The sequence below is a fragment of the Sorex fumeus genome, unplaced genomic scaffold (genome assembly GCF_029834395.1).
Source record: "Sorex fumeus unplaced genomic scaffold, SorFum_2.1 ptg000007l, whole genome shotgun sequence".
NCBI classification, from domain to species: Eukaryota; Metazoa; Chordata; class Mammalia; order Eulipotyphla; family Soricidae; genus Sorex; species Sorex fumeus.
In genome coordinates this window covers 48,314,848-48,430,707 of record NW_026606064.1, presented here as the reverse complement: position 1 = coordinate 48,430,707, position 115,860 = coordinate 48,314,848, and the positions used below count along the sequence as shown (strand labels likewise).

Genomic DNA, 115,860 nt, shown 5'->3' with positions numbered 1-115,860 from the left:
CAGCTCTATGCTCAGGAATCACTCCTGGTAGTGCTCAGGGTGTTTGAGTATAGCTCTAAACATTTTAGGATAACACTGTATGTCCTTTCTCCCTTGCCACAGGATCTTACGTTTAAGCACTCTGGAGACACTCCCATTCCTTTGTTATTTGTAACTTTCCTGTGCTCTCCTCAGGAACCAGTTAATCACCTTTTTCTCCTAATCAGATTTCATTAACTTGTAAAGTCAGATCCTTCTAAGGACACTGAACTTGTAAGTTAAATATTGCTTTCCCCCATCTTTTGCGTAGTTTAAAGCAATGTCCTTTTTGTATGGACACAGGAAGACAGTTCATATTATAATAAGCTTTTGTAATTGGGAGTTAATTGACTCTGAATAATATTTACTCCTAGACATCCTAGACTTCTCAGTTGCCCTTAGTTCCTAACACCCCAATGAGGGACTGAATAGACCCAGGGCAAGCTGTGAGCTACCCTGGCATTGAAATGGGTCAAGCCTAAGTGCCACAATGCTTAGCTATAAGTCAAGAGCATGGTCATGGACAAACTCTGTCATGACCCAAAAGAGGAAACTGAATAAGGACCCTGTTGGGGTTAGGAAGACTAACCTGGCCTGAGGACTATGGTCTGGAGTATATAGTGAGATGTCCTCAGGAGGAACCAAACTTTAAGCTTGATATATTTCTTACTGTGCTTATACAAAATGACATTGCTAGAAATAATAGAAGTAAATTTACCTCAACTATTTAAGTGGATTGTGCTGGAGTGACAGCACAGCCGGTAGGGCGTTTGCCTTGCATGCGGCAAACATGGGTTCGATTCCTCCACCCCGCTCGGAGAGCTTGGCAAGCTACCAAGAGTATCTCACTTGCATGGGAAACAAAGACTTGGCAAGCTACCCGTGAGATATTTGATATGTCCAAAACTGTAACAAGTCTCACAATTTGTTATGAGACGTTACTGGTGCCCACTCAAGCAAATCGATGAACAATGGAAGGACAGTGCTACAGTACTACTAGCTGGGGAAAGAAGAAAGCAACATACCCTGAATGGAATCCCGCCTTTGAGCCCAGCTCCTAGTAATCTGGAGGAATCTCCTTAGATGAGATTTTGTCCTTGAGTTAATTTCCTGGAGGAGTAGCCTTACCTCTCTTTGTTGACTTGTTAATGTTCACCCCACTTTTGTATCCCCACCCTACATGATTTCTATATAAACTAGACTGTAAGAGTGGTCTGGGGGGATCCAGAGAGAGAGAGAGAGAGAGAAGCAGAAGGAGAATCAGAGGAGAATGGAGAGATTGGAATAAACTGCAATTGATACCATCCAGCCCGGCCCTTGTCCCTTCCTTAGCCTGCCCATTGCCATTGGCCTTCCTGGGGTGGGGGAAGCAGAGAACACTGAACACGGGCGACAAGAGGGAAAGAGTGCCATGGCCCTTTAGTATATACACGTATGGGATGCCAGGATTGAAACCGGGTTAGCTGCTTGCAACGCAAGTGCCACTATACTATCTCCCCAGCCCCAACTCAAAGTTTTCTTTATAAACATAAAGGGCAACTCACTGGCCTGCCCTGGCCTGCCACCTCTGCGATGCTAACAAGAGCACTGTCCGGCATGCGCCTGAGCTCGGCCCAGCCCGTGCAGTACCTGTACATTGCATCTCCTTTCATTGTTCCATTCATGCAGCTGACTTGTATCAGGTCATCTCCTGTGCCAGCTCCGGGCTGTATCTGGGACACCAGGATGACCAGCTCCCAGTTAAACTTCTCCAAAGACATAGGATACTCATCAGGAGACTTGGAAGTCTGCACCTGCCTTTGCCAAGAAGGTTCCGGATGATTTGGCCAGTAGGGTAGAGAATAAAACAAAAGACTTGACATACATATATATTTCTGAGTAAGAAGTTGATTGTCTGGCTGGTTATTCTTAATTTTTTTTTGTTTTTTGTTTTTGGGCCACATCCAGCAGTGCTCAGGGTTTACTCCTGGCTTTGAGCTCAGGAATCATTCCTGGTGATGCGCAGGGTGCCGGGAATTGAACCTAGGTTGACTGCATGGAAGGCAAAGGCTCTATCCCTTATATTATCTCTCTGGCCCCTTGTTAGAAAGTTTTTAACTAACAGAAAACTGAAGAAATGAAATAAAAATAACACATAATTCTATAATTTAAAAAAACAATCCAATGCCTTTCCTTTTTCTTTCCATGGGGAGGGAGTCTCCCAAGTGGTCCTTAGGGGGCCCAGAGGCTATGCCCATTGATACTCAGAAGACATCAGGGTCAGATGCATACAAGGCCTGTGCCTAAGCCTCTGTGCTCTCTTCCTGGGCCCTGATGCTTGTCTTTTAACACTCTAAGATTGGCCCAAATGGCACATGGATCCTGAGTCCTACTTTTCTCACTTCAAGTACTCCACTGAGCGCTGGGCACCCTCCCGCCTGCCTCCTGGGCTAAGCCTGCGACACCTTCCCCAGGATGCCAGAAACTTGTTCCCTGCCCAGGCCTGGCTCTTGCCCTCCAGCCCTCCTACACAGCTTCCCTGGAGGTCAGCTCCTCCCTCCTGGGCCTCTCATGTCCTCATGTCCACTACCCTGCCCCAGTCCACCAGAGTCCTAGATCCACCTCTCTGTCACCACCAGGACGGTCATCTTTGTTTTCTTCCTCAGATTGGCAGCCCCCAGTCTGGGCCTCATTTCAGGACCAGGCACTCCCCTCTGGAACCCCGACACCTCCCCCGGTGAGGAGACCCTTTCACTCAGACACCCTGCTTCTAGGCTGCACAGTCAGCCCACGCCCAGACAAACAGTGTCATGCTGGCCTCGCGGCCTCCAGGGCAGCTGCTCCTCACTGGTAGGGCCCATGCACCCCACTATGAAGCCCCAAGTCCATGATTGAATCTGGCTCACCTCACCATCCCACACAGACCCTCCACTCTGGCTGCCTGGAGGATCTGCACCAAGAATCCTCTTGGGGGTTCAGTGGATTTGCATATTGTTCCCTCTCTGCACCAACCTTCCAAGTAATTTATACACAGCCTCTAAACTGGCATTGCTGGTGATGGTGTCTCTGTGCCCTCCTGTGTGCCCCCATGGATGCTAACATGCACCGTTTCCCTTGGCACATGGCTACTTCCTTCCCTGCCTCGTCCCATGCCTTATCCAGCTCGGAGATTCCTCTGCTGTGCACCTGCATCCAATTACTTAACCTCTCTGAGTACAACACAAAAAATGACACCCACAGTTCCACTGCCCCTCTGTGCCTTCTCACAGGGACCCCTCTGTTGGGGATGTTTTCATTCCTGCCATGGTCACCGTATGCCTGTGAAACCATGGATGTGGTCAGATTGGAAGCAGCCAGAAAGGAAAGGAGGAACATTTTCTTTCCTGGGGCGGGGACATTGGGCCCGGGGGATGGAGACTGTCTGAGCACAAGGGCACCTGGACCTACAAGTTCATTGAACTAGGTGCATCTTCCTTTCCTTCAGGAGCCTTGTCATGCCCAAGATCTTCCAGAAGGGGGCAGCCTTCCCCGGCAGCTGCACTGGCCATTTCTGCAGCGGCTGGAGCCTCTGGCTGGCTTCCTCAGGAGCTGGCATGCACTGTCAGAAAGCATGACTAAAATTGGGCATTTCCCCCCACCCCCCTCATTGAAATAAAACAGCGCTGCTGTCAGCAGCAATCGTTTCAGAAAGATACTGTTTGTCCGTGATTTGCAGAAACTATTTTAAAAATAACCCAAATACATGTTGTCACATGGTTTAAAAAAAAATAACACAGAAATGAACATGGCACCCCCTCCCCCACGCCCACCCCAACCCCCAGAACAGCTTTACCCACTGGCAAGTTGGAAAGGGACACGGCAGAAGGTGGATTGGAAACGCTGTGGTGTTAGCAGCCGTGGGCACTGCTGCAAAGTGAATGCTTGTCCCCTCCCGCCCCCCATCCCTAGTTCAGTGCTGAAGCTCTCATCCTCAGAGCGATGCTATTTGAAGATGGAGCCTGTGTGGACCTGATACAGGTTAATGAAGGCAGTTCGCAGTGGGGGTCTGACACAACAGGGCCAATGGGCGCCGGAGAACAGGAAGACAGCCCAGAGCTTTCTTTCTGTACATCAAGAAGGGCATAGTGTAGAGGCGGCCACCTGCAGGTCAGGCACAAATGATGACATTTTGTTTTGTTTTGTTTTTGAACCAACACCAGCTGTGCTGAGAGCATCCTTCTGAGTTTCTGCTCAGACCTGCTGGTGCCCAGGGCTTATTCCTGACTCTGTGCCCGGAGATCCTCCCTGGTGAGTCTCCTGGAACCATAGGTGGAGCTGGGGACCAAATAGGAATGAGCTGTGTGCAAGGCAAGCACCTTAACCGCTGTTTTAGGCTTAGAACTTTCATTTGAAAGCCCCATCCTTGCTCCCCTCTGGCCTTAGCCTTCCCAGGCTCCCAGTGAGGGAGGGGAATTCTGGGGTATGGGCCATGCCTGTGGGAGCTTGCAGGGTATGTGAGCTGAGCTGCAGGAGGCTGATCAGAGGCTACTGGGTCTTCTTGCATCATGATTATGGCTGCATTGTGAACTCCCTTTATTACTTTTATTTATTTTTATCTTTTGGACCACATCTGGTGATGCTCAGGGGTTACTCCTGGCTCTGCACTCAGGAATTACTCCTGGTGCTCAGGGATCATATGGGATGCCAAGGATCGAACTCTGGTTGACCGTGGCCTGGTTCTCTCGGCCTGGCTAATTTCCTAGTTCCTCATAGATAAATGCCTTATCTGTTGTATCATTCTGGCCCCCAAACTCACTCTTTTCTTGTCCAGAAAACAACTGAAGTCTTCACATCTTGTTCAACCATGAACTCCCTCTTTCCTCTGTGTTTCTTCTTGTCTGTTGAACATGATCCCCAGGCTTGGGGTGGGGGGGGCGTGGGCACTGGATGCCAGAAGTGGGCGCCCTCACAGAGTAGAGGGAAGTGGAATGTGGGAGCTAGGGTGCATCTTCTGTTTTTTTTTGGATTGGCAGGAGAGTGACCTGGGCTCTGTGGCTGGGGCTGGGGCTACGGGCTGCTGAGTGTCCGGAGGTCAGACTCAGGGAGAGATGCTGCATGACCCACACATGCCCGCGGGCTCACATAAAGTCTGGAGCCAGCATGCTTGGCTGGTTTGCTACTGATGCAGGGACCACCTGCCACACCCAAGCCCAACCCCCCGACCCCAGGCTAGCCAGAGATTCTCCTCTTGGCTGAAGGGTCCAGAGCTGAGGTCTGGGTGCTGTAACCCAGCCTCCACCCCCAGGACATAATCAGTCACATTCTCTTGGCCTGGCTAGTTTCCTAGTTCCTCATCAGAAATGATGACTGACAATAGCCTGGCCAGCGACCCCATGACCCTGCTGGGTGCTGGGACAAATCCAGCTGCTCAGGAGAGTCAAGGGAAGATTCATTTTGGGAAGGATCACAGGAAGATCTGGAGCTTTGGCCCAAAGCTGGATGTGTTACTCACCAACTGTGTGATCTTAACTAAGTGACTCACCATCTCTGGTCCTTTTGTTTTCTTAAAACACACACACACACACACACACACACACACACACACACACACACAATTGTTTCAGCTCCTGTGCTGTGATATGTATTTTTGTATTCTCTCTTCTTATGGTGATAATCTTGAATTCTTTTTTTTTTCTTTTTGGGTCACACCCAGTGTAGCACAGGGGATACTCCTGGCTCGTGCACTCAGGAATTATTCCTGGGGGTGCTCGGGGGACCATACCGGATGCTGGGAATCGAACCTGGGTCGGCCGCGTGCAAGGCAAAGGCAAACACCCTATCTGCTGTGCTATCGCTCCAGCCCCATAATCTTGAATTCTTGTGGGATGTAATTTTCCAACTTTTCAAATAAAGCCTTTTCAAGATTAAAAAAAAAACATTATTTATTGAATCACCGTTACAAAGTTATTCATGATTGGATTTCAGTCATACAGTGTTCCAACACCCATCCCCCTGCACCAGTGTACATTTCTCAGAAGCAATGTCCCCAGTTTCCCTCCCACCACTGCCATCTCCCCCAAACAGCCTACCTCCATGGTAGGCACTTCCCCTCCCCCCTCTCATCCTTTTGGGTATCACACTTTGCAATACAAATACTGAAAGGTTATCATGTATATCCCTTTACCTACTTGAGTAAAATTAGTCAGAAGGAAAGGGACAGATAGAATGATTGCATCCTTTTGCTTGCTTATGTGCAAAATGAGGTTAAGGATATTTTTCTCATGACACTGGGCAAGGGAAGGCCCTCAGCCAGGCAGAAGGAGAATGGGGGGTGAAGGGGGGGCAGGTGTCAGTACTGCCTGTGGGGCTCTGGCTTTGCTGGGAGGACCTGACAAGCTGGGATCACATAGTGCTCCTGACTGAGAAAGCCCCTGTGGGGTGTGCTTCTGGGGTGGCCCCCAGGGGCCCAGAACCGAGCCATCACCCTGAGCGCAGGGACAGGGTGGGGTGGGGGTGTCCCCAAATCCAGAGAGTCAGTAAATGGCACTCAGAGGGAAGTCTAAGATCATGCCCCTGCAAACACCCCCGCGATGACCCCCGTGTCCTGCCTCGTTCCCCAGAGTGTTGTCACATGGCTCTGACCGCAGGGAGCCAGGCTCAGGCACTGCCCGCTGGGCACTGGAAGCCACAGAGGAGCAAGGTAAGTTCTGGACACTGGGATTCTGCAGCCACAGCCACTGGCCATCGGCTGGCTGCCACCTGATCAGCACCCCGGGGACCAGAGGTGCCATCAGGCTTCCCGGCCAGAATGGCGAGGGTTGGGTCCAGGAGATGTGAATTCGGCCACGCGCTCACCTCACCCTGAGCCCTGCAGGTCCCCAGAGCAGGCTGACCGTTGCACAGTTCCCAGGTGCCTGTCTGGGTCTTTCACAGAGCAAGCAACTCCCAGGGAACCCCTGTTTTGAGCAGCAAAGATGCCCCTGGAGGGGGTGACTAGTAGAGACTCTCCGAGGTCTGAAACGTAAGGACATCCCCTACTGGATGTGAGTAGTAAAGACATCCCCTAGCCCGAGCCAGCAGGTGTGAGCCCACAAGCCTTTGTTTCCCGCTGATGTCTGCAGACCCCGAGCCAACCTGGGTCCTGGGTGACGGCACTGGGTCTGTCCAGCGAGAGGTGGGCCCAGAGTCTCAAGTCCTTCAGGATCTGTGGGGATGAGCTGGAGGGTCACAGACCTACCCTGGCTGGAGAGTTCTTCCCCCACCAGTGCTCACGGCCGCACCTGTCTTTGCTGCACTGCCTCCTATGTGGGGTTCCCTTAGGTGAGCCACGAGGAGGGGTGGAGGCTGAGGCAGTCTGGATGTTCCTGGTCCTTCTAAATGCAGGGTTGGCGGGGAGCTCCTGTGGTGGCGGGCATTTTGCCAGCCTGGACAGCGGGCACAAGGTCCCTGAGCAACTCAAGGAGCTTGCAGGTGCATCGTGTGCTGGGGTACCCTGAGGGGTGACCTCTGAGGGAGGTTTGTCAAGTGCAGAGGGGGTGACCCCCACTTTCCTGGGGGGCTTAGAATGATGGGCTTAGAACAAGATATGGGGAGGGGCTGCTAAGGGGCATTGGAGAAGCACTCACTACAGCTGGGCGGGGTTCTCCTGCCTAACGCAGGACATCTGCACCCCATGCGGGGACATCATGGATGCTCAGACTCCATCCCACACTGGAGCGGCTCCTGGACCTGGCACTGCTGGAGAAATGCAGTGACAGATCAGGCCTGCCCTGGGGTGCAGGTGGGTCATGGCCTCAGACTCAGCTCCTGAGTCCTACAGAGGCCTGAATGTGGGGGACAGTGGAAAGCCAGGGGACCTGAGACCAGAGGACCTATTCTAGGGTCTCAGAGGTGACCATCTGAGAAAGGTTTCCAAGAGGAAGAAAGGCATCCAGGGCCTTTCTCAGGAGGTCACCTCTGAGACCCTAGGATAAGTCTTCCAGGAAGCAGAGCTCCAGAGAAAGGTTCCTTCCTCCTGGGATGCAGATGAGAGAGTGCAAGTGAGGGTCCAAATCAAATCAGGTGTTGGGGCAAGGGGGAGTGTCAGCACTTGGTCCAGCTTGGTCCTGAGCTCCCAGACCCACACCTGCCTGTGTCACGTGGTGGTGGAGGAGGCAGCATCCATCGACCTGGTTTGTGCCTTGGGGAACTCCATCACTCCAAGGTCTGAGACACACCACAGCTCCCACTGGGACAGCTTCTGGGCTCAGAGCTCAGAGGGCCGGGCAGGAAGTTACTTGTACTGGAGGGACCTGCAGGGGCCCCGGGAAGGAGCTCCAGGGAGTGCATTTCCTTGTGACACCCAGCACCCCACAAAAGGGACAGAAAGGGCAAAGCGCAATGTCTTCTCTGTAACTTTGTGCTGTAACTTGGCGGCACCAAACCCTCAATCTATAAATCTGAGTTCTGGGAGGGAGAGAGTTGTGGGAAGTTGAGGAGAGCATGTATGCGGGCCCCCAGGACCAACTCTCAGCCCAGCCACGCTGCGGCCACTCTCGTCCCAGCTTCCTGCAGGCCAGCAGGGCCCTCAAGGCATGAGGGCCTCGCTGTCCTCTGCCTGCACCCGGACTGGTGGCAGGGGCGGGGTGTGAAACACAGATTGGGTGGGAAGCCAGACGACATGTGCGTCCAAGCGCCATTCATCATGCAGATGAAATGGGGCTGCAAACCTCCCTAGTTCTGCTTCCAGATTTGGGAAGAGCAGGAGACCCTGAGGCTGTACCTGCCACCTGCCCCATGCACAGCCCTGCTCTGCAAGCAAAGGCTTGGATGGGAGTCCCACCCCACCCCTGCACCCCGGGGATGGGGGCACCTCTGTTGCTGTTATGTGTCCTTGAGCTACTATGTCAAGAATTTTGTGGAGATTAGAAAGTCTGGTTTCTGGGAGATGGTACAGCTGGCAGGGTGACTTGGGTTCGATTCCCGACACCACATGGTCCTCCGAGCATCGTGGGGTGCAGCTCTGGAGGCCCCCAGTCTCAGGGTCTCCCCAACAGCACAGGACTTGGACAGCATCACATCCTCAGGCCCGAGGGCTGACCCAATGGCGAGGGTGGCCGGGAATCACAGATGGGGTCCCAGGACCTCCTGAGCACTTCTTGGGAGGCCCAGAAATAGGCAAACAAACAAAATGACCAGAATAACTTGTTTTAAAGTTCTTGCAGATTAAAATGTCACCCAATCAGAACCCCCCGCCCCCTTTCCGGTTTGTCACAGCAATGACCAAGCCCTCCAGATTCCAAAGAGACCTGCCCCACCCCCCAGGGGCTCCAGGCTTTGGTGGGGGGGTCAGAAGAAGCACACACTGCTGGCAGGGGTCTCTGGAACCTTTATTTGGGAAGGCAGAGCAGCTGCGGTCCCTTTTACAGGCATGGGGGCGTGGAGATAACAGTGTCCCAGGGGTGCAGGGGGGAGGTGCCTCTGCAAAGGCACTGGCAGGGAAGACCCCTGCTTCTTCAAGCGTAGGGCCCCTGGGGAGGCAGGGCCACTCCAAGCTAAGCACAGTGAGCGGAGAAAGAGCAGACTGCCGCGCAACCAAGGACGCAAAGCCAGCGGCGAGAAGGCCGTGCGGACGACAGACAGAAGCCAGCCTTTCGGTCGTAGTGTTCTGTGCAATTTAAAAACCGACAAAATAAATATAACTTAAAACGTCTAACATGACACTGAAGGCAAGTGTGGGAGCGGCGGCCGAGGCCAGGAGCAAGCCTGCAGCGCGGCGCCCCGGGGCCCCCAGGAGGAGGGGTGGAAGGTGCCCACTCACAGTGGGCAGACCCCAGGGAGGAATGTGGGTGGGAGGCCGCTCTGGTGTGAGCAGGGGTGCCAGGTAATTGCCTGCAGGATCCAGCTTCCCCAGCAGCATGGGAAGAAGCATGTGTGGGAGAGAACTAGCAGATAAATACAACTCCCAGGCCCCCAAGGGACGGGTCCCCTCTAAGAAGTGCTCAGGGGCCTACAGGCCGGCCAGCTCCTGCCCCTGGAATTTCTCCCTGTAATTTTCTTCCTAGCATAAATTTGCTCCTGTGAGCCTGCCCAGTGAGCGAGGGTCACCTGGTCAGTGTGGGGTCAAGATTCTTATGTGGGGATGGACACTGAGGTCCCACCCACCTATGGTCACAGCTGGGGAGTCAAGGGGACCCAGAAAAGCTGGGATCCTCCTGGAATCACACATTGTAAGCAGGCCCCCAGCCCTGGAGCGAGTCCATCCACACAGGTCCTCACCCTTGCTTTGAGGGACCACTACCAGGTGACTTCCTTCTGACAAACCTCTTCCTCAGCTGGGTCGCACCCTCCCCGTCTCACCAATTGTCACTCAGAGTGAAAGGGGAAATGGACGCTCCCGCCCCCAGAGACCCCGGGGAGGAGAAGGGATGGGGTCACTGGGTTCCACTCTCTAAGCACATGCCCACCCCAGATGCCCCTCACGCTGGGAGGTGGAGCAGTTCGCTGGGAGGGGGGCTCCCATGACTCAGCTGCCCGGAGTGAGCCAGAAGTTTGGTCCTTAAAGCCCTGCAGCTCTGATATTCCTCTGGGGGAATTGAGCGACTTGCTTTACTCTTACACTAGTTCCCCTGAGATGCCCCCTGTGCCTCAGGTCTGAGACTCAGGTCTGCGTCCAGGTGCCAGGTCTCTCCCAAGGGTGAAGGTGCCAGAGGTCAAGCACCTTGCCATGTGACTGTGAGGTGTCCAGACAAGGAAGACAGCCCAGCTCTGGGGTGGGGGAGGCCCCCAGGAGGGAGAGGAGCGCCCTCCTCCTTCAGACTCTCCTCCTTCCCTAGATTTGCCCCAGCAGGGCTGGAATGGAGGGGCAGGAGTGGCTCTTGGGACCGAAGGGTGACCTGTGTCCCTCAGAATTTGTGGCTCTCACCGAGGAAAGCATCCTGAGCCTGCTCCCCCCCGCCTCCATGAGCTCAGAGCCGGGCCTCACCGTCCTTGGTCCCCTCCCGGCTTTTGGCCCCAAGTCAAAGCGTCCCCTCAGCTCCACGGAAGAGAGCCTGGGGCTGAGCAGGGGGACCCATTCAGGGTGTTCCAACAGCCCCACAGGATGGGAAGATGCTGAAAGGGGGACTTGGCCACCAGGTGGCGCCAGGCCCACGTGGCCGGCCCAGAGGCCTAGGCTCATCTCTTGCCACTGGGGACACCCACTCCTTCCACTGTGACCCCTGCTACAGGCAGCTAGATCTGGGGTTCAGGAGTTCTCTATTTACAAGCAGGGCTGGAGGCCCCTGCACCGCGCCCTTCCTTCCATCCGGGAAGTGACGGAGCCATCTCCTGTCCTGTAGTGCAGCGCGGGTCGTGGGGTCTGGGGCCGGCGCCAGTGGAAGCACAGGGAGAGCCGAGGAAGAGGAAGAGGCGGCAGAAAGGAGGCGCGGGGGTATGGGGGGGGAGGGGGAGGCACGGGCCGCGGCCTCAGGTGGGTGGGGCCCCTGTGCACATTTCCGTCAGGATGCTGATGAGGTTGTCCAGGCCCGACAGGTAGCCGTCCTCCCTGTTCCCCTCCTGCCAGGGGATGTCGTGCTGTAGGGTCTGGCCCTCGGGAAGGGGCGTGGTTTTCCCGAAATCGATCATCCACACCTTGGCCTGCTCCTTCTTGTCATGGATGAACAGGAGCGAGCTGCCGATGACCTGCAGGGACAAAGAAGGACCTGAGTGGGGAACACCATCGGCCCGTATTGGGGATGCAACCCAGCACCCAGGCCAGGTTGCTCATTCTGTCCTTCATTCACATCAGGGCAGCAGGCCTCTGCCAATGGGATGGGGCCTCGGGAGGAAGTCCCCAACTCCAGCTGCCACTTTCCACCATGTGAGGCAAGGCTCGGACCCTCAGCTGCACAGAGAGCTGACCCTTCCAATACCTCCTGAGTGCCCCCAAGTCTGGCTTTCTTTTTGTTCTTTGTGTCACATCCATAGTGCTCAGGGCCTATTCCCGGTTTTGCACTCAGACGTGATCCCTGGTAGTGCTCAGAGGGCTGCAGACAGCGCCAGGGAATGAACCAGGGTCAGCGGTCTGTAAGGCAAGGGCTTTATCCTCTATGCTATCCCTCCGAGCCAGCCCCAAGCCTAGCTTCTTAAATGTGGGTCACAACCCCATAGGGGGTTACATAACTGAACACGAACATGTGATGAAACTAGCAATGGTGCAAGGCCTCTGACAACTCCACACCCAAATGGGATTCAAAACCAACATGCGATGAATCCTGTATTTCTGGTCGCTGCATGTTTGAGCAAAAAGGGGTCTGCGGTGGGAAAACTTGAAGAAGTTTTCCTCTGCTTTAGAGGAAGGGGGTTCCCTCTGATGGGGGCGCATGGGAGTGCCACATACACGTAGCCCCAGAGCGGGGCGTGCCCTGAGGCCCAGACCACCCCATCTCATCACCGCCCACCCCAAACCTGGGCATACAAGTCGGGAAGCGGGGTGGGGCACAGGGGAGGTGACACTGGCCCCAGCAAGGATGTCCCCAGGGTCATTGGCACCTGCCACTCGGGGCCATGTCAGGACAAAAGCGTGGGAGGAAGTCCCTCTCCTCAACACAAACCCTGCTCTGGGTCGCCATGAGGGCCCAAAGGATGCAGCTAGAGCAGGGGTGGGGTGGGAAGAGGCATCCTTAGAGACCAGGGCCCCGGCTGAGCAGGGAAGACCCGTGGAAATGCTGAGGCCAGACAAGGGTTTACCCTTCCCGGGCAGGGAACAGCAGATGCCCCACTAACATGTCCTCTCACTAGATCTCTCTGGGGTTTTTCTGAGGGACACTATAGGAGGAGAAGAAGCTTCCCAGAAAATGATACAAAGGTGCTGGAGGAGAGGCCAGAGCCAAGAGGCTAACCTGGGGCCCAAGCGGTTAGCAGGGGCCTATGGCCAAGACAGGAGCCTTCCAGGCTTGGTTCCCGGGAGGACCCTGTCCTGTGCAGGAAAAGGAATCTGGAGGAAGGGAGGCTCGGCACCTGGGAGCCACAGCTGGCTGTGCTCAGGGCTGATAGTGCTTGGCGGACCATGCGTGCTCGGCGGATCATGCGGTGCCAGGGGTCAAACCTGGGGCTCTTTTTCGTGAAGGTGGTGCCTCAGCCCTCTAAGCTCCCTCCCTGACCCAGCACATGGCTTTTTATCCAGCTGGAAATCCAGAAGGCTCAGGAGGAGTGGGGGTCCTGGGGAGCAGGGGTCGTGTGGGGGGGTGGGAGTCCTGGGGGTTGAGTGCCCAAGGGGTGGGAGTTCTGGGGAGTGGGGTCCCAAGGGGGCAAGAGTCTGGGGAGTGGAGACTCTGGGGGTCCTGGGGAGTGTGGGTCTGGGGCTGCCCTATTTAGTGGGCATAGGGTCCCAAGTCTGGGTGTGGGGAGACCCCAAGCAAGGCAGCCTTATAATTTGCACCTGTGTGCAGTGCTGTGTGGGGTAGTGGGGTGCCCCCTCCCCTCCCCTCAGCACTGGCATGGCTGTGTGACACAGCCACTAGTGGACTCTGAGGACACTGCCACACAAAACCTGGGTAGAGGCTGCCTTGGGGGAAGCGTCCCAAGTCTGCAGAGAGGCAGGGGCACCCCCCTGCTAGCCACGAGGGACTGTCCACAAGCATCTACTGGGCCTGACCCCAGATCCGGCCTCTTCCTCAGCCTGTGGCTGCAAAGGTAGGGCAGGTGGACCCAGGTCGGCATGGCCACAGCTGCTGGGACCTGGGATGTCAGTGGGGGGCAGGAGATTCCTCCCAAGCTCAGAGGGCATCTGCCCTGAGACCACTGGGTATCGGGACAGAATTCTGACACTGCCTCTGGGGAAGGGGCTCAGCCTCCTGCTTCCTGTTGCCAGGGGGCTGCGTGCGTCCAGGGCTGGCTGCAGCTGCCGCACCCTAAAGTCACAGGGCAAGAGGGGCGCAGAGGAACGGCTCAATGGGCTGAGCACATGCTTTGATGCAGGGGGCTTGAGTTTTGGTCCTTGGCACCATGTGGTCCACCACGTGGACTGCTGGGAGTGACCCCTTGCCCCAAGTACAAAGCTGGTAACAGTGTGTGCCTCTCTCCCCACCCCCAAAATAACCCGAGTCCCAGATGGCAACAGTGCTCTGGCTTCTCAACAGGCGGGTGCTCACAGCACAGCGCCAAGGCCATACAGACCCCTGACTCCCCGCCTTGCTGGGCACAACTACCAGGCCCGACGCCCATGCTCACCTCGTGGCACTTGAAGAAGGGAGAGATCTCCAGGGTGGCACGAATGTCCTTCAGCCGGTCCCGGTAGGCGACCTGGAAGCAGGCCAAGCAGGTTTTAATCAGGTGGGCATAGGGTGAAGGTTAAGCTGCCCCTAGAGACAGCGCCAACATCCCATGGGATTAACTCACACCCTGACTATAGGACCCCAGACTCCCACCTAGAAATGAAGATGGGGAGCCTCGAGGGCTGGGCGAGGGCTCCTGGTTCCTCACTCTCTCCATCTATACTGCTGCAAAGCAGGAGGAGTGGAGACAGTCCCCAGAGACGGCAGAGTCCCCGGACTTCCTCTCCCCAACTCGGGGTTATCAGGAAGGTCAGTGGCGAGAGGTGGCATCTGAAGGGCCCAGATGGGGCTGGAGCGATAGTACAGTGGGTGGGGCGTTTGCCTTGCATGCAGCTGACCCGGGTTCGATTTCCAGTATCCCATATGGTCCCCTGAGCACTGTCAGGAGTAATTCCTGAGTGCAAAGCCAGGAGTAACCCCTGTGCAATGTCAGGTGTGACCCAAAAAGAAAAGAAAAATGAATGAAAGGCCCAGATGCCAGGACAAACTCCTGAAAACAAACCTCAGGGTCCAGGAGATGACTTAAAGACCTGGGCACCGGCTTCACATGAGGGACGCCTGGGTTTGATCCCGGCACCATATGGTCCCTGAGAAGTTCTGGGAGTGACCCCCAAGCACCACCAAGTGTGGTCCACAAATGAAACAGAACGAACCAAACAATGTTACGCCCCCGACATCTGAAAGGACAGAGTGAGGGGAGAGACCCTGGCTCTGCGGGCGTCTGCGTCACAGGGCCCTTGGCATCACATTGGGCTGTGCCAGGGCTGGGGTGGCGGGCGGGCTGGCTGGAGCCAGAAACCCCCCTGGTCCAGGTGGTCCAGGGGCTCTGAGATGTGCTGCAGACCCGGGCCAGGAAGCCCAGGCAGTAGGGGGAGAGAGGGTGCTTGAGGCGCAGACCCAAGGCCATGCCTGAGTGTGCGAGGCAGGCCAGCCTCCTGCAGGGCTCGGGAGCTCTGGGGCTCAGAACCTGGGGCTATCATAGGGCCTCCGGGCTCAATAAACCTGAAGTTGGCTGGAGGGTGCTGATGTGGGGGCGGGATGGCACATCTCTGCATCCTGTCTGCTCCTAAGGGCCCAAACCCCACACAGGTAAGAACTGAAGCCCCCACTCCTTGGCTCAGAGAGCTGCCAGTCAGGGGGACAATGTGATCCCCACTGCCCCAAGGGCTATCTTCCTCATTCAGCCTCCTAGCCTGCTGGAGGCCCCGCAGGCAGGAGCCCTTGTCAACCTGCTGAGCCCTTGTCAACCTGCTACCTACATGTAAATCCCAGCTCCGCCCCTCTGCTACTCTCCCCTGCGTCCTCTCCTACCCTCCCCGTGCCCTCTCCTACCCTCCCCTGCACCCTCTCCTGCCCTCCTCTGTGTTCTCTCCCATTGTCCCTGTGCCCTCTCCTACTCCTCCTCTACTTCCTCCCTGTCCCGCCCCTGTGTCCACTCCTACCCCATCCCTGTGTCCTCTTCTACCCTCCCCTGTACCCTCTCCTATTTGCCCTTGCACCCTCTCTGTGACCCCCATCTGTCCAAGACACCAAGTAGCCTCCACTCCCCAGAGGGGGCAAGCGCTCAGCACAGGGGCTGGTGGGAGAAAGCCAAGGTCACTCTCCTCTGGGGGTGCAAACTCTTTGGGAGTTGATCCTGGGCTCCCTGGCCTCCCTCTCCTGCTGTCAACCACAGTCCACCGCTCCAGCATCAGTCCACAGTTCTGAGCTTGGCCCAGCTTCACGAGAGACTCACCAGGATGTTGCGGTTCCCTTGCGTGAACTCTCGGAAGGCCTCAGTGACCTGCTCCCTCGTTTTGGTTTTCTTGAAGTCGCGGTTCACAGAACCATCTTCTTTCTGAGGCAAAAGATACCCCCGCATGCAGGAGGTCAGCTGAGGGCCCACATGGTTCTGCCTGACAGGCACGGGGATGGGGCACCAAGAACGGGGCGGGACTCAGTGAAACCCCGTGGGTTCGTGTTAGGAGAGACTAGGGTGAGGAGCTGTCAGGGCCAAGATCAGGGCACGAAGCTATGGAATGGGAACATTGGGGGGCATGGGTACCCCTACCAGCAAGAGCCTCGAGGTTCCTGCTGTCCAGGGGCGTGGGAGAGGCCCTCCCTGTGTCCAGTCCAGCTTGACTTGTACTGCCCATGTGGCTGCCCCCTGCTGCCCCAGGCTGTGCCCAGCGCCAGCAGCTCCTCAGGGCCTGCGCTTGGGCAGTGGGAGGCTGAGTCTCTTGGATCTGCTCCCCACAGGCCAGGACTGAGAGGCGGGGGCCACCAGAGGTGCCCAGGCCCGATGTGCCCTGCCATCAGATTGGAAACTAGTGAGAATATAGTGGACCCCACCCAAAGGGGTCAGAGGGAGCACCTGAACGGCAGGAATGCTGGCTTTGCTGTCAGGGAGCCAGGGCCATTGCATGCCTCCCAGCACCACCTCGAGTTACCCCCAGAGCAGTGAGCTGAGAGCAGCCCTGACACACAGTCAGGTGTGCCCAAATACCAAAAGGAAAGAAAGGAAAGAAAAGGAAGGGGTACCCTGGCAGAGGGAGCTGCCCAAGGGGCAGAGAAGAGAGAGGGGCTGCAGGAGGTTCTCGGTGGGGGCACTTCCGGGACCAACGACTGGTGCTGAGAGCCTAGGGATCCCCAAGCTCGTGGCTCTGAGCCCCAGAAGACAGGCTGTGGACAGGAACCCCAACATGCAGCCTTCGTGGATTATTTCAGACACAGGGATGGTGAGCAGGGGGCCTGGGGACTAGGACCCCCACCCAGCTAAGCAGAGGAGTGGTGAGGAGTGGCAGACAGGGGCTGAGGACGGGAGGTCAACAGCCCTGTCTTCCCAATCGTGGGGTTGGGGGCATCTTATCTCCACGGCTACTTTCTGTGCCACGAGCTATTGCCAACTACCTGCCCATCACCTCAGTGCTGTGTGCAAGGGGTGGAGCTGCCTCAGGCCTGCTGGAGTACCAGGGCACATTTCAGGCAGTGCAGTATGGGGCAGGGGCACCACAGGATTCCCGGCTGCTGTGAGGGGGCCATATATCTGGTTTGACCACAGGGCAGAGGATGGGAGAGCAAGCCTTGGGCTGGAGGGACACGGAGGACCAAGGAAAAGAATGTGGAAGCCTATTTTGATTCTTGGCACCCTACAAGGTCCCCCCAGTACTCCCAAGAGTGCTCCCTGAGCACCGCGCCAGGAGTAAGCCTTGAGAATCGCCCCCTAACCAACCAACCAGACAGAACGTGGGACTTAGAAGTTGGGCGCAGTGTTGGGGTGCAGGGCATTGGAGCTGTTCAGGGATGTGCTGCCCAGTTCTACCTCCGTGGCTGTGATCCAATGTTGAGGGCTAAGTTCCGTCCCTCTGGGTCCCCAGCACTGGACCCACTCCTGGGTGGCTGGGGCACCTTGGGATGAAGACCCGAGCCCTGACTTCCAAGCCCCTATGGATGTTCTTCCACCCCCTCCATGCTCCTGACGTGGCAGCCGCCTGCCCCAGACAGAGGGGTCAGCCAATGTCCTCCAACATCTGTCCTGGGCAGGCTACCCACACCCAGGGCTGTGTGAAGGGGCCTGAGAGAAGGTAGGACAGGAGGGGGACACTGGGGACAGCAGCTGGTGGAGCCACCTGCAGCCCGCCTGGCTGGACTCACCTTGATGCCTTCGATCCGGAAGCCCAGGGTGGCGGTGGAGCTGATGGTCTCTCTCCACTGCATGTACCGCGGCTTGGTCACGGCCCGCTGTGCCTTCTCCTCCTCGGTTGGGGCATCGGGGTCTACCTCGACCATCTTCTGGTACATGTCCTTCCGGAGGCTGGGCTTCTTGCGGGCCTTGGTGAGCTCCTCCTCCAGGTACGTCCTGTGGAGATGGGAGGCCCTGTGAGGCAACGGTCAGCCAGGCCCAGGTACGTGTCTAGCCTCTGTGGGCCTGGTTCATTTTTTTTTTTCTTTTTTCTTTTTGGGTCACACCCGGCGATGCACAGGAATTACTCCTGGCTGCACTCAGGAATTACCCCTGGCGGTGCTCAGGGGACCATATGGGATGCTGGGAATCGAAACTGAGTCAGCCGCGTGCAAGGCAAATGCCCTACCTGCTGTGCTATCACTCCAGCCCTGGGGAGCTGATTCTTGATGGGAGAGACCCGGAGTGACCTTGCTTGGGGCACAGCTTCCTCTCAAGAGTACCAAGAGACCTTAGGGGGTCTAAGGAGCCCCTCCTTCTAGCAAGGTCCTGGGGCCAGCTGGGTGTGGGTGGACCCATCCTATGGGGGTGCAGGGTTCACTCAGGGCTGCCAGGGACCCTTCCCCAAAGGGTTTCCAAAGTCAGGACCCGTGTGGTTGGAGGCTCAATCCTTCTTCCCTGCCTCCCTCCAGTTCTCAGGCATTGGAGGGGGGGTGGGGGGGGGAGGCTGGGCCGGCCTGAGTTCTCTGCAGAGAGAAGAAACCAGGAAATGGAAGTGGAGCCTACAAGAGGTGCCAGTGCTGGTGAGCGGGGAGCAGCCAGGATGGGGCAGGGATGGGGCTCTGGGCTCTCTGGCCTCCTCCACAGACCCGCTGCCCCATGCTGCCACCAACCCCAGGCCTCGGGCGAGCCCTGATGAGTTCAGCAAATGTGGCCCAAGGGACAGTGTCAGGCAACGCTGCCATCTGCATGTTCCATCTGCCATCTGTGGGCGGAACTGCTGCAGCCCCCAGCAAGTGGTGGAGGTGGCCGCGGAGGGAGAGAACAGGGCTGGGGCAGCACCAGGCAGAGTCCTGCATGGCCCCCTCCCCCCACACAATGCCCACCTGAGGGTGGGCATCCCTGCAGCACACACCCCGCGCCTCAACACCCCTCCTTGCAATGCTGGCTGCTGCCCAAGAGCAGGCAGGACACAGATGTCCTGCTGCGGGAGAGGAAGTGTCCCCTGGCCCTGTGTGGGTGGCCCGCACGTCCTCTGCTGGGGCCTGGCTCCACCGCATCCCACCATCCGTCCCCAAGCTGCAGACTGAATGGCAAACCCAGGACAGTTAAGAAAGACGGGTTTTCAGAAACCAACACGGTGCAAAATCAGCCCCTACACGTGAGCTTGGACACAGCTGGAGGAGATGCTGAGAGAAGCAATACTAGAGGGAGGAAGCCGTGGCCCTGCAAGGACACGTCCTTGCAAGGACACACATGTGCATGCGCATCTGCCCAGCTGTGTGGCAGAGCCAGGTCATGAGGATAGGGCCAGGGCTGAGCTGCAGGGCAGGATGCTGCTGCGCGCGGGTGCCGTGTATGTGCACCAGGGTGTGAGGCATGTACATGGGTCTGTGTGTACCTGCATCCTTGTGTGAGCCATGTACACATCTGTGTGCAACAGTGTGCATCCGTGTGCAGGCCCTGGTGTGTGTCCTGGGTGTGTGTGCTGGGGGAAGCTCCTGAGTGCCCCACCGTGGGTGAGCGTCTGAACTGCAGAGAGCAATCCGAGCTCCTCCAGCGGGAAGCGGGCTTGGGTATTGAGGCCCCCTCACGCAGGCTTCTCCAGAAGGTCCCTCAGCTCACTCTCGGCACAGCTGCTGGCCCCCAGTGGGGAGAGGGCTGGGCGGGGTGCCCGGAGTCACCGGCTGGATCAGTGGGGCCACAGCCCATGGAGCCACGCTGTGCCTGTCCACAGGAGTCCACCATCCACACGGGGAGCAGGGCCTGCTGGGTGCCTGAAACCCAGGGAAAGTGGTGGCCCAGTCCAGACATGAGAAGTGACTTCTGTCCCCGTGGGCAGGTCACTCAGCCCAGGTCTCAGCTTCAAGTGTAAGACAAGCCCATGTGACTGGACGCAGGGCGCTGGCATCTCAGGGAGTCCCATTTAGATGCTCTGGGTGCCTGCATCAACCCTTCTCAGGCTCCACCCACTTTGTGTCCCTTATCCACCTTCCACTCCTGGGAAAGTGTCCACGTCGATGGTGGCCCTGGGCTCTGGCCTCCTCCCTCCAGCAGGCAGGAGCCCCTCAGCGGGGTCTGCAGAGGTAAGGCTGGTGTGGGACTGGCTCAGAGAGGTTCACAGACTCACGCTGGGATAGGGTTCAGGGGTCACCCCAGGTCTCTGCTGGGGTGCAGTGGGACAGAGGTGTGATGCAAGGGAACAGGCTGATGGAATGTTCAGGTGGAGTCACAGGGAGTGCTGAACACTGCAGCTTTTAAAGGAACAGAAGCCCACCAGGCCGCCCAGCCTGACTCTCCAGATGCCCAGACCAGCTTCCCGCACAGCCACACTGTGCGGGTCTCAGCGTATGACACCCACCACAAGAGCAGCAACCAGTTTGAGCCTGCCCAGTGCGGGTGAGTCAGTGCCAGGCAGAGGTGGGGGGGGGGGAAGGAAGGAAGGGTCACGCCTTCCAAGAGGGCACATCCTGGCACACTCCAGGGAGAGCCCTTGGGGACACTAAAAAGATGCTGGCAAGAGTGTGGCCAAGGGGTGAACTGAGAGACATTCTGTCTCCTCACTATGGGCAGGGCTGAGGACAGTGCAAAGGCCAGCAACTCTGTCCAGCCTGAGAATGGTGGTCAGCTGCCCTACTGGGCAGCCCTAAAGGAAAGACAAGGAGGAAAGGAAACTGGCATGGGTCACTTTCTCTCCTGCCCCACTCACCCTTTATACATACATATGTGTACATAGATACACATAAGCTTACACACACAGTTATGCGATACATGCAAACTGCACAAACACACATGCACAAATACATACACACCCATACACATACACACTCATACAAACACACAGACACACGCATATATGGACACACTAGTATACAATGCACACACAAGTCACAATGCACACACAAATCCAAACACACAAATCATATACAGACACACATGCACACATAACCCCCCGCCCCCCCACCCCACATACATACACACACGTACACACATCCAGAGCTGTTTCCTGGGTCTGACCTCCCTGGAAAGCTGTGAGGAGCTGGTGTCCAGGGGTCCTTTTGAGGGGCACAGTCCCTGATACCAGGGGGTGAGAGCCTCACTGGACAGCCCTGCCGCTGCCCTGCAGATACAGAGCTATGTGGTGCCTTCTGGGCTTGACTGGCCAAATTTGAGGGGGTAGAAAAAACTGGCAGTCTGGAGGGGGCTCTGAGCAGCTGGCTCTTGGTCCCCACTCCATCTGTTCTCCATCCCTCCTGCCTCTCTTCCTGTCTCCATTCCCAAGGTCTCTCCCCCTTATTTCTGTGGGCAGAAAGCAGGTGAGCTTGAACCCCATTCCATGCAGTCCCAAGCACTGCTCTCTACCTCCGGCCGGGCTTGGGGCCCCCAGAGCACCCTGCACCCTGCAGGACACCTTCATGGCTGTGCCCAGCTGGGCTGGTGCTCAGGGTCCCTGCAGCTCCCAGTCTTGCTCATGCGTGGCTGTCTTTCCACACACCAGCATGGTGGGGATCTGGCTCACCTGTCAGGAGGCCCCTCCCATCCTCCCTCAGCAGCCCACTGGAGCCCCGGCAGTTCTTGGTCCTTCCTCTGGGGAGGCAGCACATCAGAGAAGGGAAGGGGCTGCCCAAAGGCACAGCCAAGAGCTGCTCCTTCTGCACCACAGTGAGATGATGAGGAGGGGGCGGGCCCCCAGGCATTCCTGTACACCCTTGGGACAGCTGAGAATTCCAGGCCAGGCATGGCGTAAGGCTGTGCACCCAGAGCCCGCCTCACCTGACACCCATCTTGCAGTCCATCACACATGGCGAGTCGAAGTCGGCCAGCAGATCATCCATCTGGTTGTAGCGCTCGCCGTCCTTGACCACATCCCCATGGTAGGCGGGCACATAGGGCCGCAACACATCAGCCATGAGCCGATCTAGGCAGCGCTGCTCTGACTCACAGTGCTTCTTCAGGATCCTGCCGTTGGCGGCCGCCTTGAAACTCCCTGCAGGCAGAGCAAGAGCACAGAGGCCCTGGGTTCCTCTGTGGCCAGCAGAGGAAGCTCCACCCACCCCCACAGCCCTGACCTGCACTTGGGGCACTTGGGGATAGGAGGTCAGAGGGTGCCTACCCCCCCTCTTGCAGACTGAGCACTTTAGGGGAAATGGATGCTGGTCCCCAAGTTCCCTGGACCGCAGGCCCCTTGATGAGGAGGGGGCCAGGAGCACAGAGACTCAGTCAGCTCTCCTGGGCCCCCATGGCCACCCACTCTCAATGCCCATGCTGATTCTTGGGCTGGTGCTCTCCTGATCTCAGCAAAGGACCAGCTCCGAAGGAACAGGCCAGGGGACTGAGAACTGGGGGTCCACAGCACGATCCCCCCGGGCAGGGGGCTGCCCTTGGTGATGGCATTCAAGGAAGGGTGTAGGGATGGGAAAGGACATGGCATGTCCTGGGCTGGCCTGAGGGCAGGTCATGGCTCCCTCCCACCCCAAAGCCCAGACATGCTTAGGGGCACGTGGGCTTGATGGTTCGAGGGCTCCTGCTCTGAAAGGGCCCTCCTCTGTCACAGCTCATGCCTGGTCCCCACACCATGGTCTGCCTGCATGTGCTTTGCAGCACCTTCGAAACTTTTTATGTCCACAAGTTGGGCAGGGGGCAGGGGGACGAGACAGACGGTAACAGAGGGGCACTGGTGACAGCACAATTGCCTCTCGGGTCTCAAGTGAGAACCCATGCAGTGCAATCTGCAACCTCCCACCCCCTTGTGAGCCCCGAGCCCGCTTTCCTGTGGGGGCAGCGGCTACCTGCATGTCCCGCCAGCTGGACCCAGGGGTACTTCTTCTTGAAGGACATGACGAAGGGAGACCAGTGCACCATGTTCTTTATTTTCCTCCATGATTTGCTCTAGAGACAAGAGAAGAAAAAGGAGCTCGTTAGAAAGAACCATTCCATTCCGGGTCCAAGGGCTGCCAGCCAGGCAATGCCAGACCAGACCGGAGGTGCCAAGGACCTGTCTAACGTCTGTGTCACAGGCGCCGGGGTGGGGGGGGCTCTTCCTGACTCTACTAAGGGGGCATGCACAACACCCAGAAACTGGGATAGGTGCTTTGGACCCAGGCCTGAGCCCATCCTCTGCTGCTCCTCCCATAGTGACCCCTCTCGGTCTCAGTTTCTCCATCTGTCCAGAGAGGGAACAATAGCTGGTACATCAAGCAACCTGGATAGATGGTTGTTTCCCAGGGTTCTAGGAAATGACCTCCCAACACACAGACCACAGCAGGAACGAACAGTTCCCTCAGAGAAAGACCAGAGGCCGTATCTCCCCATAGATACGGCCAAGACAATGAGCAAGGGGAAGTAGCAAGGGGACATGTATCATGATTGGAATCAAATCTGAGGGGACGAGGGGCAGGGTGGGGACGGGGGTCTAGAGCTGCCAGAACCTGGTGTGGGTACAGGAGCTGGAAGCAGATGAGGCGCCCTGAGCAGGGTCAGGCCAGGACACAGCACTAGGAGTGTGGTACGGGGAAGTGGGTGACCTCCTCATGGACTGACCAGTGGGGCCCTACTGTCCCATATGTAAAACGGAGCAAACATAGCTGCCTGGTGTCCCGAATGTGAAGCCATCATTGGGCACGGGGGTGTTTGTGGAAGAGTCTCAGCGATCTGTGTGTGAGGTTGGGGGGGGGGGGTGTTCCCCAGCAGCCGTACCTCTGGGGCGGTGCAGGTGCACCAGTACTGGGACAGACAGTAAGTGAGACCAGCCCGGGGGGGGGGGTGTGCAGGGGCACTGCACGGGGACCTCGAGTTCCAGAGCTGCAGACAAGGAGCAGGTGCTCTGGGTGGATGACCCCCTACGAACCCCCATGTACAATATCCCCAACCCCAGCTCCCCCCTTGCTGCACTCTCATTTCTCTGGTGTGTGGAGAAGCCTTTCTTCATCATGAAAAGGGAAAAAAGCTGGCCTGTTCAGTGGAAAGTGGTGGAACATTCTGCGTGTGTGGGCTCACCCCTGGACATCTCTGCTTGCGCTGGCACCAACTCTTGGGGGCTCCCCACCCCACTCCAGCCCCAAGGGTGCCTGCTGTTGCTGCCCCCTGTGAAATAGAGCCATGCCTGGAGGCGGGGTCCAGCGCAGAAAGGTCACTGTAGGCACCCATCGTAGCACAGCTGCCCACAGTGAAGGGTAGCGATGCCCTAGAAGGCCAGAGCATGGCAAGCAAACCTCGTGGGCACAGGCAGCAGTCTCCCCCAAGTCCCCTTCCTCCAAGAGGCAGAATCCCTCCAGGGGACTGTGCCCCCAAACTCTCCATAACCTGTCACTGGTCTGAAATCTGACCCTAGTCCCAGGTAGGGCAAAAGCAGCTTGGAGAATCCCCCGGCCAAGGCTTACATAAGAGCATCGTGCTTCCAGCACGGTCACTCATATTCTCTGGTCCTGTTCCTTCATCACCCCCAGGAACCAGGGGCATCTGCTCACCTCACCCCCAAAAGCAACATCTGCCCAACAGGTCCTGGCTGACTGCTCTGAGTTGTGGACTATTCATAGTCAAATCGGAGGTGCTGATGAGCTGACTAAGGCAGGTTCTACTTTGATGCATCACTGACTCACACTCGGACCTGGGGACCAGCCGACGCAAAGGGGACATACACTGGGTATCACCCAAAGTCTGTAGATTTGGGGACTAGCCAATCTTTTTTTTCCTTTTACTGAATCACCATGAGATAGTTACAAAGCCTTCATTTTTGAGTTTCAGTCATAAAATGATGGAATACCCATCCCTCCGCCAGTGTACATTCTCCACCACCAATGTCACCAGTATACCCCCCACTTCTTTCTAACCCTCCCCCTACCTCCATGCAGATCATTTCCCCCAGACTCACTCTCTCTACTTTTGAGCATTATGGTTTGCAAGACAGATACTGAGAGGTTATCACATTTGGGACCAGCCAATCTAATGGGGACACTGGGTGTTCACCCTAAATCTGTGGATCTGGGGACCAGCCAATCTAATGGGGACACTGGGTGTTTACACTAAATCTGTGGGTCTGGAGACCAGCCAATCTAATCGGAACACTGGGTGTTCACCCTAAGTTTGTGGATCTGGGGACCAGCCAATCTAATGGGGACACTGGGAGTTCACCCCAAATCTGACAAGCCAACAAGCACTAACTGATCATCTAAGGCTGCCATGTACAACAGGCACCAACCTGGGCTGCGTGGCCTCATTTCTGACCACCAGAACTTAACCTGCTCCCTTAAGTCACCCCATTCCCCCTGCAGTAGGTGGCACAAAGAGGCACCACTGCCCGGCCAAGTGCCCAACGGCGGAGGCTCCTTCGGGCCCCAAGAAGGCAGAACAGGTGCCTTGTTAGACCAAGTGGGATGGGAGGCAGGGGTCTCCAGGAGTCGAGGCTATATGTGTGGGGTGTCAAATAGAGGAGCCCAGAGCCCCTGCAGTCAGGCAGCAAATCCTCAGGCCCACCATCTTCCTGGGCTGGGCAGGAGCCCTGCATCTGGCTGAGGGATCCACTAATGTAGGCACCCCAAGTCTGATAAGACCACCTCACGCTTCCAGGCTGTGGTTGGGCTTCTGTGCTCGGGACTTTTTTGGGAGCAATGGAAGGGAAGGAGGGGCCACAGTGGACACCCATCACCTGCCAGGCAAGCAGGGGCCCCAGAGACGGGGACAGGGGTGGGGGACCCCTAAGCCTTCTTAAGCAGAGGCGAACTCCTTCAGATCTGTGTTTATATACAGGCTTGAGGGAGAGTCAGCGATACAGAGCCCAGGTGATTACAGGCTGGGGTTCAGTAAACACCAGTGCTTGGGTGAGGGGGTCCTGGAGCAATGCAGGACCCCAAGAAACAAAGCAATTTAGAAGGGAAAGGTCAGAAACAATCTGGATGGGGGCGCAGGGCTTAGCGTGGCTCTTAGTGGGGAGACATTGATGGGGGGCGGGAAAGGCCTGACCACAAAATCCAACCCTTTCCCACACAGCTGGGAGGAGTTTCAGAATCTGGTGAATGGGGCGAGTCCTCCACTGTACCCCCTAACCTGCCTTGCTCTTTTCGCCAATTCTTCCGCTCCCCTCGCAGCAGCACATCATCTCCCAGAAGCTGCCCTCATGTGGGGTCCACCCCACTCTCAGCCCAGGGAACATGGGGTCTAGCTCAGGCTCAGGGCAGTGGTGCCAGCTGCACCCGCCAGCCCAGGAGGAGGCCTGGGCAGGTCTAGTGTTTATCTAGACCAGATTCCAAGGCTCTTGTGATGCTAATGACTCCTGGGCAAATGCCACCCCTGGGTGGTTCTCCCTTTTCAGGCACCCCTGCTGCAGAGAGACTGCCTTCAGAATAAAGGTTAACTGGGAGGAACTTCAGAGCCAGGCCTTTGTCTGCAGGGATGGGTGGGGAGGAAGGAGGAGTGAAAGGGAGGAGGGGGAGGAGGGAAGAGAAGGGGGAGGAGAGGAGGAAGGAGTCTTCTTTTATTGGGTGGGGGGGCGCACTTGCCCTCCGGAACCCCAGGTGACCGAAAACCAGACTAGTTCTCATGCCCAGGAAGTGGCTCTGACTCCTTGGGCCAAAAGCTGTTTGGTGGTGGTGGGTGACCCTGGGCCCTGGGTGTAGGGGTTCTGTTCTGCCTGCCTGAAATAACAGGGTGCTCCGTTGCTCCTTAGTTCTGGGGAGTAGGGAGGGCATGAGACCATGGGTGCCCTCTGATTCAAGTGACCCCATTCCCCTTCCGCTCACTCAGGGTCTCGTGGGGCCAGCTCTGCATGGGGAGGCTTCCTTCTGGGGGACCCTGGCGGCTGGTGTGCTCAGGGGTACACCTAGGGGGAGCTGTGCCGAGGCCTCAGTGCCCTTCGGGCAGGGCGGGGGGCTGCCTCCTCTCCTTCCCAGCTCCTTCTCCTCTATTCCAACAGTCTCTCAGTGCATTTGGGATGGGGTGGGGGGTGACACGGGGCAAATGCTGTTCTGCCCCAAGCTGCCTCACGGGGCACGATGTTCAGGTCACAGGACCCCCACTCCTGTGAAACAGCGTTTCCTAGGTTCAATGACTGTACTTGCTCTCAGGCCCAAAAGGGTTTGGGGGTGTTTCATGGCTCCCTCAGACCTTCAAAGGGCTAGGTCTCTGCCATGGGGTGGGGGTTTTCATGAGAAAACAGAGGCACAGGATACATAGCACCCCAGGCAGCTCCTGGCCCCTATCCCAGGACACTGCATTCTGCCTCAGCTGCCCCTCCTGGTGCCTGGACACTGCCCCCAGCTTTTAGGAGGGTGAGTATAGCCTCCCAAGAGCCTCCCAGGCACTCAGTGAGCCCTGTGGGGGTATCCAAGAGACCACCAGGTTCAGCCGGGCCTGGGAGGGGCGATGTGGGCAGGTGCAGGCAGGGCTCTGTTCTGTCCCTCTTCTGTCACCTTAGGGATGCCTGCGCCCTCGGGCAGGACCCAAGACAAGGCCACTGAGCATCTTCCCTCGGCTGACGTGGTCGGAGCTGGATGCCTGCATCCTGCCCCCTGCAGGAACAGTAGGCCAGACCTGTCCCCTTCTCAGCAGGCTGTGGGGCAGAGGGAACCCCTTCCAGGCTGAGGTGCTGGAGTGCCCCCCCAGCTGCCAGCCTCGGGGGGGGGGGGTTGCATCTGTACAATAGGTACAAGGTGGCCCACCCCAGGGCGGCCAGGAGCTGGGAGCAGGTGCTCTGGGTATGGCCTGCTGACGCCAATAAAAACTGAAATAATTTTCTCCTTCAAGGCATGAAGGACTGGCAAGGATCCAGCTGGGCGCTTCGGAGGGTCACATCATTGCCAGGTGGCAGTGAGATGTGCCCCACTGTGACGAATGGATCCTGGAGCTTCCCCTGGCTCCTCGGGGCAGTGCGGAGCGCCCAAGGAGGCTCCCCGGGCCCGGTGACTCACAGCTCAGGTGTCTGGACTCCAGCCGGTGAGTCAGAAAGGCTGTGGAGGTGCCAAAGGAGACAAGAATGTTTCCCTCCAAACCCGGTCATCGACGTGGAACCCTGCAAGGCACCAGACTGCAGCGCGGGGCGCAGCCATTGTCTGCGGAGGCCCAGGCCACCCGCTTCCCACATGACTCGTCCCTCTGATACTTGACTTTTTCCACCAGCACTTCCCTTTAAGAAAATTCCATCACTTGACTTTCATTTTTAGATCATTATAAAGAGTCCTTCTTTGTGGGGAGGAGGGGTGGAAATGAAGCATTTAAGGAAAAGAGAATGTAGTCAAGACACTCCTACAAGCCCAGGGAGGGCACACAAGGGCTCATATCCCCCCTCCTTTTTTTTTTTCCTTTTTAAGAGTCAAAGCCATGAGGGGAAAATGTCCCTGAAAAGGGATCTTGGGGGGCCAAAGAGGTGGCTGACTGCGCTGGAACCCTAGGTTGATCCCTGGTACCACGTGGTCCCCAGGGCCCCACCAGGATTGATCCCAAAAACAAACAAGAGAAGGTGGGGTGTGTGTGACGGATCTCTGAACCGTGCAACTCTGAAGCAATATTGCCAGACTTCTCTTCCTTACACATGGACAGCTAATGGCATGAAGAGGCAGAGAAACCACATGAAAAGTTAATGCCCAACCTACTGCTCATAGCTGGGCTAACATCTCAGGGGGTCCTTACTCAGGACACCAAGAGAGATCTCCACTGGGCAGAGAATAAATCCTATTCAGAGAGGTTGAGTAACTTGCCCATGGCCACACAGCTTCCTGGTTCAAGCAATTTAATTCCGAGGATTTTGTTTTCTTTCAGCCAACAGGATAACTGGGGCCTCTGGTCTCTCCTTGACCTGGGGCTATCTGTCTCTTCTGTGGCTGAAAAATAAAATAACTTCACATAAACAGGAGGGCTTTGTCTCAAGTGACCTTTCAGCTGGGGGAGGCCTTCCTTGACCTCCTCTTTCCCAGTTCTCAGAACAGCTTCGCCGATCTACTTGAGGAAAGATGCATTCAGAGCACAGAGCACAGAGCTGGAGAAAGGCACCCTCCAGGGAAGGGTTCTCTGTCACCCCTGCTTTTGTTCTGTGCTTGCAACGGAGCATAAGTCACCAGGCTGTCCATGTTTGGAAGAGGTGTATGCTCCTCTTCCTCCTCCTCCTCCTCCTCCTCCTCCTCCTCCTCCTCCTCCTCCTCTTCCTCCCACCTCCTTCTTCCTCCCCTCCTCTCCCTCCTCTTCTTTTCCTCCCCCTCCTCTCCCTTCTCCTCCTCCTCCTCCTCCTTAATCTTCCTCGTCCTCCTCTCCCCCCTCCCCCTTTTCTTCCTCCACCTCCCCCCTCCTCTCCTCCTCCTCCTTTTCTCCTTTGAATCTTTGCAGAAGGGCACTTAGGGTTTCCCAAGGATCCCCTGCTCCTGGGCTGGAAAAAGCTTGCTGCTCCTGGCAGAGCAGAGGAGGCTATATTTGTTCATTGTATTGTCTGGCAGCAGCCTGGGATGGCAGCTGGGTGCAAGCCCAGGCAGGTAGGGGCCCCTGGCCCACAGCTCCCCCCTGGAGCCTGGCTAGAAACCGGGCTGGGCCCGAGGCGAAGCTGCCCGTGCCAACAGTGAGGGAACCCGACGCGCGGGGAAGGCCTCTCAGCGCCAGCAAGCCAAGCATCGGAAAAATAAGCGGATGACGTGGCGGGACAGGTACCTCTGTCTACCACGGGGCTGGATTTCATGATGAGCCATCTCCCCACTTCCAGCAACCATGAAATTCCCCTAAAAACAAATGCAAAGACATTTTTTCCCTTCCGCCTTTAGAAACATCTTTTTTGCAGAAGACACAGCGATGTTGCCGTTCACTCCTAGGCTTCTGCACACCCCGACCCCAACCCATCCCAGATGTTCCCCCACTGGGTGCATCCCAACAGGCTGGCCAGGAGGAAAGCCGGCACCTGTCAGTGGCAGGTTCCCAAAGGCGGGAGGGGACCACAATGCCATAGTCGGGTGGGCCAGTGTCTCTCCGAAACCCCTGGGGCTGGCGGACCAAGGACCCTCAGACTGATCTTCTGAGGGAGGCCACCCTGGTCCTGGTCAGTCACAAGCCAGCTGCGTATGGGGCCAAAGCCAGACACTGCTGACAGGGGCCTAGGGGCCCCTCCTATCCAGCGCCTCCTTCCAGTGGCAACCACAGGCCCCACCTCTAGACCGTGGCTAGCAGCAGCCAAAAGGGCAAACGGGGGGGCAGGGGGGGAGGCGGTTCATCATACCCACCTGTCCTGCAGAATCTCTGTCACCAGCGGTCCCACTAGTGAGCTGGAAAGTACTGGGTGGCAGCCACCCCCCACCTGGGAACTTTCCGCCTAGCACCCCAGTCTCCTCTGATGCCCTCTTCTCGGGGGTGGTCGCCATCCACAGGCTTCATCCACAGCCTGCAAAGTTCTCTCTCTGCCTCTAGGTGTGGCCATGTCCTCCTGGCCTGAACTCCCTGAGGAACTGGTAAGCTGGTCCTACCTCCTCTCAGGGAAGACACAAAGCCACATGCTAGCCCCCCTCCCCTCACTGCCCTCCCCAGCCCCCGCTCTGAATTCCCTCTTAAGTAGAACAGGGCTCTGGGGCTGTGTGATTCCTATGCTCTGTGCTGTGCCCAGTAGAGGGTCAGCTCCTGGTGGAGTGGGAATGGGTTTCATGAGGGGGGTGGGGGGGCTGGGGAGGCTTTGTACTGTAAGACCCCCCAGGTCTGGTCCCTGGCATGTCATGGGTCCTTCCCTGCAGGTACCTCCAGGAATAAACTCCTGAGCATCTCCGGGGGTCCCTAAAGCTGATCCCCCCAAATTAAGTGGGACTGTGTCCTCCCACGTGGTTTTCCCCAGGGCCGGCCCTGCTGCTACCCCGTGATGGAACCTTCGTGGTCCACCAGCCCTCCCCTCTCCCGGAAGCCAGGCTCCCCAGCCAGCACACGCTTCCTGGTGCTCACCTGCTCTAGCCTGGACGGTTCCGGGCAGGTCTCGGGAACAGGAAGGGACTACTTGTTGGAACTTCCTGTTCCATCTGCCTTGCTTCTCTCCACATACCCCAAGGCTCTGGCATGGGGGTAAGGGTGGGAAGGGGTGCGGGCATCTGCCGTGTGCCTGCACACTTGACGGTTTGGAGGCCCTTTTCACTCAGGCGGCCCATGGCAGCAGAGAAAGCTCTTGTACTGGGAACTCGGTTCCAGACCAACCCGCCTTTCTACTTCCAAAATCTTCACGGGCAGGTGTCGGAGACGCCACAGTCTTACCAAATCAGTGTGTGTGTGTGTGTGTGTGTGTGTGTGTGTGTGTGTGTGTTGGGGGGGAGTGTTAACCCTCCCCCAAGAGGAAATGATGATCCCAATGCTCTCTACCAGGCCCGGGCCCCACAAAGGTTCCATCTCTGGTCTCCAAGGTCAAAGCCTGGCTCCGCCTTCCTCCTCCCACTGAGATTCGTCTCTCTAGAACTAAAAATAATGGAGGATGAGAAAAAAGAGGGGAGAGGAGTGAAGGGAAGCGGCCACAGGCACGGGAAGTGCTCTGGGCCTGGCAGCTGCCTCTTTCAAGCTGGGACCAGAGGCTGGGGGCAACAATAGGAGGAAGCAGGGAGTGGACCAGCAGGGAAAGAGACTGGGGGGGGGCACCCGCTAGCAGCTGACTTCCTAAGGGACAAAGCTACAGGACAGAAAGGTTTGGCTTTCCTCTGGGAAAGGGCGTCAGGCACAGCCTGCAGGCCACCCTGTGGCAAGCTGGGCGCCTTCCATCCCGGTCTCTCCTCCAGCCCTCCCCAGAGATTTTATTTTTACTTTGGTAAAATGCAAAACAACGGCCGAGTGGCAGAGGGTGGAAATTTACCGAAGGTTCTCGCTAGTTAGCAGACAGTGGGTACAGCTGTCCTGGGACCACCATGCTCCCTCCAGAGACTCCACCCGCCCAGGCCACTTCCTCAGGAGCCTACTCCCTCCTCTTTAGCCCATTTTACAGATGGGGATGCAGAGGCCCCGAGAGCTAAAATCATTCCCACCTCACGCTGGGCTCTGCGGATGTGAGAGGGCCCAGTCTAGGGATCAGAATATCTCAAGGGGCTACTCTCTTCCTCATTCTGCCTGGATGCCTCCTTCCTTGTCTGCCCTGCAGACGGGGTTAGATCCTGTTATTTCTGGCTGATGATGTGGCAAGCTACCAAATGCCTGAGGAGCTCCCTCTGCTCAGTGACCCTGAGGAGCTCCGTTGGCTCCGTGACCCTCACTGAGGCTTCAGGAATCGCCTGCCTTGTGGGCTCCCCTGAGAACACCAAGTGGGACAAAGTCTGGGGAGTGGCTGGGGTCGGCCAGCAGAGCCGTAGGGCTGACCACTGTGCCAACCCCAGCCTTCAACCCCCACTATCCAGTCCTGCAAGTAAGGTGCTCTCCTTGCACAGGTTCCACCCGGGTTCCATCCCTGGCACCCCAAAGGGTTCCCTGAGTGTTGCCCAGGAGTGATACCTGAATACAAAGCCAGGAGTAAGCCCTGAGCACCACCAGGTGTCCCCCCCCACCCCCCAAAAAAAACTACAGAGTAAAAATCAATTCCCTCCTATCCAGGTGCAAATGGCAGAAATGAAGGCCCCAGATGGCAGGAAGGGTCTTTGCAGGAAGAGATGCCTGACGGAGCTGGGGGCACCTTTCAACAGAAGGCATTTTTCATAAGACAGCCACAGAGGCTTGGGTCCTGCCTACTCCAGGGATGCAGCCTGGCTCCCTCCCCCAGGCTTGCTCACCCAGCAGCTAGTTTGCAAACAGATGTGTGGAAGATGACATTTAAAAGGCCCAGAATTGTGCAGGAAGTTTTCTGCAAAAAAAAAAAAAAAAAAAAACTGGGGAGGAATTGAAAGTGTCATCTTCCCTCTCCGGGCTCTCGCTCACAACACAGCTCTGCAGAGGGAAGCCGACTCATCCCTGGCCAGCAGCTTCCACGCTCCCCTGCCCCTTGCCCAGAGCAGAGCCCTAGCGGGACCTCCGGACAGAGCAAGGGTCAGGGTCCCCTCACACTCCAGCCCACTAACACTCAACTTCTCCAGGCCAAGAACATTCAGACAAAACGCTGCCTTTGAGGATCTTTCTGTGGATCCAGAAAGCCAGGTAATGAGGTTACACTCTACTAGCAGTTCCCACAATTACTACCACCACCCCCCTTTTCAGAAAAAAAAAATTACTCAGAGCCTACAACCCCCTCCCCCCACCTCCAAATTCACTCTTCTTAAATGAGCAAACAGAAGGCGCCCCCGCCCTCAATGACATGGGATGCTCATCCCGGACCCTGAATATTTCCAGCGGACCCCCAGGGGCAGTCTCAGCCACTTTGAGAAACAGTACTCTGGACCGACTCCAAACCCAGATTGTTGGGAACTCCCACTTGAGGAATTTCTAACCCGGGAAACTTCAGGAAGTGTCTGCACAGCACCGGAGTGCTCACAAGCGGTATCAAATATTCGGCTCTATTTAGAGAACTTTTCCAGGCAAGATGCGTTGGTGTGACCCGTATTCCTGACACACGAACTGATCTGCCTGTGGCTGCAGGGCGTTGTGCACTGCAGACTGGGCAGAGAGAGAAACGGCCTCTGCAGCTCTGCCCACGAGCCCAAGCAAGGCCTGCTCTGGCTCTACTCCTGTCCCTCTCCTTGCCTGGCCCTTCCAACGGACTCTGCGAAGCAGTCAGGCATCTGCTCACTTGCAGGCCGCCACACGCACAGAAATGGGGCAGCCCAAAAGACACAAGAGTGATCCCTCAAGTCTGAGGGAGCCTCTCACTCTCAGAAGGCAGCAGTCCCTTGGGGTCATCTTGACATCAGTCTGAGTGGCTGTCCTAAACAGATCAACTCACCAGCGCCGCCTGCCTCTCTGCCAACAGGGGCCCTGCTTACTTAGCACTTCCCCAAGTGGCTCCCAGTTTCTCCAAGTGGCTCCTAGTTCCCAAGTTTCTCCAGGCTACAGGGAAACAGGTGGCAGATGTCCTCATCTCCAGGTCTCAGAGGAGCCAAGAGGAAGTAAAGGGCTCACCCCAGCTTGTGTCCTCATCTGGGGACAGACCTAAAGTCACACCTCCCCAACTGCTACCCCTTCCCTTCATCATGTCCAGTTGCATCACTGGTCCCTCTGCTAATGGTAGCAGGGACCCCCAAAAGCTCCCTCTAGTTTGCTTAAAACAATAAATTCACCTCTCTCTCTCTCTCTCTCTCTCTCTCTCTCTCTCTCTCTCTCTCCCCCACCCCCTTCCCTTCCTTTATCAGGGCTTACTTCTAGCTCTGCATTCAGGGACCACTCCTGGAGGACTCACGAGGCTATTTGGGGTGCCAGGCATTGAACCCCAGTTGGCCACATGCAAGGTCACCTCTCTGAACTATAGGCACCATTATTTATAGTGTTTCAGGCATCCAATAATCCAGCTCCAATCCTACCGCCCATGTCTGCATCTCTCCACCAATGTCTCCAAATTCCCACCCACACCCCAACCCTTTTCCTTGACAGGTACATTTTTAAGTTTAATTACTGTAGTTTGGGTCCCGGTATACAACTGTGTCAGCTCTGGTGGATTAGATACATGCAGATACCTCACCTCTCAACTGGCCCTTACCCCTATTTCCTCCAAATCATCTCTTCCTCCTCCCCCTCCATGTCTCTTCTTCCCTGGCATTTCTGTTTCTATAATCTAGGGCCAAGAGTATGCTCACACTTCCATCCTCTTGTTTTATTATACTGTACACCACAAATCAGTGAGAACTTCCCATATTTGTCCTTGTCCTTCTGACTTCCTTCAATTACCCTGGGATCCTCTAACTCCATCCAAGTTTCAGTGAATTGCATGATTTTCATCCTTCCTTGAGCTTGGACAGTAATCCTGATAGAACACAGCTTCATTATCCATGCACCAGTTCATGAATGATGACAGACAGGAAGGGTTTTTCACAAAAACTAGAATGGGGGTGTCCTATGTTAGAATGGGGGCCATCCTAGTGCCTCCTTATCTCTACTCCCAATCAACAGAAAAGCTAACCAACAAACGAGCGTCCTCATCTGCACAGCCCAGATTTCAAATCCAAGTATGGAAGTCAGAACACCTGCGATGTCCATAGGGTTAGGTGGGGGGCAGCCAAAGTCCCCTCTTGTCTGCACACTTACAGAGTTCTTCTGTTGCCTAGGAAACCAGAGCTTTCTAGGAGCACGTGGGAAAAAGATAATACTGAGAGAGGAGCCATGGGAAAAATGGATTTGAGAACGGGAGAGGCTGAGAAACCTGGGATGTCCTTCCTGCCGGCGGCCTGAACAACAGCAAGGACAGAGCTCAGGCAGGAAGGGCCTGCTGGAGAACCACAGGGTTCAGCTCCTGATGCTGTGAGCCTCAGGCGCAGGGAAAAGGCAACGGGTTACCTGTCCCCCCCGCGTGTGCTCAGCGCCACGTTCCTGGTGGGAGTCACAGGGGCGTGGGAGCAGCTCTCCGGTGGACAGAGCCGTAGGGAGACCACAGCCCCCTCGCTAGCTCTCTGGGGACCAACCACATTTAGGGACTGTCGCATCCCTTCTAAGGAGCAGAAGCAGCTGGCTGACTTGTGGGCTATTCTTAGGGCACAGCTGTCTCTGAGTGAAGGCACCAAGGAAAAACCCAACCCAGGAACATATTTTCCAGCAGGCGTCATTTGATCTCGGAAAAGGAAGGGAGGTGAGAAACCCCCTAAAGAACCCCAGGATTCAGGAGACCAGAGGCAGATTGGCAGCCTTGCCTAGAAATGCAGCTGGCCTAGTGTTGTGGCTCTGTTTCCTCTTCCATCCCCCCAACCTGGCTCTCTCCTGTCCCCTTGAGGGGTGAAGACCACCATCCAATCAGAGTCAGACCCAGGACACTGCCACTAAGGGACTGAAAGGCCACAGACCTATTTTGTTTGGCAACTGCTTTTATTCTCTGTTAGTTGCCAATAGTTAGCCACCAGAACATCACACCAAACCCGAGATGTGCCACTTTCTCTGCCAGGCTGGGGCCTGGTGGAATGAAGCTGCAACCTTGTGTAGAGACCCTTCCTCTCTGGAAGCCCTGTTCATCTCCCACCCACCCCCTTCCACCACAGGGGGGCCTGGATGCAGCACATTAGGGAGTAGCTTTGCACTTCCCTGTTGGAGCACATACATGCCTTCCACACTCCAGGCCCAGAATGCAGGACCCAGCACTGCATGTCCTCCTAATATCCCCATGGTGCCACATCCCTAGTACTGCAGACTATGACCCCAAGCTCTGAAAACAGCTGCACTGGTTGCAGAGCAAGGGAAGCACTCTGAGCACGGGACATACCATCTGACGGGAAGATGCGGCCAGTTAGGTCTCAAGGCCAAACTAAAACGCCGCCCCCCCCCCCGTCAAAGCTCATCTCTGGCTGGGTAAGATTGGGGAGCAGAAGACTAGAGCATAGGAGAAGACTCTGCATTCACCTTCATAGAAGGCTGAGCTAAAAGAGCATCCCAAGCTAGCCATGCCAGCCTGGCACTACCTGCTCTGCTGTCTGCTCCTCACTGACGTGGACACAGCCTCGGCCATGGCTGAACCGGCTCTGACAGGCCTGGGTCTTGACTCAGTGAGAACAGAATGCAGAAGTGGGAGTGACTGACACTTGTGACTGCCAGCTGCAGGGGTCAGCGTGGAGGGGAGCCCCTCGCGATGGCATCTGAGGTGGGCCTGGAGGAAACATCAAGTCTCTTGGGCAGGAACCTCCATACAAAATGCTCAGAGGCCACAAATCACAAGTCACAGACCCTGAGCACTGGGCAGCCGCCTGCACACATAGAGGTAGACTCTCAGGGTCTCCCCACACAGTGAGCATCTCTAGGTCTTCCCACTATAGTGAGCATCACTTAGAGTCCCCCTAGAAATCTCACTCTCATTCTCACTGTCCTCCCACTGTTCATCGATTTGCTCAAGCGGGCCCAGTAACATCTCCATTGTGACACTTGTTACTGTGTTTGGCATATTGAATATATTACGGAGAGCTTGCCAGGCTTTGCTGCGCAGGCGAGATACTCTCAGTAGCTTGCCAGGCTCTCCAGGAGGGGCGAAGGAATCGAACCTGGGTCGGCCAGGTCGGCCACATGCAAGGCAAACGCCCTACCTGCTGTGCTACTACTCCAACCCTAGAAATCTACTTTTTTAAAAAAATTTTACTGCACCTGGCGGTGCTCAGGGGTTACTCCTGACTCTGCACTCAGTAATTATTCTTGGTGGTGCTCAGGGGACCTGATGGGATGCAGGATATTGAACCCAGGTTGGCTGCATGAAAGGCAAATGCCCTGGTGTCCTATAGCTCCGGCCCTGAAATCTACCTTGTTTAAGTGAACAGACACTCAGAGATCCCCAGTTCTATCCAAGGCTGCTCCCACTCTTCTGGATTGTTTCAGCACCCCAAGGTGGCAAAGCTACATCTCACAACATTAGGAAAATGAGTAAAGTGGAGATGAGTGTGTACTGTGTGTAGGGGGGAGTAGGGGGTAGGCATAGTTGTGATCCCGGGATGGGATTTTAGACCTGGAAAAGGTCTGAGCAAAAGTGCACCAGAGAATGGCCAACAGCTCAGTCGGCTCGTGCTGGCTAGGAGGGCAGTGGTCTGACCCAGAGGCATGCCATGAAGAAGGAGATCTGTCTGCGGGGAACTGACACCTGAAATAAAGCCAATCCATTTTTACTAGCATCTCGAGCTGGCAGTTGTAACTCAACACACCCCTACCACCCACTCTCCACTTTTGTCTAAGTCTAAACAATGGCCATGTCATTGTTTGATTTTTATTATATATATATATATATATATATACATACATATATATGTTTCCAATGCATAGACCTGCATTCCTTTAATAAATGTTGAATTGAATTGTAGGTGGAAGGTAGAGCTCCTTCTTCATTTTTTTGGGTCACACACAATTGTGCCAAGGGCTTACACCTGGCTCGGTGCTCGGGGATCACTCCTGGTGGGCTTGAGAGACTGTATATGGTACTGAGAACTGAATCTGGTCAGTCGTGTGCAAGTCAAGCGCTCTACCCACTGTATTATCTCTACAGCCCCAATGCTCGGTTCTTAAGTCAGCAACTGGTACCCACTTAAGATCACTTTCACAGGATTCCAAAACATTCAAGCCTGATTGGGGGCAAAAATTGTGCCCCTAGATCCTATGGTACTGTGCACTCCTGAGCTTCAACTTCAGACAGAAATGAAGGATGGTGGCTGGGTAGAAAGACACGGAACTAGCACCTCAGCTCCTTCCATCCACCCTATTATATAAGCCAACAAGTTGTTAGGTGTTTTTTTTCCCCCTGATGTTTAAAATGTTTCAGCACCAATCATATTAAATCAACCCCAAGGAAATAAAGATAGGGACAGCACTGCATTTTCTGGAATTTACTGTGTAAATTTGTACCATGTTTATCTTAACAGTTTTTTTGTTCTATTTTTCTATCTGCTGCTCCAAGCAAAAGAAACGTTTCAAAATCAGAACTGAGACAAGTACTGCAACCCCAAAGGAGGTCAGACAGAAATCTGGCTCTGCCTTCTCAACAGGAATATGCAAAGGAACGCAGTTCTTACTAAGTCTGACAAATGTATTGACTCAGAACCAGAAACTACTATGTTACTATTCATCACAGCTATAGCCAATATGCATGTGTAATTTCTCCCTGTCCCCAAACACACATCAATGTATTTAACAAGCAGTAAATCTATTACACACACCCCTTATTACAGGCATGATCATACCACAAAGCTCAATACTATATAAGTCTGAAATTCTTTTCTGGCCATTTAAACTGGTCATTCTTATTTCTTGATTATTACTGAAAAACAATTTTGTCTTCCAGGAGAACTGTTTTTAAAAGTTCATGCCAAGTGCCAAATAAGCTTGATGGGCCCCCATTGTGCTTCCTAGCAAGAAATGCAAAAGGAAAACAGAAGGTGAAGTTTCTGTAAGGAGAACAAAACAAAGATCCCCAGAAGTCCCTGTGTTTCAGGTGAAAGAAACTAGGCTACAGTTATCAGGTAAATGGGCGCGAAGAACACAGGAAATTACCAAACTCTGACTACCTAAAATTAAATTTTGAGAGGTCATAGAGGTAGCTCAAAGAAATAGAACACATGCTTTGCATGAGAGAGCCCAGATTCAATCTCCAGCACTGCATGGTCCCCTAAGCACCACCCAGGAGTAGCCCCTGAGCACTGCCAGATGTGGCCCCAAACCCAAACCAAATGAACAAGTTAATGCCAGGTGCTGGAGAGACAGCTCAAATGTGCTGAAATGAGTGCTTGGCATATAGGAGACCTGAGCTCAAGTCCGAGGACCCCAAGGTTCTTGATCCCTCAGTACAGATCGAGGAAAAGCTTCCAAACACTGACAGGTGTGATCCCATTTTTTTTAACTTAGTAAAAAAATAAAATCCCTCAGTAAAGTCAAATTTCAAACCAGAGAAAATGCTTTGCAAAATATATATGGCTGAAGAGTTATATCTTACACATACAGAACTCAAACAAATGGATGAAAAATTCTTGGATGTCAAGGAATGACTTGGCAAAATTCACATATTTCAATCTTCACAAAACAAAAATATCAATATCCTACCTCCCAATAATTAGCAAGCCCCAGGAAAACAACACAAGAGCTGGAGATAAAGACACAGGCTGGAGAAGCCCCAAGACACGGGACCCTCTGGGAAAGCAGTTGAGCGAGATGTCTCAAAGACCTAAAAAGGTCTGAACCCTCCCTTTAGTTATTTTACCTCTGGAAATCTACTTAAGGAAATACTTTAAAATATGGAAAAAGTTACAAGTACCAGGATGCTAATTATACCATTGTTTGTAATAACAATAGTACTGAAAATAATCCAACATCCAACAATAGAAGAATGATTAAAGTAGGGATATATATATTCTTGTGATTGATCCTTCAACCCTTGACTAAAATAGGCTAAAAGAAATGTGAAAAATGTTGCATACTACTGAAAAGAAAGAACATGATAAAAAATGTTATGTTCTTTAAAAGACTGAGAGGAAATATACCACTTTTTAAGGATAGCTTACATTGGTAAGCAGTTCTATGATATCAATTCTATCAATATTCTATGATATCAAGCAGTTGATATCAATTCTGACCAAACTGTTTGACTCTTAATTACTTAGCTACTTATGCTTTCAGAATACTGCAGGTGAATTTCTGGACATTCTCAAATTCTTTCTGAATGAAAATGTAATGTTGGCTCACCAATGAATGGTCAAGAAAATCAGCACGATAGATACAATGGTAGAAACAGACTGGTAATCTTTTTCTTTCTCATTTTCGTGAGATGATGAGTTAACCTTTACAGTTCACTTTTACAATTTAAAAACATACAGATCGTGGCCAGTGAGACACTATAGGAGTCAACGCACTTGCCTCTCATGTGGCCAAACCCAGTTCAATCCCCAGCAACTCATATAGGCCCCTGAGTACTGCCAGGAATGATCTCTGAACACAGAACCAGAAGTAAGGTCTGGGCACAGCCACCTGTGACCCGAAACCAAAAAGTACAGACCACCAAATAAACACAGAGTGAGCTAGCCCCTTGGACATTCTGCATTTGATCCAAGAACACAGTCTCCAAAGATCCCTGTGTTCCTGAAAGGAGCAGGCTTCTTCCCTGTCAGATTCTACAAAATCCGAATCTGCTACTGAATGGACTCCTAAGAGCAGAAGAGAGCCAAGGACCAGAGAGAACCATCCCCAGAGCAAGCGGCTAGCATCTTCAGTGTGCCCTGGCAAGAATAGGAGTGGAGAGGAGGAAGAGGAAAACTCTCCCACAAAGAAGGGGGTCACACTGAGTATTTCAAGGCCAGACCATAAGATTCCTCTGCAGGAACACATTCCCATGCCAGGAACACATAGCCAGTAAACAGTTTGGAGATCTCTGGCACACTGGGCTGGGTATCGCCTTGGGGCCCCTGGCCACTGGTTGGGAGATGGTCAGATATCAATTCTGACCAAACTGTTTGACTCTAAAGTACTTAGCTACTTATGCTCTTTCAGTATAAAGTAAGACAAGGCTAGCCTGGGGGAAATTAGAGAAACCACGGTTCTATCTTGCTTAGGAGGAGTGATGCTTTAAGGAAGCTACACACAGAGACCTTGGTAGATGTTAAATCAAACACTGTAACCAGTGATGGTACCAGAAACCAGTCCCACCAACTCAACCTGTAGCCAGAGTCTCAGCTCTGACTTCGCAAGGGGCACCCTGACCCAAATTCTTTAGATGTAGGGAGCTGAGAGGTTTTCTGCATGTACAGATACAAACCCACACTGATCTACAGTATACATCCTGTATATTGTATGTTCTGCCCAGAGCTCTTGGCTTTTCAGATTTCTCATCTATCTGCACGATGTCTTGCAGATCAGACTGCAGGAAGCTCCTGCTTATTCTGCTGGGAGAGATCCGTCAGATAGGCTCGGGCCCTGCAAGGCTATTGTTTGCCTTCACAATGGACTAAGGCTAAGTACAAATACACAAAGAGGGGGCTCTGCATCCCGCCTTTTTGTCTCAGCCACAGCCAGACGAAGGACTGGCAGGGGGAGATGCTTTATAAAAGTCCATTCCTTCCTCAAACTCTGCCACTTCTGGCCACCTTACAAGTCAGCTTCTGGGGATGGAATTCCATGCTCTCCAAGGCTCTCAGGAAATCGGGGTGGGCCCAGAAGCTCATAACCCCAAACCAGCAATTACAAACATTTAAAATATTCAAGGTTGTTGTTGTTTTTCTTTTTTCCTTTTGCCTCCCAAGTGGTGCTTAGAAGACCTGAGTGCCCTCCCAGCAAGTGTGCCAACCAGGCGAGTAGTTCACTGCAAAGGACCTAGGATGCGTTCCCTGGAATGGCCCAGGCCACTCCAGCATGCTTGGGGACTTCCAGGGGACGGGGATCAATGAAAACACTGGGATCAGACTCATGTCAGGCCTATGCCTTAATCCCTATACTATCTCTCCAGCCCCCAAAGTATTTTTTTGGTGTGTGGGAGGGGGCACACCCAGAGGTACTCCACACTTACTCCTGACTCTGCACTCAGGAATCACTACTGGTGGTGCTTGGGAGACCATATGGGGTGTTGGGGATCAAACCCAGGTCTGGCATGTGCACAGCAAATGCCTTACTCACTGTACCATCACTCCCAGAGGACCGCCCCCCGCCCTCCATAACTGTAAATGGTCTAAATCAAACACTTCTATTTAAACCTTTTCCTCACCCTTGACTGACCTCTCCTCTACATCCCCCACATCCATTCCATTTATGTAGAATTACTATTTGCTTCTTTTTCCTCATTATCTAACCACGGAGTCCCATCTGCTCGGCCCTGTCACTCAGAGGAATGATAGCAGCATCCATGCCTTTCACCCTGACAGCCCCCGGACCACCACACACCACAGGCGCATACAGTGCCCACAGTCACCCACTCTCCACTCCTGCGTCGATGGCAACCCAGTTCCCTCCACACAATGCATGACTGAGCACCCCTAAGCCCTGCAGTTGACCTGAGTGTGGCTTTTCTGTTTCCGAGGTCACCGTGGGAGACTCTGAAAACTTACCCGGGGCAGGGGGGGGGGGAAAGACCCATTCTTTAGAATCCTGTATGTGTGTGTGTGTGTGTGTGTGTGTGTGTGTGTGTGTGTGTGTGTGCTGTTGAAAGCAAGAGAACAAGAAAAAGGAACCCCGTGAGCTCTGCAGAAGGCAGGAGTCTGCTGTAACTGGTGTTTACCACGTTCCACTGGGTGCTAAGGAGGAAGTGGTTACTACAACCCCAAGGGGGAAATGCTCGCTTGAAACAGGAAAATGGAACTCTTACTACTTTCCATTAGCAGCGTGCAAGAGTTTGGTCACACTTGGAAACACGTGCACAAGCCCTCTGTAAACTGAGGGTCTAACCTCTGGATCCAGGGCAACAGTCCCTAATTCTCGGGGTCAGATCAGGGCATAGCTGCAGGTTCACATTTCCCCCCAGAAACCTCTTTGTGTTAGAAAAATTCGCACTGTCACTTCCCCTACCTCTAACACAGTGAACAGCCAGAGCCCTGGGGAGGCCCAGGACTGAGAGCCCTCAGGGGAGGAAGAAGGAAGAGGAAGAGACTGGAGGGTGTATTGGAAAGATCACTGAACTACGTGAGGTTCACAACTGGGCCCAGGCTCACCACTGCCATTAACTAAAACTTAACTGTGGAACTTGGGGCAAATTATCCAACATTCCTGTGTCCAGGTCTCTGCTTCCTCTCCCCGAGGCGTACTTTAGGCACCGCTCTGTTCCCATGAGGCACTGGGGCGGGAGCCCTGCAGCCCTGCGGTGTAACTAGTGAAAAGGAGACCTGGGGGCACTGAAGAGGAGACCTGGTGAGTGCATCCAGCAAAGGCCACACAGTTAGTCTTCTAGCAGCTTTCTTTAAGCACTGTCCTCTGGCTCCAACTCAGTTCTCAGCTACGTTTCCCCATCCACTGCACTCTTGACTTACCCTTCCCAGGCTGAATTATCATTCTGTCCACAGCACTTTGGAATTTCAGTTCCAGCCTATACTGTCAGATCAGAGGAGTGGAATCAGAATCTAGTTCTAGGGCCCCACCCCCACTCCCACATACAATCCAAACACTTCACCCTCCAGGACCTCATTTGCCTTCAGGCAGGGTCTGATTAGCCCCAGATCTGCGTCATATTTTCCATTTATTAAAATGAACATCTGGTGGCTGCCTCTCCCGTAGACTTTTAGCTAGAGGTTACCTACCCGATCATACCCATGTTCAAAGCCATTCGGAAAGAATGGTGTGCACAGCCTCCCCCTAACCACCCTCCCACCCGGGGCTAATCCGTGCCCCAGGCACAGTGCAAACACGGCTCCACTCTAGCATGGCGCAGTGTCACCTGGGTCAGTTTCCATCTCTCAGTGGCTAAAGAAGAAAAGAACCGAAGGTCCACAGAGCCATAAAGAAGAACTGGTGAGTTCTTTTCATCCAAGAGCTCAAAGGGATCTCCAAGTCCTGGGAAACATCGCACTACTTCATGTCAGCGGGAGGAAGGATGGCTAAGGAAATCCGGGTTCTAGTGTCCCCTCTACCCCCACATGACCTTGGGAGGGCCACTCAACCTTCCCAAACCTCTGCTTCCGCATCCGTAAACAGGGATGATAAGGAGATGGGTCCAGCCTGCTCTGAGCACATTGTGACAACCCGGGGGGTGGGGGTGTGTGTTACAGGAAATGTCCAAGAACTTTGAAAACCCACACCTTGCCAAGTGCATAGTGCTATTCTGTACACCCTGAGAATGGCCCATGAGTGGACGGACCTCTTTCGCATGTTGAATAACAAAGAAGCTGGGGGTCACTGCCCGGGGAGGTTCTCTAGTAATTTCTAAACTAGCATACCCAAGCAAGTTACAAAACGACTCAGTGAACTGGGTAGCAAGTTGTGAGCCTTTGCTGGGGTGGGTGGGGTTTAGTGCTGCTGATTTCTTACCTTTCTTTTCTCTTATTTCTGTTTTAGAGCCTTGGAAAGGCAAAGCATATTGTTGCCTTTCACGTGAGAGCTGAGTACAGGGACCCCAGATGTCTCACCCTCAGACAGACATGTTGGCCAACTCCTTCCGCCAACCTGCAACAGCCCAAGCCCTACACCGCCCCCACCGCGCTGTGTACTCTGAGAAGCCCAGAACACTTTCTGAAAGGATGTTTTCTGCAGCTCTCTGGTCTCCAGGCCAGAGGCATCCCCAGCACCCTTCCAGAGGGCGTTCCCCTCAGACAGCAGAGTTTCCAGGGCACACAAAGGCCCCATTCTGCTCACAAAGGCTATTCACAAAGCCAGCCCTGCAAAAAGCTGCCAGCATGGAGGTGAGGGCAGAGCTGGACAGCCTCTGAGGCCTGCCTGGCAGCACGACCGCCCGCCTCTATTCTTAGCACCCAGGCGAAGTGCCACCAGGCTGGGGAGGCACCTCTGTGTCATGGGTGACAGGAAGAGCTGTGTGTGTGTACAGGTGCGAGAGAGACAGAGACAGTGGGTGGGGAGACAGAGAGGAGAGACAAAGAGAGAAGAGAGGGAGAGAAGGAAAGACTGGAGAGAGAAGAGGGGAAAGAGAGGAGGGGGAGGCAGAGAGGAGACAAGTAGGGAGTGGAGGGGAGGTTTAAAGTAGTCTCTTTCCAGGGCTGGAGCAATAGCACAGCTGACCCGAGTTCTATTCCCAGCATCCCATATGGTTCCCCCCGCCCCCCCCAGCACCGCCAGAAGTAATTCCTGAGTGCATGAGCCAGGAGTAACCCCTGTGCAATGCCAGGTATGACCCAAAAAGCAAAAAAAAAAAAAAAGTAGTCTCTTTCCTGGAGCTCAGGCCCACCCTGGCTGTGGCAGGGAGAGGGGCGGGCCAGGCAAGCTCCCTTGGCACCTTCTGGACCTGCCTCCTGATCAGTGTGCCAGGGGACTCCCACGGGCTCAAGCAGCCCTCTCCACAGCAAGGCTTGGTTTACACACATACCACCTCAGCCCCTCACACTCGCCTCCTTGAACACTTGGGAAAGCATGGAGTGAAGGAATTTTTAGAAAGGGAAAGAGGTGCTGGTAAGGACAGCTCAGAGGGTTTGAGAATAGACTTAGCATGCAAGAGACCTGGGTTCAGTTCCAGGATCACAGGGTCCTCTGTAGAACTGCCAGGAGCAACCCCCTGAGCATCAAGTTGGGAGCAGCCCCTGAGCCCACAAACACAACCGACCAAACCGAAAAACCAGATTCACCCACTTGCAGAACACGGGCCACACCTCTACACTTGTTCATATGCAAATCAGGATGTGGAAGCTAACAAAGACGTCTCTAGCATCCTTCCTATGACTTTCAAAAAAAGTATTTTTACAGAAGCACCAATAATGAAATGGCAACTGCTTGCTGAACATGATAGAAGAGCTGGCAGGACTCTAAAGTGGCGGAAAAAAGAGAACCAGCTGCTGGGGCAGCTAAGGACAGGCTCAGTTAGGCACTGAGGCTCTTGCCACCCTATGTTCCGAGAGCACAGACCTGCACTCAGAGGCAGAAAAGGAAAAGCGGGAGCTTCTGCTGCAGGCCTCAGGCTACCTCCTCCTCTGGGAGAGGACCTGGACTTTGGGTGCCAGCTGAGAGGCTCACTCAGGGAGAACTTGGATTCACCAACCAAGCTGTCTGGGAGCCATCTGTTCTTCTGGAAAAAGGGCTGGGGCACTCTGAAAACGCATTAGACACTAAGTGTGCATTTGTTTCTAATTATTTTTATTGTCTCTTTCCCTTGTCTTGTCCTTTCAGGCAATGCAGTGCCCAGAGGCCTCACTCCTGGGCTAGGTATCTGAGAGGTGGCACATCCATATGGTGCCAGGGATCACTTGCACTCAGCATGAAGGCCATGTCAGGGATCAAATCTTGGGTCTGCAAGCAGATACTTTATCACTGAGCTCTCCCCAAGTACTGTGCAGTGTTGGGGATGGAGCTTGAGCTGCCTGCAGGTATAGCCTGTGCTCCAGCCTGTTTCGGCTCTTGTCTCTCTGCCCCTGCCCCATTTTTAGGAGAATGATCAGTCTCAGAGGAAGAAAAAAATGTGAATTATCTATTCCCAAGAGGGCCGGATTTAACAGAGACTTGACAATAGCCATGTTTAGTTTCACAACAGATTTATTCTAAGCTGTTCTCAGGAAGGAGGTTTCCTGTGTGACGAGTGAGGCCTCCCATGAGGTGACCACAGAGGTCTCTGCAAGAGAACAAGGGTAGGTACAGAAAGAGAGGCTGTGAGACATCAGGGTATCCCCTGAGGTTAGACCCCAAGAAAGAGCGTGTGAGGATGGAAGGGAGAATGGTGACTGCCCAGAGGACAGCCCGTGGGGAAAAGAACAGCCATCAGGACTCAATAGCTTCTTCCGGGACTGTCCATCTGTCAAAGGGGGCTGCGACTTTCTTTGTCTAAGGGAGAGTCTTCTCCATATTGCTTCTTGCTGGTATGAAGAGACCTTCAAGGCAAAATTTTAGAAGAATGACCTACTGTTTCCATTTGCAAAAAAAAAAAAAAAATGAGAATGCAACCAAAATTCTAGCGAAAATCGTGCCTCTCCAATTAATGTGATGGCTGGTTTCCCTTTTGGGGCCTTGCCGTTCTTATTTTAAACTCCAACTTGAAAAGGAGCTGTAATCTTCAATGCTCCCAGAGTTCGGGGTGGGGGGGAGAGCCCTATTTCAGAGGCAGAACCAACCCCAGGCAAGTCATGTCACTTCTGAGTCTCAGCCCACAAAACGGAAGGATTAACCACACAAACTCAGAAATGCCAGCTAGCGCTGAAATTCCGTGGTCTCGGGATAATCTTTAAAAAAGCTGAATTGTGGGGGCTGACCTGCCTTAATATTCTGCTTCCCTTTTGAAGTGGTTTTCAAGGGAGGAAGCAGATAAGAAAATGGACATTTTCTTCCTTATCAGAGTAACACAAAATAGTATACTTAAAACCATTTGGATGGTATGAAAACTAATTTCTAAAAAATGCTTAGGAATAAAGGTCTAATGGGCTAAGTGTAGGTGATTTAAGTTTTTTATGGTTTGGAGGAATTTACTCGATTATCTCCATTGGAACATGACATTTTTAAATATACTTAAGCTGGAGCGATAGCACAGCGGGTAGGGCGTCTGCCTTGCACGCAGCCAACATGGCCGACCCGAGTTCGATTCCTCCGCTCCTCTCGGAGAGCCCGGCAAGCTACCGAGAGTATTCGATATGCCAGACACAGTAACAACAAAGTCTCCAATGGAGACGTTACTGGGCCCGCTCGAGCAAATCGACGATCAACGGGAGGGCCTTTACTATACTTAAGCTATTATTTTAAATTTTATTTTACTGGGGAGCAGGTAACTGTCTGACCTCTGCAGCACCTCTTTTCTGTGGGGCTGGAGCGATAGCACAGCAGGTAGGGCGTCTGCCTTGCACGCAGCCAACATGGCCAACCCGTGTTCGATTCCTCCGCCCCTGTCGGAGAGCAGGAGAGTATTCGATATGCCAGACACAGTAACAACAAAGTCTCCAATGGAGACGTTACTGGGCCCGCTGGAGCAAATCGACGATCAACGGGAGGGCCTTTACTTACTTTACTTTACTTTACACTGAACTCACCTCCAGCCACAGAATTAAAGCAGTCCCCGCAAGGGGAGAAGGGGAATGTGTCAAGTTCCAGGACGGGTAGTTTCCTAAGGATTGGCCAGCCGGGCCCCACGTTCACATCTCGGACCTCGGACTTAACATGGATAAGAGCTATGAATTTACGTTCAGCTCTTTAGACACTGATCAAGGGCGGAACTTTCCACCGCGAAGGCCAGTCTAAGTTTCCCTGCCTCCAGAGCGCACGACCACAGGAGTGTAGGCCTCAACTTCACTTTCCCAGACTGCGAAGGATGAAGGATGCGGTGGGTGTGGCAGAACGTGGGAGGGGGCGGGGCGAGTGCGGTGGGGGCGGGGCATGGTGTGGGAGGTGCAGGGCTAATAGGTAGTGGTCAGGCAGGGTGGGACACAGGCATGGAGGGCGGGGCAGAGGGAGGCTGGAACCGGGCCAACCACGTGGAATGAAGAGGTGGAAAGGCCAGCCACTGGCCCAAATCGACACAACCCTAAAGCACCACTTCCTTCTTTATATTTAACTAGAATTCCTTGAGATTTAAAAGGCAGCACCGGGAGTTCTATATCCTTTTGGCAGAGAAGTCGAAGGAAAGCCCTTCAGATACTGTGGACTGGGTTCCAGATCGCCATAATAAAGCAAACATTGTAGTTAAGAGTCACATGGATTGTTTGATTTCCCCATGCACACAAAAGTTATGTTTACACTATACTGGAGTCTATTAAGTATGCAGTGGTATTATATGTATGTATATATACATATCATATTTTATATATGTTTGTGTGTGTATTTAAAAACCAATGTACATGAGTCAAAGAGATAGTACAGCACGTAGGAGTTAACATGGCCAAACTGGGTTCTATCACTGGCACTCCATACAACTCCTGAACCCAGTCGGAATGATCCGTGAGCACAGAGAAAGGAGAAGGTCCTGAGCATCCCCAAAAGCCAAAACAAAACAAAAAAAACAAACCAGTGTACATACCCTAAGTAAATGTGACACAGAAATGAACACCTCTGCAGCACGGTTGCCACAAACCTCTGATTCATAAAATACACAGTATCTTGTAAAATGCAGATACACGAGGTCTACCCATGCTAGAAAGCGGAACAGGGATTATTCTCCTAAAGGGATAAATGCAGAATGGTTCAGGGTCCTTGCTCAAAACCTGCTAATGAAAGTGTAAATTGAGAGTGAATTATATCACAATGAATTGTGATAAGGTACTTATCACTGTCATTAAAAAGGAAAGCAAAATCAGACCAACAAAACGTTGGAGATAAAAGGAAAAAAGGGAGTCTGACCTGACCTTTTAGCAAGGATATTTGCAAAGATTCAGAAGTTGGGACTTCTCAGAGTTAGTTGAGAAGACAGCTCAGCTTAGTGAGAGGCAACTCAAGTCAAAGAAAAGTGAGACTGAGGGAACTAATTCAGGAACCCACAGCCCAAAGTGGGTCCAGGAACCCACTGTACAAGGATTCCTCATGTTGCTCTTGTTCACAAAACTTCACTGGTTCTAACTCAACCAGGACAAATATAAGACCTTCCCTCCCGCCAGCGCACGCGTGCGCGCGCACACACACACACACACACACACACACACACACACACCCCTCATGAACATGCAAAGTGGGTGTTTCCCTGCACATTACTAAGAAAAAGCCCCTGTGTAGGAAAGGACTCAGCCTGGGAGGTGAAGTCCTGGCAACCAATAGAACCTTGAAGACACTTCCTTCTTCTAAAATCAAAATTCATGGGGAGGAGCAGAGAATGACTGCCACACTCCTTACAGCTGAGTACGCTGGCCAGAAAACTCAGCACCCACCATCAGAACAGTTTGACATCAGCACAGCCAGGCCAGTGAGCTAGTGAGAAAGGCTGATACAGGTGCTTCTCAGTCCAGCAGGCTGTTTCAGGGCAAAGCTGATGGCTCCTTTCTGCCAACCCAGGGAGAGCACTCCTGTCTCAAACAGCCTTGCTGCTCTATTCAGGTTTTACTTGCTTTTGCCTTTAGGTTGAGACAAGCAAGTTTACAACAGTCAGAGCAGCAGACAGCTGCCTCATCTTTAAAATGCAGCAGAGAAGGGGAAAATGTGTATTTGTATACGGGGCCAGAGATAACACAGCAGGTAGGACATATGACACTCTTCTGGGTTCAATTTTTGGCTGAATATATGGCCTCCACCTCCCTTCCTCAACACTGCCAAGAATGATCCCTGAGCACAGAGCCAGGAGTAAGTCCTGAGAATCATCAGGTAAGGCACAACCCAACCCTACTCCCTGCACACCCCACACCCCGTGTAAAAAGGAAAGGGGGAAACACCCCAAATGAGTCTCTGTGTGTCCTGCACCCATTTGGAGCCTGGCGCTCTGCTAAACCCCATCTTCTCCACACTCAGCCTCCTGGCCATCCTGTTGAGGACATGCTCTTGGATAAATTTGAACCCAGTCCTAAGTCTGGTCTGCCAGAGGTAGGTTACTTTCTGGTAATTGCCTGGAGCTCACAGAGGAAGACGTACATCAAGGTAAAAGATCTGATTTCAAAATTAAATATGGTCTTTTATTTTAAAGCCCGATTTGCATATCTTTGCATTGTGCAGATTTGGATCTGGGCTTGATTATTTCCTACCTGCAACACTGAAATGAAACTGAAGGGGAGTGAATATAGACTTCTTAGCTTGCATTTTTGGGGCAACCTTGCAGAACTTAATTCTACTGACAATACATTATGGCCCCTTTAGAACAAATTCCTGCCTTCCAGCATCTGTGTCTAAGAGGTCAAGGTCGGAAGGACAGCGACTGCTCCAAAGCTTTCAGATAGGCCAAGTGACCCCATAAAAGTACAGCTGCCCATGTAAGAACCGATGGGAGAATTTCTCAGCCTGTGAGTGACCCCAAGGCAGCTGCCACCATCTCACTCCATGACTCAAAGGACTTACACCACCAGCTGGAGCCCAGGTAGCCAAGTGACACGATCAGTGATCACTCCCAGGAGCTGCAGTGCATGGAGTTTGGGTCTCACCCACCGGGACTCTGAGCCTGCAGTGCCTTCAGTCTGGCACAAAGACAGCTCCCAGTTCCATAGGTTCCTCATGCACAGCTCAGTGAGAAGCTGGGGGCCAGTGTTTGGTCAGAGTGTCCCAGAAGAGCTGTGAAAACCTATCATCTGGCAGACCATTCAGGATTCTGGATCACAGAGAAAGGCAAAGGGTCTTCTATTGACAGGCCGTGAAAGGTGAGGTCGAAAAGCAAGACAAAGGTTTCCAAGCCACATGTGCATAAATAATTGAATTCTACCTTTGGCATCTGGCCTGCTGGGTGACCTGGGGTGAGCTCCCTTCATGATGCTGACCCTTAGTCTTCCTCGTCTGAAAAATGGAGTGCTGGCCATTCTTCCTCACGAGGCTGCTATAAGCTATGTCAGTGCTTGTGCAGGATGAAGTTGGGAGTGGGGGGAGCAGAGAAGAGGCGCAGGGGGTGGGCAACACCCTCCAGCTGGGTAAGTGAGAGGTGGTGCTGGAGCAAAAAGGCAGATGAGTGACGTGGGAGGTGTACGTGGCAGCAGCTCCATGGCACTTTGATTTTGGTGCCCTGTTCCAGGCCCTTTTGTCCCTCCATGGCCAGTCCAGAGAGAAGAAGGCGTGGGTTCAGAGGGAGAAACCACAGTATTTGGCTGCAGCTCTACACCCAGAGTGGGTGGCCGTCAGATTGAATTGTGCCAGGCTGGGTTGCGTCACCCCCAGCAACTCTGCCCCGGACAGGTCTGCCAGCGTCAAACAGCACCCGCCTTCTCCCTCCCACTTACTCCCTGACGCTCACAGAGAAGCCAGACCTGGGTGTTGGTGGTGGGGGGGGGGGGGGATGCACAGCCTGCCCAGCAACCTATCACTTGTTTGGTGTTAATTTGTGGCAACCTAGGTAGGAGAGACAGTATCTGGGCATCTGTGACCACTGTCCAGGCAGAGAGGATGGGACAACTGCAACTCAGAACAACTGTTCCAACCTGGAGTTGTGTGTATAACTATGTGAGTGAAAGAGTGAGTGTGAATGTAAATGTGTGTGTGTGAATGAGCATGAGAGTGAAGGAGTATGTATGAGTCTGTTAGTGTTAGTGTGTGTAAGTGTGTGAATGAGTGTGTCAGAGAATATGTGACTGCGTGAGTTGTAAGTGTGTGAATGAGGGAGTGTGACTGTGTGAGTGAGAAAGAGAGTGATTGATGTGCCTGGCATGTGTGAGCTTATAGGTTTCATCTCTGGCATGGTGTGCTCCCAGAACAACAGCCAAAAGAACCCACTGCCAATATCACTATTTTTCCTTTTTTACGTCTCCATTTTTACCTTTCCTGGCTGTGGAGTTGATGAGGCCTGGTTGACCTCAGTGACTTTCTCAAGATGACAGAGATCATGAGAGGCAGAACTAGAACTTGAACTCAAGCCTCGGAACTGAGAACTCATTTTTTTCTTCTACGTATCTAGCTCCTTCCCCATGTCAAAATCCCTCACACTTGTTGTACAGTATAAGGCAACTGTACAATGCAGAGATAGCTAGCCACTGGGTCTCAATTCTTGAGTCTGGGCGATACCCAGGCCCTCTTCTTTTGTCCTCTCTCCTATCCTCACCCAAAAATGGAAAAGCCACCTGCCATGGGCCAGGATGAAGAAGGTCAGAAAAACCATCACCCAGCTCCTAACAAGGGCTAGGCCCCAGAGCATAGCACCCATCTTACCAAATTTATGTGAAAAACCAGGTTTGATGCTGGTACCCTACATGGTTCCCCAAGTCCTCCAGGAGTAATCCCTGAGCACAAAGACAGGAGTAAACCCTGATAATTGCTGGGTGTGACTCCAAAACAAAAACGAAAAAACAGACAAAAGAACTAAAGAAACGAGGGGAATCACATGACCATATACATTGAGAGTTCATAAGATGTTTGTCCAGAGTGGGAAATATCAAAGGAAACCCTTGAGAGCCAGAAAGCATGTCCCATGTGGAAAAACAGTCTGGCTATCTAGGTGTCAGGGTAATATTTGATACAAAGAATAAATGAACATGAACACTTGGAAAAAATAGGCCCTTTGGCAGCATAGTTTTCACCTGCTGAGACTTCTCACTCACCCTTGTCATGAAGCACCAGCCTTAGACAAAACCCAGCATCACATATAGTCCCCAGGGCACCACCAGGAGTAATTCCTGAGCACAGAGCCAGGAGTATGCCCTGAACAAGACTGGATAGGACTCAAAAAGAAACCAAAAAGGGCAGCATTCCCCCCCCCCCCCCACCATTTAACCAAAGTCGGACACTCTCTTTGCAGTTCACCTATGTTCACACACAGATTTTCTCAGAATCTAAAAGTCCGAGCAGACAGAAAGTCATCTTCATAACTAAGGTGCTGGTAACTGAGTCCTGGGAAGAGCAGATATGGGGAGAGTCACACGCATGCCCAGTCCTGTGAAGTGCTGTGTTTATTCTGCACAAAGTGCCCAGAACACTTAACCTAACCATGGCTAAGAACACTCAGGCACCAGAGTCCACAACAAGTACACAGGTGGGCACCAAGGGCTCCATGATCAGCACATTGGTGGACACATGAGGATGCTGGACTCTTCATCCCTCCTGGGAGCCTGGCCTTCTGCCCTCAACTTCACATGCCCTGACTCAGCAGAATGGGGCCCCCAGAACCAGGCTGAACCCCCGGTCCTCCACAGCTCCATGAATGATAGCAGGAAAAACCTTGTTTCTTTTGCCATTTGATTTGTTCTGATAGCAGTGCTACTCTCAGTTATTCACAATAGTGTTCAGGAGTTGCTCCTGGTGATGCTCAGGGGATCAAATCATGATTGGATGCATGCAAGGCAAGTGCCTTAACCTCTATAGGATCTCTCCAGCCCCTCTGTGGTACCTATAAAGTCTGAACAGACTCTGAAACCAGGCAGGGAACAAAGGAAGCAGCATTCTATATACCGAAAGAGAACAGTTCCTCCATGGAAAATGCAGGGAGAGATGCAGCTGAAAGGCCCTGGCGTGGGTGACCTTGATACATCTACATGTATAGATGCGCTTTCGAAACCCACCTTGTCCTCTTGGTAGCCCATAAGATCTTTCCATTGCCCGAGACTGCAGTTCTTCACAACTCAGCCCCTGCTGAACTCACCTCAGACACATGCCCCAACTCTTCCCCAGCCCTGCCCCTAAGTTCTGGCAACACCAACGCACTCACCATCTCTGTGTCCAGCACCACGTTCTCTCTGGCCTCCTTGCTGCCAAGTCTTTGAGCTTGGACTCTCACTTTCCTTCCTGTCTCCTGCTGAAGTCCAGTTCAACAGTTTAGACCTGGCTCGACTGTCCCCACTTGACTATCCCTCACAGCTCTGGGCCTGGGCTTCCCGGCACGCCTGTGGGGCTAGTCATCCCTGCCCAGCTGTGCCACACAGCCCTGCCCTGCCACTCCCCCACCCCAAGATCTGATTGCACGCCTCTGTGCCCAGCTACACCTCCAGATCCTCTAAGCAGGCACTAGGCCTTGCTTGTTGGAATGTTTAGCATGTAACAGGTGTTTAGCTCAGCGTTTCTAATGTAACACCTGGAGCTCAAGGGGCTGGACAACTTGCCTTGCTTGCTGGAAGCCCGAATTTGATTCCTGGCACCTCATGGTCGCCAAGCACCACCAACAGTGACCACGAGCACGGAGCCCAAAGTAGGCCCTGAGCATCCCCAAACCAAAATAAATAAATAAAATAACTGGATCTGCATGAGTTTGGAAAGTTCCTTTCCCAGTCATGAAGCCCTAGATCCAGGGAAGGGCAGGTGATTGCTCCTGAAGGCAGGCATGGATGGAGCACAGGGCAGGCGTGCAGAACTCAGGCTGAGTTTTCCCCTAGAGAGAGAAATATGGAGCAACAGGGGAGCTGCTAACATGTGCAGGCAATGCAACAGAGTGGGGGCCAGGGACCGGAAAGAGAGCTGGAAGGCCTGGAGCACATGCCTTTGCACATGGGAAGCCTGCGTTTAACCCTCAGTACTGCATGGTCCTCCACTGGGAGTGACTCCTGAGAGTGAAGTCATCCTTAAGCACTGCTGGGTGTGGCTCATCAGCAGGCTAGATAAGCACCCCCTCTCACCACCCACCTTACCAGAAACTTCAGAACTCTGGGCAAGGCCCGAGAGCTGGCAGGCGTCTTGGATGGTTTTGTTCATGTTAAGAAGGGTAGGGGGCAGTGGGCAGGGCACAGAGGCAAAGGCCGGGCTCTGGCTGCCTGACAAACAGCACCGGCAGCTTAATATAACTTCCAGGCATGTCTGGGGTTGATGGAAAAGGAGGTGGGGACCAAGTTACAGAAGGAAGAAAAATTGCTTGGGATTCTCGGAGACAGTGTCCCGGCACATTCTGCAGTCCAGAGACAAGGCGCCACCTCAGACTGGGGGGGGGGGGGGGGGGGGCAATGGGGAAGCGTCAACAACTCAAGTGGGAAAATAACAAGTGCCAGCACTGTCCTGCTTTAGGAGCTCTGAACCTCCTAAAGATGTGCCCCCCCCCCCCCCCGCCCACCAACCCCCAGCACATACCTAAGACAACAGAAAACTTCACAAAGCAATAGCCAAAAACCTTTATATCTACGCAGCAGTAGAGACCACTGCTGGCCACATGCCTTCCTAAGTCAGAACTTCTCTCTCAAGTGTAATCATGAAGCAGCCGCCATATTGGCTTTCATGCTTGGGTTTTGTTTGTTTTTAACTTCAGGCCACACTCAGCAGCACTCAGGGCTTCCTTCTGACTCTGACTCTGAGCTCAGGGATCATTTCTGGAGGTGCTAGGAGATGGACCATAAATGATGGTGGGAATCAAACCCAGGCTGACTGTATGCAAGGCAAGTGTCTTACCCCTGTCCTATCTCTCTGGTCGGCTGCCATATTGGATTGGGGGGGGGGGTGCCCATTCTCCCTTGTGCTCATTGCACAATGGACTCGCCACCATGCCTGGGAATGGTTGCTACACCGGGCTTGTTTATTTAAGGACAAGAGGGTCTGGAACAGAGCTGAGGTGCAGCCAGGTGGTACGGAAAGAAAGGAAGACTGGAAACCAAAACCTCATGGCATGGCTAACCTGAGCTAGGGGCCTGAATCTGATGCTCAGCAGTGCTGAAACCCAGAACCAAATCCCACCTCATGGCTGTTCATCCATCCTCGCTGCTGCCTCAATTTCTGTGCTATAGTCCATGAGCAGGAAGGAAGAGCTAAAAAAGGAATCTCTCTATCGCATCACTTATACTTGGGCTGCAGTCAGTTCAGAGTGGAGCCAAATAAACTCTGGTCAAGAAGACAAGGCAGAAATAGTGCAGAATGCTGACATATTTAGACTAGGTGCTTCAGATCCGTAATTTATTTGTGAAGAGAACCCGTTCAGAATCACGAGCTGCCAGTTCCCAGCCTCCTGTGCCCGCAAACACCTCCCTCACTCCACCCTGAGCCCAACAGGCCTCAACAGGGCCCAGAAGGGCCTCCGGGGAATCCTGGGAGTCCCAGGTACACACCCCCCCCAGTGGTGAGTATCATGAGTAGATGGGGTGCCCTGCATGTGAGGTCAGCCCCACAGCTCCTTCCATGAGGCCCTTAGTTCCAGGAGCTCCTCTTGGAGCCCTGTCTGCACAGAGGGCGGGGGCACACAGATGCCAACAGGGCACTCCCTTCAACCTGGGTAACCTCACCCCAGCATCTCGCTTTTAAAGGTCCCTTACAGGTGGTCTCTAGCTTTGGGCTAAGGCAGTACTTGGCCCTTTCCCCATGTGCTCATCAGCTCCCCTGACAGACCCCTAGGGGGAGGGATGGATGGCACCAGATCGAGGTTGTTAATGCCTTTCCCACACACTCTCTTTCTGCTTCTTTTGTGTGCGTTTGTATGGTGTAGGGGTTAAACTCAGGGCCTACACATGCAAGACAAGCACTTTCTGCACTTTCTGCTGAGCCCAATTCCCTGTTTTCAGCATAAAATAGAAGCCTCAATCTCCCTATATTGTTTTGTTTGGGGGCCACACCCAGCAGTGCTAGGCTTACTCCTGGCTCTACGCTCAATGGTCACTCCTGGCAAGCTAAAGGGCCTATATATGGTGCCAGGAACTGAATCCAGTTTGGTCATGTGCAAGGCAAAAGCCCTACTCACTGCATGTCTCCAGTCCCTACCTACATTTTCTTTAAGCTAAATAGACCTAAGTGAAAGCTAATGCCAAGTCTTGCATAAGGCCAAGATAAGGAAAGAGAAAACGGGGCTAAATCTTTTGACTGAGTCGTGTTTCATTCATTTTTCTATTTTATTGAGTCTTAACCTTTTCCATAGGGCCAAGCAGTGATTGAATTCTCAGAAATGACAAAGCTGGCTGTGACATTGTTGTGAAAAAAATCCAAATAGACTCTGAGGGAGTGGTATTAGGGTCAGCCCTGGCCAGGTTGGTATGGTAGCCCCCCAACCTGGGCTGCTCAGGCTTCACCCAGCATTGCTGAGGGTGGGTTTGGGGATTGTGGAGTCTTCCTAAGGGCCTGGCACTTGAGCTCTCTCCCTGCCCAGTAACCTGTTTCACAGCAGCCCCCAGGCATGCAGACCTGTTCCTGGTGACCCAGAAAGGAAAACCCAAGTTCTGCCAGAATGACATCGCTATTTTAGGGCCCAGGTACAGAGAAGACAGAGAGAAGGGGTCCCCCACACCCCCCAGCATCCTGCTATCAGATAATGGGGGTCATAAGGAGAAGAGGAAGAAAGTTTCTATCACAGAGCAGCGACTACAGAGACTCAAAGTTACTGAGGTGGGTCACAGCTAGTGGAGCTGAGGGCCCCCAATACATGCCTGCTGTGTCTCCCCCATTTGCTGGGGTGCTTCGGAGGCACTTTATGCTAGAATACACCTTCCTCTGCTCCCTTCCCCACAAAATCCTTGGACCTTTCTCCTGGCTAGAGCCATGGAATGAACAAGGGAGGTGGGTGGATACACTGATCAAGCCAAAGATAGACTAGCTGGGGCAAGACTCCGGGTCCAGGAAGGATGATCTCACCTCCGGGCTACCCCCCATCATGGAGTACGCAGTGCCCTTCCCCTCCCACTTCACTGACTCTGAGATTCCACAACTCTAGCCTAGAAGTAAATGTGTTCCCCAACCTCCTCAGGATATTTTCATCCACACTGAGAGGTTAAGCTTTTTGAAAATGTCTAAAAGCCATGAGGAGAGGTGTTTCTGCCAAATACCTGACAACTGGCTTACTTTCAAAGTTCCACCTAATAATTTTTCCAACTCGCTCTACACTGGACAGGGAGTTAATGAGGAGGAGAGTAACGAGGGTAAAATGAAGTGTTTTGCTTTTCAAAACAATCCACAATTTTACCATACAAATCTATCAGATTTTCTCAAAAGGAATCTGCTGGGGAGGCCTTGCTCTTTCCACGAACTCAGCTTGCTCAGAACAGCTGTGGACCAGCTCGGCTCTTGCATACAGCATCCAGCCAGCAGGATGAACAGAAAGCATTTAGAGGGCAGCACAGGGGTGCCAGTCCCTGTGCTCTGTAGACCCCCAGCCACATTCAGGTAAATCAGCCAAAGACTGTCTCTTTACTCTCTGGCAGAGAAAGGAGGAGAAAGAGAAAAAAGACCGGGTTTGATTCCTCCACCCCTCTCGGAGAGCCTGGCAAGCTACCGAGAATATCTTGACCGCACAGCAGAGCCTGGCAAGCTCCCCGTGGCATATTCAATATGCCAAAAACAGTAACAACAAGTCTCACAATGAAGACGTTACTGGTGCCCACTCGAGGAAATCGTTGAACAATGGGAAGACAGTACTACTACAGTGCTACCTCAAAAGACAGTGAACTACAGCTGGATTTGGTGGACACAACAGATGTCAGATATGGAACCCCGGGTGGGTAGCTCATACATGTGAACATGCACCCCACCACTGAGCCCCAATCCTAGTCTAAGCCTCAGACAAACAGCTTGTGATTTCTCTTTTAATTTGCATTCAGGCTCTTCTCGAGTGCAAAGACTGAGATTGAAAGGAGAGTAATTCGGACAAATTCAAACACATGGAGAAGTTAGGACGAATAAGGATGGAGATGGAGAGGTCCTTGCCCACAGTGAACAGATCACTCGGGCTCGCCTAGGAGGGCAGCCTGGAGCAGTGAAACTGGATCTGGGCCGCTCAGGGGAGGGGCTCACCTGTGTGTCTTCCCTTACGTCAAGAACTGGCCTGGCACGTGCCACCTGTTTACCCTTCATCAAGATTCTCTGACAAGCCAGGTGGGTAGGGAGAGTTTCTCCAGAGAGAAAACAAAACCTATCTACCAGAACTATTTACGTCAGTTCAGACAGACGCTCTGACACACACATGCCTACCTCACCTCCTCACAGGGTGTACGCTCTAGGTCACTGGGACCCTTACTGCCAGATATAAGCAGACCTTCCTTGAACTCTGTCACAACCCATTTCTTCCAACAGCCATAAGGGAGGAGCAACACGTGTCCACACACCAGGGGATGCACAAAGTGGGGTGCATACATAGAAGGGATGTTTGTAGAAAGGAGGCAACTTGATGGACCTCAAGGACATGATGTCAGGTGAAATTAGCCGACACACAACTAAGACACAAGCTTCAATGTGCACTTAAAAAACCAGTCACAAAAGGATAATCCTGCTTACCTCCTCTTCCATGAAACCTTGAATGGCCCAACTCATAGAAATTGAGCGCAGAGGTGGGTTCTTCGGCGGAAGCAGAGAGGGGAGCCAGTTTTATTTTTCTTTTTTTCAAGATTTTAAAATCAGTGTATTACTCAAGCCCTTTAGAAAATAAACTAAAAAGCAAGAAGTGGAAAGAGGGGCCTGAGCTATAGGACAGAGGAGAGGACATTTGCCTTGTATGTAGCCGGCCTGGGTTCAGTCCTTGGCATCCCACATGGTTTCCTGAATACTGCCAGGAGCAGTTCCTGTGTGCAGAGCCAGGAGTAACATACCCGATTCATTGCTGGGTGTGACACAAAAAATAAAATAAAAACTGTATCACTGTCATCCTGTTGTTCATCAATTTACTTGAGCGGGCGCCAGTAACATCTCTATTCCTCCCAGCCCTGAGATAGCACAGCAGGTAGGGTGTTTGCCTTGCACGCGGCCGACCCAGCCGTTCTGAGTTCCAATTCCTCTGCCTCTCTTGGAGAGCCCGGCAAGCTGAGAGTATCTCGTCCGCACGACAAAGCCTGGCAAGCTACCCATAATGTATTCAATATGCCAAATACAGTAACAAGTCTCACAATGGAGACGTTACTGGGCCCACTTGAGCAAATTGATGAACAACGGGAGGACAGTGCTATAGTGCTATTTATTCATTTATTTATTTTATTAGTGAAAGACCATGAGATACAGTTATAGACTTACAAACTTTCGTGCTTGAGTTTCAGTTATACAATGATCGAGTACTCATCCCTCCACCAGTGCCCATTCTCCACCACCAACGATCCTAGTAGCCCTACCACCCTCCATCCCCCCACCCCGCCTCTGTGGCAGGACATTCCCTTTTACTCTCTCTTTCCTTTAGAGTGCTGTGGTTTGCATTAGAGGTATTGAGTAGCCATCATGTTCGGTCTATAGTCTACTTTCAGCACGTATCTCGCATCCCGAGTGAGTCCTCCAAACATCCTTTACTTGGTGTTCCCTTCTCTATCTGAGCTGCCTTTTCCCCTAGCACGTGCTGCCGGCTTCCAAGCCCTGGAGCAGACTTCCTTGTACTTCTCTCAACTATTCTTGGGTGTTCAACTCCCATTCTGTTACTTTATATTCTCCAGATGAGTGCAGTCTTTCTTTGTCTGTTCCTCTCTTTCTGGCTCATTTCACTTAGCTTGATACTTTCCATGCAGAATCACTTGTATGTAAATTTGATGACTTCATCTTTTCTAACAGCTGCATAGTATTCCATTGTGTAGATGTACCAAAGTTTCTGTAACCAATCATCTGTTCTCAGGCATCGGGTTCTTTCCAAATTTTAGTGAACATTTTATGTTCACTATTGTGAACAGTGCAGCAATGAACATAGAAGTGCAGATGTCATTTCAACTGTACTTTTTTGCCTCTCCGGGATATATTCCCAGGAGTGGTATTACTGGGTCAAATGGGAGCTCAATTTCTAATTTTTTGAGAATCGTCCATACTGTTTTCCAAAAGGGCTGAACCAGTCGGCATTCCCATCAGCAGTGGAGAGTCCCTTTCTTGCCACATCTGCACTAACACCGGTTGCTTTTGTTCTTTTGGATGTGGGCCAGTCGGGGAGCCAGTTTTAACAGGTGCAGATTTCGAGCCAGGAAGATGATGAAGATTTCTGGATGCAGCACTTTAACGTGACTATACTGAACAAAGCCCAATGGCCCCTTAAAAAGTCATCTTATGTGCTATGCATTTTATCATAGTAGTTCTGTTTTGATTTTGTTTGTGGACCATATCTTGTGGTGCTCAGGGGCTATTCCTGGCTCTGTGCTCAGGAATGACACCTGGCAGTGCTGAGGACCATCTGTGGTACCAGGGATTCAAACTGGGGTCAGTCACAGGCAAGTCTTACCTCCCAGTCCATTATATCACAGTTTAAAAAACTAAGTCTCATTAGGGATAGAGATACATATTCTCTTCCCTGGACTAACTGTTGGTGCTCTGCCAAATCCAGTTTCTTCCATGTTTTTCCCAACTTCAGGTACTAAGGTTTCAGAGTACAACAGGTGGCACAGCATGGTGGCAGGGGAAAGGCTGCTTGCACAACCCGCAGGCAGTACAAATCTGCCCCAGAATGGAGCTGGAAAGATGGTACAATGGGATAGGCATTCTCCTTGCACGCAGCCAACCCGGGCTCAACCCCAGCACCACAGGTCCTGAGGCCTGCCAGGAGTGATTCCTGAGCATATTAAAGAGTAAGCCCTGAGCACTCCTTCATGTGGTCCCAAATAAGTAATTAAACAATAAATAATTAAAACAAATGGCCCCAAACATCCTGAAGTCTGGGCCTGGGGGAGTTCGTGGAAGCTGGCTGGGAGCCTCTGGGTTCTAGGCTCCAGGCCCTACTGCAGCCCACAAGTGTGCCCTGTGGCAATCAGCCATGGGAACCAGGAGAGAAGATAGGGAGGGAGTGGGCATTTATAGGGGCTGCCCTGTACAGAGAGCCCTATTTTATTTTCACCACGCCTGTCCCCTGGGATTGTCAGGTATTATAAAGAAGGAATACGACATCGCTAGGGCCAGGGCTCAGCGCTAAGCCATTCAGCTCTAAGTTCACACACTTTCCATGACACCAGGCTGCCTCTCAGAGGGAGTTTTTTAAAAATTTTTTGGAAAAAATTAATCCTACTGGCCTGGCTTTAAACTCCTCCAAGTTTTCCATCGGTTCTCCAGCCGGACTTCCCATTTGAATAAAAAAAGATCATCCCAGCTGCTATCTCCCAAGTCACATGAAATGGCGGGAAGAGGTTTTATAAACACATGTGAAAGCCTCTTTTAAATAAATAGGAAAGTGGAAATAATTTTTTTTAAGGGGTAAGCTTTGAAAGAAAACATTCCATTCTGCAGCCTGGGATCCCCCACAGAAACCAGCACTAAGCCTTACCCCTCCCGGCAGATTGCAGCTGAGGCTGAACTGAGCCTCCACATTCTCCACCTCCTTCAGAAAGCCTGGGGGCCTGGGCAGTAAGTGTGCTGGCACCAATGTCAGGGGAAGTCCCATCCAATGCATCCCACAGCCCCCATTTCTCCCAGCAAAAAGCGCTGCAGGCCATGAATCGCGCCAGACATATATGTGTTCTTCCAGTGTAGACTTGTATGTATCTTAGGTTTAAGGTTCATTCTAGGGAGGGAAGGAACAGACATAAAATGGGCAAATGTTTCTGACATCTCTGAAATAACTACATCCTGGAAACTATGGGTCACAGATCCCCAAAGAACCTGCGAAAAATGCTTCTACTAGAAGGACCCTCTGGGTCCTTCCCGATTCCAGTTCTAGTCAATGTTTTTGCCAAGGACTTCTTCAGTTTGTCAGGAAGGAACAGATGGAGGGAGGGAGAATCTCATTTTGCCTTTCTCTCCTTTCCTCACAAGCACCAACAGCCAGCACACATCCAAATCGCAACTTCTGGCCCCTGAATCTCTGGCTTTCTGCCTTTGGACCTGGGGGTTCCTGCCTCCACTGAAATGCCTGGCTTGCTGCATCGGGCACATGGAATAGAGCTTGGCAGGTCCAAAACAAAGCCAGCATTCTGGCTCAGCCAGGACACTGTTTTCAGGCAGAAACTCAAGGCCTCCCTGTTAAAAGACTCTTCTGGCCACTTCTGTGAGCACAGCACACGGAGCCGGGCTTTCTCAGAAGCTGAACTAAAGGAGCTGCTGGGAAAAAGGGACAGGAGAGGGCAGGGGCTGGAAGATTAGCAGCCCCAAAGCCTAGCCAAAAGACACTGATGTGCTGGCCATGGGCATCTCTCCACACTTCCTTCTCTCTGGTTTTTCCCCCCCGGAACACTCCCAAGTAAGGCCCTTAAGCAAAAGAGAGAATCGGGAAAGCTGGTCTAAGAACTGTGGCTTTAGACTTTACTTTCTAGATTTAGAATCACTTCCTACGTGGCTGCCACTCTCTCCGCCTTTGGACCGTGACCCAGTGTGCAATTCACAGCATGAGGTCTGCCCCCCACCCCAGCCCCCAACACACACTTTCTCACACCACCCCAAAAACACACGTTGCACAGAATGGCATTTCTGTGCTGTGGCTTGCAGCAATGCATGCTGACATTTCTGTTATGCTCTGCTGTAGTTTGTTTCTTTAAAACCTGTGGGTGGTGACCACCTACAGGACCCCATTTGAAAGACTATGGTTTAAATACTGCTGGCGGGGGGGGGGGGGGGGGGGGGGGGGGGGGCGGGGGGGGACTGGAGCGATAGCACAGCGGGTAGGGCATTTGCCTTGCACTCAGCCGATCTGGGTTCGATTCCCAGTATCCCATATGGTACCCTGAGCACCATCAGAAGTAATTCCTGAGTGCAAATCCAGGAGTAACCCATGTGCATCGCCGGGTGTGACCCAAAAAGAAAAAAAAATACTGTTGGGGTTCAGAAAAGTCTATCCTTCATTTTGGAGTTAAGGTCACATGCTGACATCCTAGATGGGGAGAAATAGGCCTCAGGGGCATGGTTTCTATTGTGGTCCCCTTTCTTGGATCTCATTCTTGTTCAGAAAGTCCCAGAGCAGGAATTTTCAGAAAATTCCAATTGTCCAAAGGCCAGCTGCAGTGGATTGCCAGCACACTTCTGTCTTCTAAGATAGTCCTCACAAAACTACCAAGACATACCCCCCTGGACCTCTGCTAATAGCATCCAGTAGCACAGAGGAGATGAGACCAATTAGAGAATGAAAGGCAGATAGTGGCCTGATGTTTTGACCAACTACATTCTGGAAACTTCAGAGGGGCAAACATAGGGCTGGGATGCAGAGCAAAAGACCTGTGGAATTTTCCCAAGGAGGAAGAGATATTGTTAAGAGTCTACTAAATGGGTTTACTAAGGAAAAGTTTCAGCAAACCAATTCTTGCTTCGATACTGGAAGCCAGGAAGGAGGCCAGGGAATATGTCCTGATCTCACTGAGATGCATGAGACAGATATAACACCTGTACTAGTCCAGACGAATCATTCTGAAGCCACTGGAACAACAGCATCCTAGAAGCTGTGGAGCACAGATCCCCCCGCCCCCCCCTCCCCCGAAACCTCCCAAGAATACTCCTACTCAATCCCCAGAGTGGTTCTTCCTAATTTCAGTCCTAGTCAATTTTTCAAAAATTTTTATTAGTGAAACACCATGAGGTACAATTGTAGACTGACAAACTTTTGTGCTTGGGTTTCAGTTATACAATGATTGAGTACCAATCCCTCCACCAGTGCCCATTCTCCACCACCACTGATCCCAGTATCTCTCCCCCTCCCATCCCATCCTGCTTCTGTAGCAGGGCATTCCCTTTTGTTCTCTCTCTCCTTTTGGGTGCTGTGGTTTGCAAAAGAGACATTGAGTGGCAATCATGTTCGGTCTATAGTCTACTTTGAGCATGCATCTCCCATCCTGGGAGGATCCTCCCAACACCCTTTATTTGGTGCTCCCTTCGCTATCTGAGCTGCCTTTTCCCCCCAGCGTGTGCAGCTGGCCTCCAAGCCATGGAGTAAACATCCTAGCACTTATCTTGGCTATTCTTGGGTGTTAATCTCCTATTTTGTTACTTTATGTTCCCTAGATGAATGCAATCTTTCTATGTCTGTCCCTCTCTTTCTGACTCATTTCACTTAGCATGATACTTTCCATGTAGTAATTTACTTTTATGTAAATTTCATGACTTCATCTTTTCTAACAGCTACATAGTACTCCATTGTGTAGATGTACCAAAGTTTCTTTAACCAGTCATCTGTTCTCGGGCACTCAGGTTTTTTTTTTTTCCAGATTCTAGCTATTGTAAACAGTGCTGCAATGAATAAACATCTAGTCAATTTTTTGCCAGTGACTTAATCGGTCTATAAATACAGCAAGGCTGGTAATTAGTGTGGAGAGGGCTCGATCATCATAGATCAATAAACCGACTATCCACACAGCACTTCACAGCGTTACTGAATACTCTGACCATCTCTCCTGTAACCCCCGCGTCCTAGTGCTAGGAACCCCTCTAAGCTTCTGCTGTGGCTGGGCTGTTATTTTTGGATGAAGCCCTTTTCTCTCCTCTGTGTGCTTACAGAATGTTTCGCTATATCCCTGGCTTCCACCTACAAAATGCCAGTGGCACCTCCTTGAAGTTGTGACCAACAAAAATGTCTCCAGATATTGCCAATAGTTCCTAGCTGAAAAGTGCTAAGTTAAACAACTTGATCACAGTGCAGAGTTCAAACGTCACCTCATTCTTTCTACTCCTTTCAAAACCTGGGCAGGATAGTGAATACAGAGTCCCAGAAATCAAGAGTCAAAGTTGTCCCCCTATCCTTCCCTATGTTGATATTATTTCGATGACCAGAGGTTGCACTCACATTTGGTTAGAGTGTTCGCCTGGTGTCTCACATCTTGAGTTCTGCTTGATTTTATCCACTCCTCCTAGGACTACCCCCCAACCCCCAAAGACTCCTTTATTTGGAGGTCTCTGTCATTTAATATACTTGATTAAAGTCCTGACTCCAATTTTTAGCCCGGTGACTTGTGGCAGTTATTTCATTTATCTACCCAGGCATTACCAGTGAAATAGGAAGAGTGATTGCTTCCTCAGAGCTTGGTTGTGGGATTGAATGAGAATTAAACTGGCACAGAGAAAGTGCTCACTGGTAGCTGTACCAGTCAGTTCCGAGGGGTAACCCTGGCCACTGATGGCTCTCCCATTTTACTCTCTGAATGGAAGCTCCCATCTCTGCCAAAGTCAAGGCTTAGAGAGAAAAGAACAGGCCCGGCAGTGGACAACCTCCTATTTCCTGAGCTCCGCATTGTCTAGCGGGAGCATCATTTGCTACAATTGTTCAGAGACACTTAAGAGACAAGGTGGTCATTAAGATAATTTTGTGCACAGAAGTCATGTTGGTCTGAGCAATGAGAAAGAACACTACCATGATACCGGAGTATTTTCTAAGAGTCTTATCATATCTCCTAATGTCACAGAATCTTGAAGCTGAAATGCTGAAAAGATGATGCGTCCTAATGTCCCATTTCTGATTAGTTCCCCACCATCACCACCACCCTGGAGAGCCCGGCAAGCTACCGAGAGTATTCGATATGCCAGACACAGTAACAACAAAGTCTCCAATGGAGACGTTACTGGACCCGCTCGAGCAAATCGACGATCAACGGGAGGGCCTTTATTATCACCACCACCCCACCCCACGCCCACCACCCTTTGCTGCAGTCCTTCATCAGAGGCCTGTGTGTCTCAAAATAACCAGGAAAACACCCCAGAAGAATGTTCCAGGGCACAGGCATTCTGCATGGCATCAGCTTCCTGCAGGAAAGGACAGGTTCAGTGTCCCTCATTAGGGAGAGGACATAACCCTGATATCTGTGCACCTGGGCCCCATGAGGAAAATTTAAGTCGCACTAGTCACCACTGAACAAACTTAATGTGGACGTGCTATTATCTGAGAGGAACATAATACATTTCACCAAACCAGAAAACAGGGGGAAGGGTTGACTAAGGGTTGGCAGGTCCAGGAAGAAATCTGCCAGTTAGGGCTACGTGCCTGACACAGTTTGGTAAATCTCTGAAAATCTGTTTCCTGATCTGCAAGAAGACGGAAAGAACCATGAGGCGTGATTAAGGTGTGATGTATTTGGGGGTACAAAGCAGTGTATGGCAAGATGGATATTCAACAGATTTAAAAAAGCTCTTTTGCTTTTCTCTGCCATGAGCTAGTCTGAAGAGCTCATGAATAAATTAATTACATGGCACAAGGAAAGATGATGAGGAAGAGAATATGCTCTTGCCCACAAACATGTCCTGCAAAACAGACCCAGCCCTACATGAACAATGATCGGAATGGGTTGAACCCTGAATAACAGGGGCTTGAACTCCAGGAACCCACTAATAGGTAGATTCTCTTGTAAACAGATGTCATAACTTTGGGAGTAGCAATAAATAAAATGGCACAGTACTGCAAAGGCATTTTCTTTTTCCTGTGATTTTCTTACTAATGTTATTTTCTGTCCAGCTTCTTTTACTGTAAGAATATAGGACCTGATCAAGCAACTTACAAAATTGACAATGTTCTACCAGCAGGCTGTTCACAGTTAAGTTTGAGGAGCCAAAAGTTACATGCGGATTTTCATCTGCAGAGGTCAAGCACCCCTAACCCCACACATTGTGCATTGTTCACATTCCGCCATGGTTCCTCTTCTAAGCTCCCACACTGCCGGGAATCCAGGGGGAGGGGATCTCTTTGCCGCCTGGCTCTGCTCTGCAAACCCTGGCTGGCCATTGCCATCTCTAGGGAGAAGATGGGCAGGACTCAGTTCCCAGCACTCTGATCAGCTTCTGAGGCCCCCTTCCTTGTCCTGATTATGGCAATTAGTGAGGGGAGGTGCTAGGGACATGCTCTGGGAAAGAGAAAGAGAGGCCCAGGTTTCTTTGCATAGAACCTAGAACCCCTGTAGTGCCCCAGAAATATTCCTGGTCTCTGGCCCTGCCTCATACTCTAGGCCCCAGCCATGCCCCAAACCAGGGCACTCAGGGGTATCTTCTGAGAGAACTCAAAGATACTGAGGGGTGAGTGTACAGCACCAAGCTGCTGAAAACCAAAGCCTAAAGGAAAAGCAGAATGTAGTAACTTGGCCCATCCCCACTCCAAATTGCCCTTTCCACATCCCTGGGGGAAAGAAGAGCCTGAAAAACAGGTGTGTCTTTACATCAGAATGTTAAGGAGACCCAAGAGATGGGTCAAACCACCATCCAGGGAGCTGAGGCTCTAATGGGTGGAAGGGAGCTTCACATTTATCTGTCCAGATCACAGATCATCCTGTTATTCGTCGACTGCCTCGAGCGGACCCCAGTAACGTCTCCTTCATCCTAGCCCTGAGATTATATTCTAGGCTCTTTAGGAGAATGAGACCCATCATTGTTACTGGTATTTGGCATATTGGGTACAACACGGGGAGTTTGCCAGACTCTGTCGTGTGGGCAGGCTATATTCGGTAGCCTGCCAGTTTGTCAAAGTAGGAATGAGATGTCATAATAAGATATATCTGTCCAGATGCTTCAAAAACCTTTTCTGTCCCATAAGCACCAGGGGGCCAAGTGTCAAGGGACCATGGGCACCTCTGACAGTTACTGAGACCAAAATCCTGGTGCATTGTTCTCTTATGTTGGTAACTGGCATAGGCCAATGCTTGGGGCCTATGTCAAGTGAAAGATGAGAAAGGTCAGTGGCGAAAGATGAGAAAGGTCACAGACGCCTAAGCAGCAGTTCCGGCTGGTTTCTGGACTGAACCCAGCTGGCCTGGCACCAGGGGAGGGGAGAGAGGAAGGGCTGGCCAGGGGTGCTGCTGGCACAAATGAAGTGAGGGGTGCTGCTTAGAACCAACCCTAGGAGGACTGAGTTTTCAGAGTCATAAAGCTGGGGGTTAGGGTTAGGTGAAAAGAGATGCCTTTGTGTTTTACCACTCTACCACCATTCAATGCTGGGCCTCGGTAAATCAGATCTAAAAAAGGCTGGGTGAGGGCAGTGGCACACAGACCAGGCATTGAGGGGTTATTCATTCAGAGTGGGTCATTACTAATCTCCCAGAAGCTGCACACAATGGAAAAGACAGACTCTTCTTCCTGAGGCAAAGGAGTGCTGCTCCTGGTCAAGGTAAGCGAGGAAAGACATGGTGGAAAGGAGGTTGTGAAAAATGCAGCCTGGACAGTGCCACCATCTCCCCGCCAGGGCCCTGGGCTCCAACTGCACTTCTGCCTACTGTGCTCAGAGACCACGGACCCTGGAGCGAGCCCTGGACAGCAGCCTCTCTGCTCTTCTGGTCCTCTCTCCAACCTATTAGGTGTGTTTGCTTAAAATGGAGCAGGCTGAACTCAGCGACCAAGAAAGAACTGAAAAACTAGTATTAGACCAGAGTGTCATCCAAAATCTGTAACAGCTGCAGAGAACCAAGAGAAGTACCGACATCTCTAGATTTCCTTGGATTTCTGGAACTTTCCTTTGGCCTATATTTCCTACATTCTCCCACGAGGTACAGCCTTGGTTTTTAAACACGTTGATGAAAAGACCCTAATCAAGTGCAAAGGAAAATACTCAGTGGACAGTAAGTTCAATAGGAAGTCTAAAGACAGTGGTCCCCTGGGCATGGGGACAGTGTGACTAAGGAGGGTGTAAGGGTAGGACATAAATCTTTGAGGGTCTCCAAACTGCCAGGCACCCGAACACTGCAAAACAAAACAAAACAAAACAAAACAAAACACTGATTCCCTAATCTAACTGCCTACCCTGCAGAGGCCGTGGAGAGTATGGCATGTTATAGCCACACTGCACAGGTTCACCTTCTTGAACTTTCTATGATACTTGAAAAGTTACTTAACCTCTCAGTGTCTCAGTTTCCTCATTGGCAATATAGATATATCAACAGCACTTACTTTATAGGGCCACTATAAAAATTAGCCAAAATATTTGAAGCACTGAGAACAATGTCTGGCTCATAGAAGCACTGGCAATTAGCCAACACTGCCTTTTCGAAGCTGTCCTTGCATTTACCCCCAGTACAGCACAGCATCACGACTTAGATTCTACAAGACTTGACTGACTTTAATCCAAGCCCACAAAATACATAAAAGGACGCTTTTCTTCCCACGCTGAATATCTCCCTAAAACAATGTGAATAGGTGGTCAGTTGTTTGGAAACTCAGGACACTGCACTCTGCAGCTTTTTCCTGACTGCTGATCACCACAAACCACTGAACAGAGCAGGAAAGGGTTAGGAACCCAGGAGAAGTTAGGCTCGAGAGGACTGGAACACAAAACGCTGAAACCACAGGAGAAATTTTCTTTCTCTGTATCTAGCTTGTCATTATTTGCAGCTGTCTCTTTGCCTGTGGCTTTGGGACAGCACAGGGCATTACATTGAGCCTGCCACAAAGAACCAGCTGGGCAGGCAGGCAGCTGGAAAGAGTTTCTGTAGCCAGGGACCTGGACAAGCCTGCTCCAGATGGCTTCGCTCCCCATGGGAACTCATATCCTGGAACTTCACATGCTCCTCTCTGATCAGGGTGAGCCAGAGCTGAGACACTACAAGCCCAAACTCCCCCCTTAGGAAAGAAGTACCAGTTTTATAGAACCGAAAGCACAGATTGAACAGAATTCTCAGGGGATTCTGAGGATCCTAACAGCTTGCAAACAAGAGCTCTACTTCAAAAACTTCATTTTCCCTGATTTCTCTCACAACTCTCTTAAACGCTGGCTGATGTCCCAGTCAGCAACCTCATGGCAGTCTTTCCACCTGTTAACCCCACTCTCAACAAGCACCCCACGGGTACACAAAACCCACAGGGTTGTGTTAAAGGCTCAATGTCATAACTCACAGGACTCCTCCGAAGTGACCTCGTGGACCGCATAAACAAAGTCTCCTTCTGCAGAACAATCAGTACCAAGTAGCCATTTCCTGCTCACCATTTGCTCCCTTATCAGAAATCTTCCTCTTCTTGCTTCTCCTAACACCCATGCACACACAAAGAAGATCAGAAAAGGCAGGAAATGCTTGCTGAGGACCAGAGAAAACACCAGAGAACAGAACGAGAAATCGACATCAGGTTTATGGCTAGGCAGGGTGCCTACTTCAACAACAAAATCAACCTGAAGCTCCCTCTAATTACAAGGAAACGACCCACCGTCTCCTCACACCGCACTGTACCCATGTCCTAGGTTCTCGATGGTCCTCTGCAGATCCATTATGAGGGTTCCTGCCTCACATCTGGAATGCTCTAGCACAAAATGCGGAAAGAACTGGGAAGGCTGGGAGCGTGCGTGTGCTAACCACAAGAAAAGTAACTTAAGACCAGTCGATCACCATAAACCGAGGGTTAAAGGATACTGTGCCTCAAGAGTGGCTTCCCCGTCTTTCGGCCCCTGTAACTGCTCTTTGCCTCCGCCCCGCAACCCCTACCCTTTGCCACCTCCACCGAACCACCGGGAAGCCGAGGATGAATTTTATTCCTTTGTAATCCAACATTTATTTTTCTTCCCCTAGATAATCTTCCCGGGCCCTATCGAGGAAAAATCTGGGCTGATGTAACAGCAGGAGGTGGTTTGTTTTCCCAACAGTAAAACAGCTAAACCAAATATGCCCAGTGTTTTCCGCAGCTTAAACATTGAGGTCTGACAAGGGCCCGAGATTCCACTTCGCCTGCCAAGGGCTGAGAGTGTGTGCTTAAGAGAAAGTGATCGCGAGGGTGAAACGCGCGCGTCTCCAGGGTGGAAGGGGACAAGCGAAGCACACGCGGCGGAACTCTGAGAACCGCGCTGGCCCTCGGGGCCGGGCACCGACACGGGAGAACAATCGAGGGGCGTGAAGGGCCTCGCGGCTGCACGAGCGCGGATAGGGCCGCGGGGAGCCCGGCCCACGACTTGTTGACAATTAGGCGGTCGCCTGGCGGTACCCCGGCCGAGCCTGGGAGCACGGCGGCCCCTCGAGGGGGCTTTTCCTCCCGGCGGCTTCGCCCCTCGCCCCGGCCCCTCAGCGCCGGCGCCGCCCACGCGCCCGGCCCGCCCCGCCGCCCACGCGCGGAAGCCGCGGCCGGGGAGGAGGCGCCGCCTCCCGGCATGCTCGGCGCCGCTCACGTGACGCTCGGGGCGGGGCGGCCGAGGCGCCCGCGGGGCGGGGGCGGGGCGGGGCGGGGCCGGGCGGGGCGGAGGCGCTTCCCGGGGACACCCGGCGTTGCTAGAAGTCGGGCTCTGCTTGCTTTGTGTCCTCCCGGTGGGAAAGACGGGGCTCCGCCTCGGCATCCGGCTTCGTTAAAAACCCTCCCGGCGCCTGTGTTTGGGGGAGTGGAGGGGCGGGATTTTCAGTCAGCGTTCCCGCATCAGTAAAATGGGTTGAAGACCTCTCTGACAGGGATTGCGTGAGGACTGAAAGGGACCAAGGGACCGTAGAGGCCGGCCCACCCACTTCGTCAGACGTTGCAGTAACCTGCACTTTTTCGAAGGCGCCTTTGTTTTGCAGGGTCCGGTTTTCATACTACTTTTCACAGTTCGCAGTTACCAGCTTCCCTCCACCCTCCTCCAGGACCAACAATTTTTGGTCCGGGGCTGGAGAAACAGCACAGCGGGGAGGGCGTTTGCCTTGCACGCGACTGACCCGGGTCTGATTCCCAGCATCCCATATGGTCTACTGAGCACCGCCAGAAGTAATTCCTGAGTGCAGAGCCAGGAGGAACCCCTGTGCATCGCTGGGTGTGACCCAAAAAGAAAAAATTAAAAGAACAATTTTTGGTCCCTCTCTGCAAAAACTGAAGGCAAAATAAACTGCAGTCGGGGTCGGAGAGATAGTCAAGTGGGTACTTGTATGCGGCTGACCCGGGTTCAATCCCAAGGTCATCTGTGGTCCCCGGCAACACCAGGAGTGATCCTGGGCATCGCTGGCTGTGACTCTCTCTCCTCCCGCTCCCCACTCCCCAAACTCTTCATTTCTTGGACAACACTGAGCCCTATTTCACACACATGTTGGAAAGGGCTCTCCTTAGAAGCTGGAGCTCACGTAGCAGTGACTTCAATCACTATTTGTTCAAACCCCAAGATCTTTGACGATTCAGTCTGAGGCTGAATTCAATACTTTGCAGCGTGAAAATGGAGAGCTGCTGAATGAATGAGAAGAGAAAATATAAATAGTGCAAGCACTTCAGGAAATCAGCATGCTTGCCAGGAAGTATCCATTACAAGTAAATAACTCATTTCAAATTAAATCTCCAATTTAATTGTAATGGCCAAGAATGTAATAAAATTCCGTTTAAAATGTTTTTCTTCTAAAAAATTGTTATCTAGGCTAGCCAAAGCAGTCAGCATAGAATACTTGTGAGTGTGTGTGTTGGGGGGGAGGGGGAGTGAACAGGCAGAGAAATGTATGAGAGTAGAGATCTTTCCTAGCTAGGTCATCATGAGAAACAGAATTGGGCCAGCAACAGTGAAAATTTTTCTTTGTCAGATTTTTTTTTTTTTTTTGGAGCATGCAACATTTCTCATGCTGAGAACAACATGACAGAAGGACCTAAAATCAAAATGAGATGGTGAAAGAGTTTGCAGTGGCTGATAAAAGCCAACATTTTGGCATTCTGGCAGTCTTTTTATTTTGGCAACTGAGATGCTTTTTTCAGAGATTGTCGGCTACTTAGCTGACAAGTGATAAGCATTCAACAAAGATGAGGCTTTTACTGCCCCACAGCTGATAGGGGAAAATTTGTAACTTTAAGTAGCTTCAATGCCAATTTAGAAGAAAATACTTTCTTAAGGTTGTAGGCTCCTTTTGCATTGTGAAACACAAAGGAAAAAAAAATAGGAAAAAGCTCGAAAGGAAAAAAAAAACTTCTAAATCTCAGAATTGAAGCGAAGAACTATGGCAAGATTGTACACTTTTAAGGAGAATCACACCATAGTTCTGGGTTCGTGGGAAATATTAAAGGTCTAGAGATAAATTCCAGAACCGGCAAGGAGGGGGGCGGGGGGAAGGGGGCAACGATGGTCAAACCACGTTTAAAGGTTTCCCCACATTCCGGCCACTTTTCCCACATAGCAAAACCATGCTTAAATTTCATAAAATATTTAGGATCTAATTTCTTTATCCCTTGGCAACAGAAATATTCTTGTTGGGCAAGAGATTTAAGAAACATGGAACAAGGCTTGTAGATTGTGATTCTCCCCTTCCTGCTCGAAGTTCAGTTGCCAGCCTGGATGAAAGGAATCCCAAAGTTCAGAAGGGCCTGCCACCCTCTGTAGGCAAACCCCAACCCCCAAACTTGTCTCAGTCTGGAAGCCTCCACCCCATTCCAGGGGGAGGGCTGGGCCCCACAGCTGGAGGCGGTGGGCATCTCCCTTCCAGCTTCTCAGGTTACCTCCAACTCAGCGGTGACGCCAGTTACTCTACAACTCCCTCCTGGGGCAGGTTATTTGAGGAATTAGAAAAGTCCCTGGGAACTGAAGCGAAGCCTTTGTGGGGAGGAGGTTCCTGGGGCAAAGGGAACCCTAGAAGGACTCAGGGCTTATTACTGGTTCTATACGCAGGGATTACTTCTGGTGGGGCTTGAGGGACCAAATAGGGTGTTGGGGATCAGATCTAAGCTTCCTGCCCAATGAACCAACCCCTGAACAAAATCTCAAGCAAGCAAGGAGTGCCGGGAAAGCATAGCTCACTCCTGGAGAAATTTTTCTCTTCCCTCTTGCAAGCATGCATTTGCTCACACAAACATCCACTGAATTAGCCAGCCTGTTCTCTTGTTTGCTAATGGCAAGTTGTCAGCAGGCAAAGTTGAACAGCTGCTGGTAGTTGCTCAGGAACAACTGTCCAGATGCTCCACCTCCCTGTGCAGTGAGGTGACCAACAGAAAGCATTTGGGAACCCACCTTAACACCCCACACCTGAGGGAAATCCGTAGTTTCTGTTGAAGGCAGTACAAAGGTGTCCAAGAGTAAGGTGAAGGAAAAGAACATAGTGTCATAAAGTTGAATTGAACCCTGAAAAATAACAAAGAGTAAAAACCCAAAACACAGAGTCAAACCCTCTGGGTTTCTCTCAGTAAGTAAGTCCAGAAGTTTCCATTTTGCCCATTTCTATCCTTGGGTTCCTTGACAAGGCTGTTTCTCAAGTTTGTGCTTTCTGAGCTAAAAGGGACTGGAGCTATCGACAACCTTTTGGGTTCTCAGCCCGCAGCCTGTACACTTGCTTCAGACTCAGTGCCCTGGCAGGGCACGTAGGAAGGCTGATGGATCTAGGGGAATCGCATGTTTCTCCAGCGAGAAGTTGTGCCGCTGCCAATCACCTTCCAAAATGGAGTACGTCTGATATGAAACCACCAATCTGGCCCAGATTTTCGATTTCACCAATGAAGCCCAGAAAATGTAAGTGAGGACATCAGGTGCCAGAGCAAATTACATGTCGACTCTAAAGCTGGCTGGAGCCCATGGGCAGAAAGAGGCGGCTACCTCGAAGGCCTTTCCCTTCCTAATTATAAGGATGCAGGGAGCTATCCAGCGGCCACTCTGTCTGGCTTTTTCAGGCCTACGTTTCAGTATTGGGCCACTCTGTTGCCAAGTCTGTAAGCAGCCAAGGGTGGATGGACATGACCAGTGGCAAGCTAGCTAGCACCCAGGCACCAACTTTTTGCTGAATTGCTTCCAGAGGGTCAAGAAGGGATCTTCAAAGCACCTCCACCCACCACCCCCTCTACACAGAGTGAGACAGTTTAATTCTTTAAGGACTCATTATAAAGGTAGGCTGCATAAGAAATGAGTAAAAGCCATCACTTTCCAGTATCAAATCCCCACTGCCAGGCCAGGATAAATAAGAACAATTTCATAAAGGATTAAGGGGATCCTACTACCATAAATCAGAATGAAAACACTTGCAAACTAAATTCAGATTTTAAGAGGAAAAACACACACTTAAAAAGTATTTGGAAATAACAACTGATATAGTCTGACTACAAAACAGAGGTTCCCTTTAATTAATTGAAGTAATTGAAGCTTGTTTGCTTCAATTGTATGCTTCTCTGGGAATGAGCAGACAGTTGGCACTGGAGAAATAAGAGGCCAGTATCACAGGGAAAACTGTGGAACTGACTGGAAGATAACAGAGGTACAAATGAGAATTTTAGAGACCATTAGTACCAATCCATAGAGAAAACTCAGCAGTGGGAGAGAAGCCTGAGCACAAATAACCACTGCCACAGACTCAGTCTTTTCTGGAGGATGACAGGACCTTACACTCTACTTGGAAATTTAGTGACAAAACTACTAAAAGGGACATTTCCTACGGAAGTAACTAAAGGGAGAAGAGAAAGCAATTTTTACAGAATGCCCACTACCTCAGTTTCCTCATCTGAAAATAGACTGCTATCAATCAGCTTAATCAATGGCTGAAAAATAGCAGTTTTCCTACATTTTAAAAAAAAGAAGAAAATAGAGTGCTTTGAGGATTAGAAAAAAATACCCCAGGCAGATTGACCTGAGACACACCTTGAGCCGACTAACTTCACCTGAGAGGGCTAACACTACCTGGCCTGGGACAGTCCACTGAGGTGAACACTTGCCAGCCTTTATTCTTCAAGCCAGGAGCAGTGCTGGTTGGGGACATGACTTGGTGGTACAGCACAAGCCTCGCCCACAGAAGGCCCCGAGTTCCATCCCTGGCGCACACACGGAAAGGAAAGACACCTGCACAGTTGCAGTTTCTCCGGAGCTGTGGGCATGTTAACCAGGCAGGGAGCCCAGCCACCTTCTGTGAGAGGCTGGCAGGTCCAGCACGACCCTGGGCATTAGGGATTCTGCCCACGCCTCAGTGGCCCCAGTCCTGGACGAGAGCCAGAGGTGTGGAGGAGGAAAAGGCGCCGGCCATTCCAACCCTGGCTGGTGCAGAGGAGCCCACTCGGGTCAAAGGTCAACTACCCTCAGGCTGAGGGTAGTGCTGGGCAGCAGAGCCCAGACTGGACAACTCCAGAGGTCCCCAGTCTCTCATCCCTGGATTCACATGAGTCACAAAGGCTACAGCAGAAAAGCAAGATCAAGTGAGAGCCACTGTCCTCTGGGGTAGGGCTGCTAGACAATGGACAGGGCGCCCAGAGTAAGTTCAAGTTCCAGACAACCAACCTGTAACTTTGTAATAAAAGTGCCCATGGGAGGTTCCTGCGATCTCCCCTCCCTTCGAGCCCCAGACCCGGGACAAAGGCCTGTCTCGGCCCTCTTCACCGTCTGGGCTGCCCTGAGTGTGTCTGGCTCCATGGCAGAAAGGGGGCCAGCGCCTGGCCTTACTAGGAATCTGATCATTCTAGGAATGTCTGCAGGGCGTGTCACAGTGCAGGCCAGAAGTGGCTGACACTTCACAAGCAGCAGGTGGCTGGGCGTCACTGTGGCCTGAGAGGGTTGAAAATACACAGTCAGCTGGGGCCGGGACCGAGGAGGTCCGTGTGGCCTCAGACACCCTGGAGTCTCAGGTTCTCCCCAGAGCCTCAGATGAAGCAGGGGATTTCCCTGAGCTGACCCCAGCTAAACTCCAACACTCCCCCCCCCCCCATGTCTACCTATAAACAAAGAGTGGCCATGGCCAGTGGCTCTCACTTGATCTTGCTTTTCTAAGACAAATTGCGGTGCTGGGGGTGGGGGTGTCCATGAGTTAATGTCTGTGAGAGAGGGCAGCACTCTCACCAACAAGGGACTCTTACATAAGCCCGAGGCTCACCCAAAGGAACTGCAGTCTCCAGACCTGCATGGTAGCTGGAGTGAACCTAGAACTTATCTATGTGAACCTATGTGGCCCTGCCAGCCCGGGACAGAGATGGTCACCATGTACACGGGGCCACCAATGGTCCCAACTGTGAGTCCCTGTCCAGAGTCCTAATGGGTGTCAGCATCTGCTGGGGGTGGAATGGGACCAGGTGACCCCTCACCACCATTACCAAGTAACTCATACTTCTCATCCCTTTGGACTTCACTTACAGAAAGAATACAACTCAAAGACAAAATTAGTGAGCCTTTCAAGATAGTGACTGTGGAGTATTAAGCTGCCTGGGGTGGGGGGATCTAGGAGTTTGGGGTGTTAGCAGATGCATGCATGGATCAACACTCATGAAGCAATCATGCATGTAAGAGAGGAGAGTGAAACATAACACGCAAAACTTTCTCCAACTGACCTGCTCCTACACAGGACGATGACCAGCTTTCCTGGGCCGGAGCAACAGCACAAGAGGTGAAGCCCTTACTTCCAGCCCACTGGCCCAGGTTAGCACCAGATGTGGTCATCTTGAGCACCACTGGATGTGACCCCCAAACCAGAAAGAAAAACGGTGCAATAAACCCAGCTTTCTTAGGGCCACAGAGAGACTAGCTAGACTTCTGGCACCCCATATGGTCCAGAGTGAGTCCTGAGTACCGCTGGGTGTGACAAAAACACTCCCTCTCTCTTCTCCTGTCCCGAGTTTCTCTCAGAGGTGGAGGGACAAGCTGGCAGGACAGCTAACACTCACCGAACATCCCCCTCACCTCCCACCATCGCGAACAATCTTAAGTCAGCATGACAGCATCATGAGATTTGTGCCAAAGTACATAAAGCCTGGCAGCGGATCCTAACCAGAAACAGTACCTGCCCCAGCCCTTGGGGTGTTTGGAGATGGGATGTTTGGAGATAGAGTGTTTAAAGATGGGGTGCAGGGTGCACGGCGGCTGAAGGGTGATACTGGCAAACAACACTCAAGTGCCAAACTGTTAGCGTGCTAACAGTCCCGAACTGGCCCCTATGTGGTAAAGCTGGGGAGGGGGAGAGTTGGCATTTCTGAAGCCCAAAGGGCAACTGACTACTCACCCCGACCTAAGTCATTTGTCATAAAGATGCCCAGTGGCCACAGACAGCCCCCAGGAGGAATGCGCCTCCTCTCCGTGGGTGGAGTTGTCTCACCACTTGTCCATCCTTAACCACAGGCCTCTTGCTCTTGTCCTCGCAAGCAAGGCATTGGGGAGGACAGGGGGTGGTGGGAGTACGGACACCAACCACACTGATCCCTCACATCAGTCTGGGAAGCTCATTTGGTGGGAAACGGGTTGTTTCCCAGAGTTTCTCTCAGAGGTGGAGGGACAAGCTGGCAGGACAGGTAACACTCCCGAGCATCCCCCTTACCTCCAACCAATGCGAACAATCTTAAGTCAGCATGACAGCATCATGAGATTTGTGCCAAAGTACATAAAGCCTGGCAGCGGATCCTAACCAGAAACAGTACCTGCCCCACATACACAACCCGTTTCCCAGACACCCTGAGTTATCCTCCTTCCAGCCCTGCAAGAGGCCTCCCTGAAGGGTGGGGGCGAAGAGAGGGGTTCCGAGTCTTGAGACTCTCCCTGGGCTGGCCCTGGAGGAGGGGGGCAGGAGGACACCCCAGCAGGGTGCGGAGCAGGCCCTGGGCAGGAACGTCCAGTGTGTGATCCCCAGACCTGGCTACATCCACAGTCCCTGTGTCTTCCGAAGATTCCAGCATCCAGGCTGTAGCACGGGTTCCCACCATGGGCCGCTGGGCACGCTGGAGGCAGCGCTTCTCGCCCCCCACCCTGCTCCCCGCTGGGCGCTGCCAGGTGCTGGTGAGGCCCACCACACTCAGGTCCTGCCCGGCCCATTACTGGGGGAACCCACCAGCCTGGGAGAAGTGAAGGTGAGCAGAGGTGCAGGCGTACACAGAGATTCTCATGATCAGGTTGCAGAGAACCACAGTGCACAAGGTGGAGGCTGTGAGGAGCAGGCCAGAGCCTGGTCTCTGCACACACCTGCTCAGCTAAAGGCAGCCAGAGACCACTTTACCCCTGAACAAACAAAGGTGAGTGGAAGGGGTCACTGTGAGGTACCAGGCTGGAGTGGGGGTGCGGCTAGCCTGGTCCTGTATGCGCAGCCCGGGAGCTTCAGGCCCTCTGCTCACACGTCCTATAGGCTGACGTCACCTGGTCCTAGGGAGCCCACTGCAGTTCCCAGAAGGGCACACCGGCCTTGCTGCCCACAGAGAGTGGGTGAAAATGTTGGCTCTGGTTGGCCACAGAGCACCCTGCAGGAGGGAGGAAGCACATGTAACCCCATAGAGGCAGCTATCAGCAAACCACAGGACAGTCAGTAACGCTCCCCAGTTGTTCACCCACAGCTGTCCTTGCTCCTTGGGGACACAGGCCCACATACACATATGCATATACATACATGCATGCTTAGACACACATGGACAGATACACACGTACATACATGCACACATACCCATGTATCCATGTACATGGGCACACACGAACATGTAAACACACACCCATTGCATGCACTGGGGCATATATGGACATAGACACATGCACACACATATCTACTCATACACCCCTGCACACATACACATGCACAGTTATCCACTGACACATATACGTACTCATAACACACATATATATGTGTGCACAGGTAAACAGTGACACACACATATTATAAACTCACAAACTTGTGCACAGTTGCACATATACTCACACTCATACACATATATGCATATATATACGTGCACAGGTACACACTGACAAACACATAACTCACACTCGTGCACATATGTACATGTGCACAGGTACACATTGCCATATACACGAGCACCATTACATGCACCCACACATATCTATGCGCACAGGTATACACTGACATACATGTACACACATGCACACATGTGCATACTGGCATATATACATACACATACATTCGTATATATACCCACATGTACATATATATGTGCATGACTACACATGACATATACACATGCACAACACACACCTACCGATGCACACATACATGTACAAAGGTACAAACGACATACATATGCACACACATGGTCACATATGTGCACACAAACATAACATATACATGTGCATCCACATACAATTATGCACATCTGTACGTGCACACAAATACACAAGCACATGTATACTGACATGTGCATGTGTATTTTTCTATACCCTTACATTCATGCCTATACACACATGCACAATGCCCACATATACATGCTGACATGTATGCACACATACACGCATGTTCATGTACATATACATGCACATACACATATGCTTTAACAAACCCTGGAAGTGAGGGCACTCTGGACTAGCTGGTTGTTTGGGGATCTCATTTGTGGAACACTCCCACTTCTGAGTTCCCAGACTGTTACTAATTCTGTCTTCCTTCAAGTTAGTACCTGTGTCTACCACCCCCCACCCCCACCACCACCACCACCCTGTATCTGTCCCCCTCTGCCCCAGCTCCCTACACACCACAGTGAGAAGCAGCTCAGAAGGGGGTGGAAACCAGGATGGAAGGGAAGATTTTATTGGGGAGGGAAGTGGCCCACGATGGCTATTTTTATTTCTATTTTTCTAAGGCCTCTGTGCCCCTCTGCCAGGGGTGACAAGGGCCGCAGCCTCCCCACAGCTTTCCGGTTTGCTCCCAATTTAGCCTCATGGCAACCAGGCTCCGTCTATCTCCTCACCCCAGGGTCGGGACAGAGCCGCGGTCTCTAGGCACATGGAAAACGCGCCTGGGTTTGAAGGCAGCAGCTTCTGGAATCACCCTCACGCCTCGATCAGCATTGCTCGCAGCTGCCACTTTCTTCTCCAAAAAGCCCAGAAATTCACAGCCCACCAGGGACCCTATCTTTGTCCTTGACTCTTGTCTCAGGCTTTAAAGCTGTTCTGTTTAGGGCAGAAACAGTCAGAGGAAGCATCGTGGGTGCTCCCATAACCATCATGTCCTGAACCACACTCCACCTCAAACAATCTCCTGTATCCAGACCATACTTGTTGGAATAATTCCTCCCATGCCAACTCTCAAGGTCCTGATTACCAAAGACTTGTGAGCTGGCCCTAGGATTTGAGGTTCCTGCCCGCTCCTTCCTTGCCCCAGTGGTGGTGTCAGTTGTGTTGCAGCAGGAGGCAACACACCCCATCACACTGGCAGAGCCGGGGAGCACACTTGGCCACGTGGTGGTGCCAGGGCTGAACTCCTGGCCTCACGCAGGCAAGGCAAGTGTTTGACCACTGAGTCACATCTCCAGGAGGCCCAGAACTGTTTTGACCTATTCAGAGAAAAGTACCAATCTAATTTTCTCTTTTTCTCAGCATTTTTTCAAAAATTTTGAAAGTCAAGCAAGAAGGCCCACAGAAAGGCCCATCCTGACCATGAATCCTTGACATCTGTCTGACCCACTGACCTAGGTCCTTAACATCGGTCCTAGGTATCCACCCCTCCCAGCAATTCACTGGGCACATGATAGATGTGACGCCCCTGAACCTGCAAGGCCAAGTGAGGAGAAGGAACTTCAAAATGCAAGCACAAAAGTCTGTGTGCTACTTGTTCATCATCCACTGTATTCTGGTCCCCTTCCCTTCCCTCTCCACCAGTAGAGCTCCAAACTATGTCTCTGCCATCAGACTAGCTCAGCCTAAAGGAGAGACCATGGATGGACTCAGACCAGATAAACAGCATGAATAAGAAACCAAGCTTTATTTTTTTGTTTATGTATCCTTTCAATTTCATTTTCCCCTTACCAGGGTTGCGATCATTTCTGTACAGACTGTGGTGAGGGTGAAGGTGGGAGTCACACTTGATGGGGGTACACCAGAGAGAGTGGAGGTACTACGATGGAACTTGAGGGGGTGAGGCAGATGCGGGATCTATCTCGGCCTCAACTGACTCACTCTTGACTAGGGAGACTTTTACCCGTGTGTCCCAAACTTTGGTTTGTTTTTTAGTGTGGAGGCCACATCCAGCAGTGCTCAGGGAGCATTCTTGGCAGATCTCAGGAGACCTATACAGTGCCAGGGATGGAACCCAGGTCTCCCTCATGCAACGTATGTACTTTAGCCTCTTAAGGCTTTCTGATCCCAAAACTTCGGGATTTTCTTTTGTTTGTTGTTCTTTTTGTTTTGTTTGAGGGTTACACCTGGCAGTGCTCAGGGATCACTCCTGGCAGTGTTCAGGGCACCAGTGCCAAGAATCGAACTAGAGCGGGCCATACACAAGGCAAACTGTATTATCTCTCTTACCCCAAATCTTTGTGTGTGTGTGTTTGTGTGTGTGTTCTTTGTTGTTGCTGTTTGTTTGTTCAGAGATAATGATCCACATGTTCCATGCCTGAAAAGCCCTCACAAAGGAATAATTATCTGACTTGAAATGTCAATAAAGACAGTGATGAACCATGGTGTGCACAAGTCTGTTGCTTGGAACCATCTCCTGAGTTTCTGTTACTGTGATTTCACACCCTTCACCCAATACCCACCATTTACAAATGAGTGATGGCTAAGTCTGGCACTGCAACTTGCTTCCTCTATGGAATAATAAATTCCTAAAAGGTAGGAACTTGAGTTTTATATCTGTAGTCTTATCTGCCACCATAACCCCACAGTCAGCATGCGATAAATGTCTGTGAAGTGTTTGTTCACCATTTCCTGAAAGCAGCTAGTTGGGAATAATACAGAAAACCCCTTCCTGGTCCCCGAAGTCTGTATATTTAGCAAAACCATTACGAATGTTTAGTGTAACTTTATTACTTCTAGCTTCTTGCCAAGTATTAATGCAAATATACAAACTCTCAGTTAACCAGACTATTTAAGGAAAAAGGGTCAAAACAACACTGTTCTGGATGCAAATTCACAGGAACAAATTTCCTTACAGTGATACTATGTGGAGAAATGAATCAAAAGGAACTACTCACCAGCAGCCATAATACATTTTACTCATTCAGTCTTAGAGCAAGAACAAACTTCAAATTTTAATCTGAACTAGGAAGGTATCAAACGTTTTATTTTAATCTTTAGGCAAGATGAAACCAGAATCAAACTTAGCTTTTCTTCATTATTTTATTTGTTTGGGGGCCACACCCAGGGTGCTCAGGGCTTACTCCTAGCTCTTTGCTCAGGAATCACTCTTAGTGCTGAGCTAGGGGCCACCTGGGGTGCCGGGGAGCAAACTCAGATCAGTCATGTGCAAGGCAAGTGTCCTACTCGCTGTACTATTGCTCTGGCTCCAAACTTAGCTTTTCACAAAGTACCAAACCAGAAAATTATTCTGAACAAAAATAGTGAAATTCAGTTCATCTTTAATCACAGGCCCAGTTAAAATGATAGTTGAAATGTTCTCGAATATTCCAATGGGTCACCAAAACAGTTTGAAAACAATATGGAAAAACCCGTGAGACTACCTCTACGACATGAGTTCAGTAAAATCCTCTGATCATTTTGTAAAAATATGTGAGGTCCTGGGGCCTTACACACACACACACACACACACACACACACACACACACACACACACAACTAACAGGGTGTGAAGCCTCACAGGCATCTTTAGACAAAAAAAATAAAAATAAAAATACTTTTGGGAGCTGAAGCGAGGGTAAGATGCTTTGCCTTGCACGCAGCCATTGCTGGTTTAATCCCTGGCATCCCATATGGTCTCCTGCACACTGCCAAGAGTGATGCCTCAGCATATAGCCAGAAGTAAGTCATGAGCACAGTTGGGCACAGACTCCCTCCCCCAACCACCCAAAAAAATAAATCAATGAATAAATACATTCTTAAACAGATGAAACCACCTTTGTTCCCAGTATATCCAAACAGATAAATCCTCCAGCAGATCTTCGAACTGGTGCCAATCTGGTAGCAACCCACAACCAACCACTTTCTAAGGCCTCCCTCCTGGGACCGGAAATCAATGGCAAAAGGTGCCTGCATCAGTGCCAAGCAGTTAGGGAGTACAGGGCACCATCCAGAGCTGGTTTAAAGAGAGAAATTACTGTACTCACCCTGTCTGGGCCTGTTTCAAGTAGTTCTTTTATTTTTTGGTCTTTATGTTTAAGTAACACAAAAAGGAAAGCAGTTCTGGGACCGACAGTATGGCTGACCACATGGCAAAACACACCAGAAGCACAGGCCAGACTGAAGAGCTACAAAGGGAAGCTCAGGCCGCACATGGAAAAGACCCTGGCCCAACAGACGCGCTCCTAAGCACAGATCACAGAGAAATGGTCACAACATCGCATAAACATCTGCCCACTGTGTTGAGGGTAGCACTATCCATGATAGACCAGGACTAGAACCTGTGCCCTCCTCAAAGGGACAGTTTAATCAGCTCTCAAAAGAGCAGAGGCTGGTCATCCAATTCGAATATGTGTACCACCGGTGGCTCACACTTGAATGTGTTTTAATAAACATACTGTACGACCCACATAGTGTTGAAGAGGGCCCAGCCTGCCTGACAACCCCAGGGTGGCTGGCTCACGGTCCCTACCACACCCCTCAAAAAGGAGCCACAGCAACTGCCCTCCACACACACCACAGCCTCGCTCTGCGCACTGAAGCCATGCAGCTGCATTGTCCTCACAGGGCAGGAAGCCCGCGACATAAGTCTGCTGTAAGCTCAGCCCTCCTGTTCAGCTCACCTTTTGGAACAATCTTTCTCCCTCTGGTCTTCCAGCATCGCCTAATTCAACTGAGCTCTGTGCAACCTGATGCATTCACTTTGCAATGCTAATGTCTTATCTACAAATGGAACCCCCACAAGCTTTCCCCTGTGGTGTCCAAAGAGGCCCAGAATGAAGGGTACCACACAGTACCCAAGGAGCCCCATGAAGTAAAGACTCTGTTGTGCCTGTGTCTGCTCTGAGAACTCACTCAGCTCTTACTAGAGGTCCTGTCAGGCAGCAAGAGATTAATCTGGGGCCTCCTCTCTCTACTGTCAGCGCTCCCTGCATCACTCTATTCACACCAGTGAGCAGCTTTCCCTGTTCTTGCCCTCTAGGGTGAGGAGTTACCCTCTTTCCTCTCCACCCGGCCTGGGGGCTAAGAGATGCTCCGGGAGCTCTCTGTTGCTGAAATTCCAGCTACTGTGTCTGTTTCCCCACAAAGACTCGTTCTTGCTTCTTGTAGGAAAAGAACCCTCTCTGAGCTTCACCTCACCAAACAGAAAACTGATCTTGAAGCAGACTAAAAGGCTGCTCAGGGGAACTTGAAAACAAGGTTCCCTCCCCAGATCTACCATGTCCAGGGCACCAGCGGACCCCATGCCCTCGGCCATCTCCATGGGAATTGTTCTGGACTCTCTCTCACCATCCGTCTACCTCTGTGTTCAATGCTATTAGCCCCATCCTCACCCCCACCTCCTGTGCCAGAAGCTTGGGATTCACAGGGGCTCAAGACTTCCTTTGCGCTGTCCAGACATCCAGCACCAGTCCTAGCATGACCAGCTGTGCTCCCAATACCGATAAACACATGCCCGATGCTAGGCTGCTCACAAAAAAAACAAGAAACAGACTCTGTCCTACAGAAGTTCAATGTATGGAGCAGGACTTGCACAAACCAAAGACTTCCAGAATCGCAGCTGCTATTTTACTGATTACTGAGCATCCTAAAACAGCAATTTTAGCATTTTTGATAGCTGCATCTCACGGTCGATTCACAATAAATTTTCAATAACGTCATAGTAAATGTCATGAGTAGCTGAGAAGCCACGTCTTTGCCACCTTCTAGTTCATTCAGTTGACTTTTGACTGGAAGCAAACCTGGTGGTGCTCAGGGTCTATTTCCAAGCTCACTCCCATCGCAGGAACATGCGGTGCCAGGGATTGAATCCAGGCCTCTGGCATGCAAAGCATACACACTAACCATTGAGCCAGCTCCTGGCCATCCACTGACATTTCCCTCCCATATGTTGGCTCTGGATTCAATCCTCAGAGCTACAAAAAAATTAAGAGAGTCTGTATGCTAGAGTCCCGGGCCCCTATAATATGACATGCGCATGGATGTGCTAACAGTATGCACCAATGTCAATGTGTTAAGTTCCCGTCCTGAGGTCCTCCTGAGAGATTTTTTGATGTTCTTGAAATCTTTATCACATCAGGGTCACAAGTCCCTAATCATAGGCCGAGACCAGGCAACATTACATGCCCAGGCCAGCCCCCTGGATCCTTCCCTTCAGGCTGACCCATATGGGCCCGAGGGCTCCGTGTCCTGTCTCCTCCAGGGATATGGGCTCTGCATCCCCCTTGGTGAGAAAACCTAGGCCCATCCAGATGCTAGAGAGGAGAGAGGATGCCAGCAGGAAGCCCTCGGCACACAGGGATGTGTTTAGCTTCATAGTCTGAAGCAGAGGATGGCAGGGAGGTGGGGGAAATCCTTGCGGGGAGAAGTCAGACCAGGCAGTGCTTGGGGCTACTCTGATCTCACAGCCTATGGGGTTTTCACTGCACGAATAATGTCACCAGTGAAAGCAGTCCAGCACTATTCCATATGCTCCAGCCTGGGATAGGGGTCTGCCCCGTCTTGAGGTGCTTTTAGGTTGGGATAATAAGGGAGTCAGTATCCAGTGCACTGGCTGTCCTGAGCACCTCTGAGGTCAACGCACCCCAGACTCACAAGTCTCTCTCTTGAAGATGGAAGGTGAGCATAGGGGTGTGTGTGTGTGTGTGTGTGTGTGTGTGTGTGTGTGTGTATGGGGAGAGGGTGATTATACCTGAGACCCATCTCTCCAGAAGGAAACAGGACCTCCGCAAACACACATAATCCAAGGTAGCCAATGATTCTGTGCCTGGAGCTCTACATCAAGGCCCAAGGAGTAAAGGCCAGACAGGAAATATGCCAACCCCAAAGTAAGGAGCACAGACTACCTGACTCGCCTAGAAGGAAAGGGGACGTCTACATCACATTCACAGGTGAGACCCATGAGGGACAGGTGGGGGCAATGCGGGCCGCTTGGCAGACCTTGCACCATGCAGCCCAGCTCCCACCAGGGTCTACAAACTCACCCATCGGCCTTTCTGGGATCCCTAAGTGGGAGGGATGCTCCGGTCAGCATAGCTGGGCCCAACACCTAGATGCAAGTCTGTCTACACCACTGCACGCCATCCCAGCCCTGAGAACATGTCTTGAGCCAGCTGGCCACGGGAAGGCTGGGACAGTAGCAAAGCGCAGCAGGTGGAAGCGACTGGCATGCTCTCCTTTGAGAGGAGGCAGGGACCAGCCAGGGGCACTGCCATCCTGCTCCTCACCCTGGAGTGCTCCCTGTGCAGTGAAAGGAAGCAGCGGAAAAAGCCTGCAGTCTGCAGCTAGGGCTCAGGGAGCAAGGAAGGCGGGCGCCAGCGCATGAAGAGCCCAGCTGTGCGGATACTGCTCCCTTTCCCTTCGCTCCTTCTAGCAGCCGGCTGCCTAACTCCCGGACTCAGCTTCTCTTCTCCACTGTGCTGAAGAATGCTCAAGAAGGCAGGGGGGGGGGGCGGGGTAGGGAGGGTTGGTGGGGCCTCCATCCCCTCCCCCCAAAGCTGCCCAGTCTCTGGTGCATGGATGACCTCAACCAACATTTCCACTTCTAAAAGGGAAGAAAAGGCTGGTCCTAAGGCCAGTAACCCGATACCCCTGCAGGCGGGCAGCTGAACATCAGATTGTTTTTTAAACTTTCCAGCCCTAAGCCCTAGTGGAAGAGGGAGGCCTCCCCTGAAACCAAGAAATCTCTCCTGGAAAAATAAATCCCTGCTGCCTGTTTTGTCATCACCCCTGCACATGCAATGAACCACCCCCCCCCCCCCCCCTCCACACACACACACCTGCTGAAAATAAAAAACGTTCTCCCTCCTGGGAGGAGGGGCTGGGTGGGGGGCTCTGGCCATGCAGGCTGCTCCCTACTCCAGTACTCCAGCTGCATGACCTCCTTTTCTTTCTTTTTTGGTCTGTGGTTTTTGGGTCACACCCGGCAGTGCGCAGGGCTTATTTATTCCTGACTCTGTGCTCGGGGATCAGACCATAGACTGGGCCAGATACCTGCAAGGCTTTTCCCATGTTACTATCTCCAGCCCCTTTTAATCTCACAAAGGAAAATTGTGGGGTGGGAGAGGGGAGAAGAAACAGAGAGGGGGCAGAGACACACCTTAGGCGCAGAGAAGTCAAGTTCCTGCCACAGTTCCCAGATGAGGGTGCATGCTGACCCCCACACTCCCGAAGTCTACTCCACAGGCCTCCTACAAAGCTCAAGATCAAAGACACACGCCCCCATCCATTCCAGGGTAACCTCAGCAATTCTCCCAGGGAAGCTGTTGCACTCTCCTGACCCAGGAGCACCCCCAGGGAGCACGGGCTGCCTTGGCAGTGTTGGTGATGATCACTGTCCTGGGAGCTCCACACGGCCTTACTTAAGATTCTGAAATCTGTGGAGGCAGGAATTCTCACACCCCCATCCCCTTTTGTGGTGAGAAAATGAAGGGACATAGGAGACCCTTCTCAGGGGTCAGTCACAAGAACAGGCAGGGCTTAAACCCAGAAACCTTGTTGACCCACACCAGTGTCCCCCAACATGCATACTCTCCCCCTGACACTTCCTGTTCCATGGGGGAAGGTGCAGACCCTGAACAGGAGGCCCCCCGCCCAGCCGTTCCTGACCCTGTCAGCTGGGATGAGCATGGGGGAGAGGGATGACTTGAGGCCTGTGTGACTGTGACTGGGGGGTTTCCATATGATGGGCTGAATGTCCATTTGTGTGGCGTTCAGTGCAAGGCACACAGGCTAAGGTGAGAGTGTGAGGAGCAAGGGGTCTCCATGCACCAGCATTCCTTATAAGGGCCCGAACCCACACCCTGCATCCTGGAAACCTTCCCAACTGCCTCCCTCCTTGCTGCCCAAGACTAAGTCCTTGGCTCTGTCCCTGATAGAGGCCCAAAGCAGCTCTTGATGAATTAGCTCCTGGTGGAGGAATGTGCCAGTTCAGTGGCTATACAGCTCCGTCTCAGAGTTTCTCAAAATCTTGTGTGTCTGCCTTCAAGGATAGATCCCTGAGGCCAAGGGTGGCATTGGTCAAGTCATTCTCTCTAACACAGGTCTCGGTGGAGTCGGGCGCGGAGGTGGGAGCACCATATCCTTCTCCATGGGGGTACCCAGAGGGGAGGCCCAGCAGTAGGCAGGGAGTTCCAGATCCATCTGAGACTGGCCATTCTTTAGAAAGAAGGACTCTGAGTACAGCATCAGCTCTAAACACCAAATGCATGGCAGAATTCCCCTCCTTTGCTGTCTTTCCCCTTCCCAGGATTCATGAGAGAAAAACTACCATGTGGTAGGAATAGTAACAATCCACTCATTGTTATCTGGGACCTTAGACCAGTATAGATGCTGATGGTAAGATGCCAGAAATGACAGACACTCCCCACCCAATCCCCTCCTTAATCACGCCTGTGTCCATCTCATGTGAACTTCACCTACATGTCAGCTAATAAGGAGCACAAGAAGCTCCACCTCCATCCTTACCTAGCAGCTGCCAGGGACCCCAGATGCCATCCTGAATCTCTGCTTCTCCCTGATCCCCAGTCCCCCAGGCACCAACTATTTCAGAACAGGTTCTACTCTGGACACAAGATCTTTTTGTTTTGTTTTGTTTTTGCTTTGGGGCCACACTCCTGCCTCTGCACTAAGCAATCACTTACAGCAGTGCTCAAGAGATGCTGGGAATCGAACCCAGGTCAGCCATGTGCAAGGAAAACATCCTACTGGCTGTACGATCACTCTAGCCCCTACATAAGATCATTCCTGACACAGACTATAGCAACTTCTCTCTCAGCAGCCACGCGGGGGTTGGTCCCTCTTACACTTGGGCAGGACACACCTGTGGCCAGTTCCTTACTGGAAAACTTCAGAAGCAATATTATAGTAATATTCTGAATTAGAATAGTCTAGGGACAGGGATGTGGCTCAGCAACAGAGCTCTTGCCTTGCATGCATGTTTCTATCCACTGCACCACAGACAACAGACACACACACACTACAGATCTAATTTAGGCAGGAATGCCCATACCACTCTAAAATAAAACCTTAAATAAAATTTCAGATTCACAACGAACACATGAAGTAGGAGGGCTTTATCCAGAGTTTCAATTTATCCACAGAGGTGATAGTGGCGAGTTTAAGTCACGAGTCCTTATAGCACAGGGTACACTGGCCAGGCTAAGCCACTTAAGTCGCTTGGAGTTAGCAAGATGCTTGGTACGAAGCCTTAAGGCTCAGCGGACTTCCAACAGTGAGGCTAGAGAAAGAAGGGAAATGCTTCGATGCTCTTATATGGATCAAATGCACATCATTTATCGCTTCAGACTGTGCCTATATTAGCAAACTTTGTGTCTGCAAAAATTGCTTAGTACTTTGTCAATCACTAATAATATTTTCCTAACCTCCTGGTAGAGACACTGAACAACTCTACCACTGGCTCGGATTAGCCGTCCCAACCGGACTGTGAGCCATTTCTTCAAGTACTGGCTGCGGTTGGATTTTCCACTTGACATTGTTAAGAGATTAAACTGTTTATCTCTTCATGGTACACAGGCCTTCTCAGTTTCCTGCTAATAGATTCAGGTTAGATAAGGATTACAGAAGTGGCACTCCCCGTCCCGTTCCCTTCCATACCAGCTGGTCTACTCTGCCCAAGGTAGGAGGTCTATTTTACTAAATCTACAATCTCAATAGCTAGCTTATAAAAAGGAAATACTGTATGTGCCTGCCTAGCAGAGGGCTAGACCAGCTCCAGCTTCTACACACACGTGTGCGGATGGAAGAAGCACTTAGCAGGCTATCCTGCTTAATTTTATATTTTACGACTCGGTCATCAATTGCCATAGCGAAGAAGAAAACAAATTGAGCTGAGCCTGGAAAGAATGTCAGCAAAATTGGGAAAAAAATGGGAACTGCCTGGGGGTGCGGTGACCTCCCCTGTAATTGCTCAGGTCCCACTCACTGCAGCATACCAAGAGAGATTGCAGAGCGAGCTGGGCCATGGCCAACTCTGGGGCACCAAATCCCTGTGCCCAGTGCCGGCTGAATCCTCTCAGCAGTGGATGGAAATATCTAGAGCTGGTAATAGGAAATGTATTACAGCTTCTTGAAGAACAGCATAATCAGGTTATTCATTCTGATTTAGTGGCTGGAGGAGTTGCAGAATGCCGAGAACCCTTCAGAGGAATGAAGAAAAAAAAAACTAATGTCCACGCCACCCTCTGCCAGCCAAAGGCAAAAATACCCCAATTCCTGACCTCTGGCGCATCAAAGACAAGTTTTATAAACATGAGCAAGTGGTCCTACCCTTTCGGAAGAGTTCTTGGCCAGAAATGGGTGTCTTAGTCAGCATCATTAATTCGCATTATCATCTCTGGCTTTGACATCAATTTAAACACAGGATTAGACACTAATCTTAGTCACCAGGTCAACAGAAATAATCTCAAAGCCTTTGTTGGAGATGCTGTATCATTTAATTTTCCCTTTCCATCCAGAATCTTACCACAAGAGTAAAATGCTATATTGAGAGGATAGCGGTGACCTTCAGGGCCCCTAAGGTTCTCCTGAGCGGAAAGATCACCAACTCCCCACCCCACATCAGGTGAATTTTTCTAATATTCAGAGGTAGGGAAATAAAACAGACCCTCCATCTCTCTCTCCAAATTCTACCCTACAATGCTGCAATTCGTATTTTCTGTTCTCCATAGTATTTATCAGTTGGTTTGGAGCAAAATAAAAGAAAAATATTTCAGAGTGGGTTAGGAAGCAGTATTGACAAGTCGACTAAGTTGTTGAGTTTTTGTTGAATGGGTTTCTACTGAGTGGTATCAAGTCAATTAAATGTCCAAATAAAACTCAACAGAGGAGGAAAATAAATTTTCTAACAGTGAATTTTTTTTCTTAATTTTTTTTTTGCTTTTTGGGTCACACCTGACAATGCACAGGGGTTACTCCTGGCTCATGCACTCAGGAATTACTCCTGGTAGTGCTGAGGGGACCATATGGGATGCTGGGAATTGAATCCAGGTTGGCCACGTGCAAGCAAACGCCCTACCCACTGTGCTATCGCTCCAGCCCCCTAACAGTGAATTCCTAATGGAGTTGTTGAGAAACACACAGACAAGTTAGTTGCAAGCCTATGTGTTGGCTTACCAATTCAATGATTCTCACAACTTATTTCTTCTCATCAGAAAGCTGGGAAGGCCCCACCTTCAACAAAAAAAAGTTTGGTGGGTTCATCTTCCAAGCATGATCAAATTATTGACCCTGTTTTTTAAGGCCTGTAGAAGTGTAAATTTCTGCTGTCGAACTATTCACTCATTTGCTCATTTGCTTCTCTGATTCTCAGTCTTAAAATAAACTCCAACCCCATGAGTGAACAACAGGAAACCTGACTAGGAAACAGATAGAGGGAAAGACCAACCTTATTCTCAATGTTCCATGAAATGCACTGAGGAAACTGTTATGACCCGACAACCACCCATCAATGCCAACTTTTGAGAAATAAACTTCATTCCCACTTTTTGTCTGAGGCAGAGTCATTTTTCCACTATTGTATTCAGGGAAAGAGGAACTTAACAATATCCTAGAATTGCAACAGAGCTGTTCTTGCAAGTGGTCCAACGAATGTTCCAGATAGATACTGGTCCACCAGGAATCAATATGACTCCCAACTCCCCAGCAGCAAGTATTATGCTCCTACCACGTGCCAGAGCTTTTCTAGGCACATTCATTAACGTGGCATCACTGGTACAATCTTGCACACTCACCCAGAACTCAGGCCATTCTCCCCATTTTCCAGAGTACTGAGAGGCCATGCAGCAACTGGGCTCCCACCCCAGGCTCCTCAACCCAGGCCCGCCTCTGATCCATTGTCATTAAGGTCACAGATGCAGCCATGAGTTTGCTGTACTGTTTCCCCTTTCTTTGTTTTTCATCTTCCAGGTGACTGGCCGGTGCATTCATTCATGTGTTCATTCACTCCTACACTTAGATTTTTTAAAAACATTGCTGTGCTTTTTTGTTGCTGCTGCTGCTGTGTGTGTGTGAGAGTGTGTGTGTGTGTGTGTGAGTGTGTGTGAGTGTGTGTGTGTGTATATGTGTGTGTGTGTGTGCGTGCACGCGCTTTTTTTTTTTTTTTTTTTTTTTTTACCCAGTGGTGCTCAAAATCTTCAACCAGGCTCTATGATCAGGGGTCACTCCCAGAAGGGCTCAAGAGACCATATGTGTTGCTGGGAATTGACTCCAGACTAGCCACACACGAGGCAAACACCTTACCTGCCGTGCTCTCTCAGGCCACATGCACTGTGTTGAAAGCCATGGTAGCTCTTTCAAGATGAGTAAGAAACTTATCCACAAATGAGGTTTACGTGTACCAGTAAGAATGTAAACAAGGCTGCTATAACTGTAATGTGGCTCTCAGGTCTTACTCGTCTCGAAAAGGCGGCTATTTGAGAAAGGGAGCCTGCAAGTCTCTGTCAGGCACTAGTTTATATTGTTAATCATGAAAGCTCTAGGGAAGATTCGATTCGGTTGTCTTTTTAAAAAATAGATCAGAGGCCTAACTTCCCAATGAGATCATTGAAGTTGATGATGTCTGCCATCCAAGAAGACTAGAAAGGTCTTTAAAATAAAAGTTATTAGGAAGATTCAACCGAACTGTGCAAGAAATCCCCTAACCTTACAATATGGATCTAAAGATTTACAAGTCTTACTTTTAAAAAATGACATTTCAGGTATCAGCAGTCTACTGAGATAAAGTCTATCTTACTCAAATTGCCATACAGGTTATTCAATGCCATCACAATCATCTGTGAAAATTTTCAACAAGAGTACTTCCTTTTCTCCAAGAAAAGGAGAAACATTAGTCAACTTGAATTTTCCAAGCTACTGGAAAAAGATTAATAAATATTTTTTTAAAATACAAAGGAAAACTCCCTCCAATAAAGATCTGCTAGAGGACCTTTTCTGCATACACTGAGAGCTCTCTGGTAGCTTGTGGCTTTTATGACCTGAAGGCAGTAAGGTTTCCATGAAGTTAGTTTTGACATGTTAAGTTACAGAAACTTGAAATTGTTAAGATTTTTTTTCTTATTTGTGTTCCTCAATACTTGGCAGATGTTCATTCATTACAAAATTTTACTACTTACCATATAAATGAACTTGAAATCAATAGAGGGAAGAAGATAAAACTTTTTTTTAAGAAAGAAACTTATAAGCAGCCTAAGCATTTTTAAAAATCCATTGAAAGGAAAGCTTCTTTTTTGAACAATGGAGAACTGCTTTTTATTCACTGACTAGTATTCACTCTTTTTAGCTCATATCAAAACAAACGATCTTGTTCTTTTCAGAGAGCAAAAGAAATTGACACCAGTGGGTTAGCTTTATTAAAAAGTTGATTATGTTTTATACTTTTAATAATGTTACTCATATTTATAAATTATAGCTTAAACTTTAGTAAATGCTAAAAGCTATTGTTTTTAATTTCCCTCAAATCATGAGTACTATTTTTAAATGTACATTTTCATCACTTTTCTCTTAGAGCTTTTGCAATTTAAATAAAGTCTAAACTTGGGGAAAAAAATAAAAAATAAAAGTTATAGCCCTGGCACCACATGGCTCTCCTGCATGTCAAGAGCAACCCCCAGGCACTGTGGTACTGTGCCCAGAGCAACCCCAGAAAACCACTAGGTGAGACCCCCAAAGCAAAACAAGTTTAAAAATTGATGTTCCTGTGCCTAGAAAAACTTCTGTCACCGTCACTGTCTTCCCATTGTTTATCGATTTGCTCGAGCGGGCCCAGTAATATCTCCATTGTGACGATTGTTACTGTGTTTGGCATACTGAATATACGAATACGTCACGGGTAGCTTGCTAGGCTTTGACGTGCAGGTGAGATACTCTCGGTAGCTTGCTGGGCTCTCCGAGAGGGGCAGAGGAATCGAACTTGGGTCAGCCATGTTGGTCACTTGCAAGGCAAACATCCTACCCGCTGTGCTATTGTTCCAGCCCAGAAAAACTTTTAAACTTAAAAAAATTTTGGTGTAGGGTGGGGGTGGGGGCATACCTAGGAGTGCTCAGGGCTTACTCCTGGCTCTGTGCTTAAGGATCACTCTTGGCAGGGCTCAGGGGACCATATGTGGTTCCAGGGATTGAACAGGGGTCAGTCACATACAAGGCTATTAACTATTTCTTTGATCTCAAAACTTAACTATTTCTTTGATCTCAAAACTTTTTAATTTTTAAAAATAGTTTAGGTAGGGGCTGGAGCGATAGCACAGCGGGTAGGGCATTTGCCTTGCATGCAGCCAACATGGCCGACACAGGTTCGATTCCTAGCATCCCATATGGTCCCCTGAGCACCACCAGGAGTGATTCCTGAGTGCATGAGCCAGGAGTGACCCCTGAGCATCTCCGGGTATGACCCAAAAAGCAAAAAAAAAATAGTTTAGGTAAATAATACTGCTAATGTTAAGATTTATGGTTTCTGGTGTTTGAAGTTATTGTCACTGATTTCTGATTTCTCTCTGTCTCTGTCTCTCTCTCATAGTGCCAGGGATCAAATCCAGGGCCTCCCAAATGCACACAAATGCATGCATGAAAGTGCTCTACTGCTCTGCTGGTTGCAGTCCCATCCCGGCGACCCAGGAGACTCAGGTTGAGTCTGACTATGTGGTGATTGATGGACCCAGAGATTGCTTCAGACCCTGAGGTGGCCTCACAGTCAGGCAGAGGAGACCCATGGGTGTGAAGGCAGGCTTGAGACCGGTGCTTCTGCTTCATGTGGCTGAGATCAAGTGACAGGAAGGGCACACTCAACCTTGGGAGAACTGGCCACACAAAATCCCAGACATCCAGAGGAGAAAGCGGCAGTTGGCACTAAAGGACGTTGTGTGTTACCAAAGAGTTCGCCGTTGGGTTTGGTGCGATTTCATAAACAATCAGTTCCCCAATTCACAAAAAAATTCATTTTTCATGATGCCGATTCAATCTAGTCAGGGAAAACGGTATTGCAAATTCTAGTTGCCATAGGTTTGAGGACCCCAACATAACCTGCAAGTGGCAAGGCCTCTTGTCAGAATGCACAGACCTTTCCTGTCTGCGGGTCTGGCCACGGCATACAAGTCCACATCAGCTTCCAACACCTGGGATGACCTGAGGATTTGCCATTTTTCTTTTTTTCTCTCTACCAGGATAGAAAATTCTTTCCATTAAAGACTGAAATGCTACAGTCTGATAACAATACTGAAACCTGACAAAATAAAATGGGCCTAAATAATGTTATTAATACTACTAGACATACAAATAAACTCCCAGAACTAATCTAATCTGTAGCTACATTTGACAGGTATTTGCCAACATAATCAGAAAGGTGACTAGCTAGTAATTTAGAGCTGAAAAACAAAAGTTCTGAAAAGCAATTTCTGAAATACCTGAAATGTTTCTCAAAACACAGCAACTGGCTGAATGTGTTTTTCTTATCAAACCTAAAGCTTTATTCAATTCTGAGTTATGTTTGTGTAAAATCCTAAACATCAATCTCTCTTTTTTTCTCTCTATCGCATCTTTATTTGAAAAGATTGGAGGCTGACTAATTCACTTTTATCTCTGATAAAACAAGGCCTTTGAAGTGATGTTTTGATTCTGTGTAGGCAAAGCCTCAGTTTCCATACTTAACTCTGGTGGGGGGTGGGAACAGTGCTGAGGTCCTCAGGAACAGAATGATCTTTTCGTTATTCAGGTTAATCTTGTAGCATCCAAACAACACAGCCGCTTCTGCAACCGAACCATTATTAGGTACTATTATCCCCTCTGGCTTTCCCTTCTCAGCGGTGTTGATGGTGCTATAATCAGGGATTGCTACTACACTTGGATGTGGTGTTCCCACAGTTTTAGCTGTGATGCAACTCAGCCATGGTGCCCATCAAGGTAGGCGGAAGCATCCTTTAGCTGCAGTGCTCACACTCATGCTCACCAGGAATCACACTCTGAGTCGAGGCACACAAGTAAGGTTGTGGTGATCCCTGCAGGTTGCACTTTTGGCCTGTGGCCCTCACACATGCTCACTGGGATTGTACCCACTTCTTTGCTATTGCTGCTTTGGGGCCATACTTGGTGGTTCTCAGGACATATTTCTGATTCTGTGCTCAGGGACAATTCCTGGTGATGCGTGGGGGATCACAAGGGGTACTGGGGATCAAACTCTGGCCATCCATATACAAGGTACAAATACCCACTGTATTATCTCTCCAGTTCCTGTACCCCCTTTCTATGGGTTTCACACAGACCTCACTGCAGCATGTCTAGAGATTCCCTGCAATGTGGGGAACAGCAGGCTGTGGAGCTTTTTGATTCAAATGGCAGAGATGCCAGGGTGACAGTGGATGTGGGTTAATGGGTGGTTGAACTCATTTGCAAGGCAGGTGCTCTAAGCCTATCTATCACTCCTCTGAACCTTCCATCTAACTAGGGGCAGGGTGTTTGGTCGGCACTCAGGGATCTCTCCTGGCAGTGCTCCAGGGACCATATTTAGTGCCTCTGATGGAACTGGGGTCACATGCAAGGCAGGTATCTTAACCCTATACTGTATCTCATCCCCTCTATCTAATTATTAATAAGAATACTGGGTATTGTACTCATGATTTATTTTGACGATGCCTTTTTGAAGTGCAATTGTTCAGACCATCACTGTCACTGTCAGTGTCCTCCCATTGTTCATTGATTTGCTCAAGTGGGCCCAGTAATATCTCCATTGTGAGACTCGTTGTTATTGTGTTTGGCACATCAAATACGCCACGGGTAGCTTGCCAAGTTTTGCCATGCGGGCGAGATACTCTCGGTAGCTTGCTGGGCTTTCTGAGAGGGGAGGAGGAATCGCCAGGTCGGCCACGTGCAAGACAAATGCCCTACCCACTGTGCTATCGCTCCAGCCCGCTCAGACCCATACTTCCCATAAATAGAAAAGGGGTGCAACAACCACTGGGTCTCAGGTAAAAATGCAAAATTCAATGTAAGCACTTGCAGCGTTGGTGCCCAAAGTTCACAAGAACAAAATTTTACCTCATTTCCTGATCCCTGTGCTAACCTCATATATACCAGGTTAGGGATGAAACATCTAGAATCATATGCCACATAGTTAGGAGGGGTCAGCCCCTGTGAGCTCATCCTCAGATGTGATGTACACTGCAGGGAGGAAACTGAGCCCTGAGGCGGAGCCTGGAGTGTGTCTCTGGGTCCCTGTGCCTTTCAAGTGTTGGTTTCCTTGTCTTTAAACAGATCAAAGCAACACCCCAATCTTCACAAAAATCTCTGGGGTCCTCCCAGATCTGAAAAGTGCTTGAGGCCTTATTGCAAAGATCCTCTGTAATAACTGAGAAAGAAGGGTATGCTATGTACAGAAAATATCAAGTGCAACCTGAAACCCACAAAACTGGCCACCAATATTCTCATCCAGAAAAATATTTCCCGCTTCATATAAAGTGTGAAGTCATCACCAAGGTGATTTCCCTCCCTCCTTCCCTTTCCCAGTGGTGATCAACGATCATGGATCACTTCTTTCTACCTTTCTGGCCTACTATCTGGTCCCATAGACTCATTGTAAACACACACACACACACACACACACACACACACACACACGTATCTCTCTATGGCTTTTAGATTTTAGTACACCAGAATAATTTTTTATACTTTTCAAACCACATAAAACTTATTTATTTGGGAGGGGTGGAGTTGGATGAACATACAACTGTGCTTAGGACCTATCCCTAGTTCTGTCAGGGGGTCAGGGGGTCATTCCTGGCAATGCTCAAGAGTCTGAGGGATTAAATCAGGGTCAGCTGCTTGCAAGGCAAGTGAATTATACATTGTAATATCTCTAGGCCCAACATAAAACTATTTTATTTATTTATTAATTTTGGGGTCACACCCATCAACACTCACATTCTGGCTCTGTGCTCAGGAATTACTCTTGGCAGTGTTCCGCAGACCATATGGGAAGTCAGGGATTGAATTTGGAAGGGTCATGTGCAAGGCAAACACCCTATCTAGTGTATTATTGTTCCTGCCCCATGAAACTATTTTAAACAGTTTGAGTTTTTTTACTCTGTATACAGGAGTTTTTCACAAAAACAAACAAAAAAAAGGATAACAAAACTAATCAACACAAAATACCAGTGGCACTTCAAATGTAATAAGCACTGGGTCAAGGAGATGGCTTAATGTGCTGGAGTGCATGCTTTGCGCCATACTCAGCAGTGCTTAGGGTTTACTCCTGACTCTGCACTCAGGGATCACTCTGGGTGGGGCTCAGGGGACCATTTGGGATGCCAGGAATTGAACCCAGGTGAGCTGCATGAGAGCAAGTATCATATCTGCTGGACTATCTCTCGTCTCCTGTATTATAATTATTTATTCCCCAGCTAACTAAGTCAGTGCTTGGGATTTATACATAAAACTGGTAACACAATTTTCTTAATCGGTAAAATAACCCTACTTTTTCACATAAGATACACACATAATTTTATAAAGCACTTGAAGCTTGGTGTCTGAATTGCCCTGAACTTTTAAATGGATTAACAGAAGAAAGTTAAAGTGCTGTCATCTTTTAGCTGTATTCAAGAACAACAAAGAACACCGTCATTGCTCAGTACTGTTCACTTCTCTTGGCCTCTCAGAGAACAGTGAGCTAAACAGGACTGAACTCCAGCAAATGAACACAAGGCACATAAGACAATAACCACTGAACCAATTTCAAGTGTCAGATCCTTTATAAACAGATACGCAATTTCCAAAACTTGGGAGATCGTCTTTGAGGGCCAGCCGCATCTGTCAGGCTGTGGGAAGCCAGAAGTAGGAAAGGCCTGAAGCACTTTGCATTGTCTGTGGGCTGACTTTCCAGCTTCTGCCCAAGGAAGCAAAGGAGTAGAGTCTGAGTTCCCACCCTATTCCCTCCAGTAAAAAGGCCTCTGCTCATTTGCATATTATACATGGTTAATAATAGGAGAAGGTATTTCCAAACAACTTGTTTTTTCATTTTGTTTTATATACAGGGAGTTCTTCTGAACTCCTCAGACACTGAATCTTGGGATTTCCAACCTGTGAGGAGCAGCTGAGAGCAGACAACAAAGCTGCCTGCAGGCTTCTCTCACAGCCTCTCTCAGCAGGAGTCAGGGATGGATAGCAGGAGGCCTGTGAGGCCAGACCACCCTCTGAGGAAACTCAGAGCCACACAGAAAACAGATGATGTATTCTCAGTGGGCCTGAGTACCAGAGGTTGGCTACGTGACTAGGCTGAACATCCAATGTGTGTGAGACTGTGTGAATACATGTGCACATGTGAAGGTAAACACATGCAAGTGAAAGTAAATGTCCGCATGACCATGTGTGTGAGGGTGAGGGCTGGCACAGTGAGTAAACATGAGGGGGTGTGGGAATGTGTGAGAACGTGAGTGAATGTGAGCATGCTGTGTGAGGGTGAGGCGGTGAGGTGGTGGTGGTGGTGGCGGTGTGTGTGTGTGTGTGTGTGTGTGTATAAGAGAGAAAAAATGTGAACATCTATGAGGAAGAGGTAGTGTGTGTGAGGGTGTGTGACTGAACGTGAGCATGGTGTGTGGGGGTGAAGTGGCGTGTGTGAGGGTATGTGAGTGAATATGAGCATGTCATGTGGGGGTGAGGTGGCATGCGTGAGGGTATTTGAGTGAATATGAGCATGTTGTGTGGGGGTGAGGTGGCATGTGTGTGGGTGTGTGAGTGAATATGAGCATGTTGTGTGGGGGTGAGGTGGCATGTGTGCAGGTGTGTGAGTGAATATGAGCATGTTGTGTGGGGGTGAGGTGGCATGTGTGAGGGTGTAGAGTGAACGTGAGCATGTTGTGTGAGAGTGAGGTGGTGTGTGTGAGGGTCTGCGAGTGAATGTGAGCAAGCTGTGTGAGGGTGAGGTGGGCGTGTAAAGGGAGTATAACTGTGGTATGAGGCAGCAAACCAGACGGAAGCAGCTATGAGAAAGAAGCTGAATTGTTAAGCATCAGGCAGTGCTGGTTCAGATTTTAACTGTAAAAGCACTGAAAAGTCCAGAAACAACCCAATCAATCAAGATCACTGGTCTTATGTAGAGAAAACATCGGTATCAGGTAATCAAGTGATTTTGTCCCAGTGAGCAGATCTGTTAGTGTCACAGAAAAGGCCCCACTATTATAAATGGACCAGAAAAAGAAAACATAGTTTGTAAAATAAGCACTAAACAAAAGCTCAAAAGTTCCAATGATCCTATAATTGACAGTTGGTTACACCTCACCCCCACCCCAAAACACTTGGAGAGCAGCCCCAGGTGATTTAGAGCCACGCTGGTGGGGGAGTTTTCCCTGGCTTCTGCTATGTGCAAGTCTGAAAACCTGTCCAAAGGTGGAAGGAAGGCTGGACAACAGGCACTTTCACTGCTACCTCTGGACCTAATAGTTAATTCAAGGATCCACTCAACTGATTGGTTTCTCAGTTGGTATCCCTATGGCAAATGAAAGGAATTATCACCCGTCATTATTTATCTCCTTTTTAACTCACTTCCAGACAAGAGGCCTATTCAGAAAAAAAATCAAGACATACAAATCGTTTTGAGAACCAGCCAATAAGAACTGCTAATCCACCACTAGAAAGGGCAAATGGAAAATTGAAGAACAAGTTAAAGCAACTTGGGCTGTGTCGAAGCAGCTTTGGGGTTTAAAAAGCAAACAGATAGAGGGAACAGAGGCCTGTCACTCAGCAGGCCTTTAAGTGTGAGCAATAATGCCGGGGAATAGGGGCCACGCCTTCGATGAGAAGCATTTTCCACCTGCCCTTTACACTGTCCCCTTCCCAGTGGACTGTTCCTCCTTTAAAGGCAGTGTGCCCATGCCTGACGTCCTTCCTAGCCACAAAATGCCAGGCTTATAGGGCCCCCAATTTTGCATACATTTGCCTACTGATCATCAGCAGAAAGTGGAGTTTCACCGTAAGCAAATGCAAATGGTCCTCAAAAATCCTGACTGTGATTTCCAAAGGGAGAGTCAAGAGAGAAACATACTTTGGAGTCCTTAGAGAAGACAGTGGAAATAAAAATATAAATAGAGCAGAAATATGAAGGTCTCTGTTGCTGTGGCTTAGGGAGATACAATAAGCAGCCTTTGAGTTTCAACATGAGATAGGAGGGTTACAGACAACAATCAAATACAGACTTTTCCCGAAGGCAACTTCAGAACCCATCTCGCTGTACAAGGAAATCCCTTCCGAGAATTCCCTCGGAGAAAGCTAAGAGAAAGTCCAGACCTTTCCAGAAGAGTTGGCTTCAATTCATATGTCTCCTGTAAGATACTTTCATCCCCCTAAAAGTGAAAAGAGCCTAAGACTGAGATTAACCATGTCACAGAAATAAACTATCTATGGCCAAGATGTCATTATGATGAATCAAAACAGACACACTTGAAAATGTACCTGCGGCCTGGGGATGTCTGGGTGGCAAAATTACCTGTCTTGCACGCATAAGACCTTAAGTTTGATCCTTGCTGCTACCCACAAGTACTGAGTTCTGTCTGATTCTACTGCCTGGAAACCCTCATCCTCAATAAGAGTGTGTGCTCTCTGGCACACCACCAGAGCTAGAGTTCAATCCCTGGTGAGCATGTGTACCAACACAGAAACACAAAATGAACATTCCCAAGAATACAGCAGCCAAGTGGGCAAACACCACAACCACATGTATGTGTACAACCCCCATTCATCACAACAACAAACCCCTATTCATCACAACAAAAGAAGAATCAACAGATTAATAAATGAAAATATAAAAAGAAAAGAAGAAAAGGTACCTATACCAGACAACAAGCATACAGTAAAGGAGCTATCCTAGAAATATCACCTAGTTGCCTGTTTTTGGCAACTGAACCAGGTAGAACATTCTGTTAATAAAGAACCCATCTGCTTCACTCACAGTGTGGCTTTCAGATTCATTCAACACACCAAAAATGCACTTTAACAACACACCATGGTTAAAGGTGGCCCCATAAATAATGCAATGTCCTCACTTAACTTATAGAAACTCCTTGCTTCCTCTCCCAATAGCCAGCCACAAATACATATACGTGCTCTGGCTCCCTGTAAGGGATTCCTAGTCTATGAGTAGAAGCTGAGTGAATGTATTGTCAATTTTCCTCCACCTCAATGAATCACAGAGTTAAGTGACTCACCTGATCAGACAAAAGCTACTCCAGCAGCTGCGTTCACTATTCTCAGGGATGAAACAGGAAATGTTTGTGAAAACTCATGAATATTATCTTTACAAGAAGTGAGTGGTAACCTCCCTACCCAAGGTATCTTCAAAAGAATAAAAAAAGTTTGTTTTCTTTTAAGATGTCCAGGGAGGTCATACAGTGATAGGGCACATACTTCTCAAGTATGAGGTCCTGGGTTTGATCTCTGGTTTACCCCCCTGACCTACCATTACCACCGAATAGTTTTCTGAAGTGGCTGAATTCATAGCTTTTTATCAAGTCCACCGCCACTGCCCGAGCATCTCCCCAGCAAATACACCTGAGCAGAATTCTTATTTCTGACAGTCCCCCACCGCCACTTCCCAGCCCCAGTCATGTCTTCTGAATTCAGTAAAAAGCAAAACAGGGGACATGAAAGTAGCATGAGTTCTCAAGAATTCTCGGGGCAAGACTTACCACTCTGGGCTTCTGCTGGTCCAGAGTATGCAAGAAGGCTGAGTTGGGGTCCAGGCAACGCTCAGGATCACTGGAGATGTCTTCCTCCGAGTCCTCATAGGAAGAGGAGAAGCCAGTGGAGGAGGCAGAGGAAGAAGACAGTTTCCTCAGGGGCAGGCTGCCCGGAGGGGGGCCTTGTGCCTCCTCCTCTGGGGCACCCATGTCTGTAATGATGACAGCAGGTATATTGCTGGGGCTGCGAGCCTCGCTCAGAGCACACTGGTCCTTCCCATCTGCAGAGAGCAGCTCTGGGCCAGGGTGTGCATCTCCGTCCTGTTGCTGGCCTTCCCATGTCCCCTCCGACTTCAGCCCTGAGCCACATGTCCAGGTCAGACTGGCTTTCTCCGTAGGACCTAGCCAAGCCTTGGCACTTCCAGGCTGCACATCCATCCTGTCCCTGGGAAGGCACTGAGGTTCTTCCAGATCTTTTGCTGTTTCCCAGCAGGGCGTTAGGCCAGAGGGAATCCCCATCTCCACTTCCTGGGTTCCTGGTTGTGCTGCCTGGCTGCCCCCAAGCAGGCCCTGAGATGGGGACCCCTTCTGGAAGCTGTCGCAGAGCTGCAGAGAGACACTGAGCGCTGGCGCTCCACTCTGGGTTACCTTGGCATCTCTCAAGCCCAGTTCTCCAGGGGGTCTGAACCCTTCCCAGGTATCCAAGGGCTCCTGCACTTTCACAGTGGGGATGTTTGGCCTTTCCCCAGCTTCTGGTGCTCCCAAGCCAGGCATTACAGTGGGTAGACTTCCTTTCCCCACCTTCCTCGGGAGCTCACCCGGATGGGATTCACCCCTCTCTGGAGCTGGCCTTGTCTCTGAGCCCAGAGATTGTGCCCGACTCTCCACTAAGTTCTGCCTGGGCCGTGTCCCCCCAAGTACTAGGGTCAGCTCGGATGACTCCACTAGGGCAGAGTGGGGCGGTCGGGGTGGCTTGGGGCATGGGACTCTTGCGGGCACTTCTGCGGACGTGGCTAAGTACAGTCCAGCGGGCTCTAAGGCGTGAGCTCGGCAACTCGGAGTCCCCGAAGCAGGAGCGACCCTCTTGTCAATTTCCACAGCGATCGGGGAGCCACAGTGGGTTCTGGGGGTGTTCAGCGTCTCTCTTCTCACCGACACAGCTGGATCCTGCGCCCTTAGCCCCGACGGAGTGGCCGGACCCAGGAGAGGCGCCACTCCCTCCTTGTCCTTGGAGAGGCAAAGGCGGGGCGCCCGGGCTGTCCTCCCGGAGGCAGCTTCTGAAGTCTCTACACATTGCTCCCCCCAGGACTTTGTCCTCCGTTCCTCGCTCTGAGCCAGGACCCTTCCTGGGGGTTGGCTGCTGCTGCGGAAGGGGCACGGGGAGGGCGAGCGAGCCCTGCCCAAACGCGGGCTGCGGGGCGCGAGGGCCGCGGAGCTCTGCGCCTGGATGTGCGCCTCGAACAAGTCCACTTTCTGGTTCACCTGCACGTTCTGCAACTCGCGCTGCAGGATCCGTAGCTTCCTCTTGGCCTCCTCGGGTCCCGGAGGGGAGAGGGCACCGGCGGTCACCACCTGCTGCCCGTCCCCTCTCGGGCGACCCGCCCAACTCGGGCTGCCCACGCTGCTGCTGCTGCCGCCGCTGCCGCTGCCACTGTTCAGCCGGCGCCGGCCACTTCGCCAGCTCCCGGGGCTCCCGGGCTCCTCGGGTGAAAACGACTCGGCTGGGGGGAAGAGGAAAGGGGAGCCCCTCCCGGGACTGAACACGCTGCCGGGGCTCAACACGACCCTCCCCGGCGGCGATGGGGGCGTCTCGCTCCCTCTGGGCCGGGCACCGTCGCCACTCTTCGCCTGGTTGGCGCTATTCATGATCACCAGGCTATTGAGGGCATAGCAATACACAGCCATAGTACTGGGTCCGCCGCGCCGCCCGCCGCCCGCGCCGCCTGCTTGCGCGGCTCGGGGCTCAGTCTCCGAGGCCGGCCGGCCGCCGCTCGGCGAGCAGATGGAGTGGCATGGCCCGGGCGGCGGGCAGGGGGCGAGGCAGCGAGCTCAGCCCCCGCCCGAAGCTCCATAAACAACAGCGCCGCTGTGGAGAAACAGGAGGGAAAGTCAGGACCCCAGGGAAGCGATGGGGGCGGAAGGTTAGGGGACCACCCCGGGCCAGAGAACCTCAATTTGCCCCGGATCGAGGGTCATCGGACATCTCACTTCCAGGGTGGGGTCGGCCAGGACGCCCCGTGCCGCGGCCCAGGTGGCACACGCGATTGTAGGCGTGCGTTTCCCGACTGCGTCCCCTTTCCGCCCCCTCCCCCCTCCAGGTTGTGATGCGCTTGGAGGTCCCTTCAAATTGCGGCTTCTAAGATGCGTCTCCGGAGCCACGCGCACAGGCGGGGTCGACGCAAAACGACTTGCTTTACAAGTGTGCGGTATGCGGGTTGAAAGTGGCTGCGTTCTCTGAGGGTCCTACTTCCTCTCCACCCCTCCCTTTGCAAATACTAGCTATCTCCTCCCCTCTAACGGGGCAGTTCTGGTCCCGAAGCTTCGGGTTCTTTCCGCTCTGCCCTCTGGCCATCAGAGGCCTAATTCGGGGAGAATCCAGTTGGACCTGCCAGCCCTGGCCCCAGCCTGCTCCGGGGTCTGGGAGGGCTTTAGCATGCAGTTTCCCCTCCAGACCCTGGTTGGCCTGTAATTGAGTTCCAGGGCCTGCGCACAGCTGCCGAGACATTTTTCAACCGGGGCCTGGACGCCGGTCCCCAAAACAAGTGTGTTGGGCGGGGTTGGAGGGGTTCTGAGGGGTCTGAGCGCGCCCCCTCTGAGCTAAATCCTCAGACCTGAAACACGTATTTGTCTCTGCCTCACACCCCCTTGTGGAGGGGCGTGTATGCGTGTGTGCGTGCGTGTGTGTGTGCGTGTGTGTGTGTGTGTGTACGCGTACGGCCGCCTCTGCGGGCTCTGGGTCTCGCGCCCACTCGGTGAAATTCCGGGGTTCGTGTGGCTGCTGCCCCAGCAGGAGCCCTGACTCTGCGCACCTGGGGGGGGGGGGGGAAGCGCGCTCTAAGCCAGCGGAGGGCCTGCCTGAACGCTGGACTAGTCTGCACCTCGGGCAGCGTCCCCCGGCGCAGCACAGCAGTCGGGGGGCGCCTGCAGCACGCCGGACGCGACAGCCCTGACGGCGAGCAGGAGCCCCAGGGCAACTCAGGGCTCGCTCCTCCCCAGCTCCTCCACTGCAGGCCGCCGGCTAGGCAAGCCCCCTCCCCACCCGGCTGCACTTTCTCTGAGCAGAGCGAGGTGCAAGTGGGTTCTGGCGCGAGAGCCGTGAAAAAGTCGCCAAACTTACCTGCAGTTTTTTAGATTCCCGGGCCCTGGGCAGACGACTTGGCACGTAAACCTCCGTAGACCCAAGATAGCATGAAAAGTTTTTTTGGTTGTTGTTTTGTTTTTTAAAGAAAGAGCCCAGAAGCGATGGCTTCTCTAAGCTACCGAAGACAAAAAAATAAGTAGGAAAGAAGGGAGGGGGGACGCTCCACGGCGCAGGGGCCGCGCGATGTGGGCGGCGGCGACGCGGGGCCCGGCCGGCCTGCCCTTCTGGTCCGTGGAGATACTACCCCTGTCAGTGTCTGCTCTTGTCTACTTTAGTGTTTGTTCAATGTGCGATCAAAAAAAAAAAAAGTTGTGTGTTGGGGGGCGGGGGAGCTTGGGGGGAGGAGGGAGGAGGGAGGAGAGAGAAAGGCGGGGGTTTGGGGGAGGAAAGCAGGAAGGAAGTTGTGAGCCTGTCTGGGGTTGAACTCAGCGGAACAAGTTTTTCTTTTCTTTTCTTTCTTTATTCTTTTTTTTTTTTTCTATTGCTTGGCAAGACCGAGGAAGGGAAACACTTAAAAAAAAAGTTTCCATTGTTAGCTAACCAAAAAAAAAAAAGCCTTTCTGCTTCTGCGGGTTAAAGATATACGATCCATTTTCCACCCCTGAATCTAGTCTTGCTGCTGTCTACCTTTCTGAAACTACGGTTGAAAACGGTCTTAATTAAAGTTGCATGTGCATTTTAAGCCTCGCAAATCATGGGGGCATTTTTTTAGCGTTAAAAACCGGCGAAAATCCCACATAAACGGTTTGTGTTCTTCTACACAAATATGCAAATCCAGAAAAGGACCTCAGTAGGCACCTCTCTGCAAAGCTGCAAATTTTAAAAGCATCACAATAGTCAAGTATTTTGGAGGGCTGGCTGGGCTGTGAGTTGTGCGTGGTTTTGCAGTGTAGTTGCTAAGTGAATAAACACAAAACGTCTCTGTGTTGTGTATTTAACGATCATTAAATGCTCCCTGCAAACGTGACATCTGCATGTTTTTCACTCAATTCTTAGGTTTTTTTTTTTTTTTTTTTTTTTTTTTTTTTTTTTTTTAAGAAAAAGGATGGTCCTGGAACTAAGGCTGGAAACTCCTTGCTTGCTCTCCCATAGCTGGATCGGTTTCAATACCCTCTCCACTCCTCTCCCCTACACCTTCACAAAAACTAGGGGGAGGTGCATCCGCAGCCAATACTACTGCACAGGGGATTCTACCGCCCCCGTTCCCCCCCACATCCCCCCCTACACACACACTTAAGCTTTAGTGGTAGTGTGTTTTGCATAACTCCCTAAATCAGAAACTGCAGCATTTAGTGGAAAGAGGGAAAACACAGCTGCCAGGCTCAGGACATATAAAAATCCTATGCTTAAACCAGACCCTGTATTCCAATGTGCTAACATTTAAATGAAAATTTTTATTTTACTTGTAGCAAACTTATCTCTTGTTTGTTGTGCAACAATGCTGTGGACTTGGGCAAAGCAAATGGCTGCTCAATCAGGAAAAGATGCCTTTTAAATCTGGAACCAAGAGATCTCCTAGGTAGAAATTTCTGAGACTCAGACACCTTTGAGTCCTTTCTCAGTTTTAAAAGCATGTTCCAAAAGGATTGGGCTTAATGCCTCTCCTACCCACAATAAAGCTAATGAAAAAAGAAACCAGGACTTGTTTAGGTGCTGACTTAGGGGCTGAGGCAGAAAAATCAGCTCCATTCTTGCTTGCAGTTCAGTATTCTGGTGGTCAGAAAAAGGAGATGTCAGATCCCAGAGACCCATCTGCTGGAGTGTTTTTCTGACAGGAGTGGCCATCTTTCTCTGTCTCTTTCTCTCTCTCTCTCTCTCTCTCTGTCTCTTTCTGTTTCAGTCTCTCTTTCTGGGTCACAACCAGTCATGTTCACTCCTGGCCTTGCTCAGGGGACCATATGGAATGTCAGGATGGAACTCAGGCCAGGTTTTGCAAGGCATGCCTTACCTACTGTACTGTCTCTCCATCTCAAGCAGGCACCATTCCAGCAGATGCACCCGTCCCCCCCATTAGGTGTCATGCTGGAAGCATCTGGAGTTAGTAATGCTTACACAGAACACAAAAACTTGAATCCCTGACCCTGGGAGTTGTCTAACTGCGACATCACAGCCAGATCTCATCAGCCTCTCCGGAGCTGAGAGATGCAATCAGCCTGAGCAATTCCTGGTTAGAGGTGGGCAGGTGTGAAATGCTAAAGGGAGGCTGGCCCAGGTCTTCAGGTAGAATTTGGTGAGAATCCCACTGGTTTATAAAGTTCATGTATATCTAAGAACAGCCAGAATTGGGGAAAAGAACACAATATCCCATACATCTGCAAACCAGCATTGGTTGACTTATGTCCTAAAATAAGTTTATTTTGTTTGTTTGTTTTTATCTTCCATGATCTTAAATGAGCATAAGAAAAAAGTTAGTCTGAGTGTATATACTTTGCATACAGAAGGCACATGTTTCCCACTGGCACAGCATGGTCCCCTGAGCACCGCTGAAAGTGGCCCTTGGGAGTAGGCCCCAAACACCATCAGGTGTGGCCCTTACAAAAAAAAAACCAAAAAATTATATAGCACCCATTATTTGGCAGGCACTATTCTAGCATATTGTAAATGTTTATACTTTTGTTATCATAATAATTCTGCAAGGTAGATGTTATCATCATTTTACAGATAAGCATCAAAAGAGGAGGTAGAGGGGTGACAAAAATGCATATACAAAGATGCTCAATATCATTAATGAGGTAGGGAATACAAACAAAATGACACTGCACACTTATTACAGTGGTTACAAATATTTAAATATGGTGAGGATGAAAAGGAACCAAACTCTGATTCTCAACTGGTGTGATTATGAAATGTCATAGCCACTCTGGAAAAACAGTTTGATGGTTCCAAAAATGTTAAACAGGATGTAGGATAAGTGATAGACTACAAGCTCTGATTCTGCAAGACCTGGGTTTGATTCCTGGCACTAAGTGGCGCTTAAAATTGGCAGAGTTTACTCCCTCACAACGTGAGCTAAATATATACACCAACTACAGGGCTTATAGGATATTTAGTATTTGGAGAAAGGAAAGCATATGCCCACAGAAAGAGATGTATACAAAAGCTCATGGTTCATGGAAGCTCTATTTGAATGAGCCAAAACTAGGACACAAACCAAATTTCAGCCATACACAAACAGATAAACAAACTGTGGCATATCTATACAATGGAACACTACCCAGCAACACAAAGAAATGAACTATCGATATGTACACAACACCGATGAATCACAATTAATTAAGTTGACTGAAAGGAGCTTCACAGAAAAAGGAGTATTGTATGATTCCATTTCTAGAAAATGCAAACTATTGTAACAGAACGCAGATCAGTGCTGCCTGAATATGGGGGGCTATGGGTCAAGAGATTGAGAAGACAAAGAGGCATAAGGATACTTTGGGAAGCACAAGGTATGTTTGGCATCTTATTTGTGGGAATGAGTTATGAGTCATAAAAGTTTTTCAAATTATCTGTTATTAAATTCCTTTTATTGCATATCAACTGGAATTCAAATTATTTGTTTGGATTTTTTTGTTTTTGTTTTGGAGCCTCACCTGGCAGTGCTCAGGGTTTACTCCTGGCTCTGCACTCAGGGATCACTCCTGGCAGGCTCAGGGGACTATATGAGTGTCAAGAATCAAATCCAGGTCCACCAGCATGCAAGGCAAGCACTCTACGCATTATACTATCACTCTGGCCCCTGAGCTCAAATGGTCTTAAGAGATATAGCTATAGAGGGCTGGAGAGATAGTACAGGGAGCACAGTACTTGCTTTGCACCAGACAGCCCGGGTTCCATCTCCAACATCGCATACAGTCCCCTGAGCCCCACCAGGACTGATCCCTGAGTACAGTTGGAAATGGATTATATATATATATATGGATTTTATTAATTAAATATAGCACAGCGGTAGGCTGTTTGCCTTGTAAGCTGCTGGCCCGGCCGAGCCGGGTTTGATTCCTCCGCCCCTCTTGGAGAGCCTGGCAAGCTACTGAGAGTATTTCGCCCGCACGGCAAAGCCTGGCAAGATACCCGTGATGTATTCGATATGCCAAACACAGTAACAACAAGTCTCACAATGGAGACGTTACTGGGCCCGCTCGAGCAAATTAAATATATTAATGGATTTTATTATATATATATTATAGCTATGAACAGACAACAGCCTTTGGGGAAGAATGCATGTCCCTACTTATTGTGACAGACAATGCCTGACACAAAATGTTCCTTTGGGTAAATGTTAAAGCTTCCATTCATCCATTGGTTTCTCACGTGCTCCACCCTCTTTCCTCAATATATAATGATCCAACAGATGCACTGTATGGTAACCTTCAGCCTTCTTTCTTCCCTACTAGACAATGCACTCATGAAGGCAAGCTCCTTGAATGCTTTCTTTTTAGCCTCCAGTCTCACATAGTCTATACATGTTCATTAATATTTAAAAAACAATGAATGAATCTATCAAATCACTATGTAAAAGCATCAGGGCATAAGGAAATCTGTCCATCCATCTCCCAGACAATTGAAAGTCCTTCCTGCAGCCTAGTCATAGTGGAGGGCCCAGGTAATGGTTCCATAGTCTTCCCTTTTCCTGGACAGTCAATCATGTGTCACTTAAAAACAATTTTGCCACAGCCCACTGCATGCATGCACATATGACCATGGTCCCACAAGGCTATACCACATACCTGGAAGAGTCATAGGCCACCATCTTGGTTTGTATACTTGCACTTCGTGGCACTGGAATATAAGCAAAATCCAACTATCTTCTACATAGGGCCAGGGCGTGTGTAAGGAAGGCCCTGGGTTCATTCTGCCACCCATCAAAGAAGCAAACCAACTTCCCCCACAACCTCCACCCCCCAAGAGAAAAAAAAAAGAGCCTCCTTGCTTTAAATATTAGTTCCAAAGTTTCTAAAACTCCATTAACCTAAGGCCTGGTCAAAGCTGAGAGCTGTACCTATGGGAGGTGACCATACTCTGCATTCTCTCCATCCAGCAGGGATGAAGGCCACACACACAGAAGTCACTTCCTGCTGCCTCATTTCACCTCTGTCCTGGCCCCTTTGGCTCTATTTGTTTCCTTACCCTTGATCTTGCAGTATATGCTCCATTTACTATGTGTGCTTGGGCAAGTAGCTGAAACTCTGAGCCTGCTTTATGATCTGTAAAATTGAGGGCATAATATCCACCTCTGCAACTATAAAGAATAATTAAAATGTACAGATAACTAGATTTGTGATCTTTCTGATTTATATGTATATATATATAGCACTTGTATATTGAATCTTTATGTTGTCTATCTGAAACTACTATAATATCAACCATATCTCAATTTAAAAAATCAATGACATCCTCCTTTGGAAAAATATGTAGACTCTCAACCCCTTATAATTTCATATAGAAGAATCCCTAAAATAGAATTTAAGAATCTGCCTTTACCTATTGTGGAGATATAATAAACAGCAGGTTCTAGGATGAACTTCTTTAAAAAAAATCTCTATTTATTTGTTTGTTTTGGGTTTGGGAGTCACAACTCAGCAGTGTTCAGAGCTTAGTCCTGCTTCTGAGCTCAGGGATCACTCCTGGCAGTGCTGGGGGGCCACGTGGGGCGCCAGAGTGTAAACCTAGGTCAGCCCAGCCACAGGCAAGGCAAGTGCCCTACCCACTTCCTTACAGGGACTGAGCCCTACCCTATCTTCCGGCCCCCAGAATAAGTGTCTTTTTGTGGGTGGTGCTCCAAAGATTCTCAAGAGGCTCAGGGACTCCTCCCAGCATTGGAGACTATGTGGTACCAGGGATGCAAGTGGACCCCGCTGCCTACAAGGCATGTGCCTTAACCCCTGTCCTCACCCTTTAGCCTTTGGAACATGTTACCACTATGCTGATACAGTTTCCATCTCCTGATGTCACCAGCACCAATGGTAGCAGGAGGTTGTAGGGTCTCACTGAGCAGTTCCACTGACCTATCTTCAGAATGGTCACAGCTGGCTGTGACCACCATCAGGCATGTAAAACTACACAAGAAATTCCTGTTTGAAGTCCATGTTGCCCATCCGGTAAGGAAGCCTGCCTTTTTCCCTGGTTGAAAATGCCAGGCACCAAAGGACTACTTAGCCCCTTGCTAATTAGATCAAGGCTACCAAGGGTCCCAGAGGGCAGGGCACATAGCCTGGCATGAAAATAAGCGGCACTTCACAGCATTCCCGAGCATTCCTGGCACAGAGCTTTGGAATCTCTGTTACAGGGACTGAGCAGAAAGCAAATCCATGAGTTAACCTTGGGGTTCATGAAGCATGTAAGAGACCCAAACGGAGACATCGAGACATAAGCAAAGATGTCTAGGTCAGTGTGTGCATGCATGTGTGTGTCTGTGTGTATGCCGACGTGTGTATGTGCACATGCACATGTGTGCACATGTGCATGTGAGTGTGTGTGTAAAATGTCAGGACATGTCATGACAGAGAAACCACAGCACCTAAAGCAAGGTATGGAGACAGAAAGACAGGAGTCCCCTCGCTTGCGTGTGACCTGCCACCACCCATTCCCACAAGGCTGGCAGGTTCTGTGCCTACGTTGTGGTATGTGAACAGCTGGGCCACTTCTGTGAACAACCTCACCACCTTCCCCGGCCACCAAATACCTTGTCTTCCACATAAAATATTTATTCATGATTAAGTTCTTAATCTTTAGGAAAAAATGCTATTTTTAAAAGGACAGTTTTTTTTTTTAACACACACAGTCTTGCTGTCCCGTGCTTACTGGCAAAGCAAATTGCAAGTAGCAATTTATGACTGTAGGTTCACATGAAGCAGAACAACTTCATTCTGACATGCCCTGACCCCATCTTCGATGTCTTCTTAGACACACTTCATCAAATCGGGGTTCCCCTTTTTTGTTTTTTGTTTTTCTCACACCAGTGATGCACAGAGGTTACTCCTGGCTCTGTACTCAGGAATCACTCCTGGCAGTGCTCGGGGGAACACATGGGATGCTGGGGATCGAACCCAGGTCAGCTGCATGTAAGACAAATGCCCTACCCGCTGTACTATCCCTCTAGGCCCGGAAATCCCCATATTACCATAAATAGCTAATTCACCACTAACATTCACTCATCAAAATGTATTCAATATCCTCTCATAGCACACCCTGTTGTCATTTGCTAACTTTGTCACCTTCACTTTGAGGTGAATAGTAATAGGGCCTTATTTCCCATTTGCGCATGCAGTGCCTGATGTAGAGAAAGTACTTGATAAATATTCGTTGACTGATCAGTGTCCCCAGTTCAGGCCAGGGCTGCAAACAAAAGCACTTCCTTCCTTCCTTAGCTCCAGAGAATACCGTGGGAGTGGTGCTAGAAAGGGAAAATCAAGCTGATTGGAATTATTTCTTTAGCAAAGTCAGAAGACGCTTAAGAGTATGTTCCATTTACATGTGGACACTGAAACAATGATCCACTTTCAAATGGACTTCTCAGGCACTTAAATCATAGATTTCTGTCCAGTAGGATTGAGTCTGCTGCAAATCTGACT

At 50.9% G+C, this 115,860-nt stretch overlaps 1 protein-coding gene across 1 annotated transcript; it reads right to left on the bottom strand.

Moving 5' to 3' along the window:
• Positions 1 to 9,320: 9,320 nt before the first annotated feature.
• Positions 9,321 to 108,554, bottom strand: ITPKB (inositol-trisphosphate 3-kinase B). Its single transcript, XM_056135833.1, has 8 exons — positions 108,272 to 108,554; positions 104,944 to 107,020; positions 22,941 to 23,040; positions 21,925 to 22,138; positions 17,904 to 18,108; positions 16,006 to 16,107; positions 14,167 to 14,238; positions 9,321 to 11,637 (listed from the first exon to the last, which is right to left on the bottom strand). The coding sequence occupies exons 2-8, from the start codon at positions 106,837 to 106,839 to the stop codon at positions 11,422 to 11,424; spliced, it is 2,805 nt and encodes a 934-aa protein (XP_055991808.1). The 5' UTR covers positions 106,840 to 107,020; positions 108,272 to 108,554; the 3' UTR covers positions 9,321 to 11,421.
• Positions 108,555 to 115,860: the final 7,306 nt, after the last annotated feature.

Excerpts from the sequence above, each read along its gene's own strand:
- ITPKB (XM_056135833.1), bottom strand. The coding sequence starts at position 106,839 with ATGGCTGTGTATTGCTATGCCCTCAATAGCCTGGTGATCATGAATAGC. Across the intron at positions 18,109-21,924 it reads GACTGCAAGATGGGTGTCAG|GACGTACCTGGAGGAGGAGC; the intron begins GTGAGGCGGGCT and ends CCATCTCCACAG. Across the intron at positions 14,239-16,005 it reads AAGGGAACCGCAACATCCTG|GTCGCCTACCGGGACCGGCT; the intron begins GTGAGTCTCTCG and ends GCCTGCTTCCAG.